The sequence below is a fragment of the Phyllobates terribilis genome, unplaced genomic scaffold (genome assembly GCF_046119375.1).
Source record: "Phyllobates terribilis strain yellow unplaced genomic scaffold, ASM4611937v1 Scaffold_13__5_contigs__length_258822181, whole genome shotgun sequence".
Taxonomy (NCBI): domain Eukaryota; kingdom Metazoa; phylum Chordata; class Amphibia; order Anura; family Dendrobatidae; genus Phyllobates; species Phyllobates terribilis.
In genome coordinates, this window is record NW_027362773.1 from 114,190,504 (window position 1) to 114,334,682 (window position 144,179).

Genomic DNA, 144,179 nt, shown 5'->3' on the forward strand with positions numbered 1-144,179 from the left:
TCGGCCCCAGGGTTTCCTCTTTTAAAGGACAGGTCCGCGTGGTGTGGCCTGCTTTATGGCTGCGGTAGCAGATGAAGTCTTCTGTAGGGCAACGTTGGTCGTTGGTCCTTCCACGGGGTGGTGTTGTCCTCCTCCGGGGTGGCGTTGTCCTCCTACGGGGCAGCGTGTCTTCCTTCTTCTTCTCATCCAGGGGACATCCTCAGGGCTGTCGGCTAGCAGGATCCTTCCTTCCGACTCCGTCTGTAGCTGCAGGGTGCTCATAACAGTGGCCAGGGCTTTACTTAACTGGCGTACTTCAGAGCGTAGGCTGTCCAGCTTGCTAGGGGGCACTGTTTGCATCCTTGTTTCAGCCGTCAATGAAGGAGCAGTGGGTGCTGCGGGCACTGGGCTGGCCCCACCCTGGTAACGCTGGATAGCAGTATCTGATGTTTCCAGGGGTTGCAGACCCTTTATAGCCATGTCCTTAAGGGTGTCAAAGGTGGCATCTGGATGATCTAAGGCCCACCACCGTACAGTTCTGCTCTCCTCCTGGGACCTCAACCCCCGGAAGAACTGTTCCATCAGCATTTTATTTTCATTCTGTATGCTGGCCCGCAAGGCTTCCTGTAAGCGCCAGGCATAGTCCCGGATACTGTCCTCAGGTTTCTGGACACAGTGGTAGAACCTCATCCGGAGATCTGTCTCAGTGCGGTTTTCAAACGCTGTTTGCAGTCTTTTAAAGATGATGAACACTGATTCTTGGTCTGCGGCTGGCCAGGTTTCAACTTCTCGCTCAGCGGCACCAGTCAATTGTCCTAACACAACAGCGGCTCTCTGCTTGCCAGTCATAGAATACATGTCCAGTATGCCGCATATTTTTCTCTTGAATCCGGACAGTGTATCCGGTTTGCCATCATACTGGGGGAACCACTTCGCTCCAGGGATATACGTACGGCAGGGCCATAGGTATCAAAGGGGTTACGACACCTGCTGGTGAAGCGGCCGCTGCGGCCTGTGCGGCGCCGGGCGCAGGTTGGGCACCACAAGCTCTAACCGGTGCTCCGGCGGCTTGCTGGTCGTCGGCCATGGTCGTCGGAGCCTACCTTCTTCACTTTCTTTTTCAGGTAGGCCGCAGCTCCGCGGGCGACGGTCTTCTTTCAGGACCTTGCGTCGCTTGCGTCTGATGTCAGAGCGTCCTCTGGAATCCTTCCAGGACCTGACGCTTCCTGGTTCGACGTCAGGGGCGGGGCGTGTCCTGGGCTTCGCGCGCTTCCAGCGGTTACGCCCCTCTTCTTCTCGTGCGGCGACAGGAAAATGGCAAACAATGGCGGGAAACCTCAGGAATGGCGGGAAAACTTCACCACAGTAAGGATTACAGTCTCTCAAGGCGCACAGTACCCGGTGGCAACGGGCACGGGATCCTGTTCGTGACGCCAAGTTTCTGACTCGCCCCCAGGGCCGTGGGGTGCTCGGCAGCCGGGCCTTATGGCTGCTATTGGGGGATATCACGGTGGCTGGCCCGGTCCGTGACCCAGGGCGGTCAGTGCAAAAAGGGGATATTTATAGGGGATTTGTCGTGACGCCACCTGTGGAGCCTGGTGAGGATCACCAGTGCTGCGGCAGTCCTCTGAGGCAGGTGTTAGGGCAGCTGGAGATGGAACGGCTCCCCACAGGTGGAGCAGGCCTCAGGGCAGTGTATGGTTAGATGGATGGTGGTGCAGGGGAGAGACGGCAGGACGGTTCCAGAGGAAAGGACAGACACTCACACGGGGGTGCGCTTCAGTACCTTTACTGGTGATGATGCAGGCACGGTCCAGGGTACTCCAGGCGAAGGGCGCACTTTTGGACTTCTCCCCAGTGAGCGGGTATAGAGCCTCCTGATCATCTGCCTCCACTTGCCAAGCTCTGACCTGCCTGAAGCTAGGCCTGGCTTGACTACTGTCTCTTCCTCTTGTACCTGCTAACCTGGTGGTAGGGTTTTCTCCTTGGAGATCACTCTCCCTGGACACTGGGGCCTCCGTGACTCCTAGCCCTGGTAATGCAGTCAGCGTTTGGTAACCTGGGACCTGTAGTCCTCCAGGGATTCTGGTGATTCCTACTGGGTATAATGAGTCCCTGTAGGCGCGGACCCGGTGTCCGGTTTACAGTTTGGGGTGAGCCTGGTATGCTCCTCTGCCCCCTTCGTTACTCCTTCCTTTCTCTCGCCTTCGGCCACACTCGGGGCCCTCACTAGGCTTCAGTGCTGCTGGAGGCCTAGCTTGCCTCACACAGCAGCCTGCGTGCTGCTCTCTCTCTGAGCACGCTGCAACACTGACTGAAACTAAAAGACCGAGCTGCCTGGCTCCACCTTCCCTATATATATCCCTATCAGGGCTCCCTCTGCTGGTATGAGGTAGAAGGTGGAGGTGTTGGTACTTTTGGCAGTGTGGACAGGTACCTAGTCCTGCTGGAGAATGAAATTTCCATCTCCAAAAAGCTTGTCGGTAGAGGGAAGCATGAAGTGCTCTAAAATCTCCTAGTAGATGGCTGCGCTGACTTTGGTCTTGATAAAACACAGTGGACCTACACCAGCAGATGACATGGCTCCCCAAACCATCACTGAATGTGGAAACTTCACACTAGACCTCAAGCAGCTTGGATTGTGGCCTCTCCACTCTTCCTCCTGACTCTGGAACCTTGATTTCCAAATGAAAATTGGAACTCTGGGACCTTGTGGGGTGTGTCAATGACTGCCTTCTGAACATCTGTCAAGTCAGCAGTCTTCCCCATGATTGTGCCTATTGAAACAGACCAAGGGACCTTTTTAAATGCTTAGGAAGCCTTTGCAGGTGTTTTTTGTTAATTATTATCTTTTACTGAGATAATGACTTTTGTGTTTTCATTGGCTGTAAGCCATAATCATTAACATTAACAGAAATAAACACTTGAAATAGATCACTCTGTTTGTAATGACTCTATATAATATGAATTTCACTTTTTGTATTGAAGAACTGAAATAAATGAAGTTTTTGATGATATTTTAATTTTGTGAGATGCACCTCTGTGTAGCGTCGGCGTCTCTGCCTCCTGCCTGGCAGAGACGCCAATCCCCTCACCGCCGCGGTCCCGGTCCGGCGTCCTCTGGCTCGCCTCCTGCGTCTGCCTGGGGTGTAAGCACCTCGCGCAGTTCTCCAGGCACTGTACTTAGGGCACATGCGCGCGCTCCCTCCCTCTTAAAAGGGCCGCATGCACCGTCCAAAAGAGTCCCCGGCCAATGGCCGGAGGACCGCTCTTATATAAGGCACCTCCTCTAAAATGCAGGTGCCTGTGCAAGATTGTTGTTTGTGTGCTAACACTCTCCTCAGTCCTCAGGTTCCAGTGCCCGCCTGCCTGTTTATCAGCCGTGCCCTCCTGCCTGTCTATCAGCCATGCCCGCCTGCCTGTCTATCGGCCGTGCCCGCCTGCCTATTGGCTGTGCCTGTCTACCCGCATCACCTGCCTGTCTACCAGCCGTGCTCATCTGCTGTGCCTGTCGGCCTCGGCCATCAGTCCCGTGGGAGTCGCCTGCTCTCAAACAAGGTCGGTCCCAGAGTGGCACCTGGTTCACCTTCCCGGTCCCTCCTTGGTTCATGGAGTCGACTAAGCCGCCGTGTGGCATGGGTCGGTCCGGATAGGCACTTAGTCACGCCCCTCTGGTCCCTCCTTGTATCACAGCACAGAGGTTCCACCCCCCGGATCCGTAACACGTTGTAGGCTGATCTCTCACCTTCCTCATGATCAAGGATACCCCACGAGGTGAGATTTTGCATGGTGCCCCAGATTGAAGTCGATTTGGCAGTCATTTTGTATTTCTTCCATTTTCTTACTATTGCGCCAACAGTTGTCTCCTTCTCACCCAGCGTCTTACTTATGGTTTTGTATCCCATTCCAGCTTTGTGCAGGTCTATGATCTTGTCCCTGACATCCTTAGAAAGCTCTTTGGTCTTACCCATGTTGTAGAGGTTAGAGTCTGACTGATTAATTGAGTCTGTGGACAGGAGTCTTTTATGAAGGTGACTATGTAAGACAGCTGTCTTTAATTCAGGTAACGAATTGATTAGGAGCGTCTAACTGGTCTGTAGGAGCCAGAACTCATAATGGTTTGTAGGGGATAAAATACTTATTTCTCACTGCAAAATGCAAATAAATTTATCTAATTTATACAATGTGATTTTCTTGATTATTTTGGGGGGGTATATTCTATCTCTCAATGTTAAAATTAATCTACCCTTAAAATTATAGACTGTTCATGTCTTTGTCAGTGGGCAAACTTACAAAAACAGCAAGGGATCAAATACTTATTTCCCCCACTGGATGTTCATTAAAAAATAAAAATTATGGCTCTTGGAATGCAGGAATGAAGGCTATATATGGTGGGTTAATAATAAACCATTAATCTATATTTCTCGCGAGTTTTATCTCTTGTCACCGACTGCATCATCACCAAATGCATCAGCCAGAGGAAAATGACATGACCTTGGGCACATCCAGGCGAGCTTCCCAATAATACCTTGCAGCTATTACATAACATGGTATAGAACAACCAATCAGGAGGGACTATCCTAGTCTGTATAAAAGCAGAAGCAGGAAATGCAGCTATTTTGTGGTGACTCTCAATAGTGATGTTACACATCTGCCCCAGCTCGGCAGGGCTTCATCACCTTCTCCTATGGCCTCTGCTCTCTGCTTTGCAAGTGGTTGGCTCCCATGTGATTATCTGCCTAGGCCAATATAAGGCCCACCAAGACACACACCTGCTTTACGGTGCCCTGTCTGCCTGCGACCTCCAGTGCTTCTAGTCCTTCTTTGATCTACCTGCTGCATCAACACCTGGGATTCATGTACCCAACCAGGCCTGGGCTTAGAGGATCCACCTTACCTGGTGAGGCTATAACAAGTGAGAAAAATCTCACAGCTCCCAAGCTTAGGCATAGAGTTAGGGAGATAAACCCATAAAGCACTAAAGAAGCATTGAAGAAGATGTGAGAGGGAAAGAGAAGAAAAAAAGATTTAACTGATTGAAGACATAGGAGAGTAGGTAGTTGCTGCTGCTGCTTGCTTGATCACTGTGGTTATAGTGCGTCTGCAATTAAATTACACTTTTCTATGCATTCATGCAGAAGCAAGCCACCAATATTCCTGAAAGAAAAAAACATTTAAAAAGATGATTCTCAAAATTGCATTATTTTTCAAAAGCACAATAAACTGCTACTTATTGTTAATACAAACTCAGCCCACTTGAGTTTCTTTATTGTTCCTTTGTGTCTTTTTTTCATCTGTCTGTCCCTCAGGGCATCCAGCTTCACATAACTGTGTTGGGTGGTCCTATTCTTGCACTGCTAAAACAACAATGGTGAAGATCCGTCCCCCCTCTCCTGACTATTCCCACCTCTCTGAATTATCATCAACCTAATCTAAGTATAGCATTCACCTTATGCCCCTGTGCACTCTCTGTTCCTGTACAGTACTCTGCCTGCCCGGTTTTATCTTTCGCCATCTCATCTACATCAGTATACCTGCCAATGTACTAACATCATTGTTTGATGGTTTCTAGCAGAGTTCAACTCTCCTGCACTCCTCCACTACAGGGCTTGTAATTAATAGGCAGTGCAGAGCTGAGCTGTTTTTGTTGCCTGCTACTATGAGATCAGTGATGTAAAATCCACCCAACCACAGATGTTCTGTATGATGTAAAAATTTCACATTTATCAAAACTGCGTAACAGTAAAACTGTCTTTGTTGCGGATATCAACCAACAGGAAAACAGTAAATCACGCTGTGTATATATTTAATGTGTTATGTTTGTACCCTGGTTATTAATAATGTTTCTCCAGTTTTCCTAGATGCAATGGACTGACAGGTTATGGACAGTGAATAACCGGAACTACCATGTAGATAGTTGCACCTGGTGCCCTCTTGTGAAGTTGGCCACAGAAGAAAAACCTGTCCGGCGTGGCCTCCTTGTGGTCCAAAGTAGGTAGCTCAGCCTTGCCACCACGCCCAAGGCCAGGAACTTGGGGTTTATAGGGAAAGGTCCCCACATCGCTCAAAAAACTTCGCCTTATTGGGTGAAATGGACACCCGGTCACAGACCACACTGTGACCTAAAGAACTCAATATGTGGTGTTGTTTGTTATTTCTTTCCCTGTTGTGTTTATGGTCATGCATTTATACCCTGTATTTGTGTTTCTTGTCTTGGCCCGGAGTACTAAAATTTACTAGGGCGGAATGTGTCACCCCAGGCCTGGATGCCACATTAAAGGCTGTGTCTGAGAGCAGGAGGGAGGTTCCCTGGTCAGGGACCATTAGCATGCAGCACCTCCTGTCCCAGGCCAGTAGGGGGAGCAGGCTGCCCCTATAAAAGCTGGAACTGAGGGCAGGGTTAGAGAGACCAGGACCCACTTCTGAAGCATCCAGAAGGGTTCCCAGAGGAAAGGGACAGGTCAGCAGCAGCTGAGGAGTCCGGGAGGCAGAGGAGGAACAGTAAGCCAGGGACAGAGGCGACGAGTGCCGGTCCTAGCTGAGAGAGAACTACACAATCGGACACTGGGGTCCGAGGCTGTCAGGGTTGCAAGCCCGGCAGCAGAAAACCAACCCGCAAGGGATTTCAGGTTCCTTGGCCTAAGAAGCCTGGAGGCTCCGCCACACAGAGGGACCAGTACAGCACGGAGAAGTAACAGGTACCTAAGGCCCGAGTCGCAAGCCATACGGGCGAAGTACACGGCCAGCCCAGGGACGTGGGCTATCACACCACGAAAAGGGGGATAGTCAGCAAGGGCAGAGAGAGAACGGTAGGCCTACCCACTCACCCTGACCAGTGGGGCTCGCCCGAATGCTCTGACACCCAGGCCCATTCCTACCCTGTACTCCTGTTGGGTCATTAGTACTAACTACAATAAAGACCCTGGACTGTTTGATGCAGACTCTGAACCCTTATTATTGCGGCCTGCACCATCACCCCCAGCATCCTATTACACTACCCTGAGCCTACACTCTTCCCGTGGGGAGTTATCCTATCCCTGTGCTGCATACCAACATCAGCCTCAGCGGTCTGCCTTGCAGCGGCGGTCATCCCTGACCGCAATCCACGGGTGGCGTAGTCGGACATTCAAAACCCTACATATAGACTGCCGCCATTTGGTCTGACCACCCTGAGCCACGGGATCGGGTTGCCACTACTACCCCCAATATTGCACCGAAGCCCGGTTCCGGGTGCCCCACGACCCAGGGGGCGAGTCACCTCCGCCAGGTGCTTCAAGTGGTCCTCATACGTCTTGGAGTACACTATCACGTCATCCAGATATAGTAACACTGTCTCGAAGTTGCGGTGTCCCAGGCAGCACTCCATCAACCTCTGGAACGTTCCGGGGGCATTGCAGAGTCTGAACGGCATACTGTTGAACTCACAGAGTCCCATCGGGCTGGTGAAGGCCGTCTTCTCCCGATCCTCCTCAGCCACAGCTACTTGCCAGTACCCACTAGTGAGGTCAAGGGTGGAAAAGTAATTTGCAGACTTTAAGGCAGCCAGGGATTCCTCTATTCGTGGTAAAGGGTATGCATCTTTATGTGCAATGCGATTTACTTGTCTGTAGTCTACACACATTCTCATGCTCCCGTCCTTTTTCCTGACTAAAACTAGGGGAGCTGCCCAGGGAATACAACTATCCCTTACTACGCCTGCCTTCTTCATGTCGTGCAACATCTCCTTGGATTTCTGGTAGTGTGCTGGTGGTATAGGCCTGTAACGTTCTTTGATGGGTGGATGGTCTCCTGTGGGAATACGGTGTTGGACCCCCTTTATCCTCCCAAAGTCAAGTGGGTGCTTGCTGAATTCCTGCGCGTATTCCTGAACCACCCAGTGTACCCCCTGTTTCTGGTGTGCAGGAGTGGTGTCTGTCCCAACATGGATCTGCTGACACCAATCCTCCACCTGGGTTGCCGGGTCATTATCCTCCACCTGGTCTGGGGAGGTCAAGGACTCAACCGTAAGAATGGAGTTGTTATTTACAGCATGTAACTTGGCAACAGTGGCATAGCGTGGTAATCTGACCTCATCTTCCCCATAGTTGAGAAGACGGACGGGCACCCTCCCATTGCGTACATCCACTATCCCTCTGGCAGTTAAGAGTGTAGGTCTGTGCTCTGAGCTAAGGGGTTCTACTACCGCCTGGTAGCTCTGTCCTTTAAGACCTATTGCTGCTCTTCACCAGATAAGCATTTCGCTCATTGGGGGAATTACAATGGGTATGGTGTCTGTTACCCGCACATTACCAATCTCACCACCGGATAGCTTTACTTGCTGCTGGTACATCAGGGCTTGGATCTCCTTCTGGATCACTCTTCTCTGCCCCAGTCTGGCGGCGTTAGCTAGCTGTTGGAGCAAAAACACCACTTCCTCCAAACAGTTACCAACAATGTTAGTGCCTAGTACCATATTCAGTCCTGAGTCATCAGAGACAGTCTCTCCTAAAATGAGCCCCTGGTCTCTCAGGTCCACTCTCCCCACCTTTACCGTCACCTCCTTAACCCCGACTAGGTTAAGAGGGAGACCGTTGGAGGCATATACTGAAAAGTCTGGGTTCGGGGGTTGGAGACTGTCAATGGACCAGTATCTCTTATAAAGGACATCAGGCATAATTGTTACCTGAGATCCAGTGTCCAGCAGGGCAGGTACTGCAATGCCGTCCAGGATTATGGACAGGAAAGGTCTTCCTCCCACGTTCCTGCTGTGCCAGTCCGAGGGGCCTGCTGAGTTTATTCCTGGGTGTTGGCCCTCAGACCCAGGGTTTTCTCATTTAAAGGACAGCTCTGGATGGTGTGACCTGACTTGTGGCAGCGGTAGCAGACAGGGTCCCTCGGTGGACGGCGTTGGTCGCTGGTCCTCCCAGGGGGTGGTGTTGTGCAAGCACTGGGGTGGCCCCACCCTGGTAACATTGGATGGCAGTTGTTTCCAGGGGCTGCAGTCCTTTTATAGCCATGTCCTTAAGGGTGTCAAAGGTGGCATCTGGATGATCCAGGGACCACCAACGCACAGTCCTGCTCTTCTCTTGGGACCTCAGTCCCCGGATAAACTGTTCTTTCAGCATTTTATTTTCATCATTGATGCTGGTTGGACTAACCTGTTTCAGAGCTCGCAGAGCCCCTTGTAGACGCTAGGCATAGTCCCGAACACTGTCCTCCGGTTGCTGAGAGCAGTTGTAGAACCTCATCCGGAGGTCTGTCTCAGTACGATTCTCAAAGACAGTCTGTAACTTTTTAAAGATTGCGGACACCGACTCCTGGTCTGCAGCCGACCAGGTTTCTACTACTCGCTCCGCAGCTCCAGTCAATTGTCCTATTACAACAGCGGCTCTCTGTTTGCCTGTCATAGAGTACATGTCCAGTATACCGCATATCTTCCTTTTGAATCCAGACAGGGTATCTGGTTTGCCGCTGTATTGGGGGAGCCACTTCGCTCCTGGGATGTACGGTAGGGCCATGGGTATGACAGGGGTTACAAGCCCTGCAGATGGAGCAGCTGCTTCGGCCTGCTCGGCGCCAAGCTCAGGTTGGACATGAGGGCGGTTAACCGGTGCTCCGGCGTTGTGCTGTTCCTCGGACATTCTGGCGCCCCCCTAGCGAACCGTGGCCTACCTTCTTTTCTTTGCTTCCAGTAGGCCGCAACTCCGCAGGTGACGGTCTTCTTCAGGACCCTGCATCCTACGTCAGAGCGCTCACCAGCGCTCCTTCCAGGACCTGGCGCTTCCTGGTCTGACGTCGAGGCGTGGGGCGTGTCCGGGCTTCGCGCACTTTAGCAGGTACGCCTCTCGGTTTCCCGCGGTTACGCCTTTCTTCCCGCTCGGCAGCCTAACAATGGCGGCAATCTTCGCCACAGTTAAATACACAGTTTTGATTATAAAGGCGCACAGTACCCGGTGGCAACGGGCACAACACTCCGTCGTTGCAGCGGGCACGGAATCCTGTTCGTGACGCCACGAAAGAGATGACGAGCCCAGGGGATGGGGACGACTCGGCGCCCGGGCCGTGTAGTTTGGTCTTGGGGGGATGTCGCGGTAGTCGGCTCCCGGGCCCATACCCTGGGCCTCTCTTTTAAAAGGGTGGATAATTATGGGAAAGTTCATGACGCCACCTGTGGTGTCTGGTGAGGATCACCAGCGCTGCGGCAGCCCTCTGAGGCCGCTGTTAAGGCAGCTCGGGTGGTATAGCTCCCCATAGGTGGAGCTAGGCCTCAGGGCAGCGTAAGAGGGGGAATGCAGGACAGGAAGGCCCAACCGGGCCTGAAGAAGGATAGGCAAAGACACAGTTCACTTCTGTACCTTTTACTGATGGAGGTTCAGGCATATCCCGGAGCACTGTAGGGTGAAGGGTGCATATCAGGATACTCCCCATTGAGCGGGTATAGGGCCTCCTGTTTCTTGCCTTTGCGTAGTAAGTTTCTGACCTGCCTGGAGCTAGGCCTAACTTTGTCTCTGTCCTGCACCGGCTGACTTTGTGGTAGGGCCTTCTTTTGGAGTACACGCTCCCAGCTTGCGGGGCCTCTGTGTCTCCTGGCTCTGATACGTATCAGCTCTTGGGTGATCCTGGGACCTGAAGTCTTCCAGGGGTCTCCAGTTGTCTCCACAGGGGGGATATACGGCCGTATAGACGCGGACCCGGTGTCCGGTATACGTCTTCTGGGGTGAGCTTGTACAGCTCCTCTGCCCCCAATGCTACTCACTCCTCTAGCCTTCGGCCTCGCTCGAGGCCCTCACTAGGCTATACACACTAGCGGCAGCTTGCCGCGCTTCACCGCTCTTATGGCGTCGGCACACCGTGGGCTCTAACTGAACTCCCTGAGTCTAGTTTGCAGCTGCTGAACTATTAGTTATGCTCTGTAGAATGAGCTCAACTCTGGAGTCAGACCTGTTCTTGCAGTACTCTCCAGAGGAACCTCTCCTGCCTAGCTCCACCTTCCCTATTTATATCCCTAGCGGGCTCCCTCTGGTGGTCTGAGGTGGAAGGTGGAGATGTGTGAATGCTCTGAGGGCCTCTTGTGGAGGAATCCGTCCATGCACCTGTGGCGCCCCTGAGGGTTCGGTCGCCACAGAGGTATTGCATCTCAACCAGAGATGTGGTATCTCACTCTCAGGTAAGGAAGGAGTATGGCTCAGGACCCTAACACTACACCCACTACACCACATTTCCGGGGGACAGGGCGATAATGCTCCTACGGGAGAGCACAAGTGTCCCTGATCCCTGGCTGGAGTGGGGAGGAACCACTTAGAGAGGGGGAACTAAGTAGTGGGTGGGTGGAGGACGCAGATCCTGGGCGCACTGAGAAGGAGGTATAAGAGAAAAGAGCCATCTTAGATCAGTGTTCAGTTCCAGTCAGACAGACTGAGGAGGAGTCAGGGAGCAGAGGCTCTGTATGAGCTCTGCTCCAGAGGCGGGCCTAGTCAGGAGGCCTGAGCCTGGAGGAGAAAGGAGGAAACGGGGAGCAGGAGAGGCTCCAGGACGAGGAGAGAAGGGACCCCAGTTGTACGGGCCGTGCAGCAAGCCACCTGTACGCCCGCCGCTGCCAGGAGGTAGGGGGGGTCAGGCCAGAAGAAGGGAACCGGGCCCCTCAACCAGCAGAGACTACAGGGCTCAACTGGGAACCGGAGGCTGCAGGACTTTAAGTACAGCCAGCCGTCCACACCAGCCACTAGGAAAGTTACCACATAGGGCCCAGGGGACGGAACATACGTCGCCCGCTAAGGCCCGAGGTCACTGGACTGAGGTGCCGCTAGGTGTGAGGTACAAGGAAAGAGTCCAGAAAGGACACACAGAAGGGGGTCCTGCAAAATACTCCGGAGTTACCTGAGGGTCGACCGGGCCCCACACTGCGTGAGCACAGGACGCCGTGGGCTCTTACACTGTCCCTGTAAGTGGAACTGCTTAAACCGTGAGTAAAGAATCTGGGACTGCATCGTGTGGACTCTGTGATTATTCTTGCACCGTGACACCTTGCACCATCACCACCATCATCCCTACACGCTGCCCTGAAGCTACACTCTTCCTGTGGGGAGTTACATCACCTTGCTGCACATAACACCAGCTTCAGTGGACTGCTCCGCAGCGGCGGTTCCCAATAACCGCATTCCACAGGTGGCGTAGTCGGACTATATATAACCTATACACATAGACTACCCTGGTTTGACCCCTCTGGGTCACGGACCGGGTCGCCACCACGGTGACTACAACCCCCAGCATCTACAAGGCCCGGCTCCGGGTATCCCCACGGCCCAAGGGGCGCGTCACACCCTATCAGGATCTGTGGTACCAAGCGCAGCTGGGCGCCACATGTGAGATATAGATATATTGGTCGCTCTACAGGAAAAACGTAGCCCCGGCAAATCCATGGGTGCAGTGACCCATGACTCAGCTATGTAGGGTATAGCAGGGGTTACAGTTAGTAGGTGGTTGGGAGTTAACTGGGGTGAAAAGTTCAAGAATGAGAAAAAGGGGGTGTGTTTGGGGAAAAGAGCGGTTCTATAAAGTGTTAGGATGGGGTGGTGTCCTCCTAAATTGCATGTAGGCATTACTCTGAAAGGTCCCTATCACCCTGTTATTAATTTTGTTGAGGGGTAAGTCAATGGACTTACTATAATTAGTGTTGATTGTTTTGTGTAATTTCGACAGGCAGTGGGGATGGAGTTCTTGGAGTGGGTGAAAAAAATAGTAAAGGGGGGTTGTATATCGTGGAGATGGTAACCTCCTATTAATTTTGGAATTATGGTAATTGCCTGGCGGATTTTGGAGCTTTTAAGGGTTGGGTCCCTGGGAGTCAGTAGTATGGAAATGTTTTTTTGACTGTTGAGGTGCCCCTGAGCCTGTGGTCGTGGCTGGGGGTAAGGATAGATGGTTAAATATATTTTGTTTCCGCCCAGTTTGGAGCTCCAAGAACCTCCTTACTCCAAGATATTAATTATCTGTTATGCTTATTGTAATAAAGGCCGATTTGGACAATTTACTCCAAAATGGTGTTGTGACTGTTATTTAGGATAAGCCGGAAATAAGGGGTTTGACCAGGTAAAAGGAGAACGGGTGAGTTAAAGGGGAGCCTCTACAATATTATAGTCATGACCCTACTGTAAACATTTATGCTTGAGTCGGCCATGCTTGTTTTTCAATAATGATCCCAGGATATATAGTATGTCACTGTCAATTACCTCTATTACTACTTTGGAAAACTAAGGATCAGGCATATTTAAATCCAGATTTTGAGAGATGGTTGGAATGACCGCCTAGATCATTACATTGTCAGCAGAGGTGTAACTTGATGCTCCAATGTAAAGTCTTGGGCCACCATCTACTATATTCCATTAATATTAGTGAAGTGTTCCAATGTAATGAAGGGGTTTTGGGCCCCTTTAGGCGCCACGACTTTGGTCCAACTACTAAATGTGCATTTACAGTGGGGAAAAAAAGTATTTAGTCAGCCACCAATTGTGCAAGTTCTCCCACTTAAAAAGATGAGAGAGGCCTGTAATTGACATCATAGGTAGACCTCAACTATGAGAGACAAAATGAGAAAACAAATCCTGAAAATCACATTGTCTGATTTGTAAAGAATTATTTTTAAAATTTTGGTGGAAAATAAGTATTTGGTCAATTACAAAAGTTCATCTCAATACTTTGTTATATATCCTTTGCTGGCAATAACAGATGTCAAACATTTTCTGTAAGTCTTTACAAGGTTGGCACACACTGTTGCTGCACTGGTTTCTGGGTGAATTTTCGTTTTGGCACATTTTTGAAACTTTTTAAAGTATTTGCCACTTTTGGTGCTCAAAAGTCACAAAACTGATTTAAAATGGGGGAAAAAAAGAGCATTTTCAAAAGTTTTTGCATCAAATTCATGAATTGCGTGTGTCATATTAGTTTCTCCTCCACCAACTTGGGATCCGGCACCCTTAATCTGCCTGACCCTTCACCCTGTATTCTCATGGGTTCTTAGGGTCCCTTCTTCCTTCTTGTTCCTGAGCCCTTCTGTTTCATTCTCTTCTTTTCCCTTCTCTGTTCCTCCTTCTTCTCCTTTCTCGTGGAGCTGGGCTGAGAGAAAACCACAGCTCCCCTTCACCCCGTCTCTCTCTCTCCAGTCCACTCTCCTCCTCAGCCTTTCTCTAGGCCCACTCTGGAGTAGAGCTCCTACAGAGCCTCTACTCCCTGTCTTCTCCTCTCTCTGCACAGACTGAACTGACTGAACTTACTGTCCTAAGATGGTGCGTCCAACTTTTATACCTCCCTCTAGCCATGAGCCCAGGTGACCATCAACCAATGGGCTCCTACCTACGCTCAGGAACCAACCCCTATCTGCTCCTACATCACTGGGTATTCCTCCCCCCTCCCCACTCCAGCCAGGGACATAGTCGGTCGTGCCTGCACTTCTGTCTAATGGGAGTACCGTTGAGCTGTCCCTCGGAAATGGGGTGAGTGTGCTGTATGCAGCTAACTGAGCCCTGGTCCATACTCCAACCTCACCCGGGAGTGGAATATCACACCTCTGGCAGAGGTGCAATACCCCTGTAGCGACCGAACCCTCGGGGCGCTACACCAGTACTACAGGTAATGAGTGGAAGATAGAGGAGCCTCTTAAAGAGGAAGTTACAGGTCTGTGAGAGCCAGAAATCTTGCTTGTTTTGTAATTGACCAAATACTTATTTTCCACCAAAATGTAAAACAAATTTCTTTCCAAATCAGACAATGTGATTTTCTGGATTTGTTTTCTCATTTTGTCTCTCATAGTTGAGGTCTACATATGATGTCAATAACAGGCCTCTCTCATCTTTTTAAGTGGGAGCACTTGCACAATTGGTGGCTGACTAAATACTTTTTTTCCTCACTGACACTGTTCTTTAACTACAGATCCTGATTGTCTATGAACACTTGCGTAGTGTTGCCTACATGGGCACCTTGGACTTGCAAACGTGGCTGTCGTATGAGGGCTTCCTGTGATGACTGCTCTCCATAAAGATCCTGTGTTTGGCTCAATAATGTATTACCTTCCAGCTACACAGCATCATGTAAATTATGTGCGGCATGTGGGTGAGCGTGGCCAGTCTATGTATCACTTTGGTTTTAATAACACATAAAACGTGTATAATTTATATCAGTTAATAATAGGACACAAGTCCTGAGCTGGCAGGTTCTGCAACTTTTTTACACACTATGTCCCTGATTCATCATTTGTGGTTTCTCCAGTTTCTGAAGTAATTTTCTTTTTGTTAATGGCTTTAGGATTCGTGCCATATTCTTTATACATTTTGTGCTACTTTTTAAATTGTCTTTATTTTTTCCATGTTTTTTTACTTCTCCTTTGCTTGTCCAGATACTTTAGACTAATTCACGAAATGCAACTTTTACCCAATGTCACACTTTTTTGGCACATCTTATATCAGTCCTCCGCTGGAATATGGTTTCTGGGTGATTTTTTTCGTTTTGGCACATTTTTTAAACTTTTTAAAGTATTTGCCACTTTTGGTGCTAAAAAGTCACAAAACTGATTTAAAATGGGGGAAAAAAGAGCATTTTCAAAAGTTTTTGCACCAAATTCATGAATTGCGTGTGTCATATTGAAGAATTTGGCACAAAAAAAAGAAATTGCAAATGACAAATCGGAGCCTTTGTGTTTGACCTACCATTATGAAGATATGCTGTAGGTCAAACAACAAAAAGGAATCCTCCAGCGATGTAAAAGTAAGTATAAAACATCACATTTATTATGTATCTTTAAAAACTATGACAAAAAAATAAATAATTGTTGTTTATTAGCCCATCGTGGCAGTGGCAACTTTTCGATTCTGAAGTATGAACCTTTCTCAAGCAGTGATTGGATACAAATGCCACATATTTAAAGGCAAAGTGATTAGGAAGGTGATTATACAATGGTATAAAAATACATAATAAAGGTGAATATACAGATATACAGATATATGACCATGTGCATATACATTAAATAGTATGAAAGGGATGTGAAATGACATCACAGTGTGTAAAGGAAGCCAGAGGCATTGCTACACAGTAGATGGTGTTGAAAACGCCATTTTGCTGAAGGGCAAATATACTGGCAATAAATCCTTTTAAAATGAGCATTAGCTGAAGATCACCCATTATACTGTCCAAGAAATGTAATTTTTGAATAATATAGTTCACTTTTCCTACATATTTACTGCATACTGAGCTGGAAGCTAAATCCACATACTTTTTATTTGAAAGCTATTGAACTCTACACATGTAGTTTCATTGTCTGACATTTTTTGGTGGGAAAATCGTAGTGTATCCGGTAACAGACCACTTATTTCTTCCAGCTCCTCAGTAACTCATTCCTGATTTTGACACAGAGTTGGTTTCCCTATAGACTTTTAAGCTCTTGTATTATAAGCAGCAGAGTCTTAAAGGAGCACTCTGGTGATTTCTTTTTATTTTCCACTTCTTCCTTTGTTAGCAACAATTCCCTAAGAGAACGGCCAAAAAATTATTTAAAGGGATACACCCAAATAAACTGCGGTAAATAACTGATAAGTGATGGAAGCAAAACACCCAAAATAATGTGTGTGTGTATGTATATATATATATATATATATATATATATATATATATATATATATATATATAAATCTTTACTAGTAAAATAGCAACTTATCTAAAAACTAAGTACAATTTGGAGTGTGGAACAAAGAAACCCCGCTTCTTCAGGGAAGAAAATCACATATGATAAGCAAAAACATATATTAAAAAGACATACCTTTGCTTTTTGACACAAGTTAACTGTATTAATGTGGAACAGAGTCCTACAAAAAATGGCATACAATAGATACATACACAAATGTCTCAAGGCAGTAAGTGAACAGCTAAAAAAAGAAAATGCAGATACAGAAAAGCTCAGTATGATAAAAATAAACTATACTGTATATACCCATGAAGCATTGGTTCAACCTAGGGGAAGTGGAGTACAGACCCCTAGGGTTTATTTGTAATGAGACAAAGTTCAGCTCTGCTGTACTGTGTTAGTTATAATAACATACAGCTCCGCAGTGAGATCACAAGAGCAGACTGTCAGTCATTACATGTCTCACACTAGTAACGCTCCATTACATCTAAAATAAACTCTGGAGGCTGATTCTCAGGGAGATCTATGTCCGGCCCATAGATTTTTATTAGCTAATTTGCATATTACAAAAAGTGGATTCACTGGAATACCGCGACAGAGTGGGGTCGGACAATCGCAGCGGCCAGTGACGCATACACCTGCGGTAGTTAGAACGGCTTCACCGATCTATTAGCAGTTCTGGCTTTCATTGCTCTGTTGCTGCAAGGGTTAAACTGCTTAGTTGGACTCTCTCTGTCTTTATTGTATTAGCTGTTCAGAGTTTGTTACTCCTTGCAGGTTTTAAAACCCACCTCCTGACTTCCTTCCTTGCCAGTGATAGTTTTACCTCTTCCTGGTTTGGAATTGAAGGAAAAGTTCAGTGTTAGTAGCAAGTTTTTGGAGTGATTAACAGGAGATTTATGCATGGAGTTGGTTTGCATGTTTTCCCTCTTATTCTCTCCCATTTGGTTTGTCCCTGCTTTACCTTCCCTTTTTCCCACTCAGTAGTTTTGTGAGTGTATTTGTATGATTGTAGTTTTCTTTTATCCCTGTCTGTTTACCTCTGTCTGGTTTGTATTATCCTATTAACTTCTCCCGCTCATGGGGGGGAATAGATCAGTGTTAATATAGGAGCACAGCAAGGTACGAGACCCTGGCGTCTCTGCCATCAGGAGTAATCCGGGGGAGAAGGGATAGACTAGGGTTCCCCTAGCTCGAGGGACAGAGTGGGTGCCCACTGTCCCTGGCAATAACGTGGCAATGGATTTCTCTGGAATAAGACCTCGAATTGCAGATATTTCGGTATCATTTTATTCAACCTTCTATATTGAATGAGCCATAGAGAATTCTTCAGTGACAACATGAAAGCAACAACCATAGTAGGTAATATCTTTTAATCCCCAGAAGACAAAAAAATTAGTCAGAACTTAATTGACAAGTTTGAAAATTCTGTTAGATTACTTTGCACTTTGTATCACAATCATCCAATGTAGAGAGACAGGTTTGTAGATGAGATCAGGTCACGATAGAAGATTCAGGAACGTTAGAAGATAAATAAAGAAAGTAACACTACTCAACATGAAAGTGAAAAGCACTATGCAAATAAAATTCTGCTAGTCCTTCTGTCACCAATAGTCTAAAGCTTAGATGGCTGCTGGCTGATTATCCGACAACTAACTCTCTGTATCTACTCTAAATCGAATGGGGAGAGAGTGTAAGCCTATGGTGGTGGCTTATCTAACAGGAGAATAAAAGGGTTGTAACTTTAAATTTACTGTACATGCACATCAGATGTTTAGCCAGTTCCACCAAGATTTGTGGGCTTGGATGGCTTTATGGCGGCTTTGAAGGTATGTCCACCTGCAGAATGTTTTATTTTATTCATCTCACTTATCTAGTAGTGGTAAAGGAGAGCAAACAAACTCAGGGTATCTTTACTCCCTTTCAGATGAAATTACCTATATGCAGAAGAAAAAACCAACACTCAAATGGAGCTACAGACACAAAATGGTAAGGAAGTTTTAAAGGAGTTCATCTAATCTTGGTGGAATTTTATGTCAGTGTTCTGGGACTGAGAAAAGTGTCAAGATGTTCAATTTGTGTAAAAAAGTTCTAGAAACATAGTCTTCATGTCCTGAGATTAATGTTCTCAGACCCCCAATGCCATTATTCTAGGAGGACATTGTCATTACAAGTACACCAAGATTCTCCTCTGCAAGTGACTCTCCTAATTTTACTATCCCTAGAATGTATGATGTTCACCTTTTATTAGTGCCCAGGTGCATAACTTTAGATTTCTACACTTTTAACCTCATCATCCACTTGGATGCTCAAACACTGAGTTTCTCCAAGTCGATTTGTGAATTATAAACATCCTCCGTAAACTGCAGTATACTACATAGCTTGCGATCATCTGCAAAAAATAGAAATACCACTATTTATACTATCTTTTGGATTAATAATATATAATTTGAATAATAGCAGATCCAGCATTGAACCTTTGGGTACACAATTTATAACTGGAGAAAATTCAGAATAGGAGTCATACACCACAAATCTATGCTTGGGTCTTTGTGCCAGTTTTCGATCCAATTACAATCCTTATTTTCTAAACTGATAGACTTTAATTTACTCATTAAGCGTCTGTGTGGGACAGTGTCACATGCATTTACAAAGTCTGCAAACACTATATTCACATATACCCCTCTGTCCAGGTTTCTACTCATATCTCCATAAAAGCTAATCATTTTAGTTTGACAACTTTTGTCCTTCATAAAACCATACTGGCTATAACTTATAATACTTACTTTCCATCACATAGTCCTATATATATAATCCCTTTTTAATAATGAGCACCATATTAGCTTTGTGCCAGTTGCTCGGCACAGTACCAGTCACTAGTGAGTCTCTATAAATTATATACAAGGGCACAGCAGTAATGGGGCTGAGCTTCTTAAGAGCTGTTAGATGCAGCTCCTCTGGGCTGGGGGCTTTGTTCATATTTATTTTACATAGCTTTGCTTAGACCCAGGGGCGTACACAGAAATCTTGGGGCCCCATAACAGAAGTTGTAATTGGGCTCACCCCCAAAAAAACCCTTAATATTTGCCAGGGTCACAGAAGAGCATATCTCACAGCTTTTCAGCCCTTACAAAGTAATTTTCCTCCTATTGAAGCCCCTAGATTGCCCATTCATTGCCCTCATAAAGTATGATGCCAACTATAGTGTCCCCCCGAAACACAGTATGATACCCCCAGTGAATTCTTCCACAGTACCAACCATACACATGGTATGATGACCCTTCTATACCCACCTCCCCCTCAACCCTCCGCCCGGAAAAGTCTAGTGACCCCAACACAGAATGATGCCCCAACTGTGATCGCCACACAGCCCTCTATACAGTATAATGGGCTGCTGTACAGTATAATGGACCCCACATCCCTCCTCTCAGTATGATGGAACCAACATAACCGTCCACACTGTATAATGGCCCCCACTGCTCCGGTCTCTGCAGCACGTCTTCTGACCCTCTGTAGTGACATCATCGTGCCCTCTGTGCTGAGAAGTCACAGAGCTCAAACGCAGAGGGAGAATGATGGGAGAGGGAGCGTCATCTGACGGCTTCCTCTCCCATCATTGTTTTAAACTGTAACGTCATCCAGAACCAGGATGCCGATACAGTTGAAAGTACGATGCAGGAAGGGGCCTGGTGCCGGGCCCCCCCCGAATCACGGGCCCCATAGGGGTTGCATGGTCTGCTGCAATTGGCAGTATGCCACTGTTTTGACCATATCTATGTGCAGTGGTGTAACTACAGTCCGATGGGCCCAGGTGCAAAATTTGGACCTGGGCCCCCACCTAGATTTTGGTCAGATGTATTAGTCCTTGTGCCAATCTAAAGCCTATAAAGGCATACATGTGCCCCCCCCCCCCATAATGTACTAATGTCCCCCATTCTGTACTAATGTCACCCATCCTGGGCTCCTTCCTGGTATAATGTCTTCCATTCTGAGCCCCTTCCAGTAAGAATATTCACCATTCTGCGCCCCTTCCAGTAATAGTGTCCAACATCCTGATCACAAAAGAAGGGAATAGTTTATTTAATTTATGTGAGAGCAGAGAGATGCGGCCCCACTCCCCGAGGAGGAGGAACCACAGAGCGATGATGACTTTGGAGATAGGTGAGTATTAGAAGTGGTGGGACTGGGCCCTCAAATCGGGACAGCCCCGCTGAATCCGGGACAGTTGGGAGCTATGACATCTCCCACACTCCCTTCCTGTCTGTGTCTGTGAGAGACGTCTTCAGCTGACATGCGCTGTGGAATTCAGCCAGGAGACAAGATGCAGGGTGGAAAAAGCATCAAGCGGTCGCAAATAGCTGCTAAGGGATCAGATGGGGGTTCAAAAGCTCCTCTGCCCCCCAAAAAAACTTGGACTCAAATTCCCCCCCAGTTGCATGAGGTGTTGTTGACCTGCATGTTTGTACATACAGTACAGACCAAAAGTTTGGACACACCTTCTCATTTAAAGATTTTTCTGTATTTTCATGACTATGAAAATTGTACATTCACACTGAAGGCATCAAAACTATGAATTAACACATGTGGAATTATATACTTAACAAAAAAGTGTGAAACAACTGAAAATGTGTCTTATATTCTAGGTTCTTCAAAGTAGCCACCTTTTGCTTTGATGACTGCTTTGCACACTCTTGGCATTCTCTTGATGAGCTTCAAGAGGTCGTCACCGGAAATGGTTTTCACTTCACAGGTGTGCCCTGTCAGGTTTAATAAGTGGGATTTCTAGCCTTATAAATGGGGTTGGGACCATCAGTTGTGTTGTGCAGAAGTCTGGTGCACCTTTTAATAAATTTGTCACAAAACACTCCAGCTTGGCAAAAGATGCATAAAATAAGATATTTTAGTTTTAGTAAATGTTGGCCATGATCTGATAATAGTGGCCATTGCTGAGCAAAGCCTTAGGCCTCATTCAGATATCAGTTTTTCACTTACGAGTTCTATCCATGCTGTTCACAGAGAGAACTCATACCTATTATAGTCTATGGAACTGTTCACATGTCTGTGTGTTTTTTGCTGATCGAGTGGTCTGCACAATCACGGAGATATGTCTAATCTTGATCCACTGTGGTTTGATATGAGAAGCTCGAGAAACCTTCATTGTTTCTTTTTTTTTTTCATCCGAGAAAAATTGTTGAAACTGTGACCAAACTCTGATGGCACACGGAGCAAACTCTGATGACATGCTGATAAAAACTACTGATCAAACTCAGACTATTGTTTGCATACAAGAAAAATCATTGATGTCTGAATGAGATATAAAACCTTCCTCTAAGTATTGCCCAGGGCCACTTGTTGCTGACCTCTTTAGTCTGTTTCCTACTTTTATACAAGAACCTTGTGTCTCTTTTTATCGTTGGCTCTGTGTCCCGGTCTTCAGTCTTCTATCAGGTATTTTTTTGTGTAGGACATACCGTATTTTGCGGACTATAAGACGCACCGAACCATAAGATGCACCCAATTTTGAGGAGGGAAAACAAGAAAAAAATATTTTTAATGTGTCAAATGGGGGGTCCGTCTTATAGTCTGAATATAGCTTACAGGGGAGAGGGGGCACTGCCCCACTCCTGCCGCAGCACCGCCCCACTCCTGCTGCTGCCGGCTTCCTGCCTGCTGTAACCCTCCTCCACCGCCGCCACCCTCGGTAAGCTACATTTGGAAGATGAGATGCACCCCCATTTTCTTCCGAAATTTTTGGGGAAAAAGGTGCGTCTTATAGTCAGCAAAATATGGTATACTATTTTAGAGCCCTGCCCCATAACAGAGATTGGCCTCCATAACACTTAAAATGTTACTTGGGACAGTAGTTGAGATTATGATACCACTATGGGTGGAGATATACAGTGGGGAAAATAACTATTTGATACACTGCCGATTTTTCTAGCTTTCCCACCTACAAAGAACGGAGAGGTCTGTTATTTTTATCTTAGGTACTCTTCAACTGAGTATTTAAAGCGAGTGTAGTGCTACAAAGAGTTAAAACTTAACATTTATTACAACTGAATAAAAAAGTAATACACAAGTCCAAGGGACCTAAAAACAAGTATAAGCCTGTCTGTGATAGTGAGTGACCCTAACAATCAATAGCTCATTATGTCCAGGAATATAACCGTATGTGATACCAACATAGTCTACCTGTAACATCACACAGAAAATGGCGGGAAAATAGTAACGGAGCTCTCAAGACAGTGTCTCAATCGTATCGTGTCTCAGCCCACAAGAACCTTAATACATTTACACAATTGATGGTGAGCCTTTAAACACCTATAGATATGTTAATGGAACGACCTCACCAGATAGAATGTTGGTTCTTGCTCTCTGGCTTTAAGACAGCTCCATGTGATGGGGCATCCAAAACCTTATTCAGCCTCCAGCAACTCACAGCACACCGCTCCCAACGCGTTTCATTGCCTCAGCTAATCATCAGGGGAGAAGAGGGTGTCATGCGGTATAGAAGCTGGCATCAAACGCTCAGCTTATCCATTAGACAGTCGCTTCAACTGAGAGAGACAGAATCGTAAAAACAAACCTGAAAATCACATTTTATGATTTTTACATAATTAATTTGCATTTAATTGCATGAAATAAGTATTTGATACAATAGAAAAACATAACTTGATATTTGGTACAGAAACCATTGTTTGCAATTACAGAGGTCGGACGTTTCCTGTAGTCCTTGACCAAGTTTGCACACACTGCAGCAGGGATTTTGGCCCCTCCTTCAGATTTCGGGTCTGTCGCTGGGCAACATTGAGTTTCAGCTCCCTACAAAGATTTTCTATCGGGTTCAGGTCTGGAGACTGGCTAGGCCACTCAAGGACCTTGAAATGCTTCTTACAGAGCCACTCCTTAGTTGCCCTAGCTGTCTGTTTCGGGTCATTGTCACGCTGGAAGACCCAGCCACGACCCATCTTCAATGCTACTACTGAGGGAAGAAGTTGTTGGCCAAAATCCCACGATACATGACCACATTCATCCTCCCTTGAATACAGTGCAGTCGTCCTGTCCCCTTTGCAGAAAAGCTCCCCAAAAGTTTGATGTTTCCTCCACCATGCTTCACAGTTGGGACGGTGTTGTTGAGGTTGTACTTATCCTTCTTCTTCCTCCAAACACGGCGAGTGGAGTTGATACCAACAAGTTGTATTTTGATCTCATCTGACCACATGACCTTCTCCGCTGGATCATCCAGATGGTCATTGGCGAACTTCAAACGATCCAGGACATGTGGTGGTGTGAGCAGGGGGACCTTGCATGTCCTGCAGGATTTTAATCCATGACAGCGTAGTGTTTTACTGTTTTACTGTGTCCTGTAGCCCATCCCAGCATTATGCCAGTGTACAATTTTGTCAGAGGTGTCCTTAGACAGCTCTTTGGTCTTGGCAATGGGGGAGAGGTTGGAGTGTGATTGATTGAGTGTGTGAACAGGTGTCTTTTATACAGGTAATGAGTTCAAACAGGTGCAATTAATATAAGTAATGAGTGCAGGGTAGGAGGGCTTCTTAAAGAAAAGCTAACAGGTCTGTGAGAGCCAGAAGTCTTACTGGTTGGTAGGTGATCAAATACATATTTCATGAAATAAAATGCAATTTAATTATGTAAAAATCATACAATGGGATTTTCTGTTTTTGATTTTTAGATTCTGTCTCTCACAGGTGTACCTACGATAAAAATTACAGACCTATCCATTCTTTGTAGGTGGGAAAATTTGCAAAATCAGCAGTGTATCAAATGCTTATTTTCCCCACTGCATGTGGTCTGCCGTCTGTAAATGACATCCCCCATAATTCCTGATTGTACTTGTGGAATAGTGAGGGTAGAAATGATCACTCCCATCATTGTAACAGTGTTAACAAAAAAGTCAAGACAAAAAAAACTCACATGACACTTTCATTCTCTTTTTTTTTTATTGAAATAGCAATAAGCAACATTGTAATAAAACTATTACCGGCCCTTTAAGAAATTAAACCATGATCACAATGACTCTCAGGTCAGACCCCATGGAGACCACAGAACTAGATGTGGTCATTGAGCACCGGCTGAGAGCCACTGGACCCAAAGATCCAGAGGAAGGCGAAGAAACCCCCCGGAGAGTTCTGCCTCAGGGGGGAAAATAATTCCTTCCTGACCCCAGTTGTGGCGATCGGATATTTCCCTGGATCACGTCTGTCCTGCTGCATATTGCTGTATTTCTGCATGTATTATAAGCTCAGGAGAGCCGACTTGGAAATGAAAAGATAAATACACCCTGCTCAAGAGGAGCTTACAATCTAATATACAATATACATGCTGCTGAGAGCTTACAGAATAATCTACCTCCTGCTCCTAGGAGCTTACAATCTAATATACACAATACATGCTGCCCCTGAGAGCTTATAGACCAAGGCCTCTTTCACACATCCGTGTTTCCAGTCCTTGTGGTGACATTTTCCACACGTACTGGAGACACTGACACACACAGACCCATTCAAATCTATGGGTCTGCACACATGTCAGTGGGTTTCCATGGACCATGTGTCCTTGTGCTTCAAACGGAGAAAAGTCCGTTTTTTTGTGTTTCACGGTTCAAAATAGTGTCTCCGTTGAACACATACGGATAACATCTGTGTGTCATCAGTGTGACATGTACCGGCGCCTGGGAATAAGTGTACAGTTACCGCTGTTCCCAAGCGCCGAGTGCTGAATGTTGCCCTCATCATGGTTCCTGCTGGCACTGTGATCAGCACCAGCAGGGACAATAATGAGGTTAGTAGTAGTCTTTTCCTACAGTGTCCCTGTGTAAAAATAAGATTAAAAAAATAAAATCCTTATACTCACTTGTCCGAAGTATTCCACTGACGTCGAGGAGCCGGGGAGAATGAGCCGCTCCAGCAGGGCCGGAGCTGAGCTCAGGAGCAGTGTCCTGTCACTCAATGAGCGCAGCTCAGGGGCCCGCTCCCTGACGCCTCGGCGTTGGTGATCAGATGACTACAGCTAGGGACACTTCAGACAGGTGACTATTAGGATTTTATTTTTTTATTCTTATTTTTACACAAGGACACTGCGGGAGAAGATTACTACTATCCTCATCATTGTCCCTCCTGGTGCTGACCACAGCGCCCGCAGGAACCATGATGAGGGCAGTGTTCAGCACCTGGCGCTTGGGAACAGCGCTTACTGTCCACTGATTCCCATGTGATCATGATGTGGCATACGGTGCCACACGTGTGACACACACAGACAAATGGATACACAGGACACGGATATTTACGGTACCGGAAACATACAGATGTGTGAAACCGGCCTAATATACACCCTGCTCCAAGGAGCTTACAATCTAATATACAATAGACAGGCTGCCCCTGAGAGCTTAGATATTATGCTGCACAATTATCGCGAACAAGTTTCCTGGGGAAGCTCGCTCTCAATAATTGTGGTGTTCAAACAGGCTGCCGATCCACCAATCAATGAGGAAAACGCTCATTTGTCAGGTGAAATGATGTTTTGTGTTGCACAAAACGATTATCGTTCTTAACGGAACATTATCCTGTGTAAATAGGACATGTGCTGCAGAGAATATTAGCAGCCTATGCCCCCTGCTTCTGCAGACGTATATATAATATAATATAATGGAGAAGTGGGGCGCTGCTGCGATGACTGGATGTACATTAGATTTCGGCACAGGTGAGCGGATTACCCTTTCCCATTCAATTCCCTAAGGTGGGCTTCGAGAAAATGGAAACTGGAGGAGGCGCAAGCGCAGATTGAGTTCTCAGGAAATGAGATCTCGTCTGCCGAGATCTCAATCTGCGCATATGCCGCCTCTGGTGACAATTTTCCTGAAGCCCTCCTTAGGGAAAGGAATGGGAAAGGGGTCTCCACTCATCTGCGCCGACATCTAATGAGCGTCCAGACATTGCAGCATCGACGCACTCCTTTTGCCGATGGCCCCCTTAAGCACCGACTGTGCCTCCTGTGACCCGGCTCCACCACCTCAGTAAGCTTACTTCAGATTATAAAATGAACCCGCCATTTTCCTCCCAAATTTGGAGGAAAAAGTGTGTGTTATAAATAATCAAAAAAATATGGTATATATGTGTTTGTGTGTATTTGTGCAAGTCTATAAGCCTGTACACAGAGTGGGATACAGGCTGATAGACTTACTATTGAGCCTGTACACAGAGTGGGATACAGACTGATAGACTTACTATTGAGCCTGTACACAGAGTGGTATACAGGCTGATAGACTTACTATTGAGCCTGTACACAGAGTGGGATACAGACTGATAGACTTACTATTGAGCCTGTACACAGAGTGGGATACATGCTGATAGACTTACTATTGAGCCTGTACACAGAGTGGGATACAGGCTGATAGACTTACTATTGAGTCTGTACACAGAGTGGGATACAGGCTGATAGACTTACTATTGAGCCTGTACACAGAGTGGGATACAGACTGATAGACTTACTATTGAGCCTGTACACAGAGTGGGATACAGACTGATAGACTTACTATTGAGCCTGTACACAGAGTGGGATACAGACTGATAGACTTTCTATTGAGCCTGTACACAGAGTGGGATACAGGCTGATAGACTTTCTATTGAGCCTGTACACAGAGTGGGATACAGGCTGATAGACTTACTATTGAGTCTGTACACAGAGTGGGATACAGGCTGATAGACTTACTATTGAGCCTGTACACAGAGTGGGATACAGACTGATAGACTTACTATTGAGCCTGTACACAGAGTGGGATACAGACTGATAGACTTACTATTGAGCCTGTACACAGAGTGGGATACAGACTGATAGACTTACTATTGAGCCTATACACAGAGTGGGATACAGACTGATAGACTTACTATTGAGCCTGTACACAGAGTGGGATACAGACTGATAGACTTACTATTGAGCCTGTACACAGAATGGGATACAGGCTGATAGACTTACTATTGAGCCTGTACACAGAGTGGGATACAGACTGATAGACTTACTATTGAGCCTGTACACAGAGTGGGATACAGACTGATAGACTTACTATTGAGCCTGTACACAGAGTGGGATACAGGCTGATAGACTTACTATTGAGCATGTACACAGAGTGGGATACAGACTGATAGTCTTACTATTGAGCCTGTACACAGAGTGGGATACAGACTGATAGACTTACTATTGAGCCTGTACACAGAGTGGGATACAGGCTCATAGACTTACTATTGAGTCTGTACACAGAGTGGGATACAGACTAATAGACTTACTATTGAGCCTGTACACAGAATGGGATACAGACTGATAGACTTACTATTGAGCCTGTACACAGAGTGGGATACAGGCTGATAGACTTACTATTGAGCACGTACACAGAGTGGGATACAGGCTGATAGACTTACTATTGAGCCTGTACACAGAGTGGGATACAGGCTGATAGACTTACTATTGAGCCTGTAAACAGAGTGGGATGCAGGCTGATAGACTTACTATTGAGCCTGTACACAGAGTGGTATACAGGCTGAAAGACTTACTATTGAGCCTGTACACAGAGTGTGATACAGGCTGATAGACTTACTATTGAGCCTGTACACAGAGTGTGATACAGGCTGATAGACTTACTATTGAGCCTGTACACAGAGTGGGATACAGACTGATAGACTTACTATTGAGTCTGTACACAGAGTGGGATACAGTCTGATAGACTTACTATTGAGCCTGTACACAGAGTGGGATACAGGCTGATAGACTTACTATTGAGCATGTACACAGAGTGGGATACAGGCTCATAGACTTACTATTGAGTCTGTACACAGAGTGGGATACAGTCTGATAGACTTACTATTGAGCCTGTACACAGAGTGGGATACAGGCTGATAGACTTACTATTGAGCCTGTACACAGAGTGGGATACAGGCTGATAGACTTACTATTGAGCCTGTACACAGAGTGGTATACAGGCTGATAGACTTACTATTGAGCCTATACACAGAGTGGGATACAGGCTGATAGACTTACTATTGCGCCTGTACACAGAGTGGGTTAAAGACTGATAGACTTACTATTGAGCCTATACACAGAGTGGGATACAGACTGATAGACTTACTATTGCGCCTGTACACAGAGTGGGTTAAAGACTGATAGACTTACTATTGAGCCTATACACAGAGTGGGAAACAGGCTGATAGACTTACTATTGAGCCTGTACACAGAGTGGGATACAGGCTGATAGACTTACTATTAAGCCTATACACAGAGTGGGATACAGACTGATAGACTTACTATTGAGTCTGTACACAGAGTGGGATACAGTCTGGTAGACTTACTTTTGAGCCTGTACACAGAGTGGGATACTGGCTGATAGACTTTCTATTGATCCTGAACACAGAGTGGGATACAGGCTGATAGACTTACTATTGAGCCTGTACACAGAGTGGGATACAGGCTGATAGACTTACTATTGAGCCTGTACACAGAGTGTGATACAGACTGATAGACTTACTATTGAGCCTGTACACAGAGTGGGATACAGACTGATAGACTTACTATTGAGCCTGTACACAGAGTTGGATACAGACTGATAGACTTACTATTGAATCTGTACACAGAGTGGGATACAGACTGATAGACTTACTATTGAGTCTGTACACAGAGTGGGATACAGTCTGATAGACTTACTATTGAGCCTGTATACAGAGTGGGATACAGGCTGATAGACTTACTATTGAGCCTGTACACAGAGTGGGATACAGGCTGATAGACTTACTATTGAGCCTGTACACAGAGTGGGATACAGACTGATAGACGTACTATTGAGCCTGTACACAGAGTGGTATACAGGCTGATAGACTTACTATTGAGCCTGTACACAGAGTGGGATACAGACTGATAGACTTACTATTGAGCCTGGGCACAGAGTGGGATACAGACTGATAGACTTACTATTGAGTCTGTACACAGAGTGGGATACATTCTGATAGACTTACTATTGAGCCTGTACACAGAGTGGGATACAGACTGATAGACTTACTATTGAGCCTGTACACAGAGTGGGATACAGACTGATAGACTTACTATTGAGCCTGTACACAGAGTGGGATACAGGCTGATAGACTTACTATTGAGCCTGTACACAGAGTGGGATACAGACTGATAGACTTACTATTGAGCCTGTACACAGAGTGGGATACAGACTGATAGACTTACTATTGAGCCTGTACACAGAGTGGGATACAGACTGATAGACTTACTATTGAGCCTATACACAGAGTGGGATACAGACTGATAGACTTACTATTGAGCCTGTACACAGAGTGGGATACAGACTGATAGACTTACTATTGAGCCTGTACACAGAGTGGGATACAGGCTGATAGACTTACTATTGAGCCTGTACACAGAGTGGGATACAGACTGATAGACTTACTATTGAGCCTGTACACAGAGTGGGATACAGTCTGATAGACTTACTATTGAGCCTGTACACAGAGTGGGATACAGGCTGATAGACTTACTATTGAGCATGTACACAGAGTGGGATACAGGCTCATAGACTTACTATTGAGTCTGTACACAGAGTGGGATACAGTCTGATAGACTTACTATTGAGCCTGTACACAGAGTGGGATACAGGCTGATAGACTTACTATTGAGCCTGTACACAGAGTGGGATACAGGCTGATAGACTTACTATTGAGCCTGTACACAGAGTGGTATACAGGCTGATAGACTTACTATTGAGCCTATACACAGAGTGGGATACAGGCTGATAGACTTACTATTGCGCCTGTACACAGAGTGGGTTAAAGACTGATAGACTTACTATTGAGCCTATACACAGAGTGGGATACAGACTGATAGACTTACTATTGCGCCTGTACACAGAGTGGGTTAAAGACTGATAGACTTACTATTGAGCCTATACACAGAGTGGGAAACAGGCTGATAGACTTACTATTGAGCCTGTACACAGAGTGGGATACAGGCTGATAGACTTACTATTAAGCCTATACACAGAGTGGGATACAGACTGATAGACTTACTATTGAGTCTGTACACAGAGTGGGATACAGTCTGGTAGACTTACTTTTGAGCCTGTACACAGAGTGGGATACTGGCTGATAGACTTTCTATTGATCCTGAACACAGAGTGGGATACAGGCTGATAGACTTACTATTGAGCCTGTACACAGAGTGGGATACAGGCTGATAGACTTACTATTGAGCCTGTACACAGAGTGTGATACAGACTGATAGACTTACTATTGAGCCTGTACACAGAGTGGGATACAGACTGATAGACTTACTATTGAGCCTGTACACAGAGTTGGATACAGACTGATAGACTTACTATTGAATCTGTACACAGAGTGGGATACAGACTGATAGACTTACTATTGAGTCTGTACACAGAGTGGGATACAGTCTGATAGACTTACTATTGAGCCTGTATACAGAGTGGGATACAGGCTGATAGACTTACTATTGAGCCTGTACACAGAGTGGGATACAGGCTGATAGACTTACTATTGAGCCTGTACACAGAGTGGGATACAGACTGATAGACGTACTATTGAGCCTGTACACAGAGTGGTATACAGGCTGATAGACTTACTATTGAGCCTGTACACAGAGTGGGATACAGACTGATAGACTTACTATTGAGCCTGGGCACAGAGTGGGATACAGACTGATAGACTTACTATTGAGTCTGTACACAGAGTGGGATACATTCTGATAGACTTACTATTGAGCCTGTACACAGAGTGGGATACAGACTGATAGACTTACTATTGAGCCTGTACACAGAGTGGGATACAGACTGATAGACTTACTATTGAGCCTGTACACAGAGTGGGATACAGGCTGATAGACTTACTATTGAGCCTGTACACAGAGTGGGATACAGACTGATAGACTTACTATTGAGCCTGTACACAGAGTGGGATACAGACTGATAGACTTACTATTGAGCCTGTACACAGAGTGGGATACAGACTGATAGACTTACTATTGAGCCTATACACAGAGTGGGATACAGACTGATAGACTTACTATTGAGCCTGTACACAGAGTGGGATACAGACTGATAGACTTACTATTGAGCCTGTACACAGAGTGGGATACAGGCTGATAGACTTACTATTGAGCCTGTACACAGAGTGGGATACAGACTGATAGACTTACTATTGAGCCTGTACACAGAGTGGGATACAGACTGATAGACTTACTATTGAGCCTGTACACAGAGTGGGATACAGACTGATAGACTTACTATTGAGCCTGTACACAGAGTGGGATACAGACTGATAGACTTACTATTGAGCCTGTACACAGAGTGGAATACAGGCTGATAGACTTACTATTGAATCTGTACACAGAATGGGATACAGACTGATAGACTTACTATTGAGTCTGTACACAGAGTGGGATACAGACTGATAGACTTACTATTGAGCCTGTACACAGAGTGGGATACAGACTGATAGACTTAATATTGAGCCTGTACACAGAGTTGGATACAGGCTGATAGACTTACTATTGAGCCTGTACACAGAGTGGGATACAGACTGATAGACTTACTATTGAGCCTGTACACAGAGTGGGATACAGACTGATAGACTTACTATTGAGCCTGTACACAGAGTGGGATACAGGCTCATAGACTTACTATTGAGTCTGTACACAGAGTGGGATACAGACTAATAGACTTACTATTGAGCCTGTACACAGAGTGGGATACAGGCTGAAAGACTTACTATTGAGCATGTACACAGAGTGGGATACAGGCTGATAGACTTACTATTGAGCCTGTACACAGAGTGGGATACAGGCTGATAGACTTACTATTGAGCCTGTAAACAGAGTGGGATGCAGGCTGATAGACTTACTATTGAGCCTGTACACAGAGTGGTATACAGGCTGAAAGACATACTATTGAGCCTGTACACAGAGTGGAATACAGGCTGATAGACTTACTATTGAGTCTGTACACAGAGTGGGATACAGACTGATAGACTTACTATTGAGCCTGTGCACAGAGTGGGATACTGGCTGATAGACTTACTATTGAGCCTGCACACAGAGTGGGATACAGACTGATAGACTTACTATTGAGCCTGTACACAGAGTGGGATACAGACTGATAGACTTACTATTGAGCCTGTACACAGAGTGGGATACAGACTGATAGACTTACTATTGAGCCTATACACAGAGTGGGATACAGACTGATAGACTTACTATTGAGCCTGTACACAGAGTGGGATACAGACTGATAGACTTACTATTGAGCCTGTACACAGAGTGGGATACAGGCTGATAGACTTACTATTGAGCCTGTACACAGAGTGGGATACAGACTGATAGACTTACTATTGAGCCTGTACACAGAGTGGGATACAGACTGATAGACTTACTATTGAGCCTGTACACAGAGTGGGATACAGACTGATAGACTTACTATTGAGCCTGTACACAGAGTGGGATACAGACTGATAGACTTACTATTGAGCCTGTACACAGAGTGGAATACAGGCTCATAGACTCACTATTGAGTCTGTACACAGAGTGGGATACAGACTGATAGACTTACTATTGAGTCTGTACACAGAGTGGGATACAGACTGATAAACTTACTATTGAGCCTGTACACAGAGTGGGATACAGACTGATAGACTTACTATTGAGCCTGTACACAGAGTGGGATACAGGCTGATAGACTTACTATTGAGCCTGTACACAGAGTGGGATACAGACTGATAGACTTACTATTGAGCCTGTACACAGAGTGGGATACAGACTGATAGACTTACTATTGAGCCTGTACACAGAGTGGGATACAGGCTCATAGACTTACTATTGAGTCTGTACACAGAGTGGGATACAGACTAATAGACTTACTATTGAGCCTGTACACAGAATGGGATACAGACTGATAGACTTACTATTGAGCCTGTACACAGAGTGGGATACAGGCTGATAGACTTACTATTGAGCATGTACACAGAGTGGGATACAGGCTGATAGACTTAATATTGAGCCTGTACACAGAGTGGGATACAGGCTGATAGACTTACTATTGAGCCTGTAAACAGAGTGGGATGCAGGCTGATAGACTTACTATTGAGCCTGTACACAGAGTGGTATACAGGCTGAAAGACTTACTATTGAGCCTGTACACAGAGTGTGATACAGGCTGATAGACTTACTATTGAGCCTGTACACAGAGTGTGATACAGGCTGATAGACTTACTATTGAGCCTGTACACAGAGTGGGATACAGACTGATAGACTTACTATTGAGTCTGTACACAGAGTGGGATACAGTCTGATAGACTTACTATTGAGCCTGTACACAGAGTGGGATACAGGCTGATAGACTTACTATTGAGCCTGTACACAGAGTGGGATACAGGCTGATAGACTTACTATTGAGTCTGTACACAGAGTGGGATACAGTCTGATAGACTTACTATTGAGCCTGTACACAGAGTGGGATACAGGCTGATAGACTTACTATTGAGCCTGTACACAGAGTGGGATACAGGCTGATAGACTTACTATTGAGCCTGTACACAGAGTGGTATACAGGCTGATAGACTTACTATTGAGCCTATACACAGAGTGGGATACAGGCTGATAGACTGACTATTGAGTCTGTACACAGAGTGGGATACAGACTGATAGACTTACTATTGAGCCTGTACACAGAGTGGGATACAGGCTGATAGACTTACTATTGAGCCTATACACAGAGTGGGATACAGGCTGATAGACTTACTATTGATCCTGTACACAGAGTGGGATACAGGCTGATAGACTTACTATTGAGCCTGTACACAGAGTGGGATACAGGCTGATAGACTTACTATTGAGCCTATACACAGAGTGGGATACAGGCTGATAGACTTACTATTGATCCTGTACACAGAGTGGGATACAGGCTGATAGACTTACTATTGAGTCTGTACACAGAGTGGGATACAGTCTGATAGACTTACTATTGAGCCTGTACACAGAGTGGGATACAGGCTGATAGACTTACTATTGAGCCTGTACACAGAGTGGGATACAGGCTGATAGACTTACTATTGAGCCTGTACACAGAGTGGTATACAGGCTGATAGACTTACTATTGAGCCTATACACAGAGTGGGATACAGGCTGATAGACTTACTATTGCGCCTGTACACAGAGTGGGTTAAAGACTGATAGACTTACTATTGAGCCTATACACAGAGTGGGATACAGACTGATAGACTTACTATTGCGCCTGTACACAGAGTGGGTTAAAGACTGATAGACTTACTATTGAGCCTATACACAGAGTGGGAAACAGGCTGATAGACTTACTATTGAGCCTGTACACAGAGTGGGATACAGGCTGATAGACTTACTATTAAGCCTATACACAGAGTGGGATACAGACTGATAGACTTACTATTGAGTCTGTACACAGAGTGGGATACAGTCTGGTAGACTTACTTTTGAGCCTGTACACAGAGTGGGATACTGGCTGATAGACTTTCTATTGATCCTGAACACAGAGTGGGATACAGGCTGATAGACTTACTATTGAGCCTGTACACAGAGTGGGATACAGGCTGATAGACTTACTATTGAGCCTGTACACAGAGTGTGATACAGACTGATAGACTTACTATTGAGCCTGTACACAGAGTGGGATACAGACTGATAGACTTACTATTGAGCCTGTACACAGAGTTGGATACAGACTGATAGACTTACTATTGAATCTGTACACAGAGTGGGATACAGACTGATAGACTTACTATTGAGTCTGTACACAGAGTGGGATACAGTCTGATAGACTTACTATTGAGCCTGTATACAGAGTGGGATACAGGCTGATAGACTTACTATTGAGCCTGTACACAGAGTGGGATACAGGCTGATAGACTTACTATTGAGCCTGTACACAGAGTGGGATACAGACTGATAGACGTACTATTGAGCCTGTACACAGAGTGGTATACAGGCTGATAGACTTACTATTGAGCCTGTACACAGAGTGGGATACAGACTGATAGACTTACTATTGAGCCTGGGCACAGAGTGGGATACAGACTGATAGACTTACTATTGAGTCTGTACACAGAGTGGGATACATTCTGATAGACTTACTATTGAGCCTGTACACAGAGTGGGATACAGACTGATAGACTTACTATTGAGCCTGTACACAGAGTGGGATACAGACTGATAGACTTACTATTGAGCCTGTACACAGAGTGGGATACAGGCTGATAGACTTACTATTGAGCCTGTACACAGAGTGGGATACAGACTGATAGACTTACTATTGAGCCTGTACACAGAGTGGGATACAGACTGATAGACTTACTATTGAGCCTGTACACAGAGTGGGATACAGACTGATAGACTTACTATTGAGCCTATACACAGAGTGGGATACAGACTGATAGACTTACTATTGAGCCTGTACACAGAGTGGGATACAGACTGATAGACTTACTATTGAGCCTGTACACAGAGTGGGATACAGGCTGATAGACTTACTATTGAGCCTGTACACAGAGTGGGATACAGACTGATAGACTTACTATTGAGCCTGTACACAGAGTGGGATACAGACTGATAGACTTACTATTGAGCCTGTACACAGAGTGGGATACAGACTGATAGACTTACTATTGAGCCTGTACACAGAGTGGGATACAGACTGATAGACTTACTATTGAGCCTGTACACAGAGTGGAATACAGGCTGATAGACTTACTATTGAATCTGTACACAGAATGGGATACAGACTGATAGACTTACTATTGAGTCTGTACACAGAGTGGGATACAGACTGATAGACTTACTATTGAGCCTGTACACAGAGTGGGATACAGACTGATAGACTTAATATTGAGCCTGTACACAGAGTTGGATACAGGCTGATAGACTTACTATTGAGCCTGTACACAGAGTGGGATACAGACTGATAGACTTACTATTGAGCCTGTACACAGAGTGGGATACAGACTGATAGACTTACTATTGAGCCTGTACACAGAGTGGGATACAGGCTCATAGACTTACTATTGAGTCTGTACACAGAGTGGGATACAGACTAATAGACTTACTATTGAGCCTGTACACAGAGTGGGATACAGGCTGAAAGACTTACTATTGAGCATGTACACAGAGTGGGATACAGGCTGATAGACTTACTATTGAGCCTGTACACAGAGTGGGATACAGGCTGATAGACTTACTATTGAGCCTGTAAACAGAGTGGGATGCAGGCTGATAGACTTACTATTGAGCCTGTACACAGAGTGGTATACAGGCTGAAAGACATACTATTGAGCCTGTACACAGAGTGGAATACAGGCTGATAGACTTACTATTGAGTCTGTACACAGAGTGGGATACAGACTGATAGACTTACTATTGAGCCTGTGCACAGAGTGGGATACTGGCTGATAGACTTACTATTGAGCCTGCACACAGAGTGGGATACAGACTGATAGACTTACTATTGAGCCTGTACACAGAGTGGGATACAGACTGATAGACTTACTATTGAGCCTGTACACAGAGTGGGATACAGACTGATAGACTTACTATTGAGCCTATACACAGAGTGGGATACAGACTGATAGACTTACTATTGAGCCTGTACACAGAGTGGGATACAGACTGATAGACTTACTATTGAGCCTGTACACAGAGTGGGATACAGGCTGATAGACTTACTATTGAGCCTGTACACAGAGTGGGATACAGACTGATAGACTTACTATTGAGCCTGTACACAGAGTGGGATACAGACTGATAGACTTACTATTGAGCCTGTACACAGAGTGGGATACAGACTGATAGACTTACTATTGAGCCTGTACACAGAGTGGGATACAGACTGATAGACTTACTATTGAGCCTGTACACAGAGTGGAATACAGGCTCATAGACTCACTATTGAGTCTGTACACAGAGTGGGATACAGACTGATAGACTTACTATTGAGTCTGTACACAGAGTGGGATACAGACTGATAAACTTACTATTGAGCCTGTACACAGAGTGGGATACAGACTGATAGACTTACTATTGAGCCTGTACACAGAGTGGGATACAGGCTGATAGACTTACTATTGAGCCTGTACACAGAGTGGGATACAGACTGATAGACTTACTATTGAGCCTGTACACAGAGTGGGATACAGACTGATAGACTTACTATTGAGCCTGTACACAGAGTGGGATACAGGCTCATAGACTTACTATTGAGTCTGTACACAGAGTGGGATACAGACTAATAGACTTACTATTGAGCCTGTACACAGAATGGGATACAGACTGATAGACTTACTATTGAGCCTGTACACAGAGTGGGATACAGGCTGATAGACTTACTATTGAGCATGTACACAGAGTGGGATACAGGCTGATAGACTTAATATTGAGCCTGTACACAGAGTGGGATACAGGCTGATAGACTTACTATTGAGCCTGTAAACAGAGTGGGATGCAGGCTGATAGACTTACTATTGAGCCTGTACACAGAGTGGTATACAGGCTGAAAGACTTACTATTGAGCCTGTACACAGAGTGTGATACAGGCTGATAGACTTACTATTGAGCCTGTACACAGAGTGTGATACAGGCTGATAGACTTACTATTGAGCCTGTACACAGAGTGGGATACAGACTGATAGACTTACTATTGAGTCTGTACACAGAGTGGGATACAGTCTGATAGACTTACTATTGAGCCTGTACACAGAGTGGGATACAGGCTGATAGACTTACTATTGAGCCTGTACACAGAGTGGGATACAGGCTGATAGACTTACTATTGAGTCTGTACACAGAGTGGGATACAGTCTGATAGACTTACTATTGAGCCTGTACACAGAGTGGGATACAGGCTGATAGACTTACTATTGAGCCTGTACACAGAGTGGGATACAGGCTGATAGACTTACTATTGAGCCTGTACACAGAGTGGTATACAGGCTGATAGACTTACTATTGAGCCTATACACAGAGTGGGATACAGGCTGATAGACTGACTATTGAGTCTGTACACAGAGTGGGATACAGACTGATAGACTTACTATTGAGCCTGTACACAGAGTGGGATACAGGCTGATAGACTTACTATTGAGCCTATACACAGAGTGGGATACAGGCTGATAGACTTACTATTGATCCTGTACACAGAGTGGGATACAGGCTGATAGACTTACTATTGAGCCTGTACACAGAGTGGGATACAGGCTGATAGACTTACTATTGAGCCTATACACAGAGTGGGATACAGGCTGATAGACTTACTATTGATCCTGTACACAGAGTGGGATACAGGCTGATAGACTTACTATTGAGTCTGTACACAGAGTGGGATACAGTCTGATAGACTTACTATTGAGCCTGTACACAGAGTGGGATACAGGCTGATAGACTTACTATTGAGCCTGTACACAGAGTGGGATACAGGCTGATAGACTTACTATTGAGCCTGTACACAGAGTGGTATACAGGCTGATAGACTTACTATTGAGCCTATACACAGAGTGGGATACAGGCTGATAGACTTACTATTGAGTCTGTACACAGAGTGGGATACAGACTGATAGACTTACTATTGAGCCTGTACACAGAGTGGGATACAGACTGATAGACTTACTATTGAGCCTGTACACAGAGTGGGATACAGACTGATAGACTTACTATTGAGCCTATACACAGAGTGGGATACAGACTGATAGACTTACTATTGAGCCTGTACACAGAGTGGGATACAGGCTGATAGACTTACTATTGAGCCTGTACACAGAGTGGGATACAGACTGATAGACTTACTACTGAGCCTATACACAGAGTGGGATACAGACTGATAGACTTACTATTGAGCCTGTACACAGAGTGGGATACAGACTGATAGACTTACTACTGAGCCTATACACAGAGTGGGAAACAGGCTGATAGACTTTCTATTGAGCCTGTACACAGAGTGGGATACAGACTGATAGACTTTCTATTGAGCCTGTACACAGAGTGGGATACAGACTGATAGACTTACTATTGAGCCTATACACAGAGTGGGATACAGACTGATAGACTTACTATTGAGCCTGTACACAGAGTGGGATACAGACTGATAGACTTACTATTGAGCCTGTACACAGAGTGGGATACAGGCTGATAGACTTACTATTGAGCCTGTACACAGAGTGTGATACAGACTGATAGACTTACTATTGAGCCTGTACACAGAGTGGGATACAGACTGATAGACTTACTATTGAGCCTGTACACAGAGTTGGATACAGACTGATAGACTTACTATTGAATCTGTACACAGAGTGGGATACAGACTGATAGACTTACTATTGAGTCTGTACACAGAGTGGGATACAGTCTGATAGACTTACTATTGAGCCTGTATACAGAGTGGGATACAGGCTGATAGACTTACTATTGAGCCTGTACACAGAGTGGGATACAGGCTGATAGACTTACTATTGAGCCTGTACACAGAGTGGGATACAGACTGATAGACGTACTATTGAGCCTGTACACAGAGTGGTATACAGGCTGATAGACTTACTATTGAGCCTGTACACAGAGTGGGATACAGACTGATAGACTTACTATTGAGCCTGGGCACAGAGTGGGATACAGACTGATAGACTTACTATTGAGTCTGTACACAGAGTGGGATACATTCTGATAGACTTACTATTGAGCCTGTACACAGAGTGGGATACAGACTGATAGACTTACTATTGAGCCTGTACACAGAGTGGGATACAGACTGATAGACTTACTATTGAGCCTGTACACAGAGTGGGATACAGGCTGATAGACTTACTATTGAGCCTGTACACAGAGTGGGATACAGACTGATAGACTTACTATTGAGCCTGTACACAGAGTGGGATACAGACTGATAGACTTACTATTGAGCCTGTACACAGAGTGGGATACAGACTGATAGACTTACTATTGAGCCTATACACAGAGTGGGATACAGACTGATAGACTTACTATTGAGCCTGTACACAGAGTGGGATACAGACTGATAGACTTACTATTGAGCCTGTACACAGAGTGGGATACAGGCTGATAGACTTACTATTGAGCCTGTACACAGAGTGGGATACAGACTGATAGACTTACTATTGAGCCTGTACACAGAGTGGGATACAGACTGATAGACTTACTATTGAGCCTGTACACAGAGTGGGATACAGACTGATAGACTTACTATTGAGCCTGTACACAGAGTGGGATACAGACTGATAGACTTACTATTGAGCCTGTACACAGAGTGGAATACAGGCTGATAGACTTACTATTGAATCTGTACACAGAATGGGATACAGACTGATAGACTTACTATTGAGTCTGTACACAGAGTGGGATACAGACTGATAGACTTACTATTGAGCCTGTACACAGAGTGGGATACAGACTGATAGACTTAATATTGAGCCTGTACACAGAGTTGGATACAGGCTGATAGACTTACTATTGAGCCTGTACACAGAGTGGGATACAGACTGATAGACTTACTATTGAGCCTGTACACAGAGTGGGATACAGACTGATAGACTTACTATTGAGCCTGTACACAGAGTGGGATACAGGCTCATAGACTTACTATTGAGTCTGTACACAGAGTGGGATACAGACTAATAGACTTACTATTGAGCCTGTACACAGAGTGGGATACAGGCTGAAAGACTTACTATTGAGCATGTACACAGAGTGGGATACAGGCTGATAGACTTACTATTGAGCCTGTACACAGAGTGGGATACAGGCTGATAGACTTACTATTGAGCCTGTAAACAGAGTGGGATGCAGGCTGATAGACTTACTATTGAGCCTGTACACAGAGTGGTATACAGGCTGAAAGACATACTATTGAGCCTGTACACAGAGTGGAATACAGGCTGATAGACTTACTATTGAGTCTGTACACAGAGTGGGATACAGACTGATAGACTTACTATTGAGCCTGTGCACAGAGTGGGATACTGGCTGATAGACTTACTATTGAGCCTGCACACAGAGTGGGATACAGACTGATAGACTTACTATTGAGCCTGTACACAGAGTGGGATACAGACTGATAGACTTACTATTGAGCCTGTACACAGAGTGGGATACAGACTGATAGACTTACTATTGAGCCTATACACAGAGTGGGATACAGACTGATAGACTTACTATTGAGCCTGTACACAGAGTGGGATACAGACTGATAGACTTACTATTGAGCCTGTACACAGAGTGGGATACAGGCTGATAGACTTACTATTGAGCCTGTACACAGAGTGGGATACAGACTGATAGACTTACTATTGAGCCTGTACACAGAGTGGGATACAGACTGATAGACTTACTATTGAGCCTGTACACAGAGTGGGATACAGACTGATAGACTTACTATTGAGCCTGTACACAGAGTGGGATACAGACTGATAGACTTACTATTGAGCCTGTACACAGAGTGGAATACAGGCTCATAGACTCACTATTGAGTCTGTACACAGAGTGGGATACAGACTGATAGACTTACTATTGAGTCTGTACACAGAGTGGGATACAGACTGATAAACTTACTATTGAGCCTGTACACAGAGTGGGATACAGACTGATAGACTTACTATTGAGCCTGTACACAGAGTGGGATACAGGCTGATAGACTTACTATTGAGCCTGTACACAGAGTGGGATACAGACTGATAGACTTACTATTGAGCCTGTACACAGAGTGGGATACAGACTGATAGACTTACTATTGAGCCTGTACACAGAGTGGGATACAGGCTCATAGACTTACTATTGAGTCTGTACACAGAGTGGGATACAGACTAATAGACTTACTATTGAGCCTGTACACAGAATGGGATACAGACTGATAGACTTACTATTGAGCCTGTACACAGAGTGGGATACAGGCTGATAGACTTACTATTGAGCATGTACACAGAGTGGGATACAGGCTGATAGACTTAATATTGAGCCTGTACACAGAGTGGGATACAGGCTGATAGACTTACTATTGAGCCTGTAAACAGAGTGGGATGCAGGCTGATAGACTTACTATTGAGCCTGTACACAGAGTGGTATACAGGCTGAAAGACTTACTATTGAGCCTGTACACAGAGTGTGATACAGGCTGATAGACTTACTATTGAGCCTGTACACAGAGTGTGATACAGGCTGATAGACTTACTATTGAGCCTGTACACAGAGTGGGATACAGACTGATAGACTTACTATTGAGTCTGTACACAGAGTGGGATACAGTCTGATAGACTTACTATTGAGCCTGTACACAGAGTGGGATACAGGCTGATAGACTTACTATTGAGCCTGTACACAGAGTGGGATACAGGCTGATAGACTTACTATTGAGTCTGTACACAGAGTGGGATACAGTCTGATAGACTTACTATTGAGCCTGTACACAGAGTGGGATACAGGCTGATAGACTTACTATTGAGCCTGTACACAGAGTGGGATACAGGCTGATAGACTTACTATTGAGCCTGTACACAGAGTGGTATACAGGCTGATAGACTTACTATTGAGCCTATACACAGAGTGGGATACAGGCTGATAGACTGACTATTGAGTCTGTACACAGAGTGGGATACAGACTGATAGACTTACTATTGAGCCTGTACACAGAGTGGGATACAGGCTGATAGACTTACTATTGAGCCTATACACAGAGTGGGATACAGGCTGATAGACTTACTATTGATCCTGTACACAGAGTGGGATACAGGCTGATAGACTTACTATTGAGCCTGTACACAGAGTGGGATACAGGCTGATAGACTTACTATTGAGCCTATACACAGAGTGGGATACAGGCTGATAGACTTACTATTGATCCTGTACACAGAGTGGGATACAGGCTGATAGACTTACTATTGAGTCTGTACACAGAGTGGGATACAGTCTGATAGACTTACTATTGAGCCTGTACACAGAGTGGGATACAGGCTGATAGACTTACTATTGAGCCTGTACACAGAGTGGGATACAGGCTGATAGACTTACTATTGAGCCTGTACACAGAGTGGTATACAGGCTGATAGACTTACTATTGAGCCTATACACAGAGTGGGATACAGGCTGATAGACTTACTATTGAGTCTGTACACAGAGTGGGATACAGACTGATAGACTTACTATTGAGCCTGTACACAGAGTGGGATACAGACTGATAGACTTACTATTGAGCCTGTACACAGAGTGGGATACAGACTGATAGACTTACTATTGAGCCTATACACAGAGTGGGATACAGACTGATAGACTTACTATTGAGCCTGTACACAGAGTGGGATACAGGCTGATAGACTTACTATTGAGCCTGTACACAGAGTGGGATACAGACTGATAGACTTACTACTGAGCCTATACACAGAGTGGGATACAGACTGATAGACTTACTATTGAGCCTGTACACAGAGTGGGATACAGACTGATAGACTTACTACTGAGCCTATACACAGAGTGGGAAACAGGCTGATAGACTTTCTATTGAGCCTGTACACAGAGTGGGATACAGACTGATAGACTTTCTATTGAGCCTGTACACAGAGTGGGATACAGACTGATAGACTTACTATTGAGCCTATACACAGAGTGGGATACAGACTGATAGACTTACTATTGAGCCTGTACACAGAGTGGGATACAGACTGATAGACTTACTATTGAGCCTGTACACAGAGTGGGATACAGACTGATAGACTTACTATTGAGCCTGTACACAGAGTGGGATACAGTCTGATAGATTTACTATTGAGCCTGTACACAGAGTGGGATACAGACTGATAGACTTACTATTGAGTCTGTACACAGAGTGGGATACAGACTGATAGACTTACTATTGAGCCTGTACACAGAGTGGGACACAGACTGATAGACTTACTATTGAGCCTGTACACAGAGTGGGATACAGGCTGATAGACTTACTATTGAGCCTGTAAACAGAGTGGGATACAGACTGATAGACTTACTATTGAGCCTGTACACAGAGTGGGATACAGACTGATAGACTTACTATTGAGCCTGTACACAGAGTGGGATACAGGCTGATAGACTTACTATTGGGCCTGTACACAGAGTAGGATACAGGCTGATAGACTTACTATTGAGCCTGTACACAGAGTAGGATACAGGCTGATAGACTTACTACTGAGCCTATACACAGAGTGGGATACAGGCTGATAGACTTACTATTGATCCTGTACACAGAGTGGGATACAGGCTGATAGACTTACTATTGAGCCTGTACACAGAGTGGGATACAGGCTGATAGACTTACTATTGAGCATGTACACAGAGTGGGATACAGGCTGATAGACTTACTATTGAGCCTGTACACAGAGTGGGATACAGGCTGATAGACTTACTATTGAGCCTGTACACAGAGTGGGATACAGACTGATAGACGTACTATTGAGCCTGTACACAGAGTGGTATACAGGCTGTTAGACTTACTATTGAGCCTGTACACAGAGTGGGATACAGACTGATAGACTTACTATTGAGCCTGGTCACAGAGTGGGATACAGACTGATAGACTTACTATTGAGCCTGTACACAGAGTGGGATACATGCTGATAGACTTACTATTGAGCCTGTACACAGAGTGGGATACAGACTGATAGACTTACTATTGAGCCTGTACACAGAGTGGGATACAGGCTGATAGACGTACTATTGAGCCTGTACACAGAGTGGGATACAGACTGATAGACTTACTATTGAGCCTGTACACAGAGTGGGATACAGACTGATAGACTTACTATTGAGCCTGTACACAGAGTGGGATACAGACTGATAGACTTACTATTGAGCCTATACACAGAGTGGGATACAGACTTATAGACTTACTATTGAGCCTGTACACAGAGTGGGATACAGACTGATAGACTTACTATTGAGCCTGTACACAGAGTGGGATACAGACTGATAGACTTACTATTGAGCCTGTACACAGAGTGGGATACAGGCTGATAGACTTACTATTGAGCCTGTACACAGAGTGGTATACAGGCTGATAGACTTACTATTGAGCCTATACACAGAGTGGGATACAGGCTGATAGACTGACTATTGAGTCTGTACACAGAGTGGGATACAGACTGATAGACTTACTATTGAGCCTGTACACAGAGTGGGATACAGGCTGATAGACTTACTATTGAGCCTATACACAGAGTGGGATACAGGCTGATAGACTTACTATTGATCCTGTACACAGAGTGGGATACAGGCTGATAGACTTACTATTGAGCCTGTACACAGAGTGGGATACAGGCTGATAGACTTACTATTGAGCCTATACACAGAGTGGGATACAGGCTGATAGACTTACTATTGATCCTGTACACAGAGTGGGATACAGGCTGATAGACTTACTATTGAGTCTGTACACAGAGTGGGATACAGTCTGATAGACTTACTATTGAGCCTGTACACAGAGTGGGATACAGGCTGATAGACTTACTATTGAGCCTGTACACAGAGTGGGATACAGGCTGATAGACTTACTATTGAGCCTGTACACAGAGTGGTATACAGGCTGATAGACTTACTATTGAGCCTATACACAGAGTGGGATACAGGCTGATAGACTTACTATTGAGTCTGTACACAGAGTGGGATACAGACTGATAGACTTACTATTGAGCCTGTACACAGAGTGGGATACAGACTGATAGACTTACTATTGAGCCTGTACACAGAGTGGGATACAGACTGATAGACTTACTATTGAGCCTATACACAGAGTGGGATACAGACTGATAGACTTACTATTGAGCCTGTACACAGAGTGGGATACAGGCTGATAGACTTACTATTGAGCCTGTACACAGAGTGGGATACAGACTGATAGACTTACTACTGAGCCTATACACAGAGTGGGATACAGACTGATAGACTTACTATTGAGCCTGTACACAGAGTGGGATACAGACTGATAGACTTACTACTGAGCCTATACACAGAGTGGGAAACAGGCTGATAGACTTTCTATTGAGCCTGTACACAGAGTGGGATACAGACTGATAGACTTTCTATTGAGCCTGTACACAGAGTGGGATACAGACTGATAGACTTACTATTGAGCCTATACACAGAGTGGGATACAGACTGATAGACTTACTATTGAGCCTGTACACAGAGTGGGATACAGACTGATAGACTTACTATTGAGCCTGTACACAGAGTGGGATACAGACTGATAGACTTACTATTGAGCCTGTACACAGAGTGGGATACAGTCTGATAGATTTACTATTGAGCCTGTACACAGAGTGGGATACAGACTGATAGACTTACTATTGAGTCTGTACACAGAGTGGGATACAGACTGATAGACTTACTATTGAGCCTGTACACAGAGTGGGACACAGACTGATAGACTTACTATTGAGCCTGTACACAGAGTGGGATACAGGCTGATAGACTTACTATTGAGCCTGTAAACAGAGTGGGATACAGACTGATAGACTTACTATTGAGCCTGTACACAGAGTGGGATACAGACTGATAGACTTACTATTGAGCCTGTACACAGAGTGGGATACAGGCTGATAGACTTACTATTGGGCCTGTACACAGAGTAGGATACAGGCTGATAGACTTACTATTGAGCCTGTACACAGAGTAGGATACAGGCTGATAGACTTACTACTGAGCCTATACACAGAGTGGGATACAGGCTGATAGACTTACTATTGATCCTGTACACAGAGTGGGATACAGGCTGATAGACTTACTATTGAGCCTGTACACAGAGTGGGATACAGGCTGATAGACTTACTATTGAGCATGTACACAGAGTGGGATACAGGCTGATAGACTTACTATTGAGCCTGTACACAGAGTGGGATACAGGCTGATAGACTTACTATTGAGCCTGTACACAGAGTGGGATACAGACTGATAGACGTACTATTGAGCCTGTACACAGAGTGGTATACAGGCTGTTAGACTTACTATTGAGCCTGTACACAGAGTGGGATACAGACTGATAGACTTACTATTGAGCCTGGTCACAGAGTGGGATACAGACTGATAGACTTACTATTGAGCCTGTACACAGAGTGGGATACATGCTGATAGACTTACTATTGAGCCTGTACACAGAGTGGGATACAGACTGATAGACTTACTATTGAGCCTGTACACAGAGTGGGATACAGGCTGATAGACGTACTATTGAGCCTGTACACAGAGTGGGATACAGACTGATAGACTTACTATTGAGCCTGTACACAGAGTGGGATACAGACTGATAGACTTACTATTGAGCCTGTACACAGAGTGGGATACAGACTGATAGACTTACTATTGAGCCTATACACAGAGTGGGATACAGACTTATAGACTTACTATTGAGCCTGTACACAGAGTGGGATACAGACTGATAGACTTACTATTGAGCCTGTACACAGAGTGGGATACAGACTGATAGACTTACTATTGAGCCTGTACACAGAGTTGGATACAGGCTGATAGATTTACTATTGAGCCTGTACACAGAGTGGGATACAGACTGATAGACTTACTATTGAGTCTGTACACAGAGTGGGATACAGACTGATAGACTTACTATTGAGCCTGTACACAGAGTGGGATACAGGCTGATAGACGTACTATTGAGCCTATACACAGAGTGGGATACAGGCTGATAGACTTACTATTGATCCTGTACACAGAGTGGGATACAGGCTGATAGACTTACTATTGAGCCTGTACACAGAGTGGGATACAGGCTGATAGACTTACTATTGAGCATGTACACAGAGTGGGATACAGGCTGATAGACTTACTATTGAGCCTGTACACAGAGTGGGATACAGGCTGATAGACTTACTATTGAGCCTGTACACAGAGTGGGATACATACTGATAGACGTACTATTGAGCCTGTACACAGAGTGGTATACAGGCTGATAGACTTACTATTGAGCCTGTACACAGAGTGGGATACAGACTGATAGACTTACTATTGAGCCTGGTCACAGAGTGGGATACAGACTGATAGACTTACTATTGAGCCTGTACACAGAGTGGGATACATGCTGATAGACTTACTATTGAGCCTGTACACAGAGTGGGATACAGACTGATAGACTTACTATTGAGCCTGTACACAGAGTGGGATACAGGCTGATAGACGTACTATTGAGCCTGTACACAGAGTGGGATACAGACTGATAGACTTACTATTGAGCCTGTACACAGAGTGGGATACAGACTGATAGACTTACTATTGAGCCTGTACACAGAGTGGGATACAGACTGATAGACTTACTATTGAGCCTATACACAGAGTGGGATACAGACTGATAGACTTACTATTGAGCCTGTACACAGAGTGGGATACAGACTGATAGACTTACTATTGAGCCTGTACACAGAGTGGGATACAGACTGATAGACTTACTATTGAGCCTGTACACAGAGTGGGATACAGGCTGATAGATTTACTATTGAGCCTGTACACAGAGTGGGATACAGACTGATAGACTTACTATTGAGTCTGTACACAGAGTGGGATACAGACTGATAGACTTACTATTGAGCCTGTACACAGAGTGGGACACAGACTGATAGACTTACTATTGAGCCTGTACACAGAGTGGGATACAGGCTGATAGACTTACTATTGAGCCTGTAAACAGAGTGGGATACAGACTGATAGACTTACTATTGAGCCTGTACACAGAGTGGGATACAGACTGATAGACTTACGATTGAGCCTGTACACAGAGTGGGATACAGACTGATAGACTTACTATTGAGCCTGTACACAGAGTGGGATACAGACTGATAGACTTACTATTGAGCCTGTACACAGAGTGGGATACAGGCTCATAGACTTACTATTGAGTCTGTACACAGAGTGGTATACAGGCTGATAGACTTACTATTGAGCCTATACACAGAGTGGGATACAGGCTGATAGACTTACTATTGCGCCTGTACACAGAGTGGGTTAAAGACTGATAGACTTACTATTGAGCCTATACACAGAGTGGGATACAGACTGATAGACTTACTATTGAGCCTGTACACAGAGTGGGATACAGACTGATAGACTTACTACTGAGCCTATACACAGAGTGGGAAACAGGCTGATAGACTCTCTATTGAGCCTGTACACAGAGTGGGATACAGACTGATAGACTTTCTATTGAGCCTGTACACAGAGTGGGATACAGACTGATAGACTTACTATTGAGCCTATACACAGAGTGGGATACAGACTGATAGACTTACTATTGAGCCTGTACACAGAGTGGGATACAGACTGATAGACTTACTATTGAGCCTGTACACAGAGTGGGATACAGACTGATAGACTTACTATTGAGCCTGTACACAGAGTGGGATACAGTCTGATAGATTTACTATTGAGCCTGTACACAGAGTGGGATACAGACTGATAGACTTACTATTGAGTCTGTACACAGAGTGGGATACAGACTGATAGACTTACTATTGAGCCTGTACACAGAGTGGGACACAGACTGATAGACTTACTATTGAGCCTGTACACAGAGTGGGATACAGGCTGATAGACTTACTATTGAGCCTGTAAACAGAGTGGGATACAGACTGATAGACTTACTATTGAGCCTGTACACAGAGTGGGATACAGACTGATAGACTTACTATTGAGCCTGTACACAGAGTGGGATACAGGCTGATAGACTTACTATTGGGCCTGTACACAGAGTAGGATACAGGCTGATAGACTTACTATTGAGCCTGTACACAGAGTAGGATACAGGCTGATAGACTTACTACTGAGCCTATACACAGAGTGGGATACAGGCTGATAGACTTACTATTGATCCTGTACACAGAGTGGGATACAGGCTGATAGACTTACTATTGAGCCTGTACACAGAGTGGGATACAGGCTGATAGACTTACTATTGAGCATGTACACAGAGTGGGATACAGGCTGATAGACTTACTATTGAGCCTGTACACAGAGTGGGATACAGGCTGATAGACTTACTATTGAGCCTGTACACAGAGTGGGATACAGACTGATAGACGTACTATTGAGCCTGTACACAGAGTGGTATACAGGCTGATAGACTTACTATTGAGCCTGTACACAGAGTGGGATACAGACTGATAGACTTACTATTGAGCCTGGTCACAGAGTGGGATACAGACTGATAGACTTACTATTGAGCCTGTACACAGAGTGGGATACATGCTGATAGACTTACTATTGAGCCTGTACACAGAGTGGGATACAGACTGATAGACTTACTATTGAGCCTGTACACAGAGTGGGATACAGGCTGATAGACGTACTATTGAGCCTGTACACAGAGTGGGATACAGACTGATAGACTTACTATTGAGCCTGTACACAGAGTGGGATACAGACTGATAGACTTACTATTGAGCCTGTACACAGAGTGGGATACAGACTGATAGACTTACTATTGAGCCTATACACAGAGTGGGATACAGACTGATAGACTTACTATTGAGCCTGTACACAGAGTGGGATACAGACTGATAGACTTACTATTGAGCCTGTACACAGAGTGGGATACAGACTGATAGACTTACTATTGAGCCTGTACACAGAGTTGGATACAGGCTGATAGATTTACTATTGAGCCTGTACACAGAGTGGGATACAGACTGATAGACTTACTATTGAGTCTGTACACAGAGTGGGATACAGACTGATAGACTTACTATTGAGCCTGTACACAGAGTGGGATACAGGCTGATAGACTTACTATTGAGCCTATACACAGAGTGGGATACAGGCTGATAGACTTACTATTGATCCTGTACACAGAGTGGGATACAGGCTGATAGACTTACTATTGAGCCTGTACACAGAGTGGGATACAGGCTGATAGACTTACTATTGAGCATGTACACAGAGTGGGATACAGGCTGATAGACTTACTATTGAGCCTGTACACAGAGTGGGATACAGGCTGATAGACTTACTATTGAGCCTGTACACAGAGTGGGATACATACTGATAGACGTACTATTGAGCCTGTACACAGAGTGGTATACAGGCTGATAGACTTACTATTGAGCCTGTACACAGAGTGGGATACAGACTGATAGACTTACTATTGAGCCTGGTCACAGAGTGGGATACAGACTGATAGACTTACTATTGAGCCTGTACACAGAGTGGGATACATGCTGATAGACTTACTATTGAGCCTGTACACAGAGTGGGATACAGACTGATAGACTTACTATTGAGCCTGTACACAGAGTGGGATACAGGCTGATAGACGTACTATTGAGCCTGTACACAGAGTGGGATACAGACTGATAGACTTACTATTGAGCCTGTACACAGAGTGGGATACAGACTGATAGACTTACTATTGAGCCTGTACACAGAGTGGGATACAGACTGATAGACTTACTATTGAGCCTATACACAGAGTGGGATACAGACTGATAGACTTATTATTGAGCCTGTACACAGAGTGGGATACAGACTGATAGACTTACTATTGAGCCTGTACACAGAGTGGGATACAGACTGATAGACTTACTATTGAGCCTGTACACAGAGTGGGATACAGGCTGATAGATTTACTATTGAGCCTGTACACAGAGTGGGATACAGACTGATAGACTTACTATTGAGTCTGTACACAGAGTGGGATACAGACTGATAGACTTACTATTGAGCCTGTACACAGAGTGGGACACAGACTGATAGACTTACTATTGAGCCTGTACACAGAGTGGGATACAGGCTGATAGACTTACTATTGAGCCTGTAAACAGAGTGGGATACAGACTGATAGACTTACTATTGAGCCTGTACACAGAGTGGGATACAGACTGATAGACTTACTATTGAGCCTGTACACAGAGTGGGATACAGGCTGATAGACTTACTATTGAGCCTGTACACAGAGTGGGATACAGACTGATAGACTTACTATTGAGCCTGTACACAGAGTGGGATACAGGCTCATAGACTTACTATTGAGTCTGTACACAGAGTGGTATACAGGCTGATAGACTTACTATTGAGCCTATACACAGAGTGGGATACAGGCTGATAGACTTACTATTGCGCCTGTACACAGAGTGGGTTAAAGACTGATAGACTTACTATTGAGCCTATACACAGAGTGGGATACAGACTGATAGACTTACTATTGAGCCTGTACACTGAGTGGGATACAGACTGATAGACTTACTACTGAGCCTATACACAGAGTGGGAAACAGGCTGATAGACTTTCTATTGAGCCTGTACACAGAGTGGGATACAGACTGATAGACTTTCTATTGAGCCTGTACACAGAGTGGGATACAGACTGATAGACTTACTATTGAGCCTGTACACAGAGTGGGATACAGACTGGTAGACTTACTATTGAGCCTGTACACAGAGTGGGATACTGGCTGATAGACTTACTATTGAGCCTGTACACAGAGTGGGATACAGACTGATAGACTTACTATTGAGCCTGTACACAGAGTGGGATACAGACTGATAGACTTACTATTGAGCCTGTACACAGAGTGGGATACAGACTGATAGACTTCCTATTGAGCCTGTACACAGAGTGGGATACAGACTGATAGACTTACTATTGAGCCTGTACACAGAGTGGGATACAGACTGATAGACTTACTACTGAGCCTATACACAGAGTGGGAAACAGGCTGATAGACTTTTTATTGAGCCTGTACACAGAGTGGGATACAGACTGATAGACTTACTATTGAGCCTGTACACAGAGTGGGATACAGGCTGATAGACTTACTATTGGGCCTATACACAGAGTGGGATACAGGCGGGTAGACTTACTATTGATCCTGTACACAGAGTGGGATACAGGCTGATAGACTTACTATTGAGTCTGTACACAGAGTGGGATACAGACTGATAGACTTACTATTGAGCCTGTACACAGAGTGGGATACAGGCTGATAGACTTACTATTGGGCCTGTACACAGAGTGGGATACAGGCTGATAGACTTACTATTGAGCCTGTACACAGAGTAGGATACAGGCTGATAGACTTACTACTGAGCCTATACACAGAGTGGGATACAGGCTGATAGACTTACTATTGATCCTGTACACAGAGTGGGATACAGGCTGATAGACTTACTATTGAGCCTGTACACAGAGTGGGATACAGGCTGATAGACTTACTATTGAGCATGTACACAGAGTGGGATACAGGCTGATAGACTTACTATTGAGCCTGTACACAGAGTGGGATACAGGCTGATAGACTTACTATTGAGCCTGTACACAGAGTGGGATACAGACTGATAGACGTACTATTGCGCCTGTACACAGAGTGGTATACAGGCTGATAGACTTACTATTGAGCCTGTACACAGAGTGGGATACAGACTGATAGACTTACTATTGAGCCTGGGCACAGAGTGGGATACAGACTGGTAGACTTACTACTGAGCCTGTACACAGAGTGGGATACATGCTGATAGACTTACTATTGAGCCTGTACACAGAGTGGGATACAGGCTGATAGACTTACTATTGAGTCTGTACACAGAGTGGGATACAGGCTGATAGACTTACTATTGAGCCTGTACACAGAGTGGGATACAGACTGATAGACTTACTATTGACCCTATACACAGAGTGGGATACAGACTGATAGACTTACTATTGAGCCTGTACACAGAGTGGGATACAGACTGATAGACTTACTATTGAGCCTGTACATAGAGTGGGATACAGGCTGATAGACTTACTATTGAGCCTGTACACAGAGTGGGATACAGACTGATAGACTTACTATTGAGCCTGTACACAGAGTGGGATACAGACTGATAGACTTACTATTGAGCCTGTACACAGAGTGGGATACAGACTGATAGACTTACTATTGAGCCTGTACACAGAGTGGGATACAGACTGATAGACTTACTATTGAGCCTGTACACAGAGTGGGATACAGGCTCATAGACTTACTATTGAGTCTGTACACAGAGTGGGATACAGACTAATAGACTTACTATTGAGCCTGTACACAGAATGGGATACAGACTGATAGACTTACTATTGAGCCTGTACACAGAGTGGGATACAGGCTGATAGACTTACTATTGAGCCTGTACACAGAGTGGGATACAGGCTGATAGACTTACTATTGAGCATGTACACAGAGTGGGATACAGGCTGATAGACTTACTATTGAGCCTATACACAGAGTGGGATACAGACTGATAGACTTACTATTGAGCCTGTACACAGAGTGGGATACAGACTGATAGACTTACTATTGAGCCTGTACACAGAGTAGGATACAGGCTGATAGACTTACTATTGAGTCTGTACACAGAGTGGGATACAGACTGATAGACTTACTATTGAGCCTGTACACAGAGTGGGATACAGGCTCATAGACTTACTATTGAGTCTGTACACAGAGTGGGATACAGACTAATAGACTTACTATTGAGCCTGTACACAGAATGGGATACAGACTGATAGACTTACTATTGAGCCTGTACACAGAGTGGGATACAGGCTGATAGACTTACTATTGAGCCTGTACACAGAGTGGGATACAGGCTGATAGACTTACTATTGAGCATGTACACAGAGTGGGATACAGGCTGATAGACTTACTATTGAGCCTATACACAGAGTGGGATACAGACTGATAGACTTACTATTGAGCCTGTACACAGAGTGGGATGCAGACTGATAGACTTACTATTGAGCCTGTACACAGAGTGGGATACAGACTGATAGACTTACTATTGAGCCTGTACACAGAGTAGGATACAGGCTGATAGACTTACTATTGAGCCTGTAAACAGAGTGGGATGCAGGCTGATAGACTTACTATTGAGCCTGTACACAGAGTGTGATACAGGCTGAAAGACTTACTATTGAGCCTGTACACAGAGTGTGATACAGGCTGATAGACTTACTATTGAGCCTGTACACAGAGTGTGATACAGGCTGAAAGACTTACTATTGAGCCTGTACACAGAGTGGGATACAGACTGATAGACTTACTATTGAGTCTGTACACAGAGTGGGATACAGTCTGAAAGACTTACTATTAAGCCTGTACACAGAGTGGGATACAGGCTGATAGACTTACTATTGAGCCTGTACACAGAGTGGGACACAGACTGATAGACTTACTATTGAGCCTGTACACAGAGTGGGATACAGGCTGATAGACTTACTATTGAGCCTGTAAACAGAGTGGGATACAGACTGATAGACTTACTATTGAGCCTGTACACAGAGTGGGATACAGACTGATAGACTTACTATTGAGCCTGTACACAGAGTGGGATACAGGCTGATAGACTTACTATTGAGCCTGTACACAGAGTGGGATACAGACTGATAGACTTACTATTGAGCCTGTACACAGAGTGGGATACAGGCTCATAGACTTACTATTGAGTCTGTACACAGAGTGGTATACAGGCTGATAGACTTACTATTGAGCCTATACACAGAGTGGGATACAGGCTGATAGACTTACTATTGCACCTGTACACAGAGTGGGTTAAAGACTGATAGACTTACTATTGAGCCTATACACAGAGTGGGATACAGACTGATAGACTTACTATTGAGCCTGTACACTGAGTGGGATACAGACTGATAGACTTACTACTGAGCCTATACACAGAGTGGGAAACAGGCTGATAGACTTTCTATTGAGCCTGTACACAGAGTGAGATACAGACTGATAGACTTTCTATTGAGCCTGTACACAGAGTGGGATACAGACTGATAGACTTACTATTGAGCCTGTACACAGAGTGGGATACAGACTGGTAGACTTACTATTGAGCCTGTACACAGAGTGGGATACTGGCTGATAGACTTACTATTGAGCCTGTACACAGAGTGGGATACAGACTGATAGACTTACTATTGAGCCTGTACACAGAGTGGGATACAGACTGATAGACTTACTATTGAGCCTGTACACAGAGTGGGATACAGACTGATAGACTTCCTATTGAGCCTGTACACAGAGTGGGATACAGACTGATAGACTTACTATTGAGCCTGTACACAGAGTGGGATACAGACTGATAGACTTACTACTGAGCCTATACACAGAGTGGGAAACAGGCTGATAGACTTTTTATTGAGCCTGTACACAGAGTGGGATACAGACTGATAGACTTACTATTGAGCCTGTACACAGAGTGGGATACAGGCTGATAGACTTACTATTGGGCCTATACACAGAGTGGGATACAGGCGGGTAGACTTACTATTGATCCTGTACACAGAGTGGGATACAGGCTGATAGACTTACTATTGAGTCTGTACACAGAGTGGGATACAGACTGATAGACTTACTATTGAGCCTGTACACAGAGTGGGATACAGGCTGATAGACTTACTATTGGGCCTGTACACAGAGTGGGATACAGGCTGATAGACTTACTATTGAGCCTGTACACAGAGTAGGATACAGGCTGATAGACTTACTACTGAGCCTATACACAGAGTGGGATACAGGCTGATAGACTTACTATTGATCCTGTACACAGAGTGGGATACAGGCTGATAGACTTACTATTGAGCCTGTACACAGAGTGGGATACAGGCTGATAGACTTACTATTGAGCATGTACACAGAGTGGGATACAGGCTGATAGACTTACTATTGAGCCTGTACACAGAGTGGGATACAGGCTGATAGACTTACTATTGAGCCTGTACACAGAGTGGGATACAGACTGATAGACGTACTATTGCGCCTGTACACAGAGTGGTATACAGGCTGATAGACTTACTATTGAGCCTGTACACAGAGTGGGATACAGACTGATAGACTTACTATTGAGCCTGGGCACAGAGTGGGATACAGACTGGTAGACTTACTACTGAGCCTGTACACAGAGTGGGATACATGCTGATAGACTTACTATTGAGCCTGTACACAGAGTGGGATACAGGCTGATAGACTTACTATTGAGTCTGTACACAGAGTGGGATACAGGCTGATAGACTTACTATTGAGCCTGTACACAGAGTGGGATACAGACTGATAGACTTACTATTGACCCTATACACAGAGTGGGATACAGACTGATAGACTTACTATTGAGCCTGTACACAGAGTGGGATACAGACTGATAGACTTACTATTGAGCCTGTACATAGAGTGGGATACAGGCTGATAGACTTACTATTGAGCCTGTACACAGAGTGGGATACAGACTGATAGACTTACTATTGAGCCTGTACACAGAGTGGGATACAGACTGATAGACTTACTATTGAGCCTGTACACAGAGTGGGATACAGACTGATAGACTTACTATTGAGCCTGTACACAGAGTGGGATACAGACTGATAGACTTACTATTGAGCCTGTACACAGAGTGGGATACAGGCTCATAGACTTACTATTGAGTCTGTACACAGAGTGGGATACAGACTAATAGACTTACTATTGAGCCTGTACACAGAATGGGATACAGACTGATAGACTTACTATTGAGCCTGTACACAGAGTGGGATACAGGCTGATAGACTTACTATTGAGCCTGTACACAGAGTGGGATACAGGCTGATAGACTTACTATTGAGCATGTACACAGAGTGGGATACAGGCTGATAGACTTACTATTGAGCCTATACACAGAGTGGGATACAGACTGATAGACTTACTATTGAGCCTGTACACAGAGTGGGATACAGACTGATAGACTTACTATTGAGCCTGTACACAGAGTAGGATACAGGCTGATAGACTTACTATTGAGTCTGTACACAGAGTGGGATACAGACTGATAGACTTACTATTGAGCCTGTACACAGAGTGGGATACAGGCTCATAGACTTACTATTGAGTCTGTACACAGAGTGGGATACAGACTAATAGACTTACTATTGAGCCTGTACACAGAATGGGATACAGACTGATAGACTTACTATTGAGCCTGTACACAGAGTGGGATACAGGCTGATAGACTTACTATTGAGCCTGTACACAGAGTGGGATACAGGCTGATAGACTTACTATTGAGCATGTACACAGAGTGGGATACAGGCTGATAGACTTACTATTGAGCCTATACACAGAGTGGGATACAGACTGATAGACTTACTATTGAGCCTGTACACAGAGTGGGATGCAGACTGATAGACTTACTATTGAGCCTGTACACAGAGTGGGATACAGACTGATAGACTTACTATTGAGCCTGTACACAGAGTAGGATACAGGCTGATAGACTTACTATTGAGCCTGTAAACAGAGTGGGATGCAGGCTGATAGACTTACTATTGAGCCTGTACACAGAGTGTGATACAGGCTGAAAGACTTACTATTGAGCCTGTACACAGAGTGTGATACAGGCTGATAGACTTACTATTGAGCCTGTACACAGAGTGTGATACAGGCTGAAAGACTTACTATTGAGCCTGTACACAGAGTGGGATACAGACTGATAGACTTACTATTGAGTCTGTACACAGAGTGGGATACAGTCTGAAAGACTTACTATTAAGCCTGTACACAGAGTGGGATACAGGCTGATAGACTTACTATTGAGCCTGTACACAGAGTGGGATACAGGCTGATAGACTTACTATTGAGCCTGTACACAGAGTGCTATACAGGCTGATAGACTTACTATTGAGCCTGTACACAGAGTGGGATACAGGCTGATAGACTTACTATTGAGCCTGTACACAAAGTGGTATACAGGCTGATAGACTTACTATTGAGCCTGTACACAGAGTGGGATACAGGCTGATAGACTTACGATTGCGCCTGTACACAGAGTGGGTTAAAGACTGATAGACTTACTATTGAGCCTATACACAGAGTGGGATACAGACTGATAGACTTACTATTGAGCCTGTACACAGAGTGGGATACAGGCTGATAGACTTACTATTGAGCCTGTACACAGAGTGGGATACAGGCTGATAGACTTACTATTGAGCCTGTACACAGAGTGGGATACAGACTGATAGACGTACTATTGAGCCTGTACACAGAGTGGTATACAGGCTGATAGACTTACTATTGAGCCTGTACACAGAGTGGGATACAGACTGATAGACTTACTATTGAGCCTGGTCACAGAGTGGGATACAGACTGATAGACTTACTATTGAGCCTGTACACAGAGTGGGATACATGCTGATAGACTTACTATTGAGCCTGTACACAGAGTGGGATACAGACTGATAGACTTACTATTGAGCCTGTACACAGAGTGGGATACAGGCTGATAGACGTACTATTGAGCCTGTACACAGAGTGGGATACAGACTGATAGACTTACTATTGAGCCTGTACACAGAGTGGGATACAGACTGATAGACTTACTATTGAGCCTGTACACAGAGTGGGATACAGACTGATAGACTTACTATTGAGCCTATACACAGAGTGGGATACAGACTGATAGACTTACTATTGAGCCTGTACACAGAGTGGGATACAGACTGATAGACTTACTATTGAGCCTGTACACAGAGTGGGATACAGACTGATAGACTTACTATTGAGCCTGTACACAGAGTGGGATACAGGCTGATAGATTTACTATTGAGCCTGTACACAGAGTGGGATACAGACTGATAGACTTACTATTGAGTCTGTACACAGAGTGGGATACAGACTGATAGACTTACTATTGAGCCTGTACACAGAGTGGGACACAGACTGATAGACTTACTATTGAGCCTGTACACAGAGTGGGATACAGGCTGATAGACTTACTATTGAGCCTGTAAACAGAGTGGGATACAGACTGATAGACTTACTATTGAGCCTGTACACAGAGTGGGATACAGACTGATAGACTTACTATTGAGCCTGTACACAGAGTGGGATACAGGCTGATAGACTTACTATTGAGCCTGTACACAGAGTGGGATACAGACTGATAGACTTACTATTGAGCCTGTACACAGAGTGGGATACAGGCTCATAGACTTACTATTGAGTCTGTACACAGAGTGGTATACAGGCTGATAGACTTACTATTGAGCCTATACACAGAGTGGGATACAGGCTGATAGACTTACTATTGCGCCTGTACACAGAGTGGGTTAAAGACTGATAGACTTACTATTGAGCCTATACACAGAGTGGGATACAGACTGATAGACTTACTATTGAGCCTGTACACTGAGTGGGATACAGACTGATAGACTTACTACTGAGCCTATACACAGAGTGGGAAACAGGCTGATAGACTTTCTATTGAGCCTGTACACAGAGTGGGATACAGACTGATAGACTTTCTATTGAGCCTGTACACAGAGTGGGATACAGACTGATAGACTTACTATTGAGCCTGTACACAGAGTGGGATACAGACTGGTAGACTTACTATTGAGCCTGTACACAGAGTGGGATACTGGCTGATAGACTTACTATTGAGCCTGTACACAGAGTGGGATACAGACTGATAGACTTACTATTGAGCCTGTACACAGAGTGGGATACAGACTGATAGACTTACTATTGAGCCTGTACACAGAGTGGGATACAGACTGATAGACTTCCTATTGAGCCTGTACACAGAGTGGGATACAGACTGATAGACTTACTATTGAGCCTGTACACAGAGTGGGATACAGACTGATAGACTTACTACTGAGCCTATACACAGAGTGGGAAACAGGCTGATAGACTTTTTATTGAGCCTGTACACAGAGTGGGATACAGACTGATAGACTTACTATTGAGCCTGTACACAGAGTGGGATACAGGCTGATAGACTTACTATTGGGCCTATACACAGAGTGGGATACAGGCGGGTAGACTTACTATTGATCCTGTACACAGAGTGGGATACAGGCTGATAGACTTACTATTGAGTCTGTACACAGAGTGGGATACAGACTGATAGACTTACTATTGAGCCTGTACACAGAGTGGGATACAGGCTGATAGACTTACTATTGGGCCTGTACACAGAGTGGGATACAGGCTGATAGACTTACTATTGAGCCTGTACACAGAGTAGGATACAGGCTGATAGACTTACTACTGAGCCTATACACAGAGTGGGATACAGGCTGATAGACTTACTATTGATCCTGTACACAGAGTGGGATACAGGCTGATAGACTTACTATTGAGCCTGTACACAGAGTGGGATACAGGCTGATAGACTTACTATTGAGCATGTACACAGAGTGGGATACAGGCTGATAGACTTACTATTGAGCCTGTACACAGAGTGGGATACAGGCTGATAGACTTACTATTGAGCCTGTACACAGAGTGGGATACAGACTGATAGACGTACTATTGAGCCTGTACACAGAGTGGTATACAGGCTGATAGACTTACTATTGAGCCTGTACACAGAGTGGGATACAGACTGATAGACTTACTATTGAGCCTGGGCACAGAGTGGGATACAGACTGGTAGACTTACTACTGAGCCTGTACACAGAGTGGGATACATGCTGATAGACTTACTATTGAGCCTGTACACAGAGTGGGATACAGGCTGATAGACTTACTATTGAGTCTGTACACAGAGTGGGATACAGGCTGATAGACTTACTATTGAGCCTGTACACAGAGTGGGATACAGACTGATAGACTTACTATTGACCCTATACACAGAGTGGGATACAGACTGATAGACTTACTATTGAGCCTGTACACAGAGTGGGATACAGACTGATAGACTTACTATTGAGCCTGTACATAGAGTGGGATACAGGCTGATAGACTTACTATTGAGCCTGTACACAGAGTGGGATACAGACTGATAGACTTACTATTGAGCCTGTACACAGAGTGGGATACAGACTGATAGACTTACTATTGAGCCTGTACACAGAGTGGGATACAGACTGATAGACTTACTATTGAGCCTGTACACAGAGTGGGATACAGACTGATAGACTTACTATTGAGCCTGTACACAGAGTGGGATACAGGCTCATAGACTTACTATTGAGTCTGTACACAGAGTGGGATACAGACTAATAGACTTACTATTGAGCCTGTACACAGAATGGGATACAGACTGATAGACTTACTATTGAGCCTGTACACAGAGTGGGATACAGGCTGATAGACTTACTATTGAGCCTGTACACAGAGTGGGATACAGGCTGATAGACTTACTATTGAGCATGTACACAGAGTGGGATACAGGCTGATAGACTTACTATTGAGCCTATACACAGAGTGGGATACAGACTGATAGACTTACTATTGAGCCTGTACACAGAGTGGGATACAGACTGATAGACTTACTATTGAGCCTGTACACAGAGTAGGATACAGACTGATAGACTTACTATTGAGCCTGTACACAGAGTAGGATACAGGCTGATAGACTTACTATTGAGTCTGTACACAGAGTGGGATACAGACTGATAGACTTACTATTGAGCCTGTACACAGAGTGGGATACAGGCTCATAGACTTACTATTGAGTCTGTACACAGAGTGGGATACAGACTAATAGACTTACTATTGAGCCTGTACACAGAATGGGATACAGACTGATAGACTTACTATTGAGCCTGTACACAGAGTGGGATACAGGCTGATAGACTTACTATTGAGCCTGTACACAGAGTGGGATACAGGCTGATAGACTTACTATTGAGCATGTACACAGAGTGGGATACAGGCTGATAGACTTACTATTGAGCCTATACACAGAGTGGGATACAGACTGATAGACTTACTATTGAGCCTGTACACAGAGTGGGATGCAGACTGATAGACTTACTATTGAGCCTGTACACAGAGTGGGATACAGACTGATAGACTTACTATTGAGCCTGTACACAGAGTAGGATACAGGCTGATAGACTTACTATTGAGCCTGTAAACAGAGTGGGATGCAGGCTGATAGACTTACTATTGAGCCTGTACACAGAGTGTGATACAGGCTGAAAGACTTACTATTGAGCCTGTACACAGAGTGTGATACAGGCTGATAGACTTACTATTGAGCCTGTACACAGAGTGTGATACAGGCTGAAAGACTTACTATTGAGCCTGTACACAGAGTGGGATACAGACTGATAGACTTACTATTGAGTCTGTACACAGAGTGGGATACAGTCTGAAAGACTTACTATTAAGCCTGTACACAGAGTGGGATACAGGCTGATAGACTTACTATTGAGCCTGTACACAGAGTGGGATACAGGCTGATAGACTTACTATTGAGCCTGTACACAAAGTGGTATACAGGCTGATAGACTTACTATTGAGCCTGTACACAGAGTGGGATACAGGCTGATAGACTTACGATTGCGCCTGTACAAGGAGTGGGTTAAAGACTGATAGACTTACTATTGAGCCTATACACAGAGTGGGATACAGACTGATAGACTTACTATTGAGCCTGTACACAGAGTGGGATACAGGCTGATAGACTTACTATTGAGCCTGTACACAGAGTGGGATACAGGCTGATAGACTTACTATTGAGCCTGTACACAGAGTGGGATACAGACTGATAGACGTACTATTGAGCCTGTACACAGAGTGGTATACAGGCTGATAGACTTACTATTGAGCCTGTACACAGAGTGGGATACAGACTGATAGACTTACTATTGAGCCTGGTCACAGAGTGGGATACAGACTGATAGACTTACTATTGAGCCTGTACACAGAGTGGGATACATGCTGATAGACTTACTATTGAGCCTGTACACAGAGTGGGATACAGACTGATAGACTTACTATTGAGCCTGTACACAGAGTGGGATACAGGCTGATAGACGTACTATTGAGCCTGTACACAGAGTGGGATACAGACTGATAGACTTACTATTGAGCCTGTACACAGAGTGGGATACAGACTGATAGACTTACTATTGAGCCTGTACACAGAGTGGGATACAGACTGATAGACTTACTATTGAGCCTATACACAGAGTGGGATACAGACTGATAGACTTACTATTGAGCCTGTACACAGAGTGGGATACAGACTGATAGACTTACTATTGAGCCTGTACACAGAGTGGGATACAGACTGATAGACTTACTATTGAGCCTGTACACAGAGTGGGATACAGGCTGATAGATTTACTATTGAGCCTGTACACAGAGTGGGATACAGACTGATAGACTTACTATTGAGTCTGTACACAGAGTGGGATACAGACTGATAGACTTACTATTGAGCCTGTACACAGAGTGGGACACACACTGATAGACTTACTATTGAGCCTGTACACAGAGTGGGATACAGGCTGATAGACTTACTATTGAGCCTGTAAACAGAGTGGGATACAGACTGATAGACTTACTATTGAGCCTGTACACAGAGTGGGATACAGACTGATAGACTTACTATTGAGCCTGTACACAGAGTGGGATACAGGCTGATAGACTTACTATTGAGCCTGTACACAGAGTGGGATACAGACTGATAGACTTACTATTGAGCCTGTACACAGAGTGGGATACAGGCTCATAGACTTACTATTGAGTCTGTACACAGAGTGGTATACAGGCTGATAGACTTACTATTGAGCCTATACACAGAGTGGGATACAGGCTGATAGACTTACTATTGCGCCTGTACACAGAGTGGGTTAAAGACTGATAGACTTACTATTGAGCCTATACACAGAGTGGGATACAGACTGATAGACTTACTATTGAGCCTGTACACAGAGTGGGATACAGACTGATAGACTTACTACTGAGCCTATACACAGAGTGGGAAACAGGCTGATAGACTTTCTATTGAGCCTGTACACAGAGTGGGATACAGACTGATAGACTTTCTATTGAGCCTGTACACAGAGTGGGATACAGACTGATAGACTTACTATTGAGCCTGTACACAGAGTGGGATACAGACTGGTAGACTTACTATTGAGCCTGTACACAGAGTGGGATACTGGCTGATAGACTTACTATTGAGCCTGTACACAGAGTGGGATACAGACTGATAGACTTACTATTGAGCCTGTACACAGAGTGGGATACAGACTGATAGACTTACTATTGAGCCTGTACACAGAGTGGGATACAGACTGATAGACTTCCTATTGAGCCTGTACACAGAGTGGGATACAGACTGATAGACTTACTATTGAGCCTGTACACAGAGTGGGATACAGACTGATAGACTTACTACTGAGCCTATACACAGAGTGGGAAACAGGCTGATAGACTTTTTATTGAGCCTGTACACAGAGTGGGATACAGACTGATAGACTTACTATTGAGCCTGTACACAGAGTGGGATACAGACTGATAGACTTACTATTGAGCCTGTACACAGAGTGGGATACAGGCTGATAGACTTACTATTGGGCCTGTACACAGAGTGGGATACAGGCTGATAGACTTACTATTGAGCCTGTACACAGAGTAGGATACAGGCTGATAGACTTACTACTGAGCCTATACACAGAGTGGGATACAGGCTGATAGACTTACTATTGATCCTGTACACAGAGTGGGATACAGGCTGATAGACTTACTATTGAGCCTGTACACAGAGTGGGATACAGGCTGATAGACTTACTATTGAGCATGTACACAGAGTGGGATACAGGCTGATAGACTTACTATTGAGCCTGTACACAGAGTGGGATACAGGCTGATAGACTTACTATTGAGCCTGTACACAGAGTGGTATACAGGCTGATAGACTTACTATTGAGCCTGTACACAGAGTGGGATACAGACTGATAGACTTACTATTGAGCCTGGGCACAGAGTGGGATACAGACTGATAGACTTACTATTGAGCCTGTACACAGAGTGGGATACATGCTGATAGACTTACTATTGAGCCTGTACACAGAGTGGGATACAGGCTGATAGACTTACTATTGAGTCTGTACACAGAGTGGGATACAGACTGATAGACTTACTATTGAGCCTGTACACAGAGTGGGATACAGGCTGATAGACTTACTATTGAGCCTATACACAGAGTGGGATACAGGCTGATAGACTTACTATTGAGCCTGTACACAGAGTGGGATACAGGCTGATAGACTTACTATTGAGCCTGTACACAGAGTGGGATACAGACTGATAGACTTACTATTGACCCTATACACAGAGTGGGATACAGACTGATAGACTTACTATTGAGCCTGTACACAGAGTGGGATACAGACTGATAGACTTACTATTGAGCCTGTACACAGAGTGGGATACAGGCTGATAGACTTACTATTGAGCCTGTACACAGAGTGGGATACAGACTGATAGACTTACTATGGAGCCTGTACACAGAGTGGGATACAGACTGATAGACTTACTATTGAGCCTGTACACAGAGTGGGATACAGACTGATAGACTTACTATTGAGCCTGAACACAGAGTGGGATACAGACTGATAGACTTACTATTGAGCCTGTACACAGAGTGGGATACAGGCTCATAGACTTACTATTGAGTCTGTACACAGAGTGGGATACAGACTAATAGACTTACTATTGAGCCTGTACACAGAATGGGATACAGACTGATAGACTTACTATTGAGCCTGTACACAGAGTGGGATACAGGCTGATAGACTTACTATTGAGCCTGTACACAGAGTGGGATACAGGCTGATAGACTTACTATTGAGCATGTACACAGAGTGGGATACAGGCTGATAGACTTACTATTGAGCCTGTACACAGAGTAGGATACAGGCTGATAGACTTACTATTGAGCCTGTACACAAAGTGTGATACAGGCTGAAAGACTTACTATTGAGCCTGTACACAGAGTGTGATACAGGCTGATAGACTTACTATTGAGCCTGTACACAGAGTGTGATACAGGCTGAAAGACTTACTATTGAGCCTGTACACAGAGTGGGATACAGACTGATAGACTTACTATTGAGTCTGTACACAGAGTGGGATACAGTCTGAAAGACTTACTATTAAGCCTGTACACAGAGTGGGATACAGGCTGATAGACTTACTATTGAGCCTGTACACAGAGTGGGATACAGGCTGATAGACTTACTATTGAGCCTGTACACAGAGTGCTATACAGGCTGATAGACTTACTATTGAGCCTGTACACAGAGTGGGATACAGGCTGATAGACTTACTATTGAGCCTGTACACAAAGTGGTATACAGGCTGATAGACTTACTATTGAGCCTATACACAGAGTGGGATACAGGCTGATAGACTTACTATTGCGCCTGTACACAGAGTGGGTTAAAGACTGATAGACTTACTATTGATCCTGTACACAGAGTGGGATACAGACTGATAGACTTACTACTGAGCCTATACACAGAGTGGGAAACAGGCTGATAGACTTTCTATTGAGCCTGTACAAAGAGTGGGATACAGACTGATAGACTTTCTATTGAGCCTGTTCACAGAGTGGGATACAGACTGATAGACTTACTATTGAGCCTGTACACAGAGTGGGATACAGACTGGTAGACTTACTATTGAGCCTGTACACAGAGTGGGATACAGACTGATAGACTTACTATTGAGCCTGTACACAGAGTGGGATACAGACTGATAGACTTACTATTGAGCCTGTACACAGAGTGGGATACAGACTGATAGACTTACTATTGAGCCTGTACACAGAGTGTGATACAGACTGATAGACTTACTATTGAGTCTGTACACAGAGTGGGATACAGACTGATAGACTTACTATTGAGCCTGTACACAGAGTGGGATACAGACTGATAGACTTACTATTGAGCCTGTACACAGAGTGGGATACAGGCTGATAGACTTACTATTGAGCCTGTACACAGAGTGGGATACAGACTGATAGACTTACTATTGAGCCTGTACACAGAGTGGGATACAGACTGATAGACTTACTATTGAGCCTGTACACAGAGTGGGATACAGACTGATAGACTTACTATTGAGCCTGTACACAGAGTGGGATACAGACTGATAGACTTACTATTGAGTCTGTACACAGAGTGGGATACAGACTGATAGACTTACTATTGAGCCTGTACACAGAGTGGGATACAGACTGATAGACTTACTATTGAGCCTGTACACAGAGTAGGATACAGGCTGATAGACTTACTATTGAGCCTGTAAACAGAGTGGGATGCAGACTGATAGACTTACTATTGAGCCTGTACACAGACTGGGATACAGACTGATAGACTTACTATTGAGCCTGTACACAGAGTGGGATACAGGCTGATAGACTTACTATTGAGCCTGTACACAGAGTGTGATACAGACTGACAGACTTACTATTCAGCCTGTACACAGAGTGGGATACAGGCTCATAGACTTACTATTGAGTCTGTACACAGAGTGGGATACAGACTAATAGACTTACTATTGAGCCTGTACACAGAGTGGGATACAGACTGATAGACTTACTATTGAGCATGTACACAGAGTGGGATACAGGCTCATAGACTTACTATTGAGTCTGTACACAGAGTGGGATACAGACTAATAGACTTACTATTGAGCCTGTACACAGAATGGGATACAGACTGATAGACTTACTATTGAGCCTGTACACAGAGTGGGATACAGGCTGATAAACTTGCTATTGAGCCTGTACACAGAGTGGGATACAGGCTGATAGACTTACTATTGAGCCTGTACACAGAGTGGGATACAGGCTGATAGACTTACTATTGAGCCTGTACACAGAGTGGGATACAGACTGATAGACTTACTATTGAGCCTGTACACAGAGTGGGATACAGACTGATAGACTTACTATTGAGCCTGTACACAGAGTGGGATACAGGCTGATAGACTTACTATTGGGCCTGTACAGAGTAGGATACAGGCTGATAGACTTACTATTGAGCCTGTACACAGAGTAGGATACAGGCTGATAGACTTACTACTGAGCCTATACACAGAGTGGGATACAGGCTGATAGACTTACTATTGATCCTGTACACAGAGTGGGATACAGGCTGATAGACTTACTATTGAGCCTGTACACAGAGTGGGATACAGGCTGATAGACTTACTATTGAGCATGTACACAGAGTGGGATACAGGCTGATAGACTTACTATTGAGCCTGTACACAGAGTGGGATACAGGCTGATAGACTTACTATTGAGCCTGTACACAGAGTGGGATACAGACTGATAGACGTACTATTGAGCCTGTACACAGAGTGGTATACAGGCTGATAGACTTACTATTGAGCCTGTACACAGAGTGGGATACAGACTGATAGACTTACTATTGAGCCTGGTCACAGAGTGGGATACAGACTGATAGACTTACTATTGAGCCTGTACACAGAGTGGGATACATGCTGATAGACTTACTATTGAGCCTGTACACAGAGTGGGATACAGACTGATAGACTTACTATTGAGCCTGTACACAGAGTGGGATACAGACTGATAGACTTACTATTGAGCCTGCACACAGAGTGGGATACAGGCTGATAGACGTACTATTGAGCCTGTACACAGAGTGGGATACAGACTGATAGACTTACTATTGAGCCTGTACACAGAGTGCGATACAGACTGATAGACTTACTATTGAGCCTGTACACAGAGTGGGATACAGACTGATAGACTTACTATTGAGCCTATACACAGAGTGGGATACAGACTGATAGACTTACTATTGAGCCTGTACACAGAGTGGGATACAGACTGATAGACTTACTACTGAGCCTATACACAGAGTGGGAAACAGGCTGATAGACTTTCTATTGAGCCTGTACACAGAGTGGGATACAGACTGATAGACTTTCTATTGAGCCTGTTCACAGAGTGGGATACAGACTGATAGACTTACTATTGAGCCTGTACACAGAGTGGGATACAGACTGGTAGACTTACTATTGAGCCTGTACACAGAGTGGGATACAGACTGGTAGACTTACTATAGAGCCTGTACACAGAGTGGGATACAGACTGATAGACTTACTATTGAGCCTGTACACAGAGTGGGATACAGACTGATAGACTTACTATTGAGCCTGTACACAGAGTGGGATACAGACTGATAGACTTACTATTGAGTCTGTACACAGAGTGGGATACAGACTGATAGACTTAGTATTCAGCCTGCACACAGAGTGGGATACAGACTGATAGACTTACTATTGAGCCTGTACACAGAGTGGGATACAGGCTGATAGACTTACTATTGAGCCTGTACACAGAGTGGGATACAGACTGATAGACTTACTATTGAGCCTGTACACAGAGTGGGATACAGACTGATAGACTTACTATTGAGCCTGTACACAGAGTGGGATACAGACTGATAGACTTACTATTGAGCCTGTACACAGAGTGGGATACAGACTGATAGACTTACTATTGAGCCTGTACACAGAGTGGGATACAGACTGATAGACTTACTATTGAGCCTGTACACAGAGTAGGATACAGGCTGATAGACTTACTATTGAGCCTGTAAACAGAGTGGGATGCAGACTGATAGACTTACTATTGAGCCTGTACACAGACTGGGATACAGACTGATAGACTTACTATTGAGCCTGTACACAGAGTGGGATACAGGCTGATAGACTTACTATTGAGCCTGTACACAGAGTGGGATACAGACTGACAGACTTACTATTGAGCCTGTACACAGAGTGGGATACAGGCTCATAGACTTACTATTGAGTCTGTACACAGAGTGGGATACAGACTAATAGACTTACTATTGAGCCTGTACACAGAGTGGGATACAGACTGATAGACTTACTATTGAGCCTGTACACAGAGTGGGATACAGGCTCATAGACTTACTATTGAGTCTGTACACAGAGTGGGATACAGACTAATAGACTTACTATTGAGCCTGTACACAGAATGGGATACAGACTGATAGACTTACTATTGAGCCTGTACACAGAGTGGGATACAGGCTGATAAACTTGCTATTGAGCCTGTACACAGAGTGGGATACAGGCTGATAGACTTACTATTGAGCCTGTACACAGAGTGGGATACAGGCTGATAGACTTACTATTGAGCCTGTACACAGAGTGGGATACAGACTGATAGACTTACTATTGAGCCTGTACACAGAGTGGGATACAGACTGATAGACTTACTATTGAGCCTGTACACAGAGTGGGATACAGGCTGATAGACTTACTATTGGGCCTGTACACAGAGTAGGATACAGGCTGATAGACTTACTATTGAGCCTGTACACAGAGTAGGATACAGGCTGATAGACTTACTACTGAGCCTATACACAGAGTGGGATACAGGCTGATAGACTTACTATTGATCCTGTACACAGAGTGGGATACAGGCTGATAGACTTACTATTGAGCCTGTACACAGAGTGGGATACAGGCTGATAGACTTACTATTGAGCATGTACACAGAGTGGGATACAGGCTGATAGACTTACTATTGAGCCTGTACACAGAGTGGGATACAGGCTGATAGACTTACTATTGAGCCTGTACACAGAGTGGGATACAGACTGATAGACGTACTATTGAGCCTGTACACAGAGTGGTATACAGGCTGATAGACTTACTATTGAGCCTGTACACAGAGTGGGATACAGACTGATAGACTTACTATTGAGCCTGGTCACAGAGTGGGATACAGACTGATAGACTTACTATTGAGCCTGTACACAGAGTGGGATACATGCTGATAGACTTACTATTGAGCCTGTACACAGAGTGGGATACAGACTGATAGACTTACTATTGAGCCTGTACACAGAGTGGGATACAGACTGATAGACTTACTATTGAGCCTGTACACAGAGTGGGATACAGGCTGATAGACGTACTATTGAGCCTGTACACAGAGTGGGATACAGACTGATAGACTTACTATTGAGCCTGTACACAGAGTGCGATACAGACTGATAGACTTACTATTGAGCCTGTACACAGAGTGGGATACAGACTGATAGACTTACTATTGAGCCTATACACAGAGTGGGATACAGACTGATAGACTTACTATTGAGCCTGTACACAGAGTGGGATACAGACTGATAGACTTACTACTGAGCCTATACACAGAGTGGGAAACAGGCTGATAGACTTTCTATTGAGCCTGTACACAGAGTGGGATACAGACTGATAGACTTTCTATTGAGCCTGTTCACAGAGTGGGATACAGACTGATAGACTTACTATTGAGCCTGTACACAGAGTGGGATACAGACTGGTAGACTTACTATTGAGCCTGTACACAGAGTGGGATACAGACTGGTAGACTTACTATAGAGCCTGTACACAGAGTGGGATACAGACTGATAGACTTACTATTGAGCCTGTACACAGAGTGGGATACAGACTGATAGACTTACTATTGAGCCTGTACACAGAGTGGGATACAGACTGATAGACTTACTATTGAGTCTGTACACAGAGTGGGATACAGACTGATAGACTTACTATTGAGCCTGTACACAGAGTGGGATACAGACTGATAGACTTACTATTGAGCCTGTACACAGAGTGGGATACAGGCTGATAGACTTACTATTGAGCCTGTACACAGAGTGGGATACAGACTGATAGACTTACTATTGAGCCTGTACACAGAGTGGGATACAGACTGATAGACTTACTATTGAGCCTGTACACAGAGTGGGATACAGACTGATAGACTTACTATTGAGCCTGTACACAGAGTGGGATACAGACTGATAGACTTACTATTGAGTCTGTACACAGAGTGGGATACAGACTGATAGACTTACTATTGAGCCTGTACACAGGGTGGGATGCAGACTGATAGACTTACTATTGAGCCTGTACACAGAGTGGGATACAGACTGATAGACTTACTATTGAGCCTGTACACAGAGTAGGATACAGGCTGATAGACTTACTATTGAGCCTGTAAACAGAGTGGGATGCAGACTGATAGACTTACTATTGAGCCTGTACACAGACTGGGATACAGACTGATAGACTTACTATTGAGCCTGTACACAGAGTGGGATACAGGCTGATAGACTTACTATTGAGCCTGTACACAGAGTGGGATACAGACTGACAGACTTACTATTGAGCCTGTACACAGAGTGGGATACAGGCTCATAGACTTACTATTGAGTCTGTACACACAGTGGGATACAGACTGATAGACTTACTATTGAGCCTGTACACAGAGTGGGATACAGACTGATAGACTTACTATTGCGCCTGTACACAGAGTGGGATACAGGCTCATAGACTTACTATTGAGTCTGTACACAGAGTGGGATACAGACTAATAGACTTACTATTGAGCCTGTACACAGAATGGGATACAGACTGATAGACTTACTATTGAGCCTGTACACAGAGTGGGATACAGGCTGATAGACTTGCTATTGAGACTGTACACAGAGTGGGATACAGGCTGATAGACTTACTATTGAGCCTGTACACAGAGTGGGATACAGGCTGATAGACTTACTATTGAGCCTGTACACAGAGTGGGATACAGACTGATAGACTTACTATTGAGCCTGTACACAGAGTGGGATACAGACTGATAGACTTACTATTGAGCCTGTACACAGAGTGGGATACAGGCTGATAGACTTACTATTGGGCCTGTACACAGAGTAGGATACAGGCTGATAGACTTACTATTGAGCCTGTACACAGAGTAGGATACAGGCTGATAGACTTACTACTGAGCCTATACACAGAGTGGGATACAGGCTGATAGACTTACTATTGATCCTGTACACAGAGTGGGATACAGGCTGATAGACTTACTATTGAGCCTGTACACAGAGTGGGATACAGGCTGATAGACTTACTATTGAGCATGTACACAGAGTGGGATACAGGCTGATAGACTTACTATTGAGCCTGTACACAGAGTGGGATACAGGCTGATAGACTTACTATTGAGCCTGTACACAGAGTGGGATACAGACTGATAGACGTACTATTGAGCCTGTACACAGAGTGGTATACAGGCTGATAGACTTACTATTGAGCCTGTACACAGAGTGGGATACAGACTGATAGACTTACTATTGAGCCTGGTCACAGAGTGGGATACAGACTGATAGACTTACTATTGAGCCTGTACACAGAGTGGGATACATGCTGATAGACTTACTATTGAGCCTGTACACAGAGTGGGATACAGACTGATAGACTTACTATTGAGCCTGTACACAGAGTGGGATACAGACTGATAGACTTACTATTGAGCCTGTAATCAGAGTGGGATACAGGCTGATAGACGTACTATTGAGCCTGTACACAGAGTGGGATACAGACTGAGAGACTTACTATTGAGCCTGTACACAGAGTGGGATACAGACTGATAGACTTACTATTGAGCCTGTACACAGAGTGGGATACAGACTGATAGACTTACTATTGAGCCTATACACAGAGTGGGATACAGACTGATAGACTTACTATTGAGCCTGTACACAGAGTGGGATACAGACTGATAGACTTACTATTGAGCCTGTACACAGAGTGGGATACAGACTGATAGACTTACTATTGAGCCTGTACACAGAGTGGGATACAGGCTGATAGATTTACTATTGAGCCTGTACACAGAGTGGGATACAGACTGATAGACTTACTATTGAGTCTGTACACAGAGTGGGATACAGACTGATAGACTTACTATTGAGCCTGTACACAGAGTGGGATACAGACTGATAGACTTACTATTGAGCCTGTACACAGAGTGGGATACAGGCTGATAGACTTACTATTGAGCCTGTAAACAGAGTGGGATACAGACTGATAGACTTACTATTGAGCCTGTACACAGAGTGGGATACAGACTGATAGACTTACTATTGAGCCTGTACACAGAGTGGGATACAGGCTGATAGACTTACTATTGAGCCTGTACACAGAGTGGGATACAGACTGATAGACTTACTATTGAGCCTGTACACAGAGTGGGATACAGGCTCATAGACTTACTATTGAGTCTGTACACAGAGTGGTATACAGGCTGATAGACTTACTATTAAGCCTATACACAGAGTGGGATACAGGCTGATAGACTTACTATTGCGCCTGTACACAGAGTGGGTTAAAGACTGATAGACTTACTATTGAGCCTATACACAGAGTGGGATACAGACTGATAGACTTACTATTGAGCCTGTACACAGAGTGGGATACAGACTGATAGACTTACTATTGAGCCTATACACAGAGTGGGAAACAGGCTGATAGACTTTCTATTGAGCCTGTACACAGAGTGGGATACAGACTGATAGACTTTCTATTGAGCCTGTACACAGAGTGGGATACAGACTGATAGACTTACTATTGAGCCTGTACACAGAGTGGGATACAGACTGGTAGACTTACTATTGAGCCTGTACACAGAGTGGGATACTGGCTGATAGACTTACTATTGAGCCTGTACACAGAGTGGGATACAGACTGACAGACTTACTATTCAGCCTGTACACAGAGTGGGATACAGGCTCATAGACTTACTATTGAGTCTGTACACAGAGTGGGATACAGACTAATAGACTTACTATTGAGCCTGTACACAGAGTGGGATACAGACTGATAGACTTACTATTGAGCATGTACACAGAGTGGGATACAGGCTCATAGACTTACTATTGAGTCTGTACACAGAGTGGGATACAGACTAATAGACTTACTATTGAGCCTGTACACAGAATGGGATACAGACTGATAGACTTACTATTGAGCCTGTACACAGAGTGGGATACAGGCTGATAAACTTGCTATTGAGCCTGTACACAGAGTGGGATACAGGCTGATAGACTTACTATTGAGCCTGTACACAGAGTGGGATACAGGCTGATAGACTTACTATTGAGCCTGTACACAGAGTGGGATACAGACTGATAGACTTACTATTGAGCCTGTACACAGAGTGGGATACAGACTGATAGACTTACTATTGAGCCTGTACACAGAGTGGGATACAGGCTGATAGACTTACTATTGGGCCTGTACAGAGTAGGATACAGGCTGATAGACTTACTATTGAGCCTGTACACAGAGTAGGATACAGGCTGATAGACTTACTACTGAGCCTATACACAGAGTGGGATACAGGCTGATAGACTTACTATTGATCCTGTACACAGAGTGGGATACAGGCTGATAGACTTACTATTTAGCCTGTACACAGAGTGGGATACAGGCTGATAGACTTACTATTGAGCATGTACACAGAGTGGGATACAGGCTGATAGACTTACTATTGAGCCTGTACACAGAGTGGGATACAGGCTGATAGACTTACTATTGAGCCTGTACACAGAGTGGGATACAGACTGATAGACGTACTATTGAGCCTGTACACAGAGTGGTATACAGGCTGATAGACTTACTATTGAGCCTGTACACAGAGTGGGATACAGACTGATAGACTTACTATTGAGCCTGGTCACAGAGTGGGATACAGACTGATAGACTTACTATTGAGCCTGTACACAGAGTGGGATACATGCTGATAGACTTACTATTGAGCCTGTACACAGAGTGGGATACAGACTGATAGACTTACTATTGAGCCTGTACACAGAGTGGGATACAGACTGATAGACTTACTATTGAGCCTGCACACAGAGTGGGATACAGGCTGATAGACGTACTATTGAGCCTGTATACAGAGTGGGATACAGACTGATAGACTTACTATTGAGCCTGTACACAGAGTGCGATACAGACTGATAGACTTACTATTGAGCCTGTACACAGAGTGGGATACAGACTGATAGACTTACTATTGAGCCTATACACAGAGTGGGATACAGACTGATAGACTTACTATTGAGCCTGTACACAGAGTGGGATACAGACTGATAGACTTACTACTGAGCCTATACACAGAGTGGGAAACAGGCTGATAGACTTTCTATTGAGCCTGTACACAGAGTGGGATACAGACTGATAGACTTTCTATTGAGCCTGTTCACAGAGTGGGATACAGACTGATAGACTTACTATTGAGCCTGTACACAGAGTGGGATACAGACTGGTAGACTTACTATTGAGCCTGTACACAGAGTGGGATACAGACTGGTAGACTTACTATAGAGCCTGTACACAGAGTGGGATACAGACTGATAGACTTACTATTGAGCCTGTACACAGAGTGGGATACAGACTGATAGACTTACTATTGAGCCTGTACACAGAGTGGGATACAGACTGATAGACTTACTATTGAGTCTGTACACAGAGTGGGATACAGACTGATAGACTTACTATTGAGCCTGTACACAGAGTGGGATACAGACTGATAGACTTACTATTGAGCCTGTACACAGAGTGGGATACAGGCTGATAGACTTACTATTGAGCCTGTACACAGAGTGGGATACAGACTGATAGACTTACTATTGAGCCTGTACACAGAGTGGGATACAGACTGATAGACTTACTATTGAGCCTGTACACAGAGTGGGATACAGACTGATAGACTTACTATTGAGCCTGTACACAGAGTGGGATACAGACTGATAGACTTACTATTGAGCCTGTACACAGAGTGGGATACAGACTGATAGACTTACTATTGAGCCTGTACACAGAGTAGGATACAGGCTGATAGACTTACTATTGAGCCTGTAAACAGAGTGGGATGCAGACTGATAGACTTACTATTGAGCCTGTACACAGACTGGGATACAGACTGATAGACTTACTATTGAGCCTGTACACAGAGTGGGATACAGGCTGATAGACTTACTATTGAGCCGGTACACAGAGTGGGATACAGACTGACAGACTTACTATTGAGCCTGTACACAGAGTGGGATACAGGCTCATAGACTTACTATTGAGTCTGTACACAGAGTGGGATACAGACTAATAGACTTACTATTGAGCCTGTACACAGAGTGGGATACAGACTGATAGACTTACTATTGAGCCTGTACACAGAGTGGGATACAGGCTCATAGACTTACTATTGAGTCTGTACACAGAGTGGGATACAGACTAATAGACTTACTATTGAGCCTGTACACAGAATGGGATACAGACTGATAGACTTACTATTGAGCCTGTACACAGAGTGGGATACAGGCTGATAAACTTGCTATTGAGCCTGTACACAGAGTGGGATACAGGCTGATAGACTTACTATTGAGCCTGTACACAGAGTGGGATACAGGCTGATAGACTTACTATTGAGCCTGTACACAGAGTGGGATACAGACTGATAGACTTACTATTGAGCCTGTACACAGAGTGGGATACAGACTGATAGACTTACTATTGAGCCTGTACACAGAGTGGGATACAGGCTGATAGACTTACTATTGGGCCTGTACACAGAGTAGGATACAGGCTGATAGACTTACTATTGAGCCTGTACACAGAGTAGGATACAGGCTGATAGACTTACTACTGAGCCTATACACAGAGTGGGATACAGGCTGATAGACTTACTATTGATCCTGTACACAGAGTGGGATACAGGCTGATAGACTTACTATTGAGCCTGTACACAGAGTGGGATACAGGCTGATAGACTTACTATTGAGCATGTACACAGAGTGGGATACAGGCTGATAGACTTACTATTGAGCCTCTACACAGAGTGGGATACAGGCTGATAGACTTACTATTGAGCCTGTACACAGAGTGGGATACAGACTGATAGACGTACTATTGAGCCTGTACACAGAGTGGTATACAGGCTGATAGACTTACTATTGAGCCTGTACACAGAGTGGGATACAGACTGATAGACTTACTATTGAGCCTGGTCACAGAGTGGGATACAGACTGATAGACTTACTATTGAGCCTGTACACAGAGTGGGATACATGCTGATAGACTTACTATTGAGCCTGTACACAGAGTGGGATACAGACTGATAGACTTACTATTGAGCCTGTACACAGAGTGGGATACAGACTGATAGACTTACTATTGAGCCTGTACACAGAGTGGGATACAGGCTGATAGACGTACTATTGAGCCTGTACACAGAGTGGGATACAGACTGATAGACTTACTATTGAGCCTGTACACAGAGTGCGATACAGACTGATAGACTTACTATTGAGCCTGTACACAGAGTGGGATACAGACTGATAGACTTACTATTGAGCCTATACACAGAGTGGGATACAGACTGATAGACTTACTATTGAGCCTGTACACAGAGTGGGATACAGACTGATAGACTTACTACTGAGCCTATACACAGAGTGGGAAACAGGCTGATAGACTTTCTATTGAGCCTGTACACAGAGTGGGATACAGACTGATAGACTTTCTATTGAGCCTGTTCACAGAGTGGGATACAGACTGATAGACTTACTATTGAGCCTGTACACAGAGTGGGATACAGACTGGTAGACTTACTATTGAGCCTGTACACAGAGTGGGATACAGACTGGTAGACTTACTATAGAGCCTGTACACAGAGTGGGATACAGACTGATAGACTTACTATTGAGCCTGTACACAGAGTGGGATACAGACTGATAGACTTACTATTGAGCCTGTACACAGAGTGGGATACAGACTGATAGACTTACTATTGAGTCTGTACACAGAGTGGGATACAGACTGATAGACTTACTATTGAGCCTGTACACAGAGTGGGATACAGACTGATAGACTTACTATTGAGCCTGTACACAGAGTGGGATACAGGCTGATAGACTTACTATTGAGCCTGTACACAGAGTGGGATACAGACTGATAGACTTACTATTGAGCCTGTACACAGAGTGGGATACAGACTGATAGACTTACTATTGAGCCTGTACACAGAGTGGGATACAGACTGATAGACTTACTATTGAGCCTGTACACAGAGTGGGATACAGACTGATAGACTTACTATTGAGTCTGTACACAGAGTGGGATACAGACTGATAGACTTACTATTGAGCCTGTACACAGAGTGGGATACAGACTGATAGACTTACTATTGAGCCTGTACACAGAGTAGGATACAGGCTGATAGACTTACTATTGAGCCTGTAAACAGAGTGGGATGCAGACTGATAGACTTACTATTGAGCCTGTACACAGACTGGGATACAGACTGATAGACTTACTATTGAGCCTGTACACAGAGTGGGATACAGGCTGATAGACTTACTATTGAGCCTGTACACAGAGTGGGATACAGACTGATAGACTTACTATTGAGCCTGTACACAGAGTGGGATACAGACTGACAGACTTACTATTGAGCCTGTACACAGAGTGGGATACAGGCTCATAGACTTACTATTGAGTCTGTACACAGAGTGGGATACAGACTAATAGACTTACTATTGAGCCTGTACACAGAGTGGGATACAGACTGATAGACTTACTATTGCGCCTGTACACAGAGTGGGATACAGGCTCATAGACTTACTATTGAGTCTGTACACAGAGTGGGATACAGACTAATAGACTTACTATTGAGCCTGTACACAGAATGGGATACAGACTGATAGACTTACTATTGAGCCTGTACACAGAGTGGGATACAGGCTGATAGACTTGCTATTGAGCCTGTACACAGAGTGGGATACAGGCTGATAGACTTACTATTGAGCCTGTACACAGAGTGGGATACAGGCTGATAGACTTACTATTGAGCCTGTACACAGAGTGGGATACAGACTGATAGACTTACTATTGAGCCTGTACACAGAGTGGGATACAGACTGATAGACTTAGTATTGAGCCTGTACACAGAGTGGGATACAGGCTGATAGACTTACTATTGGGCCTGTACACAGAGTAGGATACAGGCTGATAGACTTACTATTGAGCCTGTACACAGAGTAGGATACAGGCTGATAGACTTACTACTGAGCCTATACACAGAGTGGGATACAGGCTGATAGACTTACTATTGATCCTGTACACAGAGTGGGATACAGGCTGATAGACTTACTATTGAGCCTGTACACAGAGTGGGATACAGGCTGATAGACTTACTATTGAGCATGTACACAGAGTGGGATACAGGCTGATAGACTTACTATTGAGCCTGTACACAGAGTGGGATACAGGCTGATAGACTTACTATTGAGCCTGTACACAGAGTGGGATACAGACTGATAGACGTACTATTGAGCCTGTACACAGAGTGGTATACAGGCTGATAGACTTACTATTGAGCCTGTACACAGAGTGGGATACAGACTGATAGACTTACTATTGAGCCTGGTCACAGAGTGGGATACAGACTGATAGACTTACTATTGAGCCTGTACACAGAGTGGGATACATGCTGATAGACTTACTATTGAGCCTGTACACAGAGTGGGATACAGACTGATAGACTTACTATTGAGCCTGTACACAGAGTGGGATACAGACTGATAGACTTACTATTGAGCCTGTACACAGAGTGGGATACAGGCTGATAGACGTACTATTGAGCCTGTACACAGAGTGGGATACAGACTGATAGACTTACTATTGAGCCTGTACACAGAGTGCGATACAGACTGATAGACTTACTATTGAGCCTGTACACAGAGTGGGATACAGACTGATAGACTTAATATTGAGCCTATACACAGAGTGGGATACAGACTGATAGACTTACTATTGAGCCTGTACACAGAGTGGGATACAGACTGATAGACTTACTACTGAGCCTATACACAGAGTGGGAAACAGGCTGATAGACTTTCTATTGAGCCTGTACACAGAGTGGGATACAGACTGATAGACTTTCTATTGAGCCTGTTCACAGAGTGGGATACAGACTGATAGACTTACTATTGAGCCTGTACACAGAGTGGGATACAGACTGGTAGACTTACTATTGAGCCTGTACACAGAGTGGGATACAGACTGGTAGACTTACTATAGAGCCTGTACACAGAGTGGGATACAGACTGATAGACTTACTATTGAGCCTGTACACAGAGTGGGATACAGACTGATAGACTTACTATTGAGCCTGTACACAGAGTGGGATACAGACTGATAGACTTACTATTGAGTCTGTACACAGAGTGAGATACAGACTGATAGACTAACTATTGAGCCTGTACACAGAGTGGGATACAGACTGATAGACTTACTATTGAGCCTGTACACAGAGTGGGATACAGGCTGATAGACTTACTATTGAGCCTGTACACAGAGTGGGATACAGACTGATAGACTTACTATTGAGCCTGTACACAGAGTGGGATACAGACTGATAGACTTACTATTGAGCCTGTACACAGAGTGGGATACAGACTGATAGACTTACTATTGAGCCTGTACACAGAGTGGGATACAGACTGATAGACTTACTATTGAGTCTGTACACAGAGTGGGATACAGACTGATAGACTTACTATTGAGCCTGTACAGAGTGGGATACAGACTGATAGACTTACTATTGAGCCTGTACACAGAGTAGGATACAGGCTGATAGACTTACTATTGAGCCTGTAAACAGAGTGGGATGCAGACTGATAGACTTACTATTGAGCCTGTACACAGACTGGGATACAGACTGATAGACTTACTATTGAGCCTGTACACAGAGTGGGATACAGGCTGATAGACTTACTATTGAGCCTGTACACAGAGTGGGATACAGACTGACAGACTTACTATTGAGCCTGTACACAGAGTGGGATACAGGCTCATAGACTTACTATTGAGTCTGTACACAGAGTGGGATACAGACTAATAGACTTACTATTGAGCCTGTACACAGAGTGGGATACAGACTGATAGACTTACTATTGCGCCTGTACACAGAGTGGGATACAGGCTCATAGACTTACTATTGAGTCTGTACACAGAGTGGGATACATACTAATAGACTTACTATTGAGCCTGTACACAGAATGGGATACAGACTGATAGACTTACTATTGAGCCTGTACACAGAGTGGGATACAGGCTGATAGACTTGCTATTGAGCCTGTACACAGAGTGGGATACAGGCTGATAGACTTACTATTGAGCCTGTACACAGAGTGGGATACAGGCTGATAGACTTACTATTGAGCCTGTACACAGAGTGGGATACAGACTGATAGACTTACTATTGAGCCTGTACACAGAGTGGGATACAGACTGATAGACTTACTATTGAGCCTGTACACAGAGTGGGATACAGGCTGATAGACTTACTATTGGGCCTGTACACAGAGTAGGATACAGGCTGATAGACTTACTATTGAGCCTGTACACAGAGTAGGATACAGGCTGATAGACTTACTACTGAGCCTATACACAGAGTGGGATACAGGCTGATAGACTTACTATTGATCCTGTACACAGAGTGGGATACAGGCTGATAGACTTACTATTGAGCCTGTACACAGAGTGGGATACAGGCTGATAGACTTACTATTGAGCATGTACACAGAGTGGGATACAGGCTGATAGACTTACTATTGAGCCTGTACACAGAGTGGGATACAGGCTGATAGACTTACTATTGAGCCTGTACACAGAGTGGGATACAGACTGATAGACGTACTATTGAGCCTGTACACAGAGTGGTATACAGGCTGATAGACTTACTATTGAGCCTGTACACAGAGTGGGATACAGACTGATAGACTTACTATTGAGCCTGGTCACAGAGTGGGATACAGACTGATAGACTTACTATTGAGCCTGTACACAGAGTGGGATACATGCTGATAGACTTACTATTGAGCCTGTACACAGAGTGGGATACAGACTGATAGACTTACTATTGAGCCTGTACACAGAGTGGGATACAGACTGATAGACTTACTATTGAGCCTGTAATCAGAGTGGGATACAGGCTGATAGACGTACTATTGAGCCTGTACACAGAGTGGGATACAGACTGAGAGACTTACTATTGAGCCTGTACACAGAGTGGGATACAGACTGATAGACTTACTATTGAGCCTGTACACAGAGTGGGATACAGACTGATAGACTTACTATTGAGCCTATACACAGAGTGGGATACAGACTGATAGACTTACTATTGAGCCTGTACACAGAGTGGGATACAGACTGATAGACTTACTATTGAGCCTGTACACAGAGTGGGATACAGACTGATAGACTTACTATTGAGCCTGTACACAGAGTGGGATACAGGCTGATAGATTTACTATTGAGCCTGTACACAGAGTGGGATACAGACTGATAGACTTACTATTGAGTCTGTACACAGAGTGGGATACAGACTGATAGACTTACTATTGAGCCTGTACACAGAGTGGGATACAGACTGATAGACTTACTATTGAGCCTGTACACAGAGTGGGATACAGGCTGATAGACTTACTATTGAGCCTGTAAACAGAGTGGGATACAGACTGATAGACTTACTATTGAGCCTGTACACAGAGTGGGATACAGACTGATAGACTTACTATTGAGCCTGTACACAGAGTGGGATACAGGCTGATAGACTTACTATTGAGCCTGTACACAGAGTGGGATACAGACTGATAGACTTACTATTGAGCCTGTACACAGAGTGGGATACAGGCTCATAGACTTACTATTGAGTCTGTACACAGAGTGGTATACAGGCTGATAGACTTACTATTAAGCCTATACACAGAGTGGGATACAGGCTGATAGACTTACTATTGCGCCTGTACACAGAGTGGGTTAAAGACTGATAGACTTACTATTGAGCCTATACACAGAGTGGGATACAGACTGATAGACTTACTATTGAGCCTGTACACAGAGTGGGATACAGACTGATAGACTTACTACTGAGCCTATACACAGAGTGGGAAACAGGCTGATAGACTTTCTATTGAGCCTGTACACAGAGTGGGATACAGACTGATAGACTTTCTATTGAGCCTGTACACAGAGTGGGATACAGACTGATAGACTTACTATTGAGCCTGTACACAGAGTGGGATACAGACTGGTAGACTTACTATTGAGCCTGTACACAGAGTGGGATACAGACTGATAGACTTACTATTGAGCCTGTACACAGAGTGGGATACAGACTGATAGACTTACTATTGAGCCTGTACACAGAGTGGGATACAGACTGATAGACTTACTATTGAGCCTGTACACAGAGTGGGATACAGACTGATAGACTTACTACTGAGCCTATACACAGAGTGGGAAACAGGCTGATAGACTTTTTATTGAGCCTGTACACAGAGTGGGATACAGACTGATAGACTTACTATTGAGCCTGTACACAGAGTGGGATACAGACTGATAGACTTACTATTGAGCCTGTACACAGAGTGGGATACAGGCTGATAGACTTACTATTGGGCCTATACACAGAGTGGGATACAGGCGGGTAGACTTACTATTGATCCTGTACACAGAGTGGGATACAGGCTGATAGACTTACTATTGAGTCTGTACACAGAGTGGGATACAGACTGATAGACTTACTATTGAGCCTGTACACAGAGTGGGATACAGGCTGATAGACTTACTATTGGGCCTGTACACAGAGTGGGATACAGGCTGATAGACTTACTATTGAGCCTGTACACAGAGTAGGATACAGGCTGATAGACTTACTACTGAGCCTATACACAGAGTGGGATACAGGCTGATAGACTTACTATTGATCCTGTACACAGAGTGGGATACAGGCTGATAGACTTACTATTGAGCCTGTACACAGAGTGGGATACAGGCTGATAGACTTACTATTGAGCATGTACACAGAGTGGGATACAGGCTGATAGACTTACTATTGAGCCTGTACACAGAGTGGGATACAGGCTGATAGACTTACTATTGAGCCTGTACACAGAGTGGGATACAGGCTGATAGACTTACTATTGAGCCTGTACACAGAGTGGGATACAGACTGATAGACTTACTATTAAGCCTGGGCACAGAGTGGGATACAGACTGATAGACTTACTATTGAGCCTGTACACAGAGTGGGATACATGCTGATAGACTTACTATTGAGCCTGTACACAGAGTGGGATACAGGCTGATAGACTTACTATTGAGTCTGTACACAGAGTGGGATACAGACTGATAGACTTACTATTGAGCCTGTACACAGAGTGGGATACAGGCTGATAGACTTACTATTGAGCCTATACACAGAGTGGGATACAGGCTGATAGACTTACTATTGAGCCTGTACACAGAGTGGGATACAGGCTGATAGACTTACTATTGAGCCTGTACACAGAGTGGGATACAGACTGATAGACTTACTATTGACCCTATACACAGAGTGGGATACAGACTGATAGACTTACTATTGAGCCTGTACACAGAGTGGGATACAGACTGATAGACTTACTATTGAGCCTGTACACAGAGTGGGATACAGGCTGATAGACTTACTATTGAGCCTGTACACAGAGTGGGATACAGACTGATAGACTTACTATTGAGCCTGTACACAGAGTGGGATACAGACTGATAGACTTACTATTGAGCCTGTACACAGAGTGGGATACAGACTGATAGACTTACTATTGAGCCTGTACACAGAGTGGGATACAGACTGATAGACTTACTATTGAGCCTGTACACAGAGTGGGATACAGGCTCATAGACTTACTATTGAGTCTGTACACAGAGTGGGATACAGACTAATAGACTTACTATTGAGCCTGTACACAGAATGGGATACAGACTGATAGACTTACTATTGAGCCTGTACACAGAGTGGGATACAGGCTGATAGACTTACTATTGAGCCTGTACACAGAGTGGGATACAGGCTGATAGACTTACTATTGAGCATGTACACAGAGTGGGATACAGGCTGATAGACTTACTATTGAGCCTGTACACAGAGTAGGATACAGGCTGATAGACTTACTATTGAGCCTGTAAACAGAGTGGGATGCAGGCTGATAGACTTACTATTGAGCCTGTACACAGAGTGTGATACAGGCTGAAAGACTTACTATTGAGCCTGTACACAGAGTGGGATACAGGCTGATAGACTTACTATTGAGCCTGTACACAGAGTGTGATACAGGCTGAAAGACTTACTATTGAGCCTGTACACAGAGTGGGATACAGACTGATAGACTTACTATTGAGTCTGTACACAGAGTGGGATACAGTCTGAAAGACTTACTATTAAGCCTGTACACAGAGTGGGATACAGGCTGATAGACTTACTATTGAGCCTGTACACAGAGTGGGATACAGGCTGATAGACTTACTATTGAGCCTGTACACAGAGTGCTATACAGGCTGATAGACTTACTATTGAGCCTGTACACAGAGTGGGATACAGGCTGATAGACTTACTATTGAGCCTGTACACAAAGTGGTATACAGGCTGATAGACTTACTATTGAGCCTATACACAGAGTGGGATACAGGCTGATAGACTTACTATTGCGCCTGTACACAGAGTGGGTTAAAGACTGATAGACTTACTATTGAGCCTATACACAGAGTGGGATACAGACTGATAGACTTACTATTGAGCCTGTACACAGAGTGGGATACAGACTGATAGACTTACTACTGAGCCTATACACAGAGTGGGAAACAGGCTGATAGACTTTCTATTGAGCCTGTACACAGAGTGGGATACAGACTGATAGACTTTCTATTGAGCCTGTTCACAGAGTGGGATACAGACTGATAGACTTACTATTGAGCCTGTACACAGAGTGGGATACAGACTGGTAGACTTACTATTGAGCCTGTACACAGAGTGGGATACAGACTGATAGACTTACTATTGAGCCTGTACACAGAGTGGGATACAGACTGATAGACTTACTATTGAGCCTGTACACAGAGTGGGATACAGACTGATAGACTTACTATTGAGCCTGTACACAGAGTGGGATACAGACTGATAGACTTACTATTGAGTCTGTACACAGAGTGGGATACAGACTGATAGACTTACTATTGAGCCTGTACACAGAGTGGGATACAGACTGATAGACTTACTATTGAGCCTGTACACAGAGTGGGATACAGGCTGATAGACTTACTATTGAGCCTGTACACAGAGTGGGATACAGACTGATAGACTTACTATTGAGCCTGTACACAGAGTGGGATACAGACTGATAGACTTACTATTGAGCCTGTACACAGAGTGGGATACAGACTGATAGACTTACTATTGAGCCTGTACACAGAGTGGGATACAGACTGATAGACTTACTATTGAGTCTGTACACAGAGTGGGATACAGACTGATAGACTTACTATTGAGCCTGTACACAGAGTGGGATACAGACTGATAGACTTACTATTGAGCCTGTACACAGAGTAGGATACAGGCTGATAGACTTACTATTGAGCCTGTAAACAGAGTGGGATGCAGACTGATAGACTTACTATTGAGCCTGTACACAGACTGGGATACAGACTGATAGACTTACTATTGAGCCTGTACACAGAGTGGGATACAGGCTGATAGACTTACTATTGAGCCTGTACACAGAGTGGGATACAGACTGACAGACTTACTATTGAGCCTGTACACAGAGTGGGATACAGGCTCATAGACTTACTATTGAGTCTGTACACAGAGTGGGATACAGACTAATAGACTTACTATTGAGCCTGTACACAGAGTGGGATACAGACTGATAGACTTACTATTGAGCCTGTACACAGAGTGGGATACAGGCTCATAGACTTACTATTGAGTCTGTACACAGAGTGGGATACAGACTAATAGACTTACTATTGAGCCTGTACACAGAATGGGATACAGACTGATAGACTTACTATTGAGCCTGTACACAGAGTGGGATACAGGCTGATAGACTTGCTATTGAGCCTGTACACAGAGTGGGATACAGACTGATAGACTTACTATTGAGCCTGTACACAGAGTGGGATACAGGCTGATAGACTTACTATTGAGCCTGTAAACAGAGTGGGATGCAGGCTGATAGACTTACTATTGAGCCTGTACACAGAGTGTGATACAGGCTGAAAGACTTAGTATTGAGCCTGTACACAGAGTGTGATACAGGCTGATAGACTTACTATTGAGCCTGTACACAGAGTGGGATACAGACTGATAGACTTACTATTGAGTCTGTACACAGAGTGGGATACAGTCTGATAGACTTACTATTAAGCCTGTACACAGAGTGGGATACAGGCTGATAGACTTACTATTGAGCCTGTACACAGAGTGGGATACAGGCTGATAGACTTACTATTGAGTCTGTACACAGAGTGCTATACAGGCTGATAGACTTACTATTCAGCCTGTACACAGAGTGGGATACAGGCTGATAGACTTACCATTGAGCCTGTACACAGAGTGGGATACAGGCTGATAGACTTACTATTGAGCCTATACACAGAGTGGGATACAGGCTGATAGACTTACTATTGAGCCTATACACAGAGTGGGATACAGGCTGATAGACTTACTATTGCGCCTGTACACAGAGTGGGTTAAAGACTGATAGACTTACTATTGAGCCTATACACAGAGTGGGATACAGACTGATAGACTTACTATTGAGCCTGTACACAGAGTGGGATACAGACTGATAGACTTACTACTGAGCCTATACACAGAGTGGGAAACAGGCTGATAGACTTTCTATTGAGCCTGTACACAGAGTGGGATACAGACTGATAGACTTTCTATTGAGCCTGTACACAGAGTGGGATACAGACTGATAGACTTACTATTGAGCCTGTACACAGAGTGGGATACAGACTGGTAGACTTACTATTGAGCCTGTACACAGAGTGGGATACTGGCTGATAGACTTACTATTGAGCCAGTACACAGAGTGGGATACAGGCTGATAGACTTACTATTGAGTCTGTACACAGAGTGCTATACAGGCTGATAGACTTACTATTCAGCCTGTACACAGAGTGGGATACAGGCTGATAGACTTACTATTGAGCCTGTACACAGAGTGGGATACAGGCAGATAGACTTACTATTGAGCCTATACACAGAGTGGGATACAGGCTGATAGACTTACTATTGAGCCTATACACAGAGTGGGATACAGGCTGATAGACTTACTATTGCGCCTGTACACAGAGTGGGTTAAAGACTGATAGACTTACTATTGAGCCTATACACAGAGTGGGATACAGACTGATAGACTTACTATTGAGCCTGTACACAGAGTGGGATACAGACTGATAGACTTACTACTGAGCCTATACACAGAGTGGGAAACAGGCTGATAGACTTTCTATTGAGCCTGTACACAGAGTGGGATACAGACTGATAGACTTTCTATTGAGCCTGTACACAGAGTGGGATACAGACTGATAGACTTACTATTGAGCCTGTACACAGAGTGGGATACAGACTGGTAGACTTACTATTGAGCCTGTACACAGAGTGGGATACTGGCTGATAGACTTACTATTGAGCCAGTACACAGAGTGGGATACAGACTGATAGACTTACTATTGAGCCTGTACACAGAATGGGATACAGGCTGATAGACTTACTATTGAGCCTGTACACAGAGTGGGATACAGACTGATAGACTTACTATTGAGCCTGTACACAGAGTGAGATACAGACTGATAGACTTACTATTGAGCCTGTACACAGAGTGGGATACAGACTGGTAGACTTACTATTGAGCCTGTACACAGAGTGGGATACTGGCTGATAGACTTACTATTGAGCCAGTACACAGAGTGGGATACAGACTGATAGACTTACTATTGAGCCTGTACACAGAATGGGATACAGGCTGATAGACTTACTATTGAGCCTGTACACAGAGTGGGATACAGACTGGTAGACTTACTATTGAGCCTGTACACAGAGTGGGATACAGACTGGTAGACTTACTATTGAGCCTGTACACAGAGTGGGATACTGGCTGATAGACTTTCTATTGATCCTGTACACAGAGTGGGATACAGGCTGATAGACTTACTATTGAGTATGTACACAGAGTGTGATACAGACAGATAGACTTAATATTGAGCCTGTACACAGAGTGGGATACAGACTAATAGACTTACTATTGAGCCTGTACACAGAGTGGGATACAGACTGATAGACTTACTATTGAGCCTGTACACAGAGTGGGATACAGGCTGATAGACTTACTATTGGGCCTGTACACAGAGTGGGATACAGGCTGATAGACTTACTATTGAGCCTGTACACAGAGTAGGATACAGGCTGATAGACTTACTACTGAGCCTATACACAGAGTGGGATACAGGCTGATAGACTTACTATTGATCCTGTACACAGAGTGGGATACAGGCTGATAGACTTACTATTGAGCTTGTACACAGAGTGTGATACAGGCTGAAAGACTTACTATTGAGCCTGTACACAGAGTGTGATACAGACTGATAGACTTACTATTGGGCCTGTACACAGAGTGGGATACAGGCTGATAGACTTACTATTGAGCCTGTACACAGAGTGGGATACAGGCTGATAGACTTACTATTGAGTCTGTACACAGAGTGGAATATAGGCTGATAGACTTACTATTGAACCTGTACACAGAGTGTGATACAGGCTGATAGACTTACTATTGAGCCTGTACACAGAGTGGGATACAGGCTGATAGACTTACTATTGAGCCTGTACACAGAGTGGGATACAGGCTGATAGACTTACTATTGAGCCTGTACACAGAGTGGGATACAGGCTGATAGACTTACTATTGAGCCTATACACAGAGTGGGATACAGGCTGATAGACTTACTATTGCGCCTGTACACAGAGTAGGATACAGGCTGATAGACTTACTATTGATCCTGTACACAGAGTGGGATACAGGCTGATAGACTTACTATTGAGCCTGTACACAGAGTGGGATACAGGCTGATAGACTTACTATTGAGTCTGTACACAGAGTGGGATACAGACTGATAGACTTACTATTGAGCCTGTACACAGAGTGGGATACAGGCTGATAGACTTACTATTGGGTCTGTATACAGAGTGGGATACAGGCTGATAGACTTACTACTGAGCCTATACACAGAGTGGGATACAGGCTGATAGACTTACTATTGATCCTGTACACAGAGTGGGATACAGGCTGATAGACTTACTATTGAGCCTGTACACAGAGTGGGATACAGGCTGATAGACTTACTATTGAGCCTGTACACAGAGTGGGATACAGGCTGATAGACTTACTATTGAGCCTGTACACAGAGTCGGATACAGGCTGATAGACTTACTATTGAGCCTATACACAGAGTGGGATACAGGCTGATAGACTTACTATTGCGCCTGTACACAGAGTGGGTTAAAGACTGATAGACTTACTATTGAGCCTATACACAGAGTGGGATACAGACTGATAGACTTACTATTGAGCCTATACACAGAGTGGGAAACAGGCTGATAGACTTTCTATTGAGCTGGTACACAGAGTGGGATACAGACTGATAGACTTACTATTGAGCCTGTACACAGAGTGGGATACAGACTGGTAGACTTACTATTGAGCCTGTACACAGAGTGGGATACAGACTGGTAGACTTACTATTGAGCCTGTACACAGAGTGGGATACTGGCTGATAGACTTTCTATTGATCCTGTACACAGAGTGGGATACAGGCTGATAGACTTACTATTGAGTGTGTACACAGAGTGTGATACAGACAGATAGACTTAATATTGAGCCTGTACACAGAGTGGGATACAGACTAATAGACTTACTATTGAGCCTGTACACAGAGTGGGATACAGACTGATAGACTTACTATTGAGCCTGTACACAGAGTGGGATACAGGCTGATAGACTTACTATTGAGCCTGTACACAGAGTGGGATACAGGCTGATAGACTTATTATTGAGTCTGTACACAGAGTGGGATACAGACTGATAGACTTACTATTGAGCCTGTACACAGAGTGGGATACAGGCTGATAGACTTACTATTGGGCCTGTACACAGAGTGGGATACAGGCTGATAGACTTACTATTGAGCCTGTACACAGAGTAGGATACAGGCTGATAGACTTACTATTGATCCTGTACACAGAGTGGGATACAGGCTGATAGACTTACTATTGAGCCTGTACACAGAGTGGGATACAGGCTGATAGACTTACTATTGAGTCTGTACACAGAGTGGGATACAGACTGATAGACTTACTATTGAGCCTGTACACAGAGTGGGATACAGGCTGATAGACTTACTATTGGGTCTGTATACAGAGTGGGATACAGGCTGATAGACTTACTACTGAGCCTATACACAGAGTGGGATACAGGCTGATAGACTTACTATTGATCCTGTACACAGAGTGGGATACAGGCTGATAGACTTACTATTGAGCCTGTACACAGAGTGGGATACAGGCTGATAGACTTACTATTGAGCCTGTACACAGAGTGGGATACAGGCTGATAGACTTACTATTGAGCCTGTACACAGAGTCGGATACAGGCTGATAGACTTACTATTGAGCCTATACACAGAGTGGGATACAGGCTGATAGACTTACTATTGCGCCTGTACACAGAGTGGGTTAAAGACTGATAGACTTACTATTGAGCCTATACACAGAGTGGGATACAGACTGATAGACTTACTATTGAGCCTATACACAGAGTGGGAAACAGGCTGATAGACTTTCTATTGAGCTGGTACACAGAGTGGGATACAGACTGATAGACTTACTATTGAGCCTGTACACAGAGTGGGATACAGACTGGTAGACTTACTAATGAGCCTGTACACAGAGTGGGATACAGACTGGTAGACTTACTATTGAGCCTGTACACAGAGTGGGATACTGGCTGATAGACTTTCTATTGATCCTGTACACAGAGTGGGATACAGGCTGATAGACTTACTATTGAGTGTGTACACAGAGTGTGATACAGACAGATAGACTTAATATTGAGCCTGTACACAGAGTGGGATACAGACTAATAGACTTACTATTGAGCCTGTACACAGAGTGGGATACAGACTGATAGACTTACTATTGAGCCTGTACACAGAGTGGGATACAGGCTGATAGACTTACTATTGAGCCTGTACACAGAGTGGGATACAGGCTGATAGACTTACTATTGGGCCTATACACAGAGTGGGATACAGGCTGATAGACTTACTATTGATCCTGTACACAGAGTGGGATACAGGCTGATAGACTTACTATTGAGTCTGTACACAGAGTGGGATACAGACTGATAGACTTACTATTGAGCCTGTACACAGAGTGGGATACAGGCTGATAGACTTACTATTGGGCCTGTACACAGAGTGGGATACAGGCTGATAGACTTACTATTGAGCCTGTACACAGAGTAGGATACAGGCTGATAGACTTACTACTGAGCCTATACACAGAGTGGGATACAGGCTGATAGACTTACTATTGATCCTGTACACAGAGTGGGATACAGGCTGATAGACTTACTATTGAGCTTGTACACAGAGTGTGATACAGGCTGAAAGACTTACTATTGAGCCTGTACACAGAGTGTGATACAGACTGATAGACTTACTATTGGGCCTGTACACAGAGTGGGATACAGGCTGATAGACTTACTATTGAGCCTGTACACAGAGTGGGATACAGGCTGATAGACTTACTATTGAGTCTGTACACAGACTGGAATATAGGCTGATAGACTTACTATTGAACCTGTACACAGAGTGTGATACAGGCTGATAGACTTACTATTGAGCCTGTACACAGAGTGGGATACAGGCTGATAGACTTACTATTGAGCCTGTACACAGAGTGGGATACAGGCTGATAGACTTACTATTGAGCCTGTACACAGAGTCGGATACAGGCTGATAGACTTACTATTGAGCCTATACACAGAGTGGGATACAGGCTGATAGACTTACTATTGCGCCTGTACACAGAGTGGGTTAAAGACTGATAGACTTACTATTGAGCCTATACACAGAGTGGGATACAGACTGATAGACTTACTATTGAGCCTATACACAGAGTGGGAAACAGGCTGATAGACTTTCTATTGAGCTGGTACACAGAGTGGGATACAGACTGATAGACTTACTATTGAGCCTGTACACAGAGTGGGATACAGACGGGTAGACTTACTATTGAGCCTGTACACAGAGTGGGATACAGACTGGTAGACTTACTATTGAGCCTGTACACAGAGTGGGATACTGGCTGATAGACTTTCTATTGATCCTGTACACAGAGTGGGATACAGGCTGATAGACTTACTATTGAGTGTGTACACAGAGTGTGATACAGACAGATAGACTTAATATTGAGCCTGTACACAGAGTGGGATACAGACTAATAGACTTACTATTGAGCCTGTACACAGAGTGGGATACAGACTGATAGACTTACTATTGAGCCTGTACACAGAGTGGGATACAGGCTGATAGACTTACTATTGAGCCTGTACACAGAGTGGGATACAGGCTGATAGACTTACTATTGGGCCTATACACAGAGTGGGATACAGGCTGATAGACTTACTATTGATCCTGTACACAGAGTGGGATACAGGCTGATAGACTTACTATTGAGTCTGTACACAGAGTGGGATACAGACTGATAGACTTACTATTGAGCCTGTACACAGAGTGGGATACAGGCTGATAGACTTACTATTGGGCCTGTACACAGAGTGGGATACAGGCTGATAGACTTACTATTGAGCCTGTACACAGAGTAGGATACAGGCTGACAGACTTACTACTGAGCCTATACACAGAGTGGGATACAGGCTGATAGACTTACTATTGATCCTGTACGCAGAGTGGGATACAGGCTGATAGACTTACTATTGAGCTTGTACACAGAGTGTGATACAGGCTGAAAGACTTACTATTGAGCCTGTACACAGAGTGTGATACAGACTGATAGACTTACTATTGGGCCTGTACACAGAGTGGGATACAGGCTGATAGACTTACTATTGAGCCTGTACACAGAGTGGGATACAGGCTGATAGACTTACTATTGAGTCTGTACACAGAGTGGAATATAGGCTGATAGACTTACTATTGAACCTGTACACAGAGTGTGATACAGGCTGATAGACTTACTATTGAGCCTGTACACAGAGTGGGATACAGACTGATAGACTTACTATTGAGTCTGTACACAGAGTGGGATACAGGCTGATAGACTTACTATTGAGTCTGTACACAGAGTGGAATATAGGCTGATAGACTTACTATTGAACCTGTACACAGAGTGTGATACAGGCTGATAGACTTACTATTGAGCCTGTACACAGAGTGTGATACAGACTGATAGACTTACTATTGGGCCTGTACACAGAGTGGGATACAGGCTGATAGACTTACTATTGAGCCTGTACACAGAGTGGGATACAGACTGATAGACTTACTATTGAGTCTGTACACAGAGTGGAATATAGGCTGATAGACTTACTATTGAACCTGTACACAGAGTGTGATACAGGCTGATAGACTTACTATTGAGCCTGTACACAGAGTGGGATACAGACTGATAGACTTACTATTGAGTCTGTACACAGAGTGGGATACAGGCTGATAGACTTACTATTAAGCCTGTACACAGAGTGGGATACAGGCTGATAGACTTACTATTGAGCCTGTACACAGAGTGGGATACAGGCTGATAGACTTACTATTGAGTCTGTACACAGAGTGGGATACAGGCTGATAGACTTACTATTGAGCCTGTACACAGAGTGGGATACAGACTGATAGACTTACTATTGAGCCTGTACACAGGGGATACAGACTGATAGACTTACTATTGAGCCTGTACACAGAGTGGGATACAGACTGATAGACTTACTATTGAGCCTGTACACAGAGTGGGATACAGGCTGATAGACTTACTATTGAGCCTGTACACAGAGTGGGATACAGACTGATTGACTTACTATTGAGCCTGTACACAGAGTGGGATACAGACTGATAGACTTACTATTGAGCATGTACACAGAGTGGGATACAGGTTGATAGACTTACTATTGAGCCTGTACACAGAGTGGGATACATACTGATTGACTTACTATTGAGCCTGTACACAGAGTGGGATACAGACTGATAGACTTACTATTGAGACTGTACACAGAGTGGGATACAGACTGATTGACTTACTATTGAGCCTGTACACAGAGTGGGATACAGGCTGATAGACTTACTATTTAGCCTGTACACAGAGTGGGATACAGGCTGATAGACTTACTATTGGGTCTGTACACAGAGTGGGATACAGGCTGATAGACTTACTACTGAGCCTATACACAGAGTGGGATACAGGCTGATAGACTTACTATTGATCCTGTACACAGAGTGGGATACAGGCTGATAGACTTACTATTGAGCCTGTACACAGAGTGGGATACAGGCTGATAGACTTACTATTGAGCATGTACACAGAGTGCTATACAGGCTGATAGACTTACTATTGAGCCTGTACACAGAGTGGGATACAGGCTGATAGACTTACTATTGAGCCTGTACACAGAGTGGGATACAGGCTGATAGACTTACTATTGAGCCTATACACAGAGTGGGATACAGGCTGATAGACTTACTATTGCGCCTGTACACAGAGTGGGTTAAAGACTGATAGACTTACTATTGAGCCTATACACAGAGTGGGATACAGGCTGATAGACTTTCTATTGAGCTGGTACACAGAGTGGGATACAGACTGATAGACTTACTATTGAGCCTGTACACAGAGTGGGATACAGACTGGTAGACTTACTATTGAGCCTGTACACAGAGTGGGATAAAGACTGGTAGACTTACTATTGAGCCTGTACACAGAGTGGGACACTGGCTGATAGACTTTCTATTGATCCTGTACACAGAGTGGGATACAGGCTGATAGACTTACTATTGAGCCTGTACACAGAGTGTGATACAGACAGATAGACTTAATATTGAGCCTGTACACAGAGTGGGATACAGACTGATAGACTTACTATTGAGCCTGTACACAGAGTGGGATACAGACTGATAGACTTACTACTGAGCCTATACACAGAGTGGGAAACAGGCTGATAGACTTTTTATTGAGCCTGTACACAGAGTGGGATACAGACTAATAGACTTACTATTGAGCCTGTACACAGAGTGGGATACAGACTGATAGACTTACTATTGAGCCTGTACACAGAGTGGGATACAGGCTGGTAAACTTACTATTGAGCCTGTACACAGAGTGGGATACAGGCTGATAGACTTACTATTGGGCCTATACACAGAGTGGGATACAGGCTGATAGACTTACTATTGATCCTGTACACAGAGTGGGATACAGGCTGATAGACTTATTATTGAGTCTGTACACAGAGTGGGATACAGACTGATAGACTTACTATTGAGCCTGTACACAGAGTGGGATACAGGCTGATAGACTTACTATTGGGCCTGTACACAGAGTGGGATACAGGCTGATAGACTTACTATTGAGCCTGTACACAGAGTAGGATACAGGCTGATAGACTTACTACTGAGCCTATACACAGAGTGGGATACAGGCTGATAGACTTACTATTGATCCTGTACACAGAGTGGGATACAGGCTTATAGACTTACTATTGAGCCTGTACACAGAGTGGGATACAGGCTGATAGACTTACTATTGAGCCTGTACACAGAGTGTGATACAGGCTGAAAGACTTACTATTGAGCCTGTACACAGAGTGGGATACAGACTGATAGACTTACTATTGAGTCTGTACACAGAGTGGGATACAGGCTGATAGACTTACTATTAAGCCTGTACACAGAGTGGGATACAGGCTGATAGACTTACTATTGAGCCTGTACACAGAGTGGGATACAGGCTGATAGACTTACTATTGAGTCTGTACACAGAGTGGGATACAGACTGATATACTTACTATTGAGCCTGTACACAGAGTGGGATACAGGCTGATAGACTTACTATTGGGCCTGTACACAGAGTAGGATACAGGCTGATAGACTTACTATTGAGCCTGTACACAGAGTAGGATACAGGCTGATAGACTTACTACTGAGCCTATACACAGAGTGGGATACAGGCTGATAGACTTACTATTGATCCTGTACACAGAGTGGGATACAGGCTGATACACTTACTATTGAGCTTGTACACAGAGTGTGATACAGGCTGAAAGACTTACTATTGAGCCTGTACACAGAGTGTGATACAGACTGATAGACTTACTATTGAGCCTGTACACAGAGTGGGATACAGGCTGATAGACTTACTATTGAGCCTGTACACAGAGTGGGATACAGACTGATAGACTTATTATTGAGTCTGTACACAGAGTGGAATATAGGCTGATAGACTTACTATTGAACCTGTACACAGAGTGTGATACAGGCTGATAGACTTACTATTGAGCCTGTACACAGAGTGGGATACAGACTGATAGACTTACTATTGAGTCTGTACACAGAGTGGGATACAGGCTGATAGACTTACTATTAAGCCTGTACACAGAGTGGGATACAGGCTGATAGACTTACTATTGAGCCTGTACACAGAGTGGGATACAGGCTGATAGACTTACTTTGAGTCTGTACACAGAGTGGGATACAGGCTGATAGACTTACTATTGAGCCTGTACACAGAGTGGGATACAGACTGATAGACTTACTATTGAGCCTGTACACAGGGGATACAGACTGATAGACTTACTATTGAGCCTGTACACAAAGTGGGATACAGACTGATAGACTTACTATTGAGCCTGTACACAGAGTGGGATACAGGCTGATAGACTTACTATTGAGCCTGTACACAGAGTGGGATACAGACTGATTGACTTACTATTGAGCCTGTACACAGAGTGGGATACAGACTGATAGACTTACTATTGAGCATGTACACAGAGTGGGATACAGGTTGATAGACTTACTATTGAGCCTGTACACAGAGTGGGATACATACTGATTGACTTACTATTGAGCCTGTACACAGAGTGGGATACAGACTGATAGATTTACTATTGAGACTGTACACAGAGTGGGATACAGACTGATTGACTTACTATTGAGCCTGTACACAGAGTGGGATACAGGCTGATAGACTTACTATTTAGCCTGTACACAGAGTGGGATACAGGCTGATAGACTTACTATTGGGTCTGTACACAGAGTGGGATACAGGCTGATAGACTTACTACTGAGCCTACACACAGAGTGGGATACAGGCTGATAGACTTACTATTGATCCTGTACACAGAGTGGGATACAGGCTGATAGACTTACTATTGAGCCTGTAAACAGAGTGGGATACAGGCTGATAGACTTACTATTGAGCATGTACACAGAGTGCTATACAGGCTGATAGACTTACTATTGAGCCTGTACACAGAGTGGGATACAGGCTGATAGACTTACTATTGAGCCTGTACACAGAGTGGGATACAGGCTGATAGACTTACTATTGAGCCTATACACAGAGTGGGATACAGGCTGATAGACTTACTATTGCGCCTGTACACAGAGTGGGTTAAAGACTGATAGACTTACTATTGAGCCTATACACAGAGTGGGATACAGGCTGATAGACTTTCTATTGAGCTGGTACACAGAGTGGGATACAGACTGATAGACTTACTATTGAGCCTGTACACAGAGTGGGATACAGACTGGTAGACTTACTATTGAGCCTGTACACAGAGTGGGATAAAGACTGGTAGACTTACTATTGAGCCTGTACACAGAGTGGGATACTGGCTGATAGACTTTCTATTGATCCTGTACACAGAGTGGGATACAGGCTGATAGACTTACTATTGAGCCTGTACACAGAGTGTGATACAGACAGATAGACTTAATATTGAGCCTGTACACAGAGTGGGATACAGACTGATAGACTTACTATTGAGCCTGTACACAGAGTGCGATACAGACTGATAGACTTACTACTGAGCCTATACACAGAGTGGGAAACAGGCTGATAGACTTTTTATTGAGCCTGTACACAGAGTGGGATACAGACTAATAGACTTACTATTGAGCCTGTACACAGAGTGGGATACAGACTGATAGACTTACTATTGAGCCTGTACACAGAGTGGGATACAGGCTGGTAGACTTACTATTGAGCCTGTACACAGAGTGGGATACAGGCTGATAGACTTACTATTGGGCCTATACACAGAGTGGGATACAGGTTGATAGACTTACTATTGATCCTGTACACAGAGTGGGATACAGGCTGATAGACTTATTATTGAGTCTGTACACAGAGTGGGATACAGACTGATAGACTTACTATTGAGCCTGTACACAGAGTGGGATACAGGCTGATAGACTTGCTATTGGGCCTGTACACAGAGTGGGATACAGGCTGATAGACTTACTATTGAGCCTGTACACAGAGTAGGATACAGGCTGATAGACTTACTACTGAGCCTATACACAGAGTGGGATACAGGCTGATAGACTTACTATTGATCCTGTACACAGAGTGGGATACAGGCTTATAGACTTACTATTGAGCCTGTACACAGAGTGGGATACAGGCTGATAGACTTACTATTGAGCCTGTACACAGAGTGTGATACAGGCTGAAAGACTTACTATTGAGCCTGTACACAGAGTGTGATACAGACTGATAGACTTACTATTGGGCCTGTACACAGAGTGGGATACAGGCTGATAGACTTACTATTGAGCCTGTACACAGAGTGGGATACAGACTGATAGACTTACTATTGAGTCTGTACACAGAGTGGAATATAGGCTGATAGACTTACTATTGAACCTGTACACAGAGTGTGATACAGGCTGATAGACTTACTATTGAGCCTGTACACAGAGTGGGATACAGACTGATAGACTTACTATTGAGTCTGTACACAGAGTGGGATACAGGCTGATAGACTTACTATTAAGCCTGTACACAGAGTGGGATACAGGCTGATAGACTTACTATTGAGCCTGTACACAGAGTGGGATACAGGCTGATAGACTTACTATTGAGTCTGTACACAGAGTGGGATACAGGCTGATAGACTTACTATTGAGCCTGTACACAGAGTGGGATACAGACTGATAGACTTACTATTGAGCCTGTACACAGGGGATACAGACTGATAGACTTACTATTGAGCCTGTACACAGAGTGGGATACAGACTGATAGACTTACTATTGAGCGTGTACACAGAGTGGGATACAGGCTGATAGACTTACTATTGAGCCTGTACACAGAGTGGGATACAGACTGATTGACTTAATATTGAGCCTGTACAAAGAGTGGGATACAGACTGATAGACTTACTATTGAGCATGTACACAGAGTGGGATACAGGTTGATAGACTTACTATTGAGCCTGTACACAGAGTGGGATACAGACTGATTGACTTACTATTGAGCCTGTACACAGAGTGGGATACAGACTGATAGACTTACTATTGAGACTGTACACAGAGTGGGATACAGACTGATTGACTTACTATTGAGCCTGTACACAGAGTGGGATACAGGCTGATAGACTTACTATTTAGCCTGTACACAGAGCGGGATACTGGCTGATAGACTTACTATTGAGCCTGTACACAGAGTGGGATACAGGCTGATAGACTTACTATTGAGACTGTACACAGAGTGGGATACAGGCTGATATACTTACTATTGAGACTGTACACAGAGTGGGATACAGACTGATTGACTTACTATTGAGCCTGTACACAGAGTGGGATACAGACTGATAGACTTACTATTGAGCCTGTACACAGAGTGGGATACAGGCTGATAGACTTACTATTGAGCCTGTACACAGAATGGGATACAGACTGATTGACTTACTATTGAGCCTGCACACAGAGTGGGATACAGGCTGATAGACTTACTATTGAGCCTGTACACAGAGTGGTATACAGGCTGATAGACTTACTATTGAGCCTATACACAGAGTGGGAAACAGACTGATAGACTTACTATTGAGCCTGTACACAGAGTGATATACAGGCTGATAGACTTACTATTGAGCCTGTACACAGAGTGTGATACAGGCTGATACACTTACTATTGAGCCTGTACACAGAGTGGTATACAGGCTGATAGACTTACTATTGAGCCTGTACACAGAGTGGGATACAGACTGATAGACTTACTATTGAGACTGTACACAGAGTGGGATACAGACTGATTGACTTACTATTGAGCCTGTACACAGAGTGGGATACTGGCTGATAGACTTACTATTGAGCCTGTACACAGAGTGGGATACAGACTGATTGACTTACTATTGAGACTGTACACAGAGTGGGATACAGACTGATTGACTTACTATTGAGACTGTACACAGAGTGGGATACAGACTGATTGAATTACTATTGAGTCTGTACACAAGGGATACACGCTGATACACTTACTATTGAGCCTGTACACAGAGTGGGATACAGACTGATAGACTTACTATTGAGACTGTACACAGAGTGGGATACAGGCTGATATATTTACTATTGAGCCTGTACACAGAGTGGGATACAGACTGATTGACTTACTATTGAGCCTGTACACAGAGTGGGATACAGACTGATAGACTTACTATTGAGCCTGTACACAGAGTGGGATACAGGCTGATAGACTTACTATTGAGCCTGTACACAGAATGGGATATGGACTGATTGACTTACTATTGAGCCTGCACACAGAGTGGGAAACAGACTGATAGACTTACTATTGAGCCTGTACACAGAGTGGTATACAGGCTGATAGACTTACTAATGAGCCTGTACACAGAGTGTGATACAGGCTGATACACTTACTATTGAGCCTGTACACAGAGTGGTATACAGGCTGATAGACTTACTATTGAGCCTGTACACAGAGTGGGATACAGACTGATAGACTTACTATTGAGACTGTACACAGAGTGGGATACAGACTGATTGACTTACTATTGAGCCTGTACACAGAGTGGGATACTGGCTGATAGACTTACTATTGAGCCTGTACACAGAGTGGGATACAGACTGATAGACGTAGTATTGAGCCTGTACACAGAGTGGGATACAGACTGATAGACGTACTATTGAGCCTGTACACAGAGTGGGATACAGTCTGATAGACTTCTTATTGAGTCTGTACACAGAGTGGGATACAGGCTGATAGACTTACTATTGAGCCTGTACACAGAGTGGGATACAGTCTGATAGACTTCTTATTGAGTCTGTACACAGAGTGGGATACAGACTGATAGACTTACTATTGAGCCTGTACACAGAGTGGGATACAGACTGATAGACTTACTATTGAGACTGTACACAGAGTGGGATACAGGCTGATAGACTTACTATTGAGCCTGTACACAGAGTGGGATACAGACTGATTGACTTACTATTGAGCCTGTACACAGAGTGGGATACAGACTCATAGACTTACTATTGAGCCTGTACACAGAGTGGGATACAGACTGATAGACTTACTATTGAGTCTGTACACAAAGTGGGATACAGGCTGATTGACTTACTATTGAGCCTGTACACAGAGTGGGATACAGGCTGATAGACTTACTATTGAGCCTGTACACAGATTGGGATACTGGCTGATAGACTTACTATTGAGCCTGTACACAGAGTGGGATACAGACTGATAGACTTACTATTGAGCCTGTACACAGAGTGGGATACTGGCTGATAGACTTACTATTGAGCCTGTACACAGAGTGGGATACAGACTGATAGACTTACTATTGAGACTGTACACAGAGTGGGATACAGGCTGATAGACTTTCTATTGAGCCTGTATACAGAGTGGGATACAGACTGATTGACTTACTATTGAGCCTGTACACAGAGTGGGATACAGACTGATAGACTTACTATTGAGCCTGTACACAGAGTGGGATACAGGCTGATAGACTTACTATTGAGCCTATACACAGAATGGGATACAGACTGATTGACTTACTATTGAGCATGCACACAGAGTGGGATACAGGCTGATAGACTTACTATTGATTCTGTACACAGAGCGGGATACTGGCTGATAGACTTACTATTGAGCCTGTACACAGAGTGGGATACTGGCTGATAGATTTACTATTGAGCCTGTACACAGAGTGGGATACAGGCTGATAGGCTTTCTATTGAGCCTGTACACAGTGTGGGATACAGGCTGATAGACGTACTATTGAGCCTGTACACAGAGTGGGATACAGACTGATAGACTTACTATTTAGCCTGTACACAGAGTGGGATACAGGCTGCTAGACTTACTATTGAGTCTGTACACAGAGTGGGATACAGACTGATAGACGTACTATTGAGCCTGTACACAGAGTGGGATACAGTCTGATAGACTTACTATTGAGCCTGTACACAGAGTGTGATACAGGCTGATACACTTACTATTGAGCCTGTACACAGAGTGGTATACAGGCTGATAGACTTACCATTGAGCCTCTACACAGAGTGGGATACAGACTGATAGACGTACTATTGAGCCTGTACACAGAGTGGGATACAGACTGATAGACTTACTATTGAGCCTGTACACAGAGTGGGATACAGACTGATAGACGTACTATTGAGCCTGTACACAGAGTGGGATACAGTCTGATAGACTTACTATTGAGTCTGTACACAGAGTGGGATACAGTCTGATAGACTTACTATTGAGCCTATACACAGAGTGGGATACAGGCTGATAGACTTACTATTGAGCCTGTACACAGAGTGGGTTAAAGACTGATAGACTTACTATTGAGCCTATACACAGAGTGGGATACAGACTGATAGACTTACTATTGAGCCTGTACACAGAGTTGTATACAGGCTCATAGACTTACTATTAAACCTGTACACAGAGTTGTATACAGGCTGATAGACTTACTATTGAGCCTGTACACAGAGTGGGATACTGGCTGATAGACTTACTATTGAGCCTGTACACAGAGTGGGATTCAGACTGGTAGACTTACTATTGAGCCTGTACACAGAGTGGGATACAGGCTGATAGACTTACTATTGAGCCTGTACACAGAGTGGGATACAGACTGATAGACGTACTATTGAGCCTGTACACAGAGTGGGATACAGTCTGATAGACTTACTATTGAGTTTGTACACAGAGTGGGATACAGTCTGATAGACTTACTATTGAGCCTGTACACAGAGTGGGATACAGACTGATAGACTTACTATTGAGCCTGTACACAGAGTGGGATACAGGCTGGTAAACTTACTATTGAGCCTGTACACAGAGTGGGATACAGGCTGATAGACTTACTATTGGGCCTATACACAGAGTGGGATACAGGCTGATAGACTTACTATTGATCCTGTACACAGAGTGGGATACAGGCTGATAGACTTATTATTGAGTCTGTACACAGAGTGGGATACAGACTGATAGACTTACTATTGAGCCTGTACACAGAGTGGGATACAGGCTGATAGACTTACTATTGGGCCTGTACACAGAGTGGGATACAGGCTGATAGACTTACTATTGAGCCTGTACACAGAGTAGGATACAGGCTGATAGACTTACTACTGAGCCTATACACAGAGTGGGATACAGGCTGATAGACTTACTATTGATCCTGTACACAGAGTGGGATACAGGCTTATAGACTTACTATTGAGCCTGTACACAGAGTGGGATACAGGCTGATAGACTTACTATTGAGCCTGTACACAGAGTGTGATACAGGCTGAAAGACTTACTATTGAGCCTGTACACAGAGTGGGATACAGACTGATAGACTTACTATTGAGTCTGTACACAGAGTGGGATACAGGCTGATAGACTTACTATTAAGCCTGTACACAGAGTGGGATACAGGCTGATAGACTTACTATTGAGCCTGTACACAGAGTGGGATACAGGCTGATAGACTTACTATTGAGTCTGTACACAGAGTGGGATACAGACTGATATACTTACTATTGAGCCTGTACACAGAGTGGGATACAGGCTGATAGACTTACTATTGGGCCTGTACACAGAGTAGGATACAGGCTGATAGACTTACTATTGAGCCTGTACACAGAGTAGGATACAGGCTGATAGACTTACTACTGAGCCTATACACAGAGTGGGATACAGGCTGATAGACTTACTATTGATCCTGTACACAGAGTGGGATACAGGCTGATACACTTACTATTGAGCTTGTACACAGAGTGTGATACAGGCTGAAAGACTTACTATTGAGCCTGTACACAGAGTGTGATACAGACTGATAGACTTACTATTGGGCCTGTACACAGAGTGGGATACAGGCTGATAGACTTACTATTGAGCCTGTACACAGAGTGGGATACAGACTGATAGACTTATTATTGAGTCTGTACACAGAGTGGAATATAGGCTGATAGACTTACTATTGAACCTGTACACAGAGTGTGATACAGGCTGATAGACTTACTATTGAGCCTGTACACAGAGTGGGATACAGACTGATAGACTTACTATTGAGTCTGTACACAGAGTGGGATACAGGCTGATAGACTTACTATTAAGCCTGTACACAGAGTGGGATACAGGCTGATAGACTTACTATTGAGCCTGTACACAGAGTGGGATACAGGCTGATAGACTTACTTTGAGTCTGTACACAGAGTGGGATACAGGCTGATAGACTTACTATTGAGCCTGTACACAGAGTGGGATACAGACTGATAGACTTACTATTGAGCCTGTACACAGGGGATACAGACTGATAGACTTACTATTGAGCCTGTACACAAAGTGGGATACAGACTGATAGACTTACTATTGAGCCTGTACACAGAGTGGGATACAGGCTGATAGACTTACTATTGAGCCTGTACACAGAGTGGGATACAGACTGATTGACTTACTATTGAGCCTGTACACAGAGTGGGATACAGACTGATAGACTTACTATTGAGCATGTACACAGAGTGGGATACAGGTTGATAGACTTACTATTGAGCCTGTACACAGAGTGGGATACATACTGATTGACTTACTATTGAGCCTGTACACAGAGTGGGATACAGACTGATAGATTTACTATTGAGACTGTACACAGAGTGGGATACAGACTGATTGACTTACTATTGAGCCTGTACACAGAGTGGGATACAGGCTGATAGACTTACTATTTAGCCTGTACACAGAGTGGGATACAGGCTGATAGACTTACTATTGGGTCTGTACACAGAGTGGGATACAGGCTGATAGACTTACTACTGAGCCTATACACAGAGTGGGATACAGGCTGATAGACTTACTATTGATCCTGTACACAGAGTGGGATACAGGCTGATAGACTTACTATTGAGCCTGTAAACAGAGTGGGATACAGGCTGATAGACTTACTATTGAGCATGTACACAGAGTGCTATACAGGCTGATAGACTTACTATTGAGCCTGTACACAGAGTGGGATACAGGCTGATAGACTTACTATTGAGCCTGTACACAGAGTGGGATACAGGCTGATAGACTTACTATTGAGCCTATACACAGAGTGGGATACAGGCTGATAGACTTACTATTGCGCCTGTACACAGAGTGGGTTAAAGACTGATAGACTTACTATTGAGCCTATACACAGAGTGGGATACAGGCTGATAGACTTTCTATTGAGCTGGTACACAGAGTGGGATACAGACTGATAGACTTACTATTGAGCCTGTACACAGAGTGGGATACAGACTGGTAGACTTACTATTGAGCCTGTACACAGAGTGGGATAAAGACTGGTAGACTTACTATTGAGCCTGTACACAGAGTGGGATACTGGCTGATAGACTTTCTATTGATCCTGTACACAGAGTGGGATACAGGCTGATAGACTTACTATTGAGCCTGTACACAGAGTGTGATACAGACAGATAGACTTAATATTGAGCCTGTACACAGAGTGGGATACAGACTGATAGACTTACTATTGAGCCTGTACACAGAGTGCGATACAGACTGATAGACTTACTACTGAGCCTATACACAGAGTGGGAAACAGGCTGATAGACTTTTTATTGAGCCTGTACACAGAGTGGGATACAGACTAATAGACTTACTATTGAGCCTGTACACAGAGTGGGATACAGACTGATAGACTTACTATTGAGCCTGTACACAGAGTGGGATACAGGCTGGTAGACTTACTATTGAGCCTGTACACAGAGTGGGATACATGCTGATAGACTTACTATTGGGCCTATACACAGAGTGGGATACAGGTTGATAGACTTACTATTGATCCTGTACACAGAGTGGGATACAGGCTGATAGACTTATTATTGAGTCTGTACACAGAGTGGGATACAGACTGATAGACTTACTATTGAGCCTGTACACAGAGTGGGATACAGGCTGATAGACTTGCTATTGGGCCTGTACACAGAGTGGGATACAGGCTGATAGACTTACTATTGAGCCTGTACACAGAGTAGGATACAGGCTGATAGACTTACTACTGAGCCTATACACAGAGTGGGATACAGGCTGATAGACTTACTATTGATCCTGTACACAGAGTGGGATACAGGCTTATAGACTTACTATTGAGCCTGTACACAGAGTGGGATACAGGCTGATAGACTTACTATTGAGCCTGTACACAGAGTGTGATACAGGCTGAAAGACTTACTATTGAGCCTGTACACAGAGTGTGATACAGACTGATAGACTTACTATTGGGCCTGTACACAGAGTGGGATACAGGCTGATAGACTTACTATTGAGCCTGTACACAGAGTGGGATACAGACTGATAGACTTACTATTGAGTCTGTACACAGAGTGGAATATAGGCTGATAGACTTACTATTGAACCTGTACACAGAGTGTGATACAGGCTGATAGACTTACTATTGAGCCTGTACACAGAGTGGGATACAGACTGATAGACTTACTATTGAGTCTGTACACAGAGTGGGATACAGGCTGATAGACTTACTATTAAGCCTGTACACAGAGTGGGATACAGGCTGATAGACTTACTATTGAGCCTGTACACAGAGTGGGATACAGGCTGATAGACTTACTATTGAGTCTGTACACAGAGTGGGATACAGGCTGATAGACTTACTATTGAGCCTGTACACAGAGTGGGATACAGACTGATAGACTTACTATTGAGCCTGTACACAGGGGATACAGACTGATAGACTTACTATTGAGCCTGTACACAGAGTGGGATACAGACTGATAGACTTACTATTGAGCGTGTACACAGAGTGGGATACAGGCTGATAGACTTACTATTGAGCCTGTACACAGAGTGGGATACAGACTGATTGACTTAATATTGAGCCTGTACAAAGAGTGGGATACAGACTGATAGACTTACTATTGAGCATGTACACAGAGTGGGATACAGGTTGATAGACTTACTATTGAGCCTGTACACAGAGTGGGATACAGACTGATTGACTTACTATTGAGCCTGTACACAGAGTGGGATACAGACTGATAGACTTACTATTGAGACTGTACACAGAGTGGGATACAGACTGATTGACTTACTATTGAGCCTGTACACAGAGTGGGATACAGGCTGATAGACTTACTATTTAGCCTGTACACAGAGCGGGATACTGGCTGATAGACTTACTATTGAGCCTGTACACAGAGTGGGATACAGGCTGATAGACTTACTATTGAGACTGTACACAGAGTGGGATACAGGCTGATATACTTACTATTGAGACTGTACACAGAGTGGGATACAGACTGATTGACTTACTATTGAGCCTGTACACAGAGTGGGATACAGACTGATAGACTTACTATTGAGCCTGTACACAGAGTGGGATACAGGCTGATAGACTTACTATTGAGCCTGTACACAGAATGGGATACAGACTGATTGACTTACTATTGAGCCTGCACACAGAGTGGGATACAGGCTGATAGACTTACTATTGAGCCTGTACACAGAGTGGTATACAGGCTGATAGACTTACTATTGAGCCTATACACAGAGTGGGAAACAGACTGATAGACTTACTATTGAGCCTGTACACAGAGTGATATACAGGCTGATAGACTTACTATTGAGCCTGTACACAGAGTGTGATACAGGCTGATACACTTACTATTGAGCCTGTACACAGAGTGGTATACAGGCTGATAGACTTACTATTGAGCCTGTACACAGAGTGGGATACAGACTGATAGACTTACTATTGAGACTGTACACAGAGTGGGATACAGACTGATTGACTTACTATTGAGCCTGTACACAGAGTGGGATACTGGCTGATAGACTTACTATTGAGCCTGTACACAGAGTGGGATACAGACTGATTGACTTACTATTGAGACTGTACACAGAGTGGGATACAGACTGATTGACTTACTATTGAGACTGTACACAGAGTGGGATACAGACTGATTGAATTACTATTGAGTCTGTACACAAGGGATACACGCTGATACACTTACTATTGAGCCTGTACACAGAGTGGGATACAGACTGATAGACTTACTATTGAGACTGTACACAGAGTGGGATACAGGCTGATATATTTACTATTGAGCCTGTACACAGAGTGGGATACAGACTGATTGACTTACTATTGAGCCTGTACACAGAGTGGGATACAGACTGATAGACTTACTATTGAGCCTGTACACAGAGTGGGATACAGGCTGATAGACTTACTATTGAGCCTGTACACAGAATGGGATATGGACTGATTGACTTACTATTGAGCCTGCACACAGAGTGGGAAACAGACTGATAGACTTACTATTGAGCCTGTACACAGAGTGGTATACAGGCTGATAGACTTACTAATGAGCCTGTACACAGAGTGTGATACAGGCTGATACACTTACTATTGAGCCTGTACACAGAGTGGTATACAGGCTGATAGACTTACTATTGAGCCTGTACACAGAGTGGGATACAGACTGATAGACTTACTATTGAGACTGTACACAGAGTGGGATACAGACTGATTGACTTACTATTGAGCCTGTACACAGAGTGGGATACTGGCTGATAGACTTACTATTGAGCCTGTACACAGAGTGGGATACAGACTGATAGACGTAGTATTGAGCCTGTACACAGAGTGGGATACAGACTGATAGACGTACTATTGAGCCTGTACACAGAGTGGGATACAGTCTGATAGACTTCTTATTGAGTCTGTACACAGAGTGGGATACAGGCTGATAGACTTACTATTGAGCCTGTACACAGAGTGGGATACAGTCTGATAGACTTCTTATTGAGTCTGTACACAGAGTGGGATACAGACTGATAGACTTACTATTGAGCCTGTACACAGAGTGGGATACAGACTGATAGACTTACTATTGAGACTGTACACAGAGTGGGATACAGGCTGATAGACTTACTATTGAGCCTGTACACAGAGTGGGATACAGACTGATTGACTTACTATTGAGCCTGTACACAGAGTGGGATACAGACTCATAGACTTACTATTGAGCCTGTACACAGAGTGGGATACAGACTGATAGACTTACTATTGAGCCTGTACACAAAGTGGGATACAGGCTGATTGACTTACTATTGAGCCTGTACACAGAGTGGGATACAGGCTGATAGACTTACTATTGAGCCTGTACACAGATTGGGATACTGGCTGATAGACTTACTATTGAGCCTGTACACAGAGTGGGATACAGACTGATAGACTTACTATTGAGCCTGTACACAGAGTGGGATACTGGCTGATAGACTTACTATTGAGCCTGTACACAGAGTGGGATACAGACTGATAGACTTACTATTGAGACTGTACACAGAGTGGGATACAGGCTGATAGACTTTCTATTGAGCCTGTATACAGAGTGGGATACAGACTGATTGACTTACTATTGAGCCTGTACACAGAGTGGGATACAGACTGATAGACTTACTATTGAGCCTGTACACAGAGTGGGATACAGGCTGATAGACTTACTATTGAGCCTATACACAGAATGGGATACAGACTGATTGACTTACTATTGAGCATGCACACAGAGTGGGATACAGGCTGATAGACTTACTATTGATTCTGTACACAGAGCGGGATACTGGCTGATAGACTTACTATTGAGCCTGTACACAGAGTGGGATACTGGCTGATAGATTTACTATTGAGCCTGTACACAGAGTGGGATACAGGCTGATAGGTTTTCTATTGAGCCTGTACACAGTGTGGGATACAGGCTGATAGACGTACTATTGAGCCTGTACACAGAGTGGGATACAGACTGATAGACTTACTATTTAGCCTGTACACAGAGTGGGATACAGGCTGCTAGACTTACTATTGAGTCTGTACACAGAGTGGGATACAGACTGATAGACGTACTATTGAGCCTGTACACAGAGTGGGATACAGTCTGATAGACTTACTATTGAGCCTGTACACAGAGTGTGATACAGGCTGATACACTTACTATTGAGCCTGTACACAGAGTGGTATACAGGCTGATAGACTTACCATTGAGCCTCTACACAGAGTGGGATACAGACTGATAGACGTACTATTGAGCCTGTACACAGAGTGGGATACAGACTGATAGACTTACTATTGAGCCTGTACACAGAGTGGGATACAGACTGATAGACGTACTATTGAGCCTGTACACAGAGTGGGATACAGTCTGATAGACTTACTATTGAGTCTGTACACAGAGTGGGATACAGTCTGATAGACTTACTATTGAGCCTATACACAGAGTGGGATACAGGCTGATAGACTTACTATTGAGCCTGTACACAGAGTGGGTTAAAGACTGATAGACTTACTATTGAGCCTATACACAGAGTGGGATACAGACTGATAGACTTACTATTGAGCCTGTACACAGAGTTGTATACAGGCTCATAGACTTACTATTAAACCTGTACACAGAGTTGTATACAGGCTGATAGACTTACTATTGAGCCTGTACACAGAGTGGGATACTGGCTGATAGACTTACTATTGAGCCTGTACACAGAGTGGGATTCAGACTGGTAGACTTACTATTGAGCCTGTACACAGAGTGGGATACAGGCTGATAGACTTACTATTGAGCCTGTACACAGAGTGGGATACAGACTGATAGACTTACTATTGAGCCTGTACACAGAGTGGGATACAGTCTGATAGACTTACTATTGAGTTTGTACACAGAGTGGGATACAGTCTGATAGACTTACTATTGAGCCTGTACACAGAGTGGGATACAGACTGATAGACTTACTATTGAGCCTGTACACAGGGAATACAGGCTCATAGACTTAATATTGAGCCTGTACACAGAGTGGGATACAGACTGATAGACTTACTATTGAGCCTGTACACAGAGTGATATATAGGCTGATAGACTTACTTTTGAGCCTGTACACAGAGTGGGATACAGGCTGATAGACTTACTATTGAGCCTGTACACAGAGTGGTATACAGGCTGATAGACTTACTATTGAGCCTATACACAGAGTGGGATACAGGCTGATAGACTTACTATTGAGCCTGTACACAGAGTGGGTTAAAGACTGATAGACTTACTATTGAGCCTATACACAGAGTGGGATACAGACTGATAGACTTACTATTGAGCCTGTACACAGAGTTGTATACAGGCTCATAGACTTACTATTAAGCCTGTACACAGAGTTGTATACAGGCTCATAGACTTACTATTAAGCCTGTACACAGAGTGTGATACAGGCTGATACACTTACTATTGAGCCTGTACACAAAGTGGTATACAGGCTGATAGACTTACTATTGAGCCTGTACACAGAGTGGGATACAGACTGATAGACTTACTATTGAGTTTGTACACAGAGTGGGATACAGTCTGATAGACTTACTATTGAGCCTGTACACAGAGTGGGATACAGACTGATAGACGTACTATTGAGCCTGTACACAGAGTGGGATACAGTCTGATAGACTTACTATTGAGTCTGTACACAGAGTGGGATACAGTCTGATAGACTTACTATTGAGCCTGTACACAGAGTGGGATACAGACTGATAGACTTACTATTGAGCCTGTACACAGAGTGGGATACAGACTGATAGACTTACTATTGAGCCTGTACACAGAGTGGTATATAGGCTGATAGACTTACTATTGAGCCTGTACACAGAGTGGGATACAAGCTGATAGACTTACTATTGAGCCTGTACACAGAGTGGGATACAGACTGATAGACTTACTATTGAGCCTGTACACAGAGTGGTATATAGGCTGATAGACTTACTATTGAGCCTGTACACAGAGTGGGATACAGGCTGATAGACTTACTATTGAGCCTATACACAGAGTGGGATACAGGCTGATAGACTTACTATTGAGCCTGTACACAGAGTGGGTTAAAGACTGATAGACTTACTATTGAGCCTATACACAGAGTGGGATACAGACTGATAGACTTACTATTGAGCCTGTACACAGAGTGGGATACAGGCTGATAGACTTACTATTGAGCCTGTACACAGAGTGGGATACAGGCTGATAGACTTACTATTGAGCCAGTACACAGAGTGGGATACAGGCTGATAGACTTACTATTGAGCCAGTACACAGAGTGGGATACAGGCTGATAGACTTACTATTGAGCCTGTACACAGAGTGGGATACAGGCTGATAGACTTACAGTACTATTGAGCCTGTACTCAGAATGGGATACAGATTGATAGACTTACTATTGAGACTGTACACAGAGTGGGATACAGACTGGTAGACTTACTATTGAGCCTGTACACAGAGTGGGATGCAGACTGGTAGACTTACTATTGAGCCTGTACACAGAGTGGGATACAGACTGATAGACTTACTATTGAGCCTGTACACAGAGTGGGATACAGACTGATAGACTTACTATTGAGCCTGTACACAGAGTGGGATACTGGCTGATAGACTTACTATTAAGCCTGTACACAGAGTGGGATACAGACTGGTAGACTTACTATTGAGCCTGTACACAGAGTGGGATACAGGCTGATAGACTTACTATTGAGCCTGTACTCACAGTGGGATACTGGCTGATAGACTTACCATTGAGCCTGTACACAGAGTGGGATACAGGCTGATAGACTTACTATTGAGCCTGTACACAGAGTGGGATACAGGATGACAGACTTACTATTGAGCCTGTACACAGAGTGGTATACAGGCTGATAGGCTTACTATTGAGCCTGTACACAGAGTGGGATACAGGCTGATAGACTTACTATTGAGCCTGTACACAGAGTGGGATACAGTCTGATAGACTTACTATTGAGCCTGTACACCGAGTGGGATACAGACTGATAGACTTACTATTGAGCCTGTACACAGAGTGGGTTACAGGCTGATAGACTTACTATTGAGCCTGTACACAAAGTGGTATACAGGCTGATAGACTTACTATTGAGCCTGTACACTGAGTGTGATACAGGCTGATACACTTACTATTGAGCCTGTACACAGAGTGGTATACAGGCTGATAGACTTACTATTGAGCCTATACACAGAGTGGGATACAGGCTGATAGACTTTCTATTGAGCCTGTACACAGAATGGGATACAGGCTGATAGACTTACTATTGAGCCTGTACACAGAGTGGTATATAGGCTGATAGACTTACTATTGAGCCTGTACACAGAGTGGGATACAGGCTGATAGACTTACTATTGAGCCTGTACACAGAGTGGGTTAAAGACTGATAGACTTACTATTGAGCCTATACACAGAGTGGGATACAGACTGATAGACTTACTATTGAGCCTGTACACAGAGTGGGATACAGGCTGATAGACTTACTATTGAGCCTGTACACAGAGTGGGATACAGGCTGATAGACTTACCATTGAGCCAGTACACAGAGTGGGATACAGGCTGATAGACTTACTATTGAGCCTGTACACAGAGTGGTATACAGGCTGATAGGCTTACTATTGAGCCTGTACACAGAGTGGGATACAGGCTGATAGACTTACTATTGAGCCTGTACACAGAGTGGGATACAGTCTGATAGACTTACTATTGAGCCTGTACACCGAGTGGGATACAGACTGATAGACTTACTATTGAGCCTGTACACAAAGTGGGTTACAGGCAGATAGACTTACTATTGAGCCTGTACACAAAGTGGTATACAGGCTGATAGACTTACTATTGAGCCTATACACAGAGTGGGATACAGGCTGATAGACTTTCTATTGAGCCTGTACACAGAATGGGATACAGGCTGATAGAATTACTATTGAGCCTGTACACAGAGTGGTATATAGGCTGATAGACTTACTATTGAACCTGTACACAGAGTGGGATACAGGCTGATAGACTTACTATTGAGCCTATACACAGAGTGGGAGACAGGCTGATAGACTTACTATTGAGCCTGTACACAGAGTGGGTTAAAGACTGATAGACTTACTATTGAGCCTATACACAGAGTGGGATACAGACTGATAGACTTACTATTGAGCCTGTACACAGAGTGGGATACAGGCTGATAGACTTACTATTGAGCCTGTACACCGAGTGGGATACAGGCTGATAGACTTACTATTGAGCCTGTACACAGAGTGGGATACAGGCTGATAGACTTACTATTGAGCCTGTACACAGAGTGGGATACAGGCTGATAGACTTACTATTGAGCCAGTACACAGAGTGGGATACAGGCTGATAGACTTACTATTGAGCCTGTACACCGAGTGGGATACAGGCTGATAGACTTTCTATTGAGCCTGTACACAGAGTGGGATACAGACTGATAGACTTACTATTGAGCCTGTACACAGAGTGGTATACAGGCTGATACACTTACTATTGAGCCTGTACACAGAGTGGTATACAGGCTGATAGACTTACTATTGAGCCTATACACAGAGTGGGATACAGGCTGATAGACTTTCTATTGAGCCTGTACACAGAATGGGATACAGGCTGATAGAATTACTATTGAGCCTGTACACAGAGTGGTATATAGGCTGATAGACTTACTATTGAACCTGTACACAGAGTGGGATACAGGCTGATAGACTTACTATTGAGCCTATACACAGAGTGGGATACAGGCTGATAGACTTACTATTGAGCCTGTACACAGAGTGGGTTAAAGACTGATAGACTTACTATTGAGCCTATACACAGAGTGGGATACAGACTGATAGACTTACTATTGAGCCTGTACACAGAGTGGGATACAGGCTGATAGACTTACTATTGAGCCTGTACACCGAGTGGGATACAGGCTGATAGACTTACTATTGAGCCTGTACACAGAGTGGGATACAGGCTGATAGACTTACTATTGAGCCTGTACACAGAGTGGGATACAGGCTGATAGACTTACAATTGAGCCTGTACACAGAGTGGGATACAGGCTGATAGACTTACTATTGAGCCAGTACACAGAGTGGGATACAGGCTGATAGACTTACTATTGAGCCTGTACACCGAGTGGGATACAGGCTGATAGACTTTCTATTGAGCCTGTACACAGAGTGGGATACAGACTGATAGACTTACTATTGAGCCTGTACACAGAGTGGGATACAGACTGATAGACTTACTATTGAGCCTATACACAGAGTGGGATACAGACTGATAGACTTACAGTACTATTGAGCCTGTACTCAGAATGGGATACAGACTGATAGACTTACTATTGAGACTGTACACAGAGTGGGATACAGACTGGTAGACTTACTATTGAGCCTGTACACAGAGTGGGATGCAGACTGGTAGACTTACTATTGAGCCTGTACACAGAGTGGGATACAGACTGATAGACTTACTATTGAGCCTGTACACAGAGTGGGATACAGACTGATAGACTTACTATTGAGCCTATACACAGAGTGGGATACAGACTGATAGACTTACAGTACTATTGAGCCTGTACTCAGAATGGGATACAGACTGATAGACTTACTATTGAGACTGTACACAGAGTGGGATACAGACTGGTAGACTTACTATTGAGCCTGTACACAGAGTGGGATGCAGAATGGTAGACTTACTATTGAGCCTGTACACAGAGTGGGATACAGACTGATAGACTTACTATTGAGCCTGTACACAGAGTGGGATACTGGCTGATAGACTTACTATTGAGCCTGTACACAGAGTGGGATACAGACTGATAGACTTACTATTGAGCCTGTACACAGAGTGGGATACTGGCTGATAGACTTACTATTGAGCCTGTACACAGAGTGGGATGCAGACTGGTAGACTTACTATTGAGCCTGTACACAGAGTGGGATACAGACTGATAGACTTACTATTGAGCCTGTACACAGAGTGGGATACAGGCTGGTAGACTTACTATTGAGCCTGTACACAGAGTGGGATACAGACTGATAGATGTACTATTGAGCCTGTACACAGAGTGGGATACCGTCTGATAGACTTACTATTGAGCCTGTACACAGAGTGGGATACAGTCTGATAGACTTACTATTGAGCCTGTACACAGAGTGGGATACAGACTGATAGACTTACTATTGAGCCTGTACACAGAGTGGGATACAGACTGATAGACGTACTATTGAGCCTGTACACAGAGTGGGATACAGACTGATAGACTTACTATTGAGCCTGTACACAGAGTGGGATACAGGCTGATAGACTTACTATTGAGCCTGTACACAGAGTGGGATACTGGCTGATAGACTTACTATTAAGCCTGTACACAGAGTGGGATACAGACTGGTAGACTTACTATTGAGCCTGTACACAGAGTGGGATACAGGCTGATAGACTTACTATTGAGCCTGTACTCACAGTGGGATACTGGCTGATAGACTTACCATTGAGCCTGTACACAGAGTGGGATACAGGCTGATAGACTTACTATTGAGCCTGTACACAGAGTGGGATACAGGCTGATAGACTTGCTATTGAGCCTGTACACAGAGTGGTATACAGGCTGATAGGCTTACTATTGAGCCTGTACACAGAGTGGGATACAGGCTGATAGACTTACTATTGAGCCTGTACACAGAGTGGGATACAGTCTGATAGACTTACTATTGAGCCTGTACACCGAGTGGGATACAGACTGATAGACTTACTATTGAGCCTGTACACAGAGTGGGTTACAGGCTGATAGACTTACTATTGAGCCTGTACACAAAGTGGTATACAGGCTGATAGACTTACTATTGAGCCTGTACACAGAGTGTGATACAGGCTGATACACTTACTATTGAGCCTGTACACAGAGTGGTATACAGGCTGATAGACTTACTATTGAGCCTATACACAGAGTGGGATACAGGCTGATAGACTTTCTATTGAGCCTGTACACAGAATGGGATACAGGCTGATAGACTTACTATTGAGTCTGTACACAGACTGGTATACAGGCTGATAGACTTACTATTGAGCCTATACACAGAGTGGGATACAGGCTGACAGACTTACTATTGAGCCTGTACACAGAGTGGGATACTGGCTGATAGACTTACTATTAAGCCTGTACGCAGAGTGGGATACAGGCTGATAGACTTACTATTGAGTCTGTACACAGAGTGGGATACAGGCTGATAGACTTACTATTGAGCCTGTACACAGAGTGGGATACAGGCTGATAGACTTACTATTGAGCCTGTACACAGAGTGGGATACAGGCTGATAGGCTTACTATTGAGCCTGTACACAGAGTGGGATACTGGCTGATAGACTTACTATTAAGCCTGTACGCAGAGTGGGATACAGGCTGATAGACTTACTATTGAGTCTGTACACAGAGTGGGATACAGGCTGATAGACTTACTATTGAGCCTGTACACAGAGTGGGATACAGACTGATAGGCTTACTATTGAACCTGTACACAGAGTGAGATACAGTCTGATAGACTTACTATTGAGCCTGTACACCGAGTGGGATACAGACTGATAGACTTACTATTGAGCCTGTACACAGAGTGGGTTACAGGCTGATAGACTTACTATTGAGCCTGTACACAAAGTGGTATACAGGCTGATAGACTTACTATTGAGCCTGTACACAGAGTGGGATACAGGCTGATAGACTTACTACTGAGCCTGTACACAGAGTGGGATACAGGCTGATAGACTTACTATTGAGTCTGTACACAGAGTGGGATACAAAGTGATAGATGTACTATTGAGCCTGTACACGGAGTGGGATACAGACTAATAGACTTACTATTGAGCCTGTACACAGAGTGGGATACTGGCTGATAGACTTACTATTGAGCCTGTACACAGAGTGGGATACAGACTGATAGGCTTACTATTGAACCTGTACACAGTGTGGGATACAGGCTGATAGACGTACTATTGAGCCTGTACACAGAGTGGGATACAGACTGATAGACTTACTATTGAGCCTGTACACAGAGTGGGATACAGGCTGATAGACTTACTATTGAGCCTGTACACAGAGTGGGATACAGACTGATAGACGTACTATTGAGCCTGTACACAGAGTGGGATACAGTCTGATAGACTTACTATTGAGCCTGTACACAGAGTGGGATACAGACTGATAGACTTACTATTGAGCCTGTACACAGAGTGGGATACAGGCTGGTAGACTTACTATTGAGCCTGTACACAGAGTGGGATACAGACTGATAGACTTACTATTGAGCCTGTACACAGAGTGGGATACAGGCTGATAGACTTACTATTGAGCCTGTACACAGAGTGGGATACAGGCTGACAGACTTACTATTGAGCCTGTACACATAGTGGGATACAGGCTGATAGACTTACTATTGAGCCTGTACACAAAGTGGAATACAGACTGATAGACTTACAGTACTACTGAACCTGTACACAGAGTGGGATACAGGCTGATAGACTTACTATTGAGCATATACACAGAGTGGGATACAGGCTGATAGACTTACTATTGAGCCTGTACACAGAGTGGGATACAGACTGATAGACTTACTATTGAGCCTGTACACAGAGTGGGATACAGGCTGGTAGACTTACTATTGAGCCTGTACACAGAGAGGGATACAGACTGATAGACTTACTATTGAGCCTGTACACAGAGGGGGATACAGCCTGGTAGACTTACTATTGAGCCTGTACACAGAGTGGGATACAGCCTGGTAGACTTACTATTGAGCCTGTACACAGAGGGGGATACAAGCTAATAGACTTACTATTGAGCCTGTACACAGAGTGGGATACAGGCTGTAAGACTTACTATTGAGCCTGTACACAGAGTGGGATACAGGCTGATAGACTTACTATTGAGCCTGTACACAGAGTGGGATACAGGCTGATTGACTTACTATTGAGCCTGTACACAGAGTGGGATACAGGCTGATAGACTTACTATTGAGCCTGTACACAGAGTGGGATACAGGCTGATAGACTTACTATTGAGCCTGTACACAGAGTGGGATACAGGCTGGTAGACTTACTATTGAGCCTGTACACAGAGTGGGATACAGACTGGTAGACTTACTATTGAGCCTCTACACAGAGTGGGATACAGGCTGATAAACTTACTATTGAGCCTGTACACAGAGTGGGATACAGGCTGATTGACTTACTATTGAGCCTGTACACAGAGTGGGATACAGACTGATAGACTTACTATTGAGTCTGTACACAGAGTGGGATACAGGTTGATAGACTTACTATTGAGCCTGTACACAGAGTGGGATACAGGCTGATAGACTTACTATTGAGCCTGTACACAGAGTGGGATGCAGACTGATAGACTTACTATTGAGCCTGTACACAGAGTGGGATACAGGCTGACAGACTTACTATTGAGCCTGTACACAGAGTGGGATACAGGCTGATAGACTTACTATTGAGCCTGTACACAGAGTGGGATACAGGCTGATAGACTTACTATTGAGCCTGTACACAGAGTGGGATACAGACTGATAGACTTACTATTGGGCCTGTACACAGAGTGGGATACAGACTGATAGACTTACTTTTGAGCCTATACACAGAGTGGGATACAGACTGATAGATGTACTATTGAGCCTGTACACAGAGTGGGATACAGACTGATAGACTTACTATTGAGCCTGTACACAGAGTGGGATACAGTCTGATAGACTTACTATTGAGCATATACACAGAGTGGGATACAGGCTGATAGACTTACTATTGAGCCTGTGCACAGAGTGGGATACAGACTGGTAGACTTACTATTGAGCCTGTACACAGAGTGGGATACAGGCTGATAAACTTACTATTGAGCCTGTACACAGAGTGGGATACAGACTGATAGACTTACTATTGAGTCTGTACACAGAGTGGGATACAGACTGATAGACTTACTATTGAGCCTGTACACACAGTGGTATACAGGCTGATTGACTTACTATTGAGCCTGTACACAGAGTGGGATACAGGCTGATAGACTTACTATTGAGCCTGTGCACAGAGTGGGATACAGGCTGATAGATTACTATTGAGCCTGTGCACAGAGTGGGATACAGACTGGTAGACTTACTATTGAGCCTGTACACAGAGTGGGATACAGGCTGATAAACTTACTATTGAGCCTGTACACAGAGTGGGATACAGACTGATAGACTTACTATTGAGTCTGTACACAGAGTGGGATACAGACTGATAGACTTACTATTGAGTCTGTACACAGAGTGGGATACAGACTGATAGACGTACTATTGAGCCTGTACACAGAGTGGGATACAGACTGATAGACTTACTATTGAGCCTGTACACAGAGTGGTATACAGACTGATAGACTTACTATTGAGCCTGTACACAGAGTGGGATACAGGCTGATAGACTTACTATTGAGCCTGTACACACAGTGGTATACAGGCTGATTGACTTACTATTGAGCCTGTACACAGAGTGGGATACAGGCTGATAGACTTGCTATTGAGCCTGTACACAGAGTGGGATACAGACTGATTGACTTACTATTGAGCCTGTACACAGAGTGGGATACAGACTGATAGACTTACTATTGAGCCTGTACACAGAGTGGGATACAGGCTGATAGACTTACTATTGAGCCTGTACACAGAGTGGGATACAGGCTGATAGACTTACTATTGAGCCTGTACACAGAATGGGATACAGACTGATTGACTTTCTATTGAGCCTGTACACAGAGTGGGATACAGGCTGATAGACTTACTATTGAGTCTGTACACAGAGCGGGATACTGGCTGATAGACTTACTATTGAGCCTGTACACAGAGTGGGATACAGACTGATTGACTTACTATTGAGCCTGTACACAGAGTGGGATACAGGCTGATAGACTTACTATTGAGCCTGTACACAGAGTGGGATACAGGCTGATAGACTTACTATTGAGTCTGTACACAGAGTGGGATACAGGCTGATAGACTTACTATTGAGCCTGTACACAGAGTGGGATACAGGCTGATAGACTTACTATTGAGCCTGTACACAGAATGGGATACAGACTGATTGACTTACTATTGAGCCTGTACACAGAGTGGGATACAGGCTGATAGACTTACTATTGAGCCTGTACACAGAGTGGGATACAGGCTGATAGACTTACTATTGAGCCTATACACAGAGTGGGATACAGGCTGATAGACTTACTATTGAGCCTGTACACAGAGTGGGTTAAAGACTGATAGACTTACTATTGAGCCTATACACAGAGTGGGATACAGACTGATAGACTTACTATTGAGCCTGTACACAGAGTGGGATACAGGCTGATAGACTTACTATTGAGCCTGTACACAGAGTGGGATACAGGCTGATAGACTTACTATTGAGCCAGTACACAGAGTGGGATACAGGCTGATAGACTTACTATTGAGCCTGTACACAGAGTGGGATACAGGCTGATAGACTTACTATTGAGCCTGTACACAGAGTGGGATACAGGCTGATAGACTTACTATTGAGCCAGTACACAGAGTGGGATACAGGCTGATAAACTTACTATTGAGCCTGTACACCGAGTGGGATACAGGCTGATAGACTTTCTATTGAGCCTGTACACAGAGTGGGATACAGACTGATAGACTTACTATTGAGCCTATACACAGAGTGGGATACAGACTGATAGACTTACAGTACTATTGAGCCTGTACTCAGAATGGGATACAGATTGATAGACTTACTATTGAGACTGTACACAGAGTGGGATACAGACTGGTAGACTTACTATTGAGCCTGTACACAGAGTGGGATGCAGACTGGTAGACTTACTATTGAGCCTGTACACAGAGTGGGATACAGACTGATAGACTTACTATTGAGCCTGTACACAGAGTGGGATACAGGCTGATAGACTTTCTATTGAGCCTGTACACAGAGTGGGATACAGACTGATAGACTTACTATTGAGCCTGTACACAGAGTGGGATACTGGCTGAAAGACTTACTATTGAGCCTGTACACAGAGTGGGATACAGACTGATAGACTTACTATTGAGCCTGTACACAGAGTGGGATACTGACTGATAGACTTACTATTGAGCCTGTACACAGAGTGGGATGCAGACTGGTAGACTTACTATTGAGCCTGTACACAGAGTGGGATACAGACTGATAGACTTACTATTGAGCCTGTACACAGAGTGGGATACAGGCTGGTAGACTTACTATTGAGCCTGTACACAGAGTGGGATACAGACTGATAGATGTACTATTGAGCCTGTACACAGAGTGGGATACCGTCTGATAGACTTACTATTGAGCCTGTACACAGAGTGGGATACAGTCTGATAGACTTACTATTGAGCCTGTACACATAGTGGGATACAGGCTGATAGACTTACTATTGAGCCTGTACACAGAGTGGGATACAGGCTGATAGATTTATTATTGAGCCTGTACACAGAGTGGGATACAGACTGATAGACGTACTATTGAGCCTGTACACAGAGTGGGATACAGACTGATAGACTTACTATTGAGCCTGTACACAGAGGGGGATACAAGCTAATAGACTTGCTATTGAGCCTGTACACAGAGTGGGATACAGGCTGTAAGACTTACTATTGAGCCTGTACACAGAGTTGGATACAGGCTGATAGACTTACTATTGAGCCTGTACACAGAGTGGGATACAGGCTGATTGACTTACTATTGAGCCTGTACACAGAGTGGGATACAGGCTGATAGACTTACTATTGAGCCTGTACACAGAGTGGGATACAGGCTGATAGACTTACTATTGAGCCTGTACACAGAGTGGGATACAGGCTGGTAGACTTACTATTGAGCCTGTACACAGAGTGGGATACAGACTGGTAGACTTACTATTGAGCCTCTACACAGAGTGGGATACAGGCTGATAAACTTACTATTGAGCCTGTACACAGAGTGGGATACAGGCTGATTGACTTACTATTGAGCCTGTACACAGAGTGGGATACAGACTGATAGACTTACTATTGAGTCTGTACACAGAGTGGGATACAGGTTGATAGACTTACTATTGAGCCTGTACACAGAGTGGGATACAGGCTGATAGACTTACTATTGAGCCTGTACACAGAGTGGGATGCAGACTGATAGACTTACTATTGAGCCTGTACACAGAGTGGGATACAGGCTGATAGACTTACTATTGAGCCTGTACACAGAGTGGGATACAGGCTGATAGACTTACTATTGAGCCTGTACACAGAGTGGGATACAGGCTGATAGACTTACTATTGAGCCTGTACACAGAGTGGGATACAGACTGATAGACTTACTATTGGGCCTGTACACAGAGTGGGATACAGACTGATAGACTTACTTTTGAGCCTATACACAGAGTGGGAAACAGACTGATAGATGTACTATTGAGCCTGTACACAGAGTGGGATACAGACTGATAGACTTACTATTGAGCCTGTACACAGAGTGGGATACAGTCTGATAGACTTACTATTGAGCATATACACAGAGTGGGATACAGACTGGTAGACTTACTATTGAGCCTCTACACAGAGTGGGATACAGGCTGATAAACTTACTATTGAGCCTGTACACAGAGTGGGATACAGGCTGATTGACTTACTATTGAGCCTGTACACAGAGTGGGATACAGACTGATAGACTTACTATTGAGTCTGTACACAGAGTGGGATACAGGTTGATAGACTTACTATTGAGCCTGTACACAGAGTGGGATACAGGCTGATAGACTTACTATTGAGCCTGTACACAGGGTGGGATGCAGACTGATAGACTTACTATTGAGCCTGTACACAGAGTGGGATACAGGCTGATAGACTTACTATTGAGCCTGTACACAGAGTGGGATACAGGCTGATAGACTTACTATTGAGCCTGTACACAGAGTGGGATACAGGCTGATAGACTTACTATTGAGCCTGTACACAGAGTGGGATACAGACTGATAGACTTACTATTGAGCCTGTACACAGAGTGGGATACAGACTGATAGACTTACTTTTGAGCCTATACACAGAGTGGGATACAGACTGATAGATGTACTATTGAGCCTGTACACAGAGTGGGATACAGGCTGATAGATTACTATTGAGCCTGTTCACAGAGTGGGATACAGACTGGTAGACTTACTATTGAGTCTGTACACAGAGTGGGATACAGGCTGATAAACTTACTATTGAGCCTGTACACAGAGTGGGATACAGACTGATAGACTTACTATTGAGTCTGTACACAGAGTGGGATACAGACTGATAGACTTACTATTGAGTCTGTACACAGAGTGGGATACAGACTGATAGACGTACTATTGAGCCTGTACACAGAGTGGGATACAGACTGATAGACTTACTATTGAGTCTGTACACAGAGTGGTATACAGACTGATAGACTTACTATTGAGCCTGTACACAGAGTGGGATACAGGCTGATAGACTTACTATTGAGCCTGTACACACAGTGGTATACAGGCTGATTGACTTACTATTGAGCCTGTACACAGAGTGGGATACAGGCTGATAGACTTACTATTGAGCCTGTGCACAGAGTGGGATACAGGCTGATAGATTACTATTGAGCCTGTGCACAGAGTGGGATACAGACTGGTAGACTTACTATTGAGCCTGTACACAGAGTGGGATACAGGCTGATAAACTTACTATTGAGCCTGTACACAGAGTGGGATACAGGCTGATAGACTTACTATTGAGCCTGTACACACAGTGGTATACAGGCTGATTGACTTACTATTGAGCCTGTACACAGAGTGGGATACAGGCTGATAGACTTGCTATTGAGCCTGTACACAGAGTGTGATACAGACTGATTGACTTACTATTGAGCCTGTACACAGAGTGGGATACAGACTGATAGACTTACTATTGAGCCTGTACACAGAGTGGGATACAGGCTGATAGACTTACTATTGAGCCTGTACACAGAGTGGGATACAGGCTGATAGACTTACTATTGAGCCTGTACACAGAATGGGATACAGACTGATTGACTTACTATTGAGCCTGTACACAGAGTGGGATACAGGCTGATAGACTTACTATTGAGTCTGTACACAGAGCGGGATACTGGCTGATAGACTTACTATTGAGCCTGTACACAGAGTGGGATACAGACTGATTGACTTACTATTGAGCCTGTACACAGAGTGGGATACAGGCTGATAGACTTACTATTGAGCCTGTACACAGAGTGGGATACAGGCTGATAGACTTACTATTGAGTCTGTACACAGAGTGGGATACAGGCTGATAGACTTACTATTGAGCCTGTACACAGAGTGGGATACAGGCTGATAGACTTACTATTGAGCCTGTACACAGAATGGGATACAGACTGATTGACTTACTATTGAGCCTGTACACAGAGTGGGATACAGGCTGATAGACTTACTATTGAGCCTGTACACAGAGTGGGATACAGGCTGATAGACTTACTATTGAGCCTATACACAGAGTGGGATACAGGCTGATAGACTTACTATTGAGCCTGTACACAGAGTGGGTTAAAGACTGATAGACTTACTATTGAGCCTATACACAGAGTGGGATACAGACTGATAGACTTATTATTGAGCCTGTACACAGAGTGGGATACAGGCTGATAGACTTACTATTGAGCCTGTACACAGAGTGGGATACAGGCTGATAGACTTACTATTGAGCCAGTACACAGAGTGGGATACAGGCTGATAGACTTACTATTGAGCCTGTACACAGAGTGGGATACAGGCTGATAGACTTACTATTGAGCCTGTACACAGAGTGGGATACAGGCTGATAGACTTACTATTGAGCCAGTACACAGAGTGGGATACAGGCTGATAAACTTACTATTGAGCCTGTACACAGAGTGGGATACAGGCTGATTGACTTACTATTGAGCCTGTACACAGAGTGGGATACAGGCTGATAGACTTACTATTGAGCCTGTACACAGAGTGGGATACAGGCTGATTGACTTACTATTGAGCCTGTACACAGAGTGGGATACAGGCTGATAGACTTACTATTGAGCCTGTACACAGAGTGGGATACAGGCTGATAGACTTACTATTGAGCCTGTACACAGAGTGGGATACAGGCTGGTAGACTTACTATTGAGCCTGTACACAGAGTGGGATACAGACTGGTAGACTTACTATTGAGCCTCTACACAGAGTGGGATACAGGCTGATAAACTTACTATTGAGCCTGTACACAGAGTGGGATACAGGCTGATTGACTTACTATTGAGCCTGTACACAGAGTGGGATACAGACTGATAGACTTACTATTGAGTCTGTACACAGAGTGGGATACAGGTTGATAGACTTACTATTGAGCCTGTACACAGAGTGGGATACAGGCTGATAGACTTACTATTGAGCCTGTACACAGAGTGGGATGCAGACTGATAGACTTACTATTGAGCCTGTACACAGAGTGGGATACAGGCTGATAGACTTACTATTGAGCCTGTACACAGAGTGGGATACAGGCTGATAGACTTACTATTGAGCCTGTACACAGAGTGGGATACAGGCTGATAGACTTACTATTGAGCCTGTACACAGAGTGGGATACAGACTGATAGACTTACTATTGGGCCTGTACACAGAGTGGGATACAGACTGATAGACTTACTTTTGAGCCTATACACAGAGTGGGAAACAGACTGATAGATGTACTATTGAGCCTGTACACAGAGTGGGATACAGACTGATAGACTTACTATTGAGCCTGTACACAGAGTGGGATACAGTCTGATAGACTTACTATTGAGCATATACACAGAGTGGGATACAGACTGGTAGACTTACTATTGAGCCTCTACACAGAGTGGGATACAGGCTGATAAACTTACTATTGAGCCTGTACACAGAGTGGGATACAGGCTGATTGACTTACTATTGAGCCTGTACACAGAGTGGGATACAGACTGATAGACTTACTATTGAGTCTGTACACAGAGTGGGATACAGGTTGATAGACTTACTATTGAGCCTGTACACAGAGTGGGATACAGGCTGATAGACTTACTATTGAGCCTGTACACAGGGTGGGATGCAGACTGATAGACTTACTATTGAGCCTGTACACAGAGTGGGATACAGGCTGATAGACTTACTATTGAGCCTGTACACAGAGTGGGATACAGGCTGATAGACTTACTATTGAGCCTGTACACAGAGTGGGATACAGGCTGATAGACTTACTATTGAGCCTGTACACAGAGTGGGATACAGACTGATAGACTTACTATTGAGCCTGTACACAGAGTGGGATACAGACTGATAGACTTACTTTTGAGCCTATACACAGAGTGGGATACAGACTGATAGATGTACTATTGAGCCTGTACACAGAGTGGGATACAGGCTGATAGATTACTATTGAGTCTGTACACAGAGTGGGATACAGACTGATAGACGTACTATTGAGCCTGTACACAGAGTGGGATACAGACTGATAGACTTACTATTGAGTCTGTACACAGAGTGGTATACAGACTGATAGACTTACTATTGAGCCTGTACACAGAGTGGGATACAGGCTGATAGACTTACTATTGAGCCTGTACACACAGTGGTATACAGGCTGATTGACTTACTATTGAGCCTGTACACAGAGTGGGATACAGGCTGATAGACTTACTATTGAGCCTGTGCACAGAGTGGGATACAGGCTGATAGATTACTATTGAGCCTGTGCACAGAGTGGGATACAGACTGGTAGACTTACTATTGAGCCTGTACACAGAGTGGGATACAGGCTGATAAACTTACTATTGAGCCTGTACACAGAGTGGGATACAGGCTGATAGACTTACTATTGAGCCTGTACACACAGTGGTATACAGGCTGATTGACTTACTATTGAGCCTGTACACAGAGTGGGATACAGGCTGATAGACTTGCTATTGAGCCTGTACACAGAGTGTGATACAGACTGATTGACTTACTATTGAGCCTGTACACAGAGTGGGATACAGACTGATAGACTTACTATTGAGCCTGTACACAGAGTGGGATACAGGCTGATAGACTTACTATTGAGCCTGTACACAGAGTGGGATACAGGCTGATAGACTTACTATTGAGCCTGTACACAGAATGGGATACAGACTGATTGACTTACTATTGAGCCTGTACACAGAGTGGGATACAGGCTGATAGACTTACTATTGAGTCTGTACACAGAGCGGGATACTGGCTGATAGACTTACTATTGAGCCTGTACACAGAGTGGGATACAGACTGATTGACTTACTATTGAGCCTGTACACAGAGTGGGATACAGGCTGATAGACTTACTATTGAGCCTGTACACAGAGTGGGATACAGGCTGATAGACTTACTATTGAGTCTGTACACAGAGTGGGATACAGGCTGATAGACTTACTATTGAGCCTGTACACAGAGTGGGATACAGGCTGATAGACTTACTATTGAGCCTGTACACAGAATGGGATACAGACTGATTGACTTACTATTGAGCCTGTACACAGAGTGGGATACAGGCTGATAGACTTACTATTGAGCCTGTACACAGAGTGGGATACAGGCTGATAGACTTACTATTGAGCCTATACACAGAGTGGGATACAGGCTGATAGACTTACTATTGAGCCTGTACACAGAGTGGGTTAAAGACTGATAGACTTACTATTGAGCCTATACACAGAGTGGGATACAGACTGATAGACTTATTATTGAGCCTGTACACAGAGTGGGATACAGGCTGATAGACTTACTATTGAGCCTGTACACAGAGTGGGATACAGGCTGATAGACTTACTATTGAGCCAGTACACAGAGTGGGATACAGGCTGATAGACTTACTATTGAGCCTGTACACAGAGTGGGATACAGGCTGATAGACTTACTATTGAGCCTGTACACAGAGTGGGATACAGGCTGATAGACTTACTATTGAGCCAGTACACAGAGTGGGATACAGGCTGATAAACTTACTATTGAGCCTGTACACCGAGTGGGATACAGGCTGATAGACTTTCTATTGAGCCTGTACACAGAGTGGGATACAGACTGATAGACTTACTATTGAGCCTATACACAGAGTGGGATACAGACTGATAGACTTACAGTACTATTGAGCCTGTACTCAGAATGGGATACAGATTGATAGACTTACTATTGAGACTGTACACAGAGTGGGATACAGACTGGTAGACTTACTATTGAGCCTGTACACAGAGTGGGATGCAGACTGGTAGACTTACTATTGAGCCTGTACACAGAGTGGGATACAGACTGATAGACTTACTATTGAGCCTGTACACAGAGTGGGATACTGGCTGAAAGACTTACTATTGAGCCTGTACACAGAGTGGGATACAGACTGATAGACTTACTATTGAGCCTGTACACAGAGTGGGATACTGACTGATAGACTTACTATTGAGCCTGTACACAGAGTGGGATGCAGACTGGTAGACTTACTATTGAGCCTGTACACAGAGTGGGATACAGACTGATAGACTTACTATTGAGCCTGTACACAGAGTGGGATACAGGCTGGTAGACTTACTATTGAGCCTGTACACAGAGTGGGATACAGACTGATAGATGTACTATTGAGCCTGTACACAGAGTGGGATACCGTCTGATAGACTTACTATTGAGCCTGTACACAGAGTGGGATACAGTCTGATAGACTTACTATTGAGCCTGTACACATAGTGGGATACAGGCTGATAGACTTACTATTGAGCCTGTACACAGAGTGGGATACAGGCTGATAGATTTATTATTGAGCCTGTACACAGAGTGGGATACAGACTGATAGACGTACTATTGAGCCTGTACACAGAGTGGGATACAGACTGATAGACTTACTATTGAGCCTGTACACAGAGTGGGATACAGGCTGATAGACTTACTATTGAGCCTGTACACAGAGTGGGATACTGGCTGATAGACTTACTATTAAGCCTGTACACAGAGTGGGATACAGACTCGTAGACTTACTATTGAGCCTGTACACAGAGTGGGATACAGGCTGATAGACTTACTATTGAGCCTGTACTCACAGTGGGATACTGGCTGATAGACTTACCATTAAGCCTGTACACAGAGTGGGATACAGGCTGATAGACTTACTATTGAGCCTGTACACAGAGTGGGATACAGGATGACAGACTTACTATTGAGCCTGTACACAGAGTGGTATACAGGCTGATAGGCTTACTATTGAGCCTGTACACAGAGTGGGATACAGGCTGATAGACTTACTATTCAGCCTGTACACAGAGTGGGATACAGTCTGATAGACTTACTATTGAGCCTGTACACCGAGTGGGATACAGACTGATAGACTTACTATTGAGCCTGTACACAGAGTGGGTTACAGGCTGATAGACTTACTATTGAGCCTGTACACAAAGTGGTATACAGGCTGATAGACTTACTATTGAGCCTGTACACTGAGTGTGATACAGGCTGATACACTTACTATTGAGCCTGTACACAGAGTGGTATACAGGCTGATAGACTTACTATTGAGCCTATACACAGAGTGGGATACAGGCTGATAGACTTTCTATTGAGCCTGTACACAGAATGGGATACAGGCTGATAGACTTACTATTGAGCCTGTACACAGAGTGGTATATAGGCTGATAGACTTACTATTGAGCCTGTACACAGAGTGGGATACAGGCTGATAGACTTACTATTGAGCCTATACACAGAGTGGGATACAGGCTGATAGACTTACTATTGAGCCTGTACACAGAGTGGGTTAAAGACTGATAGACTTACTATTGAGCCTATACACAGAGTGGGATACAGACTGATAGACTTACTATTGAGCCTGTACACAGAGTGGGATACAGGCTGATAGACTTACTATTGAGCCTGTACACAGAGTGGGATACAGGCTGATAGACTTACTATTGAGCCAGTACACAGAGTGGGATACAGGCTGATAGACTTACTATTGAGCCTGTACACAGAGTGGTATACAGGCTGATAGGCTTACTATTGAGCCTGTACACAGAGTGGGATACAGGCTGATAGACTTACTATTGAGCCTGTACACAGAGTGGGATACAGTCTGATAGACTTACTATTGAGCCTGTACACCGAGTGGGATACAGACTGATAGACTTACTATTGAGCCTGTACACAGAGTGGGTTACAGGCAGATAGACTTACTATTGAGCCTGTACACAAAGTGGTATACAGGCTGATAGACTTACTATTGAGCCTGTACACAGAGTGTGATACAGGCTGATACACTTACTATTGAGCCTGTACACAGACTGGTATACAGGCTGATAGACTTACTATTGAGCCTATACACAGAGTGGGATACAGGCTGATAGACTTTCTATTGAGCCTGTACACAGAATGGGATACAGGCTGATAGAATTACTATTGAGCCTGTACACAGAGTGGTATATAGGCTGATAGACTTACTATTGAGCCTGTACACAGAGTGGGATACAGGCTGATAGACTTACTATTGAGCCTATACACAGAGTGGGATACAGGCTGATAGACTTACTATTGAGCCTGTACACAGAGTGGGTTAAAGACTGATAGACTTACTATTGAGCCTATACACAGAGTGGGATACAGACTGATAGACTTACTATTGAGCCTGTACACAGAGTGGGATACAGGCTGATAGACTTACTATTGAGCCTGTACACAGAGTGGGATACAGGCTGATAGACTTACTATTGAGCCTGTACACCGAGTGGGATACAGGCTGATAGACTTACTATTGAGCCTGTACACAGAGTGGGATACAGGCTGGTAGACTTACTATTGAGCCTGTACACAGAGAGGGATACAGACTGATAGACTTACTATTGAGCCTGTACACAGAGGGGGATACAGCCTGGTAGACTTACTACTGAACCTGTACACAGAGTGGGATACAGGCTGATAGACTTACTATTGAGCATATACACAGAGTGGGATACAGAATGATAGACTTACAGTACTACTGAGCCTGTACACAGAGTGGGATACAGGCTGATAGACTTACTATTGAGCCTGTACACAGAGTTAGATACAGCCTGGTAGACTTACTATTGAGCCTGTACACAGAGTGGGATACAGGCTGATAGAATTACTATTGAGCCTGTACACAGAGTGGGATTCAGACTGGTAGACTTACTATTGAGCCTGTACACAGAGTGGGATACAGGCTGGTAGACTTACTATTGAGCCTGTACACAGAGAGGGATACAGGCTGATAGACTTACTATTGAGTCTGTACACAGACTGGTATACAGGCTGATAGACTTACTATTGAGCCTATACACAGAGTGGGATACAGGCTGACAGACTTACTATTGAGCCTGTACACAGAGTGGGATACTGGCTGATAGACTTACTATTAAGCCTGTACGCAGAGTGGGATACAGGCTGATAGACTTACTATTGAGTCTGTACACAGAGTGGGATACAGGCTGATAGACTTACTATTGAGCCTGTACACAGAGTGGGATACAGGCTGATAGACTTACTATTGAGCCTGTACACAGAGTGGGATGCAGACTGATAGACTTACTATTGAGCCTGTACACAGAGTGGGATACAGGCTGATAGACTTACTATTGAGCCTGTACACAGAGTGGGATACAGGCTGATAGACTTACTATTGAGCCTGTACACAGAGTGGGTTACAGGCTGATAGACTTACTATTGAGCCTGTACACAAAGTGGTATACAGACTGATAGACTTACTTTTGAGCCTATACACAGAGTGGGATACAGACTGATAGATGTACTATTGAGCCTGTACACAGAGTGGGATACAGACTGATAGACTTACTATTGAGCCTGAACACAGAGTGGGATACAGTCTGATAGACTTACTATTGAGCATATACACAGAGTGGGATACAGACTGGTAGACTTACTATTGAGCCTCTACACAGAGTGGGATACAGGCTGATAAACTTACTATTGAGCCTGTACACAGAGTGGGATACAGGCTGATTGACTTACTATTTAGCCTGTACACAGAGTGGGATACAGACTGATAGACTTACTATTGAGTCTGTACACAGAGTGGGATACAGGTTGATAGACTTACTATTGAGCCTGTACACAGAGTGGGATACAGGCTGATAGACTTACTATTGAGCCTGTACACAGAGTGGGATGCAGACTGATAGACTTACTATTGAGCCTGTACACAGAGTGGGATACAGGCTGATAGACTTACTATTGAGCCTGTACACAGAGTGGGATACAGGCTGATAGACTTACTATTGAGCCTGTACACAGAGTGGGATACAGGCTGATAGACTTACTATTGAGCCTGTACACAGAGTGGGATACAGACTGATAGACTTACTATTGAGCCTGTACACAGAGTGGGATACAGACTGATAGACTTACTTTTGAGCCTATACACAGAGTGGGATACAGACTGATAGATGTACTATTGAGCCTGTACACAGAGTGGGATAAAGGCTGAAAGATTACTATTGAGCCTGTGCACAGAGTGGGATACAGACTGGTAGACTTACTATTGAGCCTGTACACAGAGAGGGATACAGGCTGATAAACTTACTATTGAGCCTGTACACAGAGTGGGATACAGACTGATAGACTTACTATTGAGTCTGTACACAGAGTGGGATACAGACTGATAGACTTACTATTGAGTCTGTACACAGAGTGGGATACAGACTGATAGACGTACTATTGAGCCTGTACACAGAGTGGGATACAGACTGATAGACTTACTATTGAGCCTGTACACAGAGTGGTATACAGACTGATAGAATTACTATTGAGCCTGTACACAGAGTGGGATACAGGCTGATAGACTTACTATTGAGCTTGTACACACAGTGGTATACAGGCTGATTGACTTACTATTGAGCCTGTACACAGAGTGGGATACAGGCTGATAGACTTACTATTGAGCCTGTGCACAGAGTGGGATACAGGCTGATAGATTACTATTGAGCCTGTGCACAGAGTGGGATACAGACTGGTAGACTTACTATTGAGCCTGTACACAGAGTGGGATACAGGCTGATAAACTTACTATTGAGCCTGTACACAGAGTGGGATACAGACTGATAGACTTACTATTGAGCCTGTACACAGAGTGGGATACAGGCTGATAGACTTACTATTGAGCCTGTACACACAGTGGTATACAGGCTGATTGACTTACTATTGAGCCTGTACACAGAGTGGGATACAGGCTGATAGACTTACTATTGAGCCTGTACACAGAGTGGGATACAGACTGATTGACTTACTATTGAGCCTGTACACAGAGTGGGATACAGACTGATAGACTTACTATTGAGCCTGTACACAGAGTGGGATACAGGCTGATAGACTTACTATTGAGCCTGTACACAGAGTGGGATACAGGCTGATAGACTTACTATTGAGCCTGTACACAGAATGGGATACAGACTGATTGACTTACTATTGAGCCTGTACACAGAGTGGGATACAGGCTGATAGACTTACTATTGAGTCTGTACACAGAGCGGGATACTGGCTGATAGACTTACTATTGAGCCTGTACACAGAGTGGGATACAGACTGATTGACTTACTATTGAGCCTGTACACAGAGTGGGATACAGGCTGATAGAATTACTATTGAGCCTGTACACAGAGTGGGATACAGGCTGATAGACTTACTATTGAGTCTGTACACAGAGTGGGATACAGGCTGATAGACTTACTATTGAGCCTGTACACAGAGTGGGATACAGGCTGATAGACTTACTATTGAGCCTGTACACAGAATGGGATACAGACTGATTGACTTACTATTGAGCCTGTACACAGAGTGGGATACAGGCTGATAGACTTACTATTGAGCCTGTACACAGAGTGGGATACAGGCTGATAGACTTACTATTGAGCCTGTACACAGAATGGGATACAGACTGATTGACTAACTATTGAGCCTGTACACAGAGTGGGATACAGGCTGATAGACTTACTATTGAGTCTGTACACAGAGCGGGATACTGGCTGATAGACTTACTATTGAGCCTGTACACAGAGTGGGATACAGACTGATAGACTTACTATTGAGCCTGTACACAGAGTGGGATACTGGCTGATAGACTTACTATTGAGCCTGTACACAGAGTGGGATACAGACTGATAGGCTTACTATTGAGCCTGTACACAGTGTGGGATACAGGCTGACAGACTTACTATTGAGCCTGTACACAGAGTGGGATACAGACTGATAGACTTACTATTGAGACTGTACACAGAGTGGGATACAGGCTGATAGACTTACTATTGAGTCTGTACACAGAGTGGGATACAGACTGATAGACGTACTATTGAGCCTGTACACAGAGTGGGATACAGTCTGATAGACTTACTATTGAGTCTGTACACAGAGTGTGTTACAGGCTGATACACTTACTATTGAGCCTGTACACAGAGTGGTATACAGGCTGATAGACTTACCATTGAGCCTGTACACAGAGTGGGATACAGACTGATAGACGTACTATTGAGCCTGTACACAGAGTGGGATACAGACTGATAGACGTACTATTGAGCCTGTACACAGAGTGGGATACAGTCTGATAGACTTCCTATTGAGTCTGTACACAGAGTGGGATACAGGCTGATAGACTTACTATTGAGCCTGTACACAGAGTGGGGTACAGACTGATAGACTTACTATTGATCCTGTACACAGGGGATACAGGCTCATAGACTTACTATTGAGCCTGTACACAGAGTGGGATACAGACTGATAGACTTACTATTGAGCCTGTACACAGAGTGGTATACAGGCTGACAGACTTACTATTGAGCCTGTACACAGAGTGGGATACAGGCTGATTGACTTACTTTTGAGCCTGTACACAGAGTGGTATACAGGCTGATAGACATACTATTGAGCCTATACACAGAGTGGGATACAGGCTGATAGACTTACTATTGAGCCTATACACAGAGTGGGATACAGACTGATAGACTTACTATTGAGCCTGTACACAAAGTGGTATACAGGCTGATAGACTTACTATTAAGCCTGTACACAGAGTGTGATACAGGCTGATACATTTACTATTGAGCCTGTACACAAAGTGGTATACAGGCTGATAGACTTACTATTGAGCCTGTACACAGAGTGGGATACAGGCTGATAGACTTACTATTGAGCCTGTACACAGAATGGTATACAGACTGATTGACTTACTATTGAGCCTGTACACAGAGTGGGATACAGACTGATAGACTTACTATTGAGCCTGTACACAGAGTGGGATACAGGCTGATAGACTTACTATTGAGCCTGTACACAGAATGGTATACAGACTGATTGACTTACTATTGAGCCTGTACACAGAGTGGGATACAGGCTGATAGACTTCCTATTGAGCCTGTACACAGATTGGGATACTGGCTGATAGACTTACTATTGAGCCTGTACACAGAGTGGGATACTGGCTGATAGACTTACTATTGAGCCTATACACAGAGTGGGATACAGGCTGATAGACTTTCTATTGAGCCTGTACACAGAGTGGGATACAGACTGATTGACTTACTATTGAGCCTGTACACAGAGTGGGATACAGACTGATAGACTTACTATTGAGCCTGTACACAGAGTGGGATACAGGCTGATAGACTTACTATTGAGCCTGTACACAGAATGGGATACAGACTGATTGACTTCCTATTGAGCCTGCACACAGAGTGGGATACAGGCTGATAGACTTACTATTGAGTCTGTACACAGAGCGGGATATTGGCTGATAGACTTACTATTGAGCCTGTACACAGGGGATACAGGCTCATAGACTTACTATTCAGCCTGTACACAGAGTGGGATACAGACTGATAGACTTACTATTGAGCCTGTACACAGAGTGGGATACTGGCTGATAGACTTACTATTGAGCCTGTACACAGTGTGGGATACAGGCTGATAGACGTACTATTGAGCCTGTACACAGAGTGGGATACAGACTGATAGACTTACTATTGAGCCTGTACACAGAGTGGGATACAGACTGATAGACTTATTATTGAGCCTGTACACAGAGTGGTATATAGGCTGATAGACTTACTATTGAGTCTGTACACAGAGTGGGATACAGGCTGATAGACTTACTATTGAGCCTGTACACAGAGTGGGATACAGGCTGATAGACTTACTATTGAGCCTGTACACAGAGTGGGTTAAAGACTGATAGACTTACTATTGAGCCTATACACAGAGTGGGATACAGACTGATAGACTTACTATTGAGCCTGTACACAGAGTTGTATGCAGGCTCATAGACTTACTATTAAGCCTGTACACAGAGTTGTATACAGGCTCATAGACTTGCTATTAAGCCTGTACACAGAGTGTGATACAGGCTGATACACTTACTATTGAGCCTGTACACAAAGTGGTATACAGGCTGATAGACTTACTATTGAGCCTGTACACAGAGTGGGATACAGACTGATAGACTTACTATTGAGCCTGTACACAGAGTGGGATACAGACTGATTGACTTACTATTGAGCATGTACACAGAGTGGGATACAGACTGATAGACTTACTATTGAGCCTGTACACAGAGTGGGATACCGGCTGATAGACTTACTATTGAGCCTGTACACAAAGTGGGATACAGACTGATAGACTTACTATTGAGCCTGTACACAGAGTGGGATACTGGCTGATAGACTTACTATTGAGCCTGTACACAGAGTGGGATACAGACTGATAGACTTACTATTGAGCCTGTACACAGAGTGGGATACTGGCTGATAGACTTACTATTGAGCCTGTACACAGAGTGGGATTCAGACTGGTAGACTTACTATTGAGCCTGTACACAGAGTGGGATACAGGCTGATAGACTTACTATTGAGCCTGTACTCAGAGTGGGATACTGGCTGATAGACTTACTATTGAGCCTGTACACAGAGTGGGATACAGGCTGATAGACTTACTATTGAGCCTGTACACAGAGTGGGATACAGGCTGATAGCATTACTATTGAGCCAGTACACAGAGTGGGATACAGGCTGATAGACTTACTATTGAGCCTGTACACCGAGTGGGATACAGGCTGATAAACTTTCTATTGAGCCTGTACACAGAGTGGGATACAGACTGATAGACTTACTATTGAGCCTATACACAGAGTGGGATACAGACTGATAGACTTACAGTACTATTGAGCCTGTACTCAGAATGGGATACAGTCTAATAGACTTACTATTGAGACTGTACACAGAGTGGGATACAGACTGGTAGACTTACTATTGAGCCTGTACACAGAGTGGGATGCAGACTGGTAGATTACTATTGAGCCTGTACACAGAGTGGGATACAGACTGATAGACTTACTATTGAGCCTGTACACAGAGTGGGATACTGGCTGATAGACTTACTATTGAGCCTGTACACAGAGTGGGATACAGACTGCTAGACTTACTATTGAGCCTGTACACAAAGTGGGATACTGGCTGATAGACTTACTATTGAGCCTGTACACAGAGTGGGATGCAGACTGGTAGACTTACTATTTAGCCTGTACACAGAGTGGGATACAGACTGATAGACTTACTATTGAGCCTGTACACAGAGTGGGATACAGGCTGGTAGACTTACTATTGAGCCTGTACACAGAGTGGGATACAGACTGATAGACGTACTATTGAGCCTGTACACAGAGTGGGATACCGTCTGATAGAATTACTATTGAGCCTGTACACAGAGTGGGATACAGTCTGATAGACTTACTATTGAGCCTGTACACAGAGTGGGATACAGGCTGATAGACTTACTATTGAGTCTGTACACAGAGCGGGATACTGGCTGATAGACTTACTATTGAGCCTGTACACAGAGTGGGATACAGACTGATAGACTTACTATTGAGCCTGTACACAGAGTGGGATACTGGCTGATAGACTTACTATTGAGCCTGTACACAGAGTGGGATACAGACTGATAGGCTTACTATTGAGCCTGTACACAGTGTGGGATACAGGCTGATAGACGTACTATTGAGCCTGTACACAGAGTGGGATACAGACTGATAGACTTACTATTGAGACTGTACACAGAGTGGGATACAGGCTGATAGACTTACTATTGAGTCTGTACACAGAGTGGGATACAGACTGATAGACGTACTATTGAGCCTGTACACAGAGTGGGATACAGTCTGATAGACTTACTATTGAGTCTGTACACAGAGTGTGTTACAGGCTGATACACTTACTATTGAGCCTGTACACAGAGTGGTATACAGGCTGATAGACTTACCATTGAGCCTGTACACAGAGTGGGATACAGACTGATAGACGTACTATTGAGCCTGTACACAGAGTGGGATACAGACTGATAGACGTACTATTGAGCCTGTACACAGAGTGGGATACAGTCTGATAGACTTCCTATTGAGTCTGTACACAGAGTGGGATACAGGCTGATAGACTTACTATTGATCCTGTACACAGGGGATACAGGCTCATAGACTTACTATTGAGCCTGTACACAGAGTGGGATACAGACTGAAAGACTTACTATTGAGCCTGTACACAGAGTGGTATACAGGCTGATAGACTTACTATTGAGCCTGTACACAGAGTGGGATACAGGCTGATAGACTTACTTTTGAGCCTGTACACAGAGTGGTATACAGGCTGATAGACATACTATTGAGCCTATACACAGAGTGGGATACAGGCTGATAGACTTACTATTGAGCCTATACACAGAGTGGGATACAGACTGATAGACTTACTATTGAGCCTGTACACAAAGTGGTATACAGGCTGATAGACTTACTATTAAGCCTGTACACAGAGTGTGATACAGGCTGATACATTTACTATTGAGACTGTACACAAAGTGGTATACAGGCTGATAGACTTACTATTGAGCCTGTACACAGAGTGGGATACAGGCTGATAGACTTACTATTGAGCCTGTACACAGAATGGTATACAGACTGATTGACTTACTATTGAGCCTGTACACAGAGTGGGATACAGACTGATAGACTTACTATTGAGCCTATACACAGAGTGGGATACAGACTGATAGACTTACTATTGAGCCTGTACACAGAATGGTATACAGACTGATTGACTTACTATTGAGCCTGTACACAGAGTGGGATACAGGCTGATAGACTTACTATTGAGCCTGTACACAGATTGGGATACTGGATGATAGACTTACTATTGAGCCTGTACACAGAGTGGGATACTGGCTGATAGACTTACTATTGAGCCTATACACAGAGTGGGATACAGGCTGATAGACTTTCTATTGACCCTGTACACAGAGTGGGATACAGACTGATTGACTTACTATTGAGCCTGTACACAGAGTGGGATACAGACTGATAGACTTACTATTGAGCCTGTTCACAGAGTGGGATACAGGCTGATAGACTTACTATTGAGCCTGTACACAGAATGGGATACAGACTGATTGACTTACTATTGAGCCTGCACACAGAGTGGGATACAGGCTGATAGACTTACTGTTGAGTCTGTACAC